This window comes from Phocoena sinus, chromosome 12 (assembly GCF_008692025.1).
Source record: "Phocoena sinus isolate mPhoSin1 chromosome 12, mPhoSin1.pri, whole genome shotgun sequence".
Lineage (NCBI taxonomy): Eukaryota > Metazoa > Chordata > Mammalia > Artiodactyla > Phocoenidae > Phocoena > Phocoena sinus.
The window spans coordinates 28327662-28471840 of NC_045774.1; the positions used below are offsets into that span (position 1 = coordinate 28327662).

At 37.5% G+C, this 144179-nt stretch overlaps 2 protein-coding genes across 8 annotated transcripts; both read left to right on the plus strand.

The window, feature by feature from the left end:
* The first annotated feature begins 22606 nt into the window (after positions 1–22606).
* Positions 22607–105362, plus strand: HBS1L (HBS1 like translational GTPase). Of its 6 annotated transcripts, none has more exons than XM_032651650.1 (18): positions 22607–22770; positions 26642–26707; positions 34918–35046; positions 37940–38134; positions 75114–75222; positions 79600–79862; positions 80334–80499; positions 83215–83332; positions 85920–86066; positions 87747–87821; positions 88542–88659; positions 89282–89350; positions 92134–92238; positions 95096–95186; positions 95614–95722; positions 99999–100099; positions 102582–102726; positions 104698–105362. In XM_032651650.1, exons 1-18 carry the CDS (start codon positions 22728–22730, stop codon positions 104707–104709), a joined length of 2061 nt encoding a protein of 686 aa, XP_032507541.1. In that variant the 5' UTR covers positions 22607–22727; the 3' UTR covers positions 104710–105362. The 6 variants fall into 6 exon arrangements, 4 of the variants coding, with proteins under 4 accessions (XP_032507541.1, XP_032507543.1, XP_032507542.1 ...); XR_004352579.1 differs by having other exon boundaries at positions 22622–22770; positions 102582–104080; XR_004352580.1 differs by having other exon boundaries at positions 22622–22770; positions 75126–75222; positions 102582–104080.
* A 6857-nt stretch (positions 105363–112219) lies between these two features.
* On the plus strand, positions 112220–133182 carry ALDH8A1 (aldehyde dehydrogenase 8 family member A1). Of its 2 annotated transcripts, XM_032651655.1 has the most exons (7): positions 112220–112414; positions 115557–115704; positions 117646–117801; positions 119401–119550; positions 124273–124529; positions 126365–126526; positions 132346–133182. In XM_032651655.1, the coding sequence occupies exons 1-7, from the start codon at positions 112265–112267 to the stop codon at positions 132796–132798; spliced, it is 1476 nt and encodes a 491-aa protein (XP_032507546.1). In that variant the 5' UTR covers positions 112220–112264; the 3' UTR covers positions 132799–133182. The 2 variants fall into 2 exon arrangements, with proteins under 2 accessions (XP_032507546.1, XP_032507547.1); XM_032651656.1 differs by lacking the exon at positions 126365–126526.
* The last annotated feature ends 10997 nt before the right edge of the window (positions 133183–144179 follow it).

Genomic DNA, 144179 nt, shown 5'->3' on the forward strand with positions numbered 1-144179 from the left:
AATTTTTATGTTGAAAATTGGACATTTAAAATAATATAACAAGGCCACTCTGGAAATCTAGAAATCCAAGGATTTGTTGTTTTTGCTATTGCTGTCTGTTTATTTAGTGACTTTCCAAACTAATTCTATAAGGTTTCTATGTTTTGTTGGGTGTGGCCAATACAGTCTCTGCTCAGGTAGCTTAGTGATCAGTTAGGAATTAGAAATTTCCTTAAATGCCTTTAACTAGTAAATCTTTTGACCTTTGCTGAGGGGCTGTGTGTGTGTGTGTGTGTGTGCACATATGTGTATGCCTATGGGTTGAGGTATACTTTCAACCTCAGGCGGAAAGTTTTTATTATGTAAAAAATGAATTACTTTTTATATTATACATCTTCTGTGTCTTAAGTTAAAAGCAATGTAAAAATTCCTAAAACATTTTTAAACAGCAAAAATCAGCACTGCTTCTTTCTAGTCTATACATTGCCTTTGTTTTCTAATTTAAAAAATGACTTTCTTACTGTACTCAGACATCCCTAGAACCATGTGGCAATGCTTACAAACACCTTCTTTCTATAGCAAAATACTTGCTGTTCACAGAAATAAATGTGTCAGGCTTACATTAGACTTAGAGTGTAAATAATTGGGCAAGCAGAAGTCTTGAACAGATTGTCTGCTTAAATACCATTGTTAGTATAAAAAGTGTTACAGTGAAACCACGATCCCAAGAATTCACTGTAATTCTGCAATATGCCCTCCAGCATATGGAATGGTGATGTTTCAGAATGTTTTAAAATGTTCTGCTGCATTTGATATCTTTTTGTGTATACCCCAAAGCATGATTAGACATTTAATGTTCTTTAAATTAATAAAAATTCTGAAGAAAACACTATGAAAAGCATCTGTAAAGGCTTGCTTCATCTAATTTAAGATTAAAGGGTTCTAAAGGAAATTCATGGTTAGAATTTGGAGGCACAGCTTCCATGTTCCTTTTCAAACATCTTAGCACACTACTTTTCATAGTAAAACATATGCTTAATGCACAGAAGCTGCTGACTTTTGGGGTTCTTTATATGAGAGACTAAGTGAGAGAAAGGCCCCCCAAAATAAAGCATATCCTAAATACAAGCATGATATTAAATTAGCCTAAATATTTGTGATTTGTGTTTCCCACGTTTCATATAATTAGTAATGTCTAAGTTAATTGGCACATTTTAACTGCATCAAAATTTCACACCAGGGATATGTATTATCAATGGGAACCTACAAAGGTTTCTGAATCTCATACAAGAGTTTGTGCTTTAAACTGAAAATATCAATAGCTATTTAATGAATGCCTCGCTGAGATATCAAAATGTTACTTCAAAAGCTGTTTGTACAGTAGAGAATAATGAGGGAAGAATCTAAGATTTGTGGAAGAACTTCTCTTCTGAGTTACATCTTTAACTTGTTCCCTATTAGACACATGCATTTTCTGATTTTCAGCATTGCAGTGGTCCACTGTGTGCTGAACACCACCATATGTAATTTAGCTCTTATCACGCCAGTGTGGCATTGTATTTTTGCCAGAAACTGGGGTGCAGAGCACTCATTCCCTGCAGTTTGTGATACACTTTGTCATGTGGAAATCTAAGAGGTATCCCTAGTGCCTTGTGTTTTTTTTTTTTTTTTCTTTTTGCGGTACATGGGCCTCTCACTGTTGTGGCCTCTACCGTTGTGGAGCATAGGCTCCGGACGCGCAGGCTCAGCGGCCATGGCTCATGGGCCCAGCCGCTCCGCGGCATGTGGGATCCTCCCGGACCGGGGCATGAATCCGCGTACCCTGAATCGGCGGGCGGACTCTCAACCACCGCGCCACCAGGGAAGCCCGTGCCTTGTGTTTTATGAAGACTTCATGGATATGATCTCTTACGCCTGTTTACATTTTCTCTCTCTCCTTATAGGATTCCAAATTTGTCAAAGAGATCAAGCTGGGACTTGAGTGCCATCCATACTCTTTATTCTCTAATCTCTCTCTATAGGTACTTGATCATTAAAATCTATTTCCTCCTCCTTGAGCCAAAACAAAGAAATAGACAAAGAAGCAAACTAACAAATATATCAACTGATATAAATTAACTTCTCTTAGGCAAATCTCAAAAGCTCAGTAAAGATACTTAGATATCCCTGAATCATGATAATGGACATAGTCTAGGCTCAAACTGAGTTTTTTTTCTTCTACATGTTGTACCAGCCAGGCAGCACCTCCAACTTCAGGGCTAAGTCCCAGTTCCATGAACCTCTTCCTCTGAGTTCCTGGGGTTTCAGTACCAACAAGCCATGGCTCCTCCTCAGAGGCTTTGCTGGGTCCTTCCTCTAGGCTTCCAGGTTCTTTTTTTTCTTTTAAATCTTTTGGCAGCACCACATGACATGTGGTATCTTAGTCCCCAGAGCAGGGATTGAACCTGCGCCCCCTGCGTTGGAAGCGTGGAGTCTTAACCACTGGACCACCAGGGATGTCCGAGGCTTCCAGGTTCTGATGACTCCTCCTTCTTTCTTTTAGCCTTTGGGTGGCAGCTGCTCCCTGGGATTGCTTATCTGTTTTACCTCAGTGTCCCCCTTTTGCTTTTTCAGTTTTCTAATACGTATTTGATCTTTCATTTCATTAACTTGGTGTTGTTTTTGTTTTCCTGACTGGGCCCTGGTTGTACCAGTGTGGGACATCACAAGGCTGACAGGAGATGAATCATTGCCTCTGCCAGGATGAGAGACCTTTGCTGAGACAACACCAATGAAATAGGAAGCCGACAGGAAGGGGCAAGCCCTTTCTTCAGCCCCTACCTTCCTCTAACATCTTCTGCTGGTTGAGCCCAGCAGGGATTCAGATGGCAAAGGAGGAATGTGCTTTGCAGAGTCTCAGCCCCAGTAACACAAACCCAAGTATAAAGGGTGGGTTTGGGGCTGAAACCCTTTATAGTCGGCACACACAGTTTTGATCATTGCTGTTGAATATTAGTGACCTCAACTGGACTTCTGACAGCATTAGAAGTCAATGTATTATGTATGTTAGGCACCAGGAAAAGAGGCATTCCACAGCATTAAAAAAACACTAATTTTTTTTTTTGGTCTTGAATACGTATACAGAGATGTACATTTTTATTTCATTACTAAGAATTTTCATTTAGCAAAAAAAAAAAAAAAGTGAATATGTGTGCATACTTTCCAAGATAATTTGAGGGTTCTATAATTTAGAACTAGAAATTAGAAGGTAATAAAGATGGAGTTGTAGAGCTTAGTGTAACGTTCTGTTGAAAGACTTGAAAGTGCATATGGACTCTGAACAGCAGAAAGTTATAGTGCTGAAGTCGCAGTACTATCATGTTTTAATCTTTTTTTTAAAAAAATAGAAGGATTTTTATTTCTTTTTTATCTTTGGCTGTGTTGGGTCTTCGTTGCTGCGTGCATGCTTTCTCTAGTTGCGGCAAGCGGGGTCTACTCTTCGTTGTGGTGCGCAGGCTTCTCATTGTGGTGGCTTCTTTTGCTGAGGAGCATGGGCTCTAGGCATGCGGGCTTCAGTAGTTGTGACACTCGGGCTCAGTAGTTGTGGTGCATGGGCTTAGTTGCTCCACGGCACGTGGGATCTTCATGGACCAGGGCTTGAACCCGTGTCCCCTGCATTGGCAGCTGGATTCTTAAACACTGAACCACAACAGAAGCCCTTATCATGTTTTAATCTTTGCTTTAAAAACTATTTTTTAATTTTACTCAACTTATTTGTTAAATTAATACTTTTTTTTCTTTATAAATGTTGAACTGCATCTTTTCATTCATTTGTTCATTTAAAAGTATTTATTGAGCACTTACCATGAGCCTGGAAATGTGCAGGGTATTAAGGATATAGTAGCAAAAAAAAAAAATCAGGATGTTTCCTGCTTTAAATGTCCAAAGATAGACATTAAGCAAGTGGTATAATAAAATTGTTGGGTTTTATTATAAGGAAAAAATTGTTAGTTTATAGCCCATGTACCTATGTCTATGGAGTTAGAGAAGGTCTTCCTTGTGTCCAAGGAGCAAGGTTTGAGTTGAAACCCTGAAAGAGGAATAGGAGTTGAACAAGGGATGTAAAGTGGGATGGAATGAAGGAGGAATGTGGAGCAAGTGAGGAGTCAAGAGAAAGGGGAACGGAGAAAGAGGATTCCAGGTCGAGAATAGTTCAGATTCAATGACAGTATTACTTTCTCTAGATTGGACTCTCCTACAGTTTTATATTATCTTTTCTTTTTCAGTTTGTATCTCTGGTTTCTAATGAAAGGCTTATCATATAGTAGGTGTTCACCAAATGAATGAAAAATGTCTGAGTGAATGTGTTTTCCCTTTTCCCAATATTGAAGCTCACTGATTTTTCTGGTGACCAAGATTCCAACGACTAGGCACTTAATAGTTTCAGGTTTAGGCATGCTGGTTTTAGGAAGCCCAGTTTAAAGTATAAAGTTCTCAACCCCTAAAAAGAAATAATACATTGATTCATATTCAGTCGATAGTAGAAAAATTTGAGACAATACTAACATTTGAGGGTTCATGAAAGCACTAGAGGTTCAGGACCTCAAAGAGGAAATCAGATGTTGTCATGCTTTGGCTTTACCTAAAACACTCAAATGTAAAATATCATCATTATTTGCTCAGTTCTCTAAAATGGAATTTAAAAAGCCTTGCATCTAGTTCACTTATAATTTTTATGTTTGCACTTTAAATGGACATAGGAATAGAAAGCTATTTATTTGTATGTGAATTTTTCTAATAAAATTCTTAAAGATGTGAGAGGTGAGATGCTATTCTATAAAGATAAAAATAAAAATAACATGAGTTTTTCCACAGGTCTATATAATCAAATTTCTAATTAGACAAAAGAAATAGGGACTTCCCTGGTGGTCTATTGGTAAAGAATCCACCTTCCAGTGCAGGGGATGTGGGTATGATTCCTGGTCGGAGAACTAAGATCCCACATGCCGCAACTGAGCCCGTGTGCTACAATTACTGGGCTCGTGTGCTTCAACTAGAGAGCCTGTGTGCCACAAACTACAGAGCTCACGTGCTCTGGAGCCTGTGTGCCACAACTAGAGGAGAGAAAAACCTGCACGCCACAACTAGAGAGAAGCCTGTGCGCTGCAACAAAAGATTCCACATGCTGCGACAAAGATCCCATGTGCTGCAACTAAGACCCGACACAGGCAAAAAAAAAAAAAAGAAAAAGAAAAAAACAGACAGTCAAAAAAGAAAATAAAAAGATAAAAGAAATAAGCACAAACACACAATAACCAACCAAACAAAAAATATTAAAAAGTGAAAAAAAACAAGTGCTTTATTTAAATCCCTAAGTTCTTAACTAGAGGAAGGAAGGAAGGAAAGAAGGAAGGGAGGGAGGGAGGAGGTGAGGAAGAGGGGCAAGGAAGGAAGGATAATTTTATTCCTGCTACCTCATGTCATAGTAAAATGGTAAAATGAAGTCAAGTAAAATGGTAAAACGAAGTCAAGTAGTCAAGCAAGGAAGGAAGGATAATTTTTATTCCTACTACCTCATGTCATAGTAAAATGGTAAAGTGAAGTCAAGTCAAGTAGTCAACTTCTCACCTTCCTCCCTCCTTCCCCCCATGTAACCCTTTGGTATGTATTATGCAAAAATATATGGTCATGGGTTTAGCCCACTTCCTGGGCTTTTCCCACCTAAACAGCTATATTTTCAAAGTCACTGAGTGCTTGACCTATCTTTGGCACTGGATCTTAACAGTCATCAACTCCTCTAAAGCATCACATTGACTTTCTGATTCGTTCCCGTTCTATTCTGGTTAATCTGTCAACTTCTGGTTACATTTTTGGTTCAAGGTCCCGACCATCGTCCTGAAGTTAGAAGCCAAGTGAAAAAGTCAGATGAAGAGCAATTAATTATCAATTCATGAAGTAAGGATAGAGATCCTAATTTACTATAATTAAAAAAAAAATTAGGGACTTCCCTAGCGGGCCAGTGGTTAAGATTCTGTGCTTCCAAAGCAGCGGGCACAGGTTCAATCCCTGGTAGGGGAACTAAGATTCCACATGCCCTGTGGCGCAGCCAAAAAAAAAAAAGTTTTAAAATCCCTGAGAATAGTACAGAAACCTGACCAATACGTCCAATAATAATACTCTTGTTTGACTATGTATGCATAGCTCTTGTTTCTGAGGTAGGGAGGGGCTGGCTGAAATAATTAGGAAAATGTGGCTTTTTAGGGCTGGACTTTGTGAACTTTTAAAAATGTTCCTATCTTGGATTTGTTTAATTAGATTTTAGAGGAACAGTTTTGAAACCGTGTATCGCACATTGGGACTTGAACCCACAGTCTTTTAATTAGAATCACTCACCTGGTGACTAGACTTACTGAGGCTCAGGTTCTTTGTGTCTCAGCGCAGAAGGAATTCATCGAGAGGCAAAGTGATAAGCAAGTGGATTTATTAGTACAGGATGCTTGTGAGAGATGCAAGCGGGCAGGCGAGGAGGCTCTGCCCCGAGGATGAAGTGGGCTAAAATTTTATAATCAAAGGAAAGTGGGGGAGGGGAAAAGACCGCCTTCTCTGAGTAGACGTCAGGCTTACATCACTAGCTCCTCCTTCGTATTGGGCAGGAGAGTGTCTGACCCTATGACGTCAGACTGTCATAGCGCTTATTCAAATCAGTAGAAGAGTGGTAACATTTTTCTTTCACCTAATGACCTGGAGCATGTCTCATGCTTTTATTTATGTCTTCATAGTTAAGCAAGCCTGCTTCGTTCCACACGTTCCGATAGCTTTCTTGAGCGATCATCATCTTACAGTGGTCTCCCATAGTTTCCTAGGTTTCCCTATCTATAATCACCTACTGGGATTTCTACAACTACCTGCATAGCTATCCTATTCTATCCCTATCAGTTTCTCATTTGAAATTTGACATAGGTAAAGTGCCCTATTAAAGTATTAATGAATATGTAGAAAACCACCCTCATTTTCAGTTATTGGCTATTGGACTTGACCAACGGTTGCTACAAATAAAATTAATTATAGTGTATTTACAACTAACTAAATAAAGACTCTGGGACAAGAAAATAGGGGAAACTGGGAAATAGAGGGGAGATAGAGCACATTTTCTACAAGAGAGCTCTCCTGGACTTCCCTGGTGGTGCCGTGGTTAAGAATCCGCCTGCCAATGCAGAGGACACGCGTTCAAGCCCTGGTCCGGGAAGATCTTACGTGCTGTGGAGCAGCTAAGCCCTGTGCCACAACTACTGAGCCTGCACTCTAAAGCCTGTGAGCTACAACTACTGAGCCTGTGTGCATGCCTAGAGCCCATGCTCTGCAACAAGAGAAACCACCACAATGAGAAGCCCGTGTACTGCAACGAAGAGCAGCCCCCGCTCGCCACAACTAGAGAAAGCCTGCGCGCAGCAATGAAGACCCAACACAGCCAAAGTAGTTAATTAATTAATTTATAAAAAGAGAGCTCTCCCTCCTTACTAGTATGCAAAATGGACTACAATGTTTGAAGCAAAGAAGAATTATAGTCCCAATTTCAAGCACACCATTTGAGAATGAGTCAGGGCAATATGTTTAATCTCAATTTTAAAATAAAGATAATGGCCAAAGTAAATAAAACCTTTCAAAAGATTTACTAATTTTTCAGGCAAAATGACAGTTTGTCTCTTTGTACTCATGTAATAAAGTCTGAAAAAACTTATTAGACAATTTTTTGCCTGGAACTTAAATAAATGTTTCTTCTTTTCATCTTGTGGCTAATGTTTTCCTATTATCAAGACTTTGCATGCTTCTAACACCCACCCAACCCCATCACATAATTTTTTTGGGGGGGCGAGTTCTGAGTGACAAGTACATGGATACAACTGAATCATCCTTCTGCAGGCATGTTTTTCTTATCAGATTGGTTTTCAAGTAAATTTATACATTTTAAAAGTGCATCCGTTGAACAAGATTAGTCTTTGCAAGATATGACATTTATCCTAGCAATGGGTGATAGAATTTTACACTTTAGACATGTGAAGCAAACTAGATAGTAAGCTGACATATTGTTAAGTAGTTCCTTTATTTCTGGTTATCAGAGTAATCTTTCATTAACCAAAATGAAGCTGAAAGAGTGTTATCATGAAAGTTTATTGGATTAGGGCCAAGTTTCCACCCTCCTGTGATGCTAGGATTTTCCAATAACCAAGCCAAGTTAGGTCTTGCCTTAATGTAAAAGAGAATTCAGAAAGGCTGACAACTGAGAGGTGGAGTGAAGAAGCAGGCAGAAGTTGATATTTGCTTGGATTTCTGTGGTGAGCCTTCCAAAGAGAACCATGCAAAATATAAGAAAAGCTGGAAGTTGCTTCCTATCGTGTAATTTTAGGAAAGATGCCATCTTGCTATATAAAAATAATCATATTAAATTTATTCCTAACCATGATGTTCCGTAAACATATATTGCTAACATAATAAAGGTATATATTACTAAATAAAGATCCAAAACGTTATTGTTGGGAAAAATATTAACAACCTAAATTTAAAGCATCTTTTTTGAGGGATATAAAGAATCTGTGGACTTTTAGAAATCTGAGAATCACATTCTACCACATAGTATAATGGTGTGAACAACTCCAGACATGTTTTATTAGCTTTGAAGGAAGTGAAGCATGACTTCCCTCAAATAAGCAGCTGAGGGTTTAGGTAGAGAAAATGAAATTATTTGACTTGGAATTTGACCAGGATGTGGAGATATTAGCACACCTTCCTCTTGAAGTAGTGTGTAATCTTTAACAAATACAAGTGTGTAAATGACTTAGATTTTACTTATTTTCCAGAAAATAATTCCCTTTGCTTGACGGATAAATAAAACCATTATGTGTAAGTTCTGCAGGCCTTTTAGAAAGTTCTCTCCCTTACCTTCACACAAATTTCTCTCATCTCCTTTTCCATCCATTTCTCCCAACTTCTCACCTTCCTCCCTCCTTCCCGCCCATGTAACCCTTTGGTACATATTATGCAAAAATATATGGTCATGGGTTTAGCCCACTTCCTGGGCTTTTCCCACCTAAACAGCTATATTTTCAAAGTCACTGAGTGCCTGACCTATCTTTGGCCCTGGGTCTTAACAGTCATCAACTCCTCTAAAGCATCACATTGACTTTCTGATTCGTTCCCGTTCTATTCTGGTTAATCTGTCAACTTCTGGTTGCATTTTTGGTTCAAGGTCCCAACCATCGTCCTGAAGTTAGAATGCTTTATTATGTCTGTCTAAATTTCTTTACTGATCTTGTCTTTTCCTATTCCATTCTCTTTTTTTCTTTTAATTCCCCGTTTATACCTCTGTTACTTCCCCAATGCTTTTCTTTCAGTCTATTATTTGCTTAAAATAATTTCTTGACTTAGCTTACTATTTGATTAAAAATTGAATCATTGACCAGAGTTGCATGAGCTTTTGAAAGGACAACTACTGCAATCTCTAACCAAATGAAGAAATAATCCTAGAATTTTCTCGGTAGGATGTTCTCCATAATGGGAAATTAACTATCTCTTAAGACATTCCATTCCATTGCTGAAAAACTTTGTTTAAATTGTCCTTGTAGTCAACTGAAATTTCGTCCTTGTAAAGCCCACCCTTCTAGGGCAACACAAAATCAATTGATTCCATTACCTATAGGGAAGTTCTTAACATACTTCATAATAGCTGTTGTAACTTCCTTTGGTCTTCTCTTCTCTAGACTAATTAGTTCCAAGCTATTCAATCATTTTTTTCTAGAGTGTGGTATTCATTTTCTTACATCAGCCCTGGGTCCAGGGCTGAGAAGAAGAAAGAGGGGCCAATATAAAGGCCAATCTGTTTGGCTCTTCCTGTTGGACTTGTTGGCCAAATTGTGATTTTTAAAAAAGAATCCTAATTTCCAATATCATTTTCCTCTTATACTTTTTATTGTTTTCTCTTTTTTTTCCTCATTGACTGTCAGTGGTTATGACTTACCTATACTTACCAGCACATTAAAACAAATGTATGTACATTAATATGTTCTGAGTGTGGGAAAGGCATTGTCTCACCTTTTGCCAGGTCTAAAACGCCTGACTGGACTTCCCTGGTGGCGCAGTGGTTGGGAATCCACCTGCCAATGCAGGGGACATGGGTTCAAGTTCTGGTCCAGGAGGATCCCACATGCCATGGAGCAACTAAGCCCGTGTGCCACAACTACTCTAGAGCCTGAGCTCTAGAGCCCGCGAGCCACAACTACTGAGCCCATGTGCTACAACTACTGAAGCCCACACGCCTAGAGCCCGTGCTCTGCAACAAGAGAAGCCACCACAATGAGAAGCCTGTTCACAGCAACAAAGAGTAGCCTCCGCTCGCCGCAACTAGAGAAAGCCCACAGAGCAATGAAGACCCAACGCAGCCAAAAATAAATAAATTAATTAAAAATAAAATAAAATAAAATGCCTGCTAGGGAACAATTAATTCTTAAGCATTTTACTAAAGTTTTAAAAACATTCTTATAGAGAATGTTGTGTATTTATTGAAATTGATTAAGACTATTTTAGTGACATGGGTAGTGGTCACTTGCTTAATTTCTTGCTCTCTTTCACTACTCAAAAAATGACTTAAGGAATAAAAAGTCCTTGAGATAAGTTTGAATCAATTATCAGCACAATTAAAACATAATAACATTGTAATAATATTTTTTTAAAAAATCATAAATGACCCATATTAAATTACTTGGGAAGGGGACATTTTATCAAACGTTTCTTTGTTGAGTTGTGGTTTTTAAAAAAAGCATAAACCTTTGAATAAAATATTTGTTCCTTAATACTTTTCAGGAAATTAATGTGTTGGGTAACATGTTAAAGAGTAGAGACTACAGAATTTCATAACATAAATTTTTAAATTAGAAAATCAAGTCCTTGTTACACTAGCCTTCCTGAGTTATTTTAGTATAAAATATCAATGGAATGGAATAAAAAGATCTTTTGTGATTATTCATGGAATACCTAGGAGGCAGTTTTCAGAATTGTGGCTAGTAACCAAAAAAAAAAACCAAACCTACCACAATACCAAAGCCTCACTTAAAACGGACTGTTTAAACTTTTATTCTTTGTCATACAAATGATCATAATCAATAGTGTTGAACATTAACTTTAACTATAGTTAATATTTTTATGAATTATCAGTCTGTAGGTATGTGAAGTCTTTACTAAAACACGGCAGTATTTATTGCTATCTCCCCTTGAAATATTTTTGGGTTGATAATTATTCTGGTTATCTGTTGCTACATATCAAATCACCCCAAAACTTATTGGTTTAAAACAAAGGCAACATTTATTTTTGCTCATAAATCTGCAATATGAGTAGGATTGGTGAGGACAGGTTTTCTCTATTCCACTCAGCATCAGCTGAGGCATCTGGAAGGCTGGGGCCTGGGATCATCTGAAGCCTCATCGTTGTAGATGCTGGCTGTCATCTGGGACCTCAGCTAAGGCTGATGCTGAAACACTGACACATGGTCTTCCCATGTGGCTATTTGGTGTCTTTACAATACTAAGTGGCTAAGTTCCAAGAATGAGCATCCCGAGAGGATTAGGTGGAAGCTGCATCATCTCTTATGGCAGCGTGGAAGACGCATAACGTTGCTTCCACTGTAGGCACTGGTCTACCCAGTTTTAAGAGGGGATATATAGCCCCCTATCTCTCAGTGGAAGAGTGCCAGCATTACAAGGTAAGGAAAATATGTTGGACGGAATATACTGGTGCAAACATTTTAGGAAAGTATAATCTACCACAATTGTGATGGAAAACCATTAGGAGTAATTGCTCAATGTTCTACTTGAAAAGGATTAATGTCTATTCAATTATTTATCTAAATGCAAACATGGCTATAAACCTTCTAGTCATATCAATGTGATTATGTACATTTCAACCATAGTCAAAGAAACTCTTGCTTATTTAAATCATACCCCTAGAATCACAAATCAGTATTCTAAGCAGAAATGAGAAAACTAAGCAGAAAATGACTAACCACATTGAAAATTTTCCTGGTTCAAGTAAAAATTAGGAGCCAAGCTCCTAAATTACCTTTGGTCATAAAAAGTTAATCAGTATCAAGTGGCCTCTTCTCAGTGTGATGTTTTCAAAACTGCTAACAGATTTTATGGGATAGTGTGCAAAATCAGTGGTCTAATATATAGGCAACAGTGTTGTGTGACTGTCCCATACCCCAATTTGCCAAGATGACCAACACCTCCAGACTTATACACATATTGAGATGAGAAAGAAAAAAATGCTTCCCTTCTGCTTTTCCCATTTTCCAACTTTCCTCTTAAGAAATTCTAAGAACTATCCCAAGTGCCTTAAATGGTTTTGATTTAAATTATTTTACTCTTGTCTTCTCAGAGTTTTTCCAGATTTAGGTTCCTAGACAACCCATTGGCACCATACCTCATCTCTGCCTTTTCAAAGAAAACAGAGCATGACAAGGCAAGGGAAGGAAATTCCTCAAACTGTTCTAAATGACTTCTAATGGGACCCTATTTTACCTTTTCAAACCCTACCTTTTATATATGTGTATGCTTTTTTCTCCTTTAAATTTAATTTGTAAATTTTCTTTGCTTTGAATTTTCCCTTGGGATTTAAAAGTGCTTTGCCCTTTGATGTGTTATTTATATTCTGCTGGTGCCTTGCAGCATTTTGTACCATGGATACACCTCTTTCCCATGGCTAAGGTGCCGTATACGTCCCTAAACTAAACATAACACAGGCAGCATTCAAGAGGACACAAAGAGATGGACAAGCTGTAGATCCAAGAAGAAGTTATGTGTGCACTAACAACGTATTTCCAGCAAGCCTGAATCGAGACCAGAATGGACAAATAAGTGTTTCATCTTCTCACTGAAGTATTTCCACCCAACTGTCTTTCTTATCCACTGTTCTTCAAATTTCCAGTTAGAACTAATACATTTCCCTTGCTCATGCTTTTTCAGACAATGCAACAATCAGACCACATGATCCTTCTTTTCTTATTTGGTATCTTCACCACTGCTCTACATTATTCCTTGTCTAAGAAACTGTAGACTTTTAAGGTGCAACTTCTGATCGATGCTTGAAGGAGAGGAGTAAAATGGAGGAAGTTAGCCCATTAATTCAGCTTATTTATCCTTGACTTTGCTTATCAAAGTAGATTCAGGTTTGGTGGGGTTTGTAGCTTATTCAGTTTTGGAGTTCTTCTTTAGGAAGAGAAACGTGAAATAATTATAAAATTATTTTGAAAAGTAGGTACATATTTAGATTGAAAAAAAGAATCTCAAAAGATTATAAATGTATTTAAAAAGCTGACAAATACCACCACCATCATAAAATCCTTAAAAATAACAATACATCTATGAATTGCCTATCACACTTCAATAATACTTTTTCCTATATCTTTATTTGCATATAATTTGATTACCTCTTCCCATGACAATAATTTTGTAATATTTCCTATAGAGAGAATAGAAAGATAATTCAATCTTTCTAGTTGTATAAAATTTTCAACAAATATTTTTTAAAAATCTATTATGTGCTTGGCATCATGAAATATAAATATGAGTTTATAGTTTGGTGAGTTCAGATTTCTTGATGACTTACTTTAAATTATGATTTGTTGGCATTTTCAACATTCTTTCAACATGCATCTTCCAAATGCATTTATGTGTCATGGTAGAATTCTACAGGTATAATTCAAAGCATCATTCCGTCATAAAGGCAATAAAGTACACATATTAACCATCAAATATAAGTACAAAATAATTCCATAGAAAATATGTTTTAGTGCTAAGGGAATGATCACTGTGGAATAAACTTATATTAAAAAAAAGTTTTGAAGTTGGCTTGCTATAGCACAGAGCTGAGAAAACATTTGAGAATGATCAGCCCTGCCAAGGGGCAAGAAAGTACTAAACATTCTGATGGGCCAAGAGGCCTGAAGTAATGTTGTGAAGGCCTCATGGGGGCACTACCACTGGAGGTAGTGGTAAAGTTCAAGGATGTCAGTGGGATGGATGTCAGCACCAAGGCACGAAACCAGACCAATCCCATCTCAGTGGGGACTGACATAACATTCAAAGGCAAGATGGGCTTCGTCCACTGCAACGGAAGTCAATGGGGCCTAAGGAGAATTGTTAGAATGCTTTCTATATAACAGGAGATGTTATATTTAAATCCTCACTGTCCTTTAAGGCTGTTCAGTTTTTATCCACCGTCTTACAGCATGGTAAATAAGGCATCAGAGGACGAGCAATTGACCCAAGATTGCATAGCTGGTAAATGGAAGAACAAGGCTTTTCACTCAGGTAGCTCTTAACCACTGTAGTAAGTTGCCACTGTGCTAGATATTTCTCCTTCTCAGCTGAGAATTTGCAGAAGCTTCTCACTGCACCCATGTTCCTCAATTTCAAGGATGAAAATTTGATTTTCAAATTGACTAAATATTTATCTGAAAGAGATTGAATTTCACTGAGACTCTTCAAAAAAAACCCAGCTTTATTGATATATAATTAACATATCACACATTTCACCCATTTAAAGGGTACAATTTTTAAAGCGTTTTTTATGTATATTTTCAGAGATGTGTAGCCATCACCACAATCAATTTTAGGACAAGTGCATTACTCCCAAAAGAAACACCCTGCCCATAAGCAGTCACTCCCCATTTGCCCCTAACTTCCCTAGCCCTATGTAGTCATTAACCTATTTTCTTTCTCTACGAATTTGCCTTTGCTGGACATTTCTTATAAATGCAATCATGCAATATATGTTTTCTTACTGACTTCTTTCACTTAATGTAATGTTTTCAAGATTCATCCATGTTGTAGCATATTATCAGTATTTCATTCCTTTTTATTGTCAGATAATATTCTACTGTGTGGAATTAACACTTAAAAAAATAACCCATTCATCAGTTAATGGATATTTCAGTTGATCCTGCCTTTTGACTATCATGGATAATGTTGCAGTGAACATCTGTCTGCAACATTTTGTGTGAACATGTGTTTTGTTTCTTTTGGGTATATATAAAAGAGACTTGTAATCTAGAAATTTCTACTCACAGCCTATATTTCCGTATTGTTCACTCTCTCTTTCTCATTCCTTGCAAAAAGTTTCTTTTTCCAGAATCCTATTGATATTGATGTCTCCAAAGTTATGAAATTCTTCTGCCTTACAAACATATTTATTTTATGTTATAAATTTACTCAACAATCATTCAACAAAATGTATTTTATTTATTCCAGTTTTGTACTAGTCACTATATTGAATGCTGGAGATACAAAATAAGCTAAAGGATGTCCTGCTTTTTTTTTGTTTGTTTGTTTTTGTTTTGTTCTGTTGCGGTACGCGGGCCTCTCACTGCTGTGGCCTCTCCCGTTGCAGAGCACAGGCTCCGGGTGCGCAGGCTCAGCGGTCATGGCTCACGGGCCCAGCCGCTCCGCGGCATGTGGGATCTTCCCAGACCGGGGCACGAACCTGTGTCCCCTGCATTGGCAGGCAGACTCCCAACCACTGCACCACCAGGGAAGCCCAAGGATGTCCTGCTTTTAAGGAATTTATATCTAGCTGGGGAGATGGATAGATACTAACATAGACAATTAGAATATTATTAATATGTGTTATAACAGAGACTACCAGCAGGTACTTTGAGTGTCCAGAGTAGGGGTGCTTATTCTGTGAGAGTCAAGGAAGGTATCACAGAATGTGTGATGCTACTGGGGTTCTCCTGAGTAATATAAGAGGGCACGAAGATTGAAGGGTATTCTAGGCAGAAAGGGTAGCATCTGCAAATGTCCTGGGGCAGGAAGAGCATGAAACACTAAAAGCAAGAACTATGGTGTAGATTGACTCAGGTAGGGTGGAGGAGTGATGGCAGGTGATGTGTGAAACCAGGCAGCAGTGAAATTACAAAGGATGCCAATGCCTTTCTAAGGATTTAAACTTACTTTGTAAGTAATGTGGCTCCATTGAAAGATTTTAAACTGGAGGATTTGTTATTTTTAGAACACTTAGAACAACATGAACTTGAAAAACAGAATCTTATAAAGAATTCCTGAACCATATTTACTGTCATATTTTATGACAAAGTGCTTGACAGTTAGACAGCCCAGGATTGGTGGTTGAAAGAACTTACCTGTGTAGGAAGGTTTTGCCCTCGCATTATTGTTTTGCTGGTATTCCCCAATGAGTGTAGGTCACATTTAAATGTAGAACACTGACTTCTATTTTGTTCTTGTTGAGAATCATTCTGCCTTATGAAGTTCAGGACCCCACCATTGCCTTTTCAAAGTTTTGATATGTTCTGCATTAAGCTCTATAATACCACACAGAAATTTTAAAATCACCCACTGAATTTCTTTGAAGATCTCTTTCAGCTTCCCTGAACACCTTCTTGTTTGTTTAGTTATGCTGTCAATGCTTCTGTCAAACAAGGAATCCCTGAATGGCCTCAAGCCCTTTGGGGGAAAAACTTTATCTTGATGTAGCACCTATTCACTGGATCTTGCCAGTTTTCACTCATCTATGTGCATGTTTAAAAAAAAGAGAGGGGGTTTCCCTGGTGGCGCAGTGGTTGGGAGTCTGCCTGCCGATGTGGGGAACGCGGGTTCGTGCCCCGGTCTGGGAGGATCCCGCGTGCCGCGGAGCGGCTGGGCCCGTGGGCTGTGGCCGCTGAGCCTGTGCGTCCGGAGCCTGTGCTCCGCGGCGAGAGGGGCCGCAATGGTGAGGAGCCCGCGTACTGAAAAAAAAAAAAAAAAAGAGAGAGAGAGAGAGAGAGAGAGAGAGAGAGAGAGAGAGAGGAAGAAAGTAAGAAAGAAAATAAATGAAAGAAAAAAGGAAAGAAAAGAAAAAAATGAATAATACACGAAGATAGGGGAAGTTCCATAGAGGAGGGTAATAATATCATTAGGTCAGACAGAGGGTTACGTAACTAATTTAGAAGGTCAGTAGGAAAATTGTCACCTGTTTATAGTTTTACAGATATTTGGTAATAATAAAGATGAATAGATGTACATTATTAATGTGTAATCATAATCACAGAACTGCAAAGGACCCCAAAAGAATCCTCTACCTACATATGTTGTTTTACATTTTGGACTATAGGCCATACTTTCCTAGGCATTTAATTAGAAAACTCTAGACTTTTCTCATATGCTGTGTCTACTGTCACAATTACAATGATTCTCCCTCTCTTCCAACTCTTCCTTTCTTAATGAGTAAGAGCAATTCCTTTATTTCTTTTTAAAAAGTATGGAGTACAGAAGTCACCATAATGTATTTTCCAAAATTCCTATGAGTATTTAAATAGGTGCCAAAGTAGTGTTGTTTCAGCAACAATAGAAAATTCTAAATTTCAGTCTAAATTGATTGGTTTAGAATAGAAAACAGAAAACAAACTGCACTCTGAGAAATATTGATATATTACCAAATGAATTCTAACCCAGATATATCAAAGTTCTTAGTTTTTATATATATCTTAAAAATTGGACACTGAGAGGGTATAAAGGAAACATTTGAAAACTGTATGGTATATATAGTCTCTTATTCTATATCAAAGATAAGCTTGAATATACCAAGGATTTTTCCCCCATTTTTCTTTTTATTTAGTTTTTTTTATAGAGGTATAACTTATGTACTGAAAGGTACAGATATCTTAAATATACAACACAATAAAATTTTACATATGTATAAAACCTCCCTTGCTGTTTTTCAGTGCTGTGTATTTTCCTACTAAATGGATATGCCACATTTCATTAATCTAGTCTACTGTTGAAAACATTTGGTTTGTTTACATTTTGGGGCTATTATGAATAAAATTGTTATAAACATTCTTGTACACAAGCACTGATTTTTGTGGAGTCTGTACTTAGATGTGGCATTTCTGGGTCACAAGGCATACAAATGTTTAGTATTTGGCAATGCTGCCGAAAGTTTTCAAAGTGGTTATACCAATCTGCACATGCACTAGCTATGAGACTTCCAACTGCTCCACATCCTCGCCAACCTTTACTATTGTCAGTGCTTCTAATTTTAGTCATTCTGGTAGGGGTACACCCATTATGATTTTATTTGCATTTTTTGATGATGGATGACGTTGAGGATGCTCAATGCCCATTACAGATATTATTTTTTTGTGAAGTGCCTCTTTGGGACTCCCACTCATTTTTAAATTGTTGGGGTTTTGAGGGGGGTGCATAGGCTTCTTTGTATATTATAGATATGAGTTCTTTGTGAGATATATTTGCTGCAAGTATTTTCTCCTAGGCTGCAACTTGCCTTTTTACTTTGTGAATGCTGTCTTTTGATGAACAGAAGTTCTTAATCTTAATAAAGTTCACTTTATGAATCTTTTCTTTTATGGTTAGTGCCTTCTGTGCCCTGATTAAAAATCTTTGCCCCCCTTCATGCTCTAAAGATATTCTCTTATGTTTGTTTTATTTTTCTACAGTTGTGATGAAACAACTTATTGACAAGACTATCCTCTTCCTTTCTAAACTGCAGTGGTATCTCAGTTGTAAATTGGATGATCACATATGTGATGACTTCTTTCTCCACAGTGTTTCAATAGTATGTCTATCCTTTTGTCAGTATCACACTGTTGTACTTACTATGGCATTAAAGCAAGTCTTAGTGATAGTGTAAGTCCTCCAACTTGATTCTTTTCTGAGATTGTCTTGGCTATTCTAGGATCTTTGCAGCTCCATTTTTATTACAGAATATGTCAATTTCCATCAAAAAACTTGTAGGACTTGACTAGGATAATATCAAATATAGATTAACTTGGGAAGAATTGACCTGTCTTCCATTTAACATAATAATAGTGACTCTTCCAATCCATGGACATTGTATATTTTTCCATTTAATGTTATTTTATTTTTCTCAGCAATGTTTTCTAGTTTCAGTTTAGGGCTTACCCATTTTTCCTATATTCATCCTAGGTATTTGATATTTTTTATGCTAATATAGCTAATTTATTTTTAATTTTTATTTTCCTCCTGTTTTTTCTTATATATATTTTGTGGGTATTGATGGTGCTAAACAACTTATTAATTTTAATAGTTTAATTATATATATTTATCTTGATATTAAAAATATATTATTCACAATAGAATAAAAATATTATGGAATAATTAGAATTAAATCTTCAAAAGTTGTGCAAACAAGTCACTGAAAACCAGAAAGCATTACTGAAAGAAATTAGACATATGATGTGCATGTGTTGAAAGACTGCATGTTTAAAATGTCAATTTTCCCCAAATTGATCTATAGATTCAACAAAATATTAGAGTCCCAGCCAGAATATCTGTAGTAATTGATAACCTCATTTTAAAATTCATATGGAAATGCCAGGGACCTAAAATAGCTAAGAGAATTTTGAAAAAGAAGATGAAATTTGGAAGATTAACATTACCTGATTTTAAGATTTTTGAAGCTACAATAATCATGACAGCATGGTATTGGTGTCAAGCTAGATCAAAAGATCAGTAGATCAATGGACCATAATGGATAGTCCAGAAATAGACCACACATATATGAATAACAGATTTTTGATAAATATGCAGATGTAATTCAGTGGAGAAAGGACCTTCTTTTCAACAATGGTGCTGGAACCATTGAAAATACATATAAAAAAACAATCTTTGATCCAAACCTTACATTATATAGAAAAATCAACTGAAAACAGATCATAAATCTAAATGTAGAACCTAACACTATAACACTTATTTAAAAATAGGAGAAATTTTTTGTAACCTTGGGTTAAGCAAAGGTTTCTTATGTATGAAATCAATAGCACAATCCATTATTAAAAAAAATTGATAAATTGAACTTCCTCAAAACTAACTTCTCCTATTTGAAAGACACTATTAAGAGAATGAAAAGGCCAGTTACAAATTGAAAGAGGTATGTCCAAATTATATATCAAAGAAATTGTATCCAGAATATAAAAAGAACTCTCCAAAGTAAAATTAATATTGACATTAAAAATTGAAAAAAGATTCAAACAGACACTTTACTAAAGAGGATACAGAAATGTCAAACACACATAATATCTTTAGACCATACCAACTGCTGGCAAGGTTGTGAAGAAAATGGAACTATGTTGCTGGTAGGAATGTAAAATATTGCAACCACTTTGGAAAACAGTTTGGCAGTTTCTCAAAAAACTAAAGATAGGGGTTTCCCTGGTGGCACAGTGGTTGAGAGTCCGCCTGCCAATGCAGGGAACACGGGTTCGTGCCCCGGTCCGGGAAGATCCCACATGCCGCGGAGTGGCTGGGCCCGTGAGCCATGGCCGCTGAGCCTGCGCGTCCGGAGCCTGTGCTCCGTAACGGGAGAGGCCACAACAATGAGAGGCCCGCGTACCGCAAAAAAAAAAAAAAAAAAAAAAAAAAAAAAACTAAAGATAACATCATATTGATAATCCAACCATTCTGCTCCTAGGTATTGACCCAGGATAAATAAGTTTACGTCCATACAAAGAGTTGTACATGATTCAAGCACCTACATGGATGAATCTCAAAATTACTATGCTGAGTGAATGAAGCCAGAGAAGAAAATAATACATATTATATGACTTCCTCTATATAAAATTTTATAAAATACATCCTATATCTATAGCGACAGAAAGGTGATCAGTTTTTGCCTAAGGCCAGGGTGAGGAGGCAGCGAGGTGCAGGAGGGAGAGATAATAAAGATACTTGAGGAAATTTTGCAAATTTGGATAAGTTCATTATCTCGGTTGGGTTGATGGTTTCGCTGGTGAATATATATGTCAAAGCTCATCAAATTGTATATTTTAAATATGTGCAGTTTATTCCTTGTCAATGATTCTTCAATAAATGTGTTAAAAACTTTATAAGGTAGTTATGCTACTTTCACTTATAATTTTTTTTAAAAATTGATATTAAAATGAATTAGTTGTATAGTTGTTTGTGGTGTTTGTTAAATATCTCATAGCAAGATATTATATCTATTATATATTATATCTATCTTTTCAATTCATTAATTTATTTAGCAAACATTCAAAGTGCCAGACATTAGGGTGCTAGAGAAACAAACATAAAGCTTTCCAATTAGTGGGGTAGAGAACTAGAATTTACTGAGTACTGAAGGAGTTCAGGGCATGTCACCCTAAAATATACTTTGGTATATTGATTATTTTGAATTGAAGTAACTTGAGAAACATCAAGAAGGGCTCTCAGGCCTTTTCCTTTCCACCTAAAAGCAGGTCATAAAATTTCCTATGAGAAGACTGTCCTTCCTATACCAGAAGGCAGATAAGATACCATCCTTACCAACAGAACCTAGGAATTGATGCTGAAATGGGTTTGTACAAACTTACTGAAACCTCCCTATCTTCCACTAGTTTTGCTGCCCCTCCCTTGCCCCCAGAATACTTTTCCTAGTCACAATTTACAACCCATAGCCCAAACCTTTGTCTTGTCTGTGTGAAATCCTTCTACAAGGATAATTATTCACAACTCTGTATGTTACATACTGTTACTATCTCCATTTTACAGACGAAGAAACAGGCTACAACATAAACATTACCTAAAAGTGTAAACACTTAAGCCATATGAAATTAGCAACTATTTTTGTGTAAAATTTTGTCTTGGAGTTACATTGAACAGCAATGATAGTTAAAATCAAACATTTGGTGGTTAGACACATTCAAACACATGTGTAAGTTACCATTCAAGCCACTTACAAATATGAGTTGAATTTGTATCATTATTTTTTTCCATTATGGATAATAAAAAGCTAAGTAAGCTTTTGTTTCTAGAATTTGATATATCACCACTTCAAAAATATAAAAGTAAAACTAGAGTGTAGTTTCTTCAGTAAAATGAGGAGATTGATTTTTTTACATAGCATCATTCACTTTGTGACCTAAGAAATGACACTTAATAATAGGTTATAGATTTATTCATTAACAACATTCATCACCATTTAAGGCCAGTATTTAGTAATCTTAGCATGTTACTGTGTTGAATGAATGTTCACTGAATCCTCTATGATCTGATGATAATCATTGACATGGCTAAGGGCAGACAGGTGTTTACTAGAGGTATTAATGCAGGATGGAGCACATACATGAAACCACGAATTGCATACACAAATGCATGGTGACCTATTGTAGCCAGGTTCTCAATGAAAATATACCCGTTTATGAAGAGTCTTTTTTTCGCCTTTAAAACTTGGACTAATTCTTATACCAAACGTATACAAGTTTGTTAATGCCCATTAGCGCCTAAATAGGCCGCAAAGATGAAAGCTGGATAAGACAAGGTTCGTGCTCTTACTGAGCACACAGTCAGCTTTTTCACTAGATTATCAGAAACCAAATTTGGAAAATAATCTGGAACGCCGGCGTAGGTCAAGGATCCCGACTCGAAATATTAAGTCCAAACTAGCAAATTATAAAAGGTGTAATTCGTCTCCGACGAAAGCCCCGTCAGTCAATTTATCTGTGGGCGCGGCCTCGCCGAAACGCACCCCTCCCGTGAGCATGAGTGCGCATGCGTTCTCAGAGAGGCGAATGACCCTGAGAGGTTGCCGTACTCAGATAAGACGTCGTGCGTGCGCAGGCGCTCAGCGCTGAGGCCTGCCGGAAGCCAAGATGTCGTATAGGTAATCGGCAGGCCGCAGTTGGCGCCTTGTCAGTATTTGAGCTGGTAGTTTGTAAGCGGCTGTGGCGAACGCCCTCTCCGCCGTCATGGCCAGGCATCGGAATGTCCGAGGCTATAACTACGATGAAGGTAGGTGGCAGGGTTATGCCGGGCCGTCATTTTTATCGTTCCAGCCGGGATAGCAGCCGGTTGGCACTCACTTCCATATGTTAGTTTCTCGTCAGTGGTGCCAGGCTGGCGTTCAGAGGAGGCTCATTTGGAGAAAATTACAGGACGCCTGGGCTCCACCGAATGGCGTTGTTTTAAGTCGTGTTTTTTTCCTTCTGGGATTGGTTTTATTTAGGGTAGGGGAGATGCTGCAGGGCCTCATATGGGAAGGACTTTTGAAAAGGTTGGGATCCGGTGATAGTTACCCACGTAAGCATTATTACCTCTCCCATTGTTTCCCCCCAGGTCGGCTACACAATTTCCTACTTCGAGCTTCTCTCCCCGACCCTCCTTTCAAACAGGCCCATGAAACTTTCTTATTTGTAAAACAAGGATTAACCTAATGCTTACATTCAGCTGTTCTGCTGTAACTGTTAGATTTAAAGGGTAAATCTTGTGTGTTTGTTCCTACACACTTAGTGCAGAACCTGGCTTGAATTAGCTGACTAACTTATTTTCTATGCTTTTCAAGTTAAATTGGAAACTTAGGAGATGGTAGAAAAAAATACATATTAAAAAGGCCCAAAGAGTAACTTGATCAGATGATCTTGAGGTGTGTACTCAGTTCTTGGTTGGTCATGCTGAATATAAATGTACTTTTTGGGAAAAAAAAGTGGTAGTAAAAGAAAGGGTGCTTCTAAAAGGACCTATTGATTTTAAAAGTGAAATAAAAAAATATGAATGTTGTCCAGAAGTTTAATTTCTATGCAGTGGATACTTGTAGGCATCACCAAGCATCACACAAACTAAAACTGTAAACAAGTATGAAGGAGTGCAAATGAGTAAAGATCTATCACTTTGTTGAGTACAGGGCCTGCAGTGTGCATAGTATATTGGTGGTGGTTATTAGCATTCCCAGCAGATTATTCTAGAACATCAGTATGCTCTAATCATAGCGGAGGGCAGCTAATACCCTTTGCTGCATTTGAAGGCAGTGATCCAGTTAGCCTGGCACGTGTTAGGTTCCTGGTGGTCACTTCAGAATGGAATTCTTTTTCAGTATTGCAGTGGATGTTAAGTATTGCCTGTGGACCACTGTTACCTGAGAAATGACTTTAGCCTGGGAGATATTTTTGCAAATATGCTGTAAAAGACACGAATAGGTCTAATTACTACTTACGCATTCTTTAATAGATATTTATCATGTCCTCAATCAACATTGAGTGCTTGGAGTACTGTTTGAGCTTTGGGGACCAACAGAAAGATGTTTGAGGGAGTTTAAAGAGGGAGATACACAAGTAACAGATGATTATGAAGTGCTATGGGAGCTACTTAAGTGAGAACAACTGTTCAGAATGAGTCGGAGGACTTTAAGCAGAACTCGTATGTGAAGGAAGGCATCCTGAAGGAGAGGTGCTTGGCTTGAGGGAGTGAGTGCTAAGTACCTTCTCACCTTAGCCACCCCACATCAGGTTTTCAGATTTCTCTGGAACAGTTGATGACATCATAACCAAGCCGTTCCTATAGCATTGGAGGTCCATCCCCTTTTCTTGCTTGTGAAAGTTCTACTTAAATTAAGTGTCCAGTTTTTTTCTCTTCTCAGTTAAGCTTTCCCTTCTCTCAGATAATAATTTAAAAATTCTCAAAAGTAATATAACTTCACTACAGAGATTTTTTTTTTTTCATTACAGAGATTTTTATGCTCCAAAATCTATTGGTTCCTCTCCTTAACTTTCATTGTGTTCTTCTCTGTAGTATGGGTAGTAGTTTACAAGACTGCCTCACCTACCAATTAATAAAAGTCCTGGGAAGGCAAAGCCCATACTTTATTTTTATATTTACTCCATTAGCCAGTACAATGCTTTATGTGCAGCAAATACTCGAAAATATTGTTGAGGAAAAGAACCACTTGACAAAAATCCCAGGAAAGAATTCTTTTTATCTTCTGATACTCTAACACTTTTAGGGTTCATTTCAGTACTGAAAAACTGACCCAGTATAAAAAGATTCTTGTCTTTAATATCCAAATATATTTTTTTGTGAATGGCTTCTCATTTATTTGCTAATATTTTTTTATTAAGTTGGGATTGTGATCTAATAATTTATTGAATGTGTAAAAATTTACACATTTTCATCCAATAGTAGCATTTATGTAATTTTTCTTTGCCATAAATATTTGGTCTCAGCCTTTGAACGTGCTGTTCCTGCTGCTGCTACATGAATACCCTCAGAAATTAGCTAACTATCCTTTGGAATTGGTTTAAAATATGATATTCCTGGGGATCTTTCCGTAGCCACCCCACTCCCAATTCTGTTTTTGTTGTTCCTATGTGTGTTCCCAGATCATTCTGTATTCGTATGTCTCAAACACTCGTAATATTGTTTTATAATTGCTCGTTTTCTCGTCTGTCTTCCCTTGTTAGATTTTAGGTTTGTAGAGATCTGGGAATGTGCCTGCCACTCAGTCTTGTACCCCAAATGTCTCTGATAGCCCCTGGCATAGTGTTAGTATTTGTTGACTGAATAAATACACTTATGTAAACATGTTTATGTTCTTTGTGGGTTTTTATAGATTGATTCATTAATTTATAATAAAACAAGTATTAATTTATGCCAAGCATGTGTCAGGTAGTTGTCTAGACAGTCTTGCCCTGAAGGAGCTTATAGTCCATGGAGTGAACCAGGTACGGTGCTTTGAAGACATTCAGTTAGAGGAGTGTGCTAGAGAATAAAAGTGGCAGGTAGGGCTTGCTGCTTTACCCGGAGTGGTCAGGGAAGACTTCTGAAATAGATGACATTTGAGCTGGAACCTTAACTAGGAGAAGGAAACAGCGGTAGGGAAATCTGGGCAAAGAGCATATTGTAGTCAGTTTGAAAAAAGGCCAATTAGCTAGAGCAGAGGGGAGTTTAGGATAAGGTGGGTTTTGTGCATTACCTAGCTTTACATGAAGAAAAACTGCCTTCATGGTCTGATTGTATACCCTGCGCTAGTCAGTTGTATGGAAAATAAATGTTTTGGTTAGAGCAGGCATCTGGTGAAAAAATGGATGGAAGGCTTATTTCAGATTTTTGTCAATACTGGAAGGACAATTCAAGTACATGGTGTATGGGATTATTCTTTGATCACACGAAGTGAAAACTTGGAAAAACTTCTTAAAACTCAATTAGCTTAAAAATCTAAAAACATGTATGTCTTTATAAATATAGAAAGTTGGTAAATACCTACTTTGGGTAGAATTTTAAGAATTTTTTTTGAAAAGTGGACATTCTAAGTCCCTTTAATTTAGATGAACAATGTAATTAATTTAATTTAAATTTTTTTTTTTTTTAATTTATTTATTTATTTTTGGCTGTGTTGGGTCTTCGTTTCTGTGCGAGGGCTTTCTCCAATTGCGGCGAGTGGGGGCCACTCTTCATCGCGGTGCGCGGGCCTCTCACTGTCGCGGCCTCTCTTGTTGAGGAGCACAGGCTCCAGATGCGCAGGCTCAGTTGTGGCTCACGGGCCCAGTTGCTCCGCGGCATGTGGGATCCTCCCAGACCAGGGCTCGAACCCGTGTCCCCTGCATCAGCAGGCAGACTCTCAACCACTGCGCCACCAGGGAAGCCCTAATTTAATTTATTTTGGAGAGAATTCAGATGTTTCCTCATTAATAACTAAGAATATAAAAAGAACTTGTAAGTGAATTTACCTCTTGTATCTTTATTTTAGATTTTGAAGACAATGATCTCTATGGCCAGTCTGTAGAGGATGATTAATTTACCTCTTGTATCTTTATTTTAGATTTTGAAGACGATGATCTCTATGGCCAGTCTGTAGAGGATGATTAATTTACCTCTTGTATCTTTATTTTAGATTTTGAAGACGATGATCTCTATGGCCAGTCTGTAGAGGATGATTATTGTATTTCACCATCAACAGGTGAATTTTTAAAAATAATTTGATTTTCATTATTTGGGTGTTTAAAAATGTTAAGTAAATGTTATTGTCATTCTAGGACAAGCACGTTCCAGGAGACTGTTATATCATGTACCCTTTAGAAAGATAATTGTATGTGAACTTTAAAGGTATATAAAATAATTTCTTAACTTACGAATGGAATTTAAAATTTTGATTCCATCATTTGACTTTAAACAGTTTGAAGAAAATTCTGAAAACTATGGTTTTCCAATATTCTTTGCAGCATGCAATTAATCTGAATTGACTAAAATGGTAATTTAGTCAATAATGAAAATCTAAAACTTCTGAAGGAAGACAGCAGTTAATTTTATATTCCCAGGAAAATCTTGAATATTAGAAACACTGAAGTGTTATGCATAGACTTCCCTTCATACAGTACTTTATCTACTGTAAATAAACCAAATACATGTAATTCAAACTTCTGATGGAACCACAAAGTGATTTAGAGTTCAAATTCCTATAGGATTCCACATAAGAGCTGCATCTTCGGTCTCATTTGCTGAAAAATTTCTTCTTTGCGACCATATAACAAAAACATTTCCTATGTTCTTTACAGCAGAGACAGTGTCTTTATATATATATAAATATTTTTTTAATGTCTTTATTGGAGTATAATTGCTTTACAGTGGTGTGTTAGTTTCTGCTTTACAACATAGTGAATCAGCTATACATATACATATATCCCCATATTTCCTCCCTCTTGTATGTCTCCCTCCCACCCTCCCTGTCCCACCCCTCTAGGTGGTCACAAAGCACCCAGCTGATCTCCCTGTGCTATGTGGCTGCTTCCCACTAGCTATCTATCTTACGTTTGGTAGTGTATATATGTCCACACCACTCTCTGACTTCGTCCCAGCTTACCCTTCTCCCTCACCGTGTCCTCAAGTCCATTCTCTACATCTGCATCTTTATTCCTGTCCTGCCCCTAGGTTCTTCAGAACCTTTTTTTTTTAGATGCCATATATATGTGTTAGCATACAGTATTTGTTTTTCTCTTTCTGACTTACTTCACTCTGTATGACAGACTCTGGGTCCATCCACCTCACTACAAATAACTCAATTTCATTTCTTTTTATGGCTGAGTAATATTCCATTGTATATATGTGCCACATCTTCTTTATCCATTCATCTGTTGATGGACAGTTAGGTTGCTTTCATGTCCTGGCGATTGTAAATAGTGCTGCAATGAACGTTGTGGTACATGAGAGACAGTGTCTTTGATCCAAACCTTTTCTCACTAATTTCCCTAAAAATGCATTTGTCTTCAAATTTTAGCCTACTCTATAAACAGTTGATTAAAATGCCTTGATAAATTTTACTATGCCATAAAAGCGGGTACAGTTACTATAGTTATGTACAGCATAAATATAATTCATAAAACTCATTTTCCACAAGTTGAAAGGTTTAATATAGTAATTAAAATTTCTATCAGTGTGCCTTGTCTTTAATAACTTGTCGTCTCCTGAGCTGTTTTGTGAACCTGCTTTATGCCTCCTCTTAGTCTCTGAAGACCAACTATGTCCCTCTGACTTTTTAGAATTTCTTTTTCTTTATAAAGGCATAGGTGCTCTAGAAGTTGTCATAGCACCTCTCCTCTTCCTGTCATCTTTTTTCCTGTTAACTTACTACTCTGTAATGCATCTAGCTCTTTATGTGTACTTTAATCATTTAGCCTAACTAATCAGAGCCTTTCTTCTCTTCCTTTAGTGTTACACTGTTATCAGTCACGATTTTATTAGAAGATAGAAATTACACCAGTTGTTTTGCCAGAGAGATTCTAATGTAAACAGTTGTTAACTAGGTATTAGAGACAAAAAGTACAAACCAAAATATCAAGGAGGTAGTAACTTTAGGAAGCATTTATCATCTCTAGTTCCTAGGGGAACCAATGGACAAGGTTGAAGCCAACCTTTAGAATCTGGTGGGGGGCTCCTTTGAGCTGGGACCTAGATGTGTAACAAGAAGGTTCTGCTTTGTTGCTTTGCTATTGAAGTTCAGAGGAGGGACTGTAGAGCTGGGACTGAGACCTGAGGAGGGGATGCTCTGTGGCTGGTGTCTCTGAAGGGACACTGTGAAGCTGGGCTTCAGCCTTTTGAAGAGGGAATTCTAGCGGGCTGTATGATCATGGTTGAAGCTGGTTCTGGGAGTTTTGGAAAAACTGCAAACTGATATAAATTGCAGTTACTGGAACAAATGATTTCTGCAAGATGAAGTGTTGCTGGGGTGATGGTGACCAGATAAGAAACAAAAAGGAAAGGAGCATGTGTGTTCCTCTTCCAGCCTTCCAGTCTCCCTTTAGCATCTGCCTGTTGGCTCATCCTAAAAGGGAACCAGCTGTCATAGAAGAAATGTGCTTTGCAGACTTCAACCCCAGCGTCACAGAGCAGAGTAAAGAGACTGGGTTAGAAACTGAGAGGCGGCTTAATCAGCATTCCTTTAAAGCTTCTTATTCAGTGATTCAAAAAGACCATATTTTGTAGGGATTAGGGCTAAAAGAAATTTCAGTTTTTCCAAGGAACCTCCCAGGCACTTGTCATTTGCAGTGTGTTAAAAAAACTCTATGGGTTAACCTTTTGGGGTGCCTACAGTTCATTATCATCAGTTGACAAGGTGACAAAGTAATGTCTGGTAGCACTAACTAGTATTACAAGTGAAGTAAAAGTCATGGCATGTTCATGAAACTGAGAAGGTGATGTGGGTGTGATAATTAGATTTGAGTTTTTTTAAAAAAATCTCATATAATAGAGACTGGATTGAAGGTGGTACATAAGTGGTTGTAGATAGAGAAGTTAGGAGACTATTATATTAATCTAGAGGAGATGAGGATATTTCAGGACTGTGTTCTCAAAATGTGGTCCATGTACCATTTGCATTACTTGAGGATTTGTTCGAAAAGTAATTCTGGGCCCCACCCCGTAGTCAGAAACTCTTGAGGGTGGGACACAGCTACTGCTTTGAGAACCATTTGTTTAGGACAGGGGTGACAGCAGGGGATTTGCAGATAGATTCAAGAGATAATTGCAGGAGCTAAGGTCTACTTGGAAGTTGGTTGACTATGGCTTGCACAAGGAAACCTTCATAGGGAGAGGGACTACTGAAAGACATCTTAATATTGCAGATTAATGCATTCATTTATCTAGGCTTGTCTAAATAAATCATGCTTAACCTTGAGTAATGAGCTAACACTACACAAGGTCAGGCATTCTGAAGGTGTTTTTCTGAGATTTGCTTTTATGGCCTACCTTTCTTGAGGTCATAGTTTATCCCTTGTGTCTCACAACCCTTGATATGTGTCTCGTCTGTGGTTCATATTCAGGACAGTCTGACTCTTTGAGAGTTACTTTTGTATATACTCCAGGAAGTCAACCGACCTTATCAAAGCAGGAGATAGTTAAATGGTTTTGACTTTCTTCTGTGACAAACTGGTATTTTTAACAAAAGCATGTAGTTTTGGATTTTTAAATTTTCCACAACATGTATAAAGTAGTAGTAATATCAGATCAGACACTTTTCCTCTTTAGTGGTATATTTTTCCAGGCAATTTTCAATTAAAAATGAATAGTTTTAGAAGGATACTTTCTGTTCTTAAAGAAGCAGCTAATGTCATCGAAGAGATGATTGAATTCATGGTCTAATGAATTCTGGTAATTGAATGACTTTATCAATTAATAGGAGTTTCTCTAAATTTTATTATGTATTTTTTTTAACTCTGCTAAGCACAGTTTTCTTGATGGAAAGGTGATTTCTAAATGGTGTAGCTTTTTTTTTTTCTTTAGAAAGATCGACTTTGATGCTGAATATTGAACATACATTAGGGAGCTGGTGATAGCAAAAAGAGCCTATAAATAAAACTTTGAACAGTTATAAATCTTGTTTCAACTAATATAATTAGAAGTGGTAAAAGATAAACTGAAGCATATTAACATTTTTAAGAGTTTATTTGAGCAGATATCAGTTTGAATCAGGTAGCTCCAAACTGGAAGTGGTTAGGAGCACTCTACCAACAGGAGCTGGGGCAAGGTTTTTATAGAGAAGACATGAAGCAAAGCAAGGAAATTATTTGGTTGGCTACAGGTTAACCCATTACATTATTTGGGGGAGAGTAGGTGGCTTTCTGTGATTGGTTGTTGTTAATCCTGAGGCCTTTGCAGGATTGACTCTGGATTGGTTTTCCCTTTGCAACCAAGGCGTTAGAGCCACTTCAGTCTCATGGCCTCCTTGTATGATTAATTTAACAGTAGTTAATCTTATTCAGTCCATTCCATGTTAATTTATTGAGCATCAATTAACATGTAAGGAAGCTTGTTAAAAGTTCCCTTCAAATGACAGTATGGTGGGTAGAGAAGTAGTCCTGCCTGAAGGAGTCTGGAAAGGCTTCTGGAAGGAGGTGGGATTGGGACTGGTAAATTTGGGAGTAAGAATGGGCATCCTAGAGAGGAAACAACAGTGCTTGAGCAGTGGCCTCTAAGTGAGGCATGTTTGGGATGACTCACATGATTAATGCAGTTGCAGCACAAAGAGGGCTCAGAAAGGAAATAGCCAAATTGTGGAAGATGGTTTTTAATTTTAGGTGTGTAGTTTTAGCTTATTGAAGGTTTTTTAGTTAAGGGGGTAATGTTTTAGGAAAGTAACTGATGACAGTATACAAAGTGGACTACATCTGGGACAGATGAAAGGGGAGACTTGTAGGCTTTTTCCTACCTTCCCTGATGATACCAGTCAGCTGGGAGTAATTGTAAAAATTGAGATTCCCTGCCCCATTCCAACACCACTTAACCAGAACTCCAGGGGAAGAAGCCTAGAAAGCTGTATCTTTAATGAGTGCCTCACATGATTTTTATTTTAAGATGTTTAGGAAGCAATATTAGGCAATTGCAGAGTCAGGTTTTGAATTCTCTGAATTTTTATGTTTATCAAAATGCTTTAAATTGTAAAAGTCACTATGGGTGTCCAATTTTTCAGAAAGCATTTCTGTCAAAGTTTGTGATTAAATTTTTAGAAAAGAAGAGCACTTTATATTTATCCTTTTCTCTCCATTGCTTTTCTCTCACTCTTTTTTATCATATTTGTTGCCTTTTGGCTCTCATTTCAACTTCAGAGATCTGGATACTTCTTTTTTCCCCAGCAGCTATTTTCCCTGGGGAATTTTCCTACCCACCATCCCTCTGCACTCCTGGGCACATCCAACCATCATTTACTTCTAAAACAATGGCCACAGTTTCTGAGTTGGATTTGTATGTGGGAGGGGGTAGGAAGCCCCCAGGAAGAGTAGCTCCTTGGGGGTAGAGTAGAATCCTGGATTTTGATAACTTCCTTTTTCCCTGTCAATATTTCCTAAGTGAAAATTGTTCACGGACGTATCTGATTTCTTCTCTCACTTAATTTTTGTTTTGCGGTACGCGGGCCTCTCACTGTTGTGGCCTCTCCCGTTGCAGAGCACAGGCTCCGGACGCGTAGGCTCAGTGGCCATGGCTCACGAGCCCAGCCGCTCTGCGGCATGTGGGATCTTCCCAGACCGGGGCACGAACCCGTGTCCCCTGCATCAGCAGGTGGACTCTCAACCACTGCGCCACCAGGGAAGCCCACTCACTTAATTTTTGTTTTGTCTTAGGTTTTTCCTCACAGTTCAGAGCTACGAGAGAAAGTCGGGGAAAGTATATTTGTTACTTTTAGGCTAAACTGAATAGTTAATTACAGCCAGGAAAGTAGTTTGAAAATCATCAGGCACAAAATGGCCTGGTTTACATTTTTTAATGCTACCACATTTTATTGTATCTAAAATGCCATGGATTGTAAGACATATTGTTATTTTATGTACCACTTAAAAATACTCAGCTGTCAGTCTAAGTGTTATATAATACTAAGATGCCATTTGATTGTAAGACATCCTTTATTCTGAGATTTTTAACGTATGAAAAAAGTGGTCATCTTAGAAAATCTGTGAAACAGGATATTTTTCCTGCTGTTTAACTATGTTGACTTTATAATGGCAGTATTGTATTTTACTTGCACAAGAGGGAGGGAAAATAGTGATATGTATATAGCATAATATGCACATTTTTGAAAAACCTTGTGGTCTTTAAAATTGTATACTAAAAAATAGCAAAACCTCTGGGAAAAAATAGGATCATAACAGACCACTCAGCACGTAAAGTATCAATACTAATAAACCAATAATCATCTAATAAAAATGCTTGCACATTTGGAAAGTTACATTAACTTCCTAATAAAGATATATTCCAATATATATGGGACTTTACATTTAACAAAAAGGTGAAAGCTTGATAGAGGTGTAAGGAAGAGGTGAAACTAATGAGTAATGTTGCAAAGGCAAAGTACTCACAGGTCTTAGAGAGCCAAGCGGTAAGCATGCACAAAACAGGACACATGGCCAAATGGAGCCAAGAGGAAGAATGTGGAGCTATCTGGCATTAAAGTACAATTCCAATTACAGTATAATGTTCTATGGTTGGTGTTACTGAACTTTGTATTTGCATTACAAAGTGTTGGGGGGAAAATCTCCTAAACCAAAGCAACTTGAATGTTACTGTCATCATTCCCCTGTTGACCATTTGGTATAAACTAGTTTGTGTTAAGAAAACATGCATTATAGCAGAATAGATTGAATTCTCTCAACTGCTCTTTATTTCTCTTATTCTGTTCTCCTCTTTCAGGATGTCTTCCACCTCTTCTTCAGTTTTTCTGATGTTCTTGCCTTCTTTATTATAACTGCTCTAGTCTTCAGTGATTACTTAATCTTCTGTGCTTCTGTAGCACTTGTCATCTGTACTACTCATTTGGCTTTATAAAATATGTCATTACCTTTTCTTTTTTTGCCTTTCCTGCTAATCTGTAAGGCCATCATTGATTTATACTATAAATAAATAGCACTTATGCCATGACCTTCTGAGTATAGGTGTTACCCTTAAGTCATAGTATTTTCTATTGTCTATATATTGTGTTATCTTTACATTTTGAATACAGTTAGAGATTCCCTTTCATGAATAGTGCCTTCCTGAAAACATGCACAAAAGTCAAATGTGGGAACTCTGAGCAACAGGCATACATGTTATATGCTCATCCAGAAAGCTAAATAATATAAAATCCTTGATAACAGCTTGCCTTTAGAATACTGTATTGATGTTTTTATCCTTCTTAAACTTATTCTTTAATTTTATTCCTTGGCAATTGAACACATTCTCCAGGACTTGAGTTCAGTGGGCATCCAGTTGACGTGGAAGAGTGAACACTTGGGGCATTCATGATGATTCTCTCCTTTGCTCACACGTATTTCGTGTATGATACTCAAGCATATGTTGGTACTTTGATATTTTGTCTTTCTACCTATTAATGAAAAATATAATGCCCAGTTATATATTGAGTAATGACACTGCCAATACTGCAGAGTAGCACAGACTTCTGTCTGAAAGTCAAAGTTAGGTATATGACACTAATATACAGTCTCAGTGTATGATTGAAGTATAAACTGTTTAAAAGTTAATGCCTATGGGGACTTCCTGGGCGGTCCAGTGGTTAAGACTTCGCCTTCCAATGCAGTGGGTTCGATTCCTGGTTGGGGAGCTAAGATCCCACATGCCCTGTGGCCAAAAAACTAAAACGTAAAACAGAAGCAGTGTTGTAACAGATTCACCAAAGGCTTTAAAAATGGTCCACATCAAAAAAAAATCTTAAAAAAAAAAAAAGTTAAGGCCTATGATTTTGGTCAACTCTTGGGTTCAGGCAAAATTGGTAGTTCTTGGAAAGTGAAAATCTAGTCTGTTTTTGGTATTTTTTAATTATGCAAATGAACAAATTTGATATGAGGTTTAAAGTATTTGTTTCAAAGAAACAATTTCAGAGAAGATGGAATAGCAGGCAAGGATTAGGAAAGATAATTTTTGAAAACTGTGAAGAAAGTAAGCTCAGTGTTCATGAGATAGAAGGAAAGAAGGGAGACAATTATAAGAGGCTAGTGAATGGTTAGTAAGGACATTTGAGCAGAATTTGGGTGTGATATGTTTTGTCTTTGTTTTCATCCATTATTATAAATGTGGGCAAATGGCTGTAGGTGGTAGGTCAGAATCTTTGATTTTTATTTTAACTGTTGTTAAAGAAAAAAGTTAATGGGAAATGGCTATAGTACAACATTCTTTAATCATTGTATATTCTAGCTGCTCAGTTTATTTATTCACGACGTGACAAACCTTCAGTTGTTGAACCTGTAGAAGAATATGATTATGAAGATTTGAAAGAATCCTCCAATTCTCTTTTGAACCATCAGCTAAGCGGAATTGATCAAGGTATAGTAAAAAGTAGTCTATGTTTCTTATCTGAAAATGATTAATAATCAGTTTACCAGAAATTATCAATTTTATTTTTCATAATAATGATCGTGGGTAGTAATGGTATGAACTACCATTATATCTTATATCTTCAAGGAAAATTTATATTTTATTATATTTTGTGAGGACTAGATGGTTAACTGTATGGTTGAAAAGTTGTGTGGCTGTTATTTAATAACTGGAATTTTTTATTGAAATCTCCTTAGGAGAGAAACTTCAATGATTTGTTTTCTTTTAGCAATATTTATTGTTTCATAAGCTCTATGTAGAGCTTATGGTTAGATTACAGAAGCTCATTTCCTTGCAAAATGCTAGGTTCCAAAAGTCTGGTTTTTATTAAAAAAAAAAAAATTAAGTCTGAAGTAATACTATACAGTGTCCTGATTGGTCACAGTCATGTAAATTAAGTTTCAAGGTAGAACTCGTAAATGGCAATGGCATTGGTTCTGAGTTTGCTTCTTTTTAGTTCTCTTAAACATTTTAACAAAGATATATTATATTTTGGTTTTTGCCTTTTATAAATAAATTTCAAATATGACATTGTTTCAAACATACTACTCAAGCTATAGATTGATGAACAATGCAGTAGACCTAAAATCACCAAGTATAACAGTAATGCCATCCGTTGGTAATGAGCAGGGCTGAGCTGATTTGCTCTTTCTGTGGAGTGTGGCTTTGTTCTAGAAATGGTTTTAAATTGAAAATTTATAACAATTTAAAAACAGGAAGGGGGGAGTATATGAATCTGAGAGCTGATCTTTGAATAAATTGGTAAAATATATGTCAGCTGCTAGCCAAATCAAGAAAAATGGAGAAAGCACAAATATACAAAATTAGAAAGTGGAAAGGGAAACAACAGAGAATAAAAAAATTCATCAACTCGGCAAATACATTTGTCAATCTGGATAAAAGTTTGTAGAGGAGCTGCTGTATAAATTCCTCGATAGTTTCGATTATATTTTTTAAAGAATGTGTTATAGTTGTCATTGTCGGGGGAGAGGGTAGGAATAAAGTAGAATCTCTGCTGTGCCTCAGAATGATTAAGGAGGTATGAAATTCAGAGTTATGTTTGAGAATGAAAGTTAATCATTCCCACCTGACATATGTGAGTAATTGCATGATAACAATAATAATGATTGTAGCTCACCTCTACTAACTGCTTTCCGGGTATTGTTCTAAGTGCTGTTCAGGTAATTGCGTATTTAGTCTTCATAACAACCTTATGAGGTAGGTCAGGTATTGTCTTCATTTTACAGGGGAAGAAAATGAGACACAAAGTTACTTGGCTGAAGTTGCACCAGCTAGTTAAGTGGCATTAGGATATGAACCAAGACAGCCTGACTCTGTATGTCTACTCTTTGTGTATGTGTAGACAACAGTTACTGTAATTAATTAGAAGAGGCCCTGATGCTAGCTATATACTAAGTACTCTGTTCCAGTTTTAGTAATTCATGTATTTATGAAATAGGTATAATTTTTCAAGTTTAGCTTATTAGCCTATAATTAATTTTGGACTCAAGCAAAGCAGAATTACCCAAATATTTGAGAATTTATTTTTAATAATTAAAAAAGGGAGCAATGGAAAAAGTATTAAATACTTCTTTTTTTAAAAAGAAAGGATATTGCGAGTAGATTCCTTGTTCAGTATATAAGCATGTAAAAATGTAATGTACAGTGCATTCTGTGAACTGGTTTCATTGGATTAGGGAGTCTGAAAACTTGAGTTACATTTTGATTACTGCTAAACTTAGTAGTGCCATGATTTTCAGTCCTCTTTATGACTTAGAATTTGATATACCTAAGTCATAGAGTTACCGTGACAATTACAAAGGATATATATACATATGTGTATATGTATAGTGCATATATATGTATTAATATTTTGAAAATTGTCAACTGCTATACAAATATAAATTAATATATTCATGCATTTTTATTTGGTGGCCCCTAGGTACCAGGTACTATTTTAGGATCTAGGGATATAAAGCCTTTGCTGTCATGGAATTTACGTCATTATTGAATGTTATTAGTAATTACTTTTTATAGTAACATAGTCATCAGAAAATAAAAATCCTTAAATATTTTAGGCATCCAGATTTAAATTTTTGTGTTTAAAATGAATGTCCAGGGACTTCCCTGGCAGTCCAGTGGCTGGAAATCCATGCTTCCACTGTAGGGGGTGCGGATTTGATCCCTGGTTGGGGAACTAAGATCCCACATGCTGTGTGATGTGGCCAAAAAAAAAAAAAAAAAAAAAAAAAAAAGAGAAAAGAAATGTCCATTCTTTCCTTAATATATTGGATTTCCTAATATTTATGGCATTTTTATGCCAAGTTATCTTGCCCATTTTTAAAGCATTGTTAAGGATGATTTTAGTCGGCTGAGTAGAAACTGAAGTTAGCCTAAAATAGAATGTACTTAATAATAGTTAAGGTAGTAATGCAAGAAATTCAAGAAATGTACTTAGTGATTAACTGGGTTCACTAACTCGTTAGAAATATTTTCATAATTAACCCTCCCTTTCTACACACGTAAAAACTCATCAGTATAGGCCTCATCATCCTCATTGACTGAAATAGATTTTAGTGTATACAATTTACGCTTTTTTCAAGGATTAGTCAGTATTACTTTGGAGACATTTATTGTAGTGATTTCTTAATTATTGAAATTGTTCCTCTGATAAGGGAAGCTCGGTATATTGTGGATAAAAATATAATCACTGTAATTTTTGCCAAGGGAAAATGAGTTGAACATCCTACTATAGTTTCACATCCTTTTTTCAATTTTGAAGATTGAGGGTTCTTTCATGACACCACGTAGTATAGCTTTTAATTATTGTTGTCTGTTCTAGCTCGTCTTTTTTCATGCCTTGATCACATGAGAGAGGTACTTGGAGATGCTGTGCCAGATGACATATTGATTGAAGCAGTTCTGAAGAACAAGTTTGATGTGCAAAAGGCTTTGTCAGTGGTTCTGGAGCAAGATAAAATGCAGAATTTGAAGGTCAAGAGTGAGGGAGCAATATCTACAGGAAAGATAGCAAAAGGTATGCTTTTACTTGTTCTCTTTTAGTTTTACAGTTAATGCTTTGAAAGAGGCTTTGATTTGATTGAGCTGTTAAGAAAAATGGGCAGAAAATTTTGCATGTTATAATACTTCTTAATTATTATCGATTTTCCAGTTTGTGAATTTTTAAGCTCAATGGCTACGTTCCCTTCACTCTGTTAAAGCCTGTTTTTTAATTTCCCTGCTTGTTCTTGTAACTAACAGAATATAAGGGAAATAAAATTAGATAACAGCAAGACAGAACACTTTTTGCTTTTAATTATTGTTTTTTTTTTTAACTTTAATGGGTCAGGAGATAGAAATTAATAGACAATGTCAAAAAATCCTTTTATGGTTATAACATTTTATGAATATAATTTAGTTTTATTTAAATAACCTAAGTATTATAATTCTACTACTCTTTCATTTTATAGCCAGATCTTTAATTTTAAATTTTAGTATTTGGGGTTAAATTTAGAACTTAGTCCACAAGAGAAGGGAACCAATTATATTGATTGGTATGATGCCTGTCAGTAGGAGCATGATGACTTGTTAACTGGGTTGATATTTCTCATAACCTAAAGACTAGATTTTTGCCATGGCGAAATTGTATACAGTCTGTTACTATGAAATAAGGGTCATTTTAATGTAAATTAAAATTTTTTTATTTTGGTGGGGGGTGGGATGCACTTTTAACTGACCAGTAATATGAGATTGAGTCTGTAATGTGTCATCTATATTAATAGTTTATCCCAGATCACAGTAGAAATTATAGGGTATTATTTGTTTGCATGTTTTTAATACATTAAAAATACAGAAGATGAACCTAGTTCTTTCCATTGGTTTTTTAAACGTTTTGAATTTGAGACAATCCTGACTATAGTTTAAGTATCTTAAAACCTCACATTTGTAAAACTTGTGAAAATTAGGACATTGACTAACTTGGTAATTACCTTTGTATATATCAGTGAACAAAGTATGAAGGTCACTTAAGATGGTTAAAGGAAGGTAAAATCCTTTTTTTTTTTTTTTAGAATGTTCGCTTCTTATTAAATAATGATCAAGTGTCACTTTATTCATGCCATAATCAAAAGAAACATTTAGTAATTAAATGCCTCATTTCATGTTTCCTTTTGGTTGCTGTGACTGTCTTCTGCATATGTGAACCTATTCATCTGAAAATTAATGGCTCTTGTAAGGTAAGGAGTCTTATTATCTTCCTCTGAAGTTTCAGCTGATAATGTTCAAAGCTCTTGTCCTCAATCTGCAAACCATTTGGATTGCAGTAGCAAACCCTTTGATTTTTCTGGCCCAGTAGCGAAATATGGATTATATCATAATTCTTCGGTTGTACCAAGTCACTATTTACTCCATAAAAAAAAGAAACTTGACAGACCTAAAAGTGAAAAGAAACTAGAATCATGTAAGTTAACAAAAGAGCTGTCGCTAGCTGACCTAATTGATGATATGCCAAGAGATTCTTGTAAAAGTCAGCCATCAGTCAGATTATCATCCACAGATAGTCTGGAGAGTCTACTTTCAAAGCGTCTAGATGCTGATTTGTTAAGACCTCATGCATCTGAATGTATTTCCAAAGATGATTCTGCGTTCAAAGGAATACCAGATTTAAAATCCTTGATGATAAAGAGCACAGCACCTAATAACTCTTTATTTATTCAAAATAATTCAGTACCTGATTTGCAAAACATTCCAGTACAAAACAGCTTAGGAAGTTTAAATAATCCTTTGCTCTTAACTAGCTCATTGGAAAATATGGCTGTTGGTAATTTAAATGCTAGTAAAATGACTGAAGTTGGAAGTGTTTCTTCAGTTGAACAAAGCACCAAGAATTGCATATTAAAAAATGACAACTTGCAGTTTTTCCAGTGTGAAAGTCCATCCTTAGCTGAACTGTTTCAGGAGCACAAAGAGAACAATCCGAGCCAATGCTTTACTTTATCTGATCTTTGTAACCAACCATCTGCCAGTGTCACAGAACTAAGTTTGGGATCCTTTCCCTTGTCACAACTAGCAAATCGGTATCAGTCTTCAACTGGAATATCAGAATTAACAGGATCTCTGTCATCTTTGGCGTTTTGTAAAGCTTCTCCAACAAGAGACCTTGAGAATTTGTCACTTTCTGATTTGATTGCAGAAACAATTGATATAGATAGCTCTCAGATTAAGAAAGATTCCTGTATGCTCAGTTTATGTGAAATGAGGTCACCTGGAATAGATTCTAATATCGATCTTAGTGTCCTCATAAAAGCCCCAGATTTTGTTCCAAAACCTATAGTAGACCAATCAGTTGCTCCAATACCAGGAACTAAAGTTCTAAGTTCAAAATTAGGGAAAAGTTCCAATTCTTCTGAGGTTAATAAGAAAAACAGTAAAGGCTCTCTGACTAGGAAACCACCTTTTTCTGTCTCTTGGACCAAGGCCCTTGCTGCCAAACCTTCAGCTTTTGCTGCAACACTGTGTCTTCGTTACCCATTGAAAAGCTGCAAGCGACGCACCCTTAACCTCTATAAGACTTTTCTGTATAGTAGACAAGTTCAAGACGTAAAGGACAAAGAGATAAGTCCTCTTATAGCAATAACACCATTTGACTTCAAATCAGCATCTCCTGATGACACTGTGAAAGCTAATCAAAAGAAAGCTTTTACTAGAGAATAGTAACAAAAGGAAAACTTAATAACTGTTGTAGAGCTTTTTCTTTTAAAGTCTTTATAGGATTACTTTATATTATGGGATTTAAGTTGTGATTTTTGTATTAAAATTGTCTTAAGTCAGTTGATAACTTCAGTTGATATGTACTTTTGCACTGAAATATTTTTTTTTACTCTGTCTTCTTTTAGTGATAATTGGCTTTAAGTTGATAGCCTACAATGGGTGTATGTTTACAAAGTGCTTATGGAAACTTGATATTGTGAAATCAAACCGCAGCTATTTTTGTTTAAAGCATTCAGCTTTATAAGTTTTTACGATGAGACATTTTCTTTTATAAAATAATTTTGTGCTTTGTTCTTAAATGAAAATGCCACCGCTTGGGATTATTACGGTTTAGTGATGAAGATTTTTCTCATGATATGTGGCATAGCATAGCTGAGACCGTATTATATTTTAAAATATTAGTGAAATCATTCCCAATTTCATTATTTTTCTGCAGGTGAGTACTAAAACTTTTCTATTAGAAAATCTTAAAATTTCTGACTTTTAATAATACTGTGGAGGTTGTTGAAGTACATTTTTCATGATAATGAAATGAAAATCCTTTTAAGGGACCATGTACATATTAAAGATGGATTAATACATAAATTATTTTTATACATTTTCAAAACCATTTGTGCTAAATGAACACTTTAAAATAAATATAAAGTCTTTTCAAGTATGGTTGCATGTTCTTTGAATAGATAATCTTATCAGATTTCCTTCACTTTTTTTACTATAAGTAATGAAATGTGGAGTTTTCCTCTTTGCTACTGACGGCTTTATGTGCTATAATGACAAAGTTTCAACAGTGGCAGGCCAAGTAAGAGCTCTTCTAGTCAGTAGAACAAGTATGTAATTCATCCCTTAAAGCAGTCATCCTCAACTAGCAGTCAGAATCAGTTTTTTTCAAAACACAGGTACTGTGGTTTCACTCCAGCTATGGTGAAATCAGTCTCTGACGGATGACACTTGGGAATGTGTATTTTCAAAATGGTCCCCAGTTGATTCTGATGGGTTACTTCTACTTGAGAACCGCTGCCTTAAAGAAATCAGTAGAATGAAAGAAATTACTAATGCTAAGGATAACATTGGCCAACTTGAATTTTTAATTTGTATTTTCCAGTAATTAGGAATACCAAGGAATATTGCTAATTAGGAATTTAGGGTCTTTTGCCTAAGAAGATGCTGTTTTTATATTATTAGTTATTTCTTGCAGGAAAAAATATATAAAATGTTATTTCTTAATGAGAATAAAATAGCTATATTTTCCCAGTAAAGAAATATTTTTCTCTCACAGCTACTTTACTATGCATTTGATAATTTTTTTTGTTGTTTCTTATTTTCAGAATGACATTCCAATCTTTTTAGTTGTGTATGATGTTTTTATATCCAGTGTTTTGGTGGGAAAGTTTAAGCCAGCCTATGTCTTCATTGTTCTTGACCAAACACTTTCTTGTGATGTCTTCAGTTTTTGTTTTTAATTGCAGATTTCAGTGTGTATCATTACTGATGCTTAGATAATACAAATCACAAGTTATATTTTATGCTTGATTTTAAAGTTTGAATTACTCCAACTGCTGATTTTGTTTTTCTAGTCTTGAACCTTAATCAAACATTTTAGTAATTTTGAACTATTAGTCTATGACTCATCAACTAGGTTTATATAGTGTAGGCAGTCTCCAGTTTAGAAGTGAATTGTATTCTAAGTGTTTGTTTGGAACTGACAATAATTCCCGAAAAATTAAATGCTACACAAGTGGTCCCTTTGCTTATGAATGCACAAATACTTGTTTAATTCATATTGAAGTTGAACAGTGTTACTGTTATATTTTATAACAAACTAATTTTCAAGTGGAAATATACTTTTTAAACCATATAGCAGATCTTGCAGAGTGAACTAGATCTCCCTTTGTTGGCTGATCAGGATTGTAACTACTATTTATGAGTGTTTTTTTTTAGGGGAAAAAGTTTCTGTATTACAGGGTGATAGGGAAGGTAATAATTTTTAAATGTCTCCCTATTTCCGTTTTCTGGTCTGTCAGGCATGTATCTGACATGCTCTTGTCCTGTTGACTGAGATCTCTGAGATTCAGAGACTGGAACCAAGAAGACCCACTGTCCCTTCTACCCTTGGCCATTGGCCCTAGGTAGACAAGTGCCTGCTTGTTCACGGATGCATTGCTAGTGACAGCAGTTGTTTGCACTAAGTGCATATTCTGCACCAGCTGCTGTTTATTGACTGACTGCTGTTGCTCAGGTATGCTAAGTTTTTTGATTTATTTTCCAGTTCAAATACCAGTTTTGAAGTGCAAAGCCATTTTTATTTGCATTATGATCAAGTACATTGATAGTTTAGGAATAGAAATAATGTAATTATCTTCTAAATGATATAAAATACAAAAGACACTTAAAATGACCATTTTTCCTCTTCACTTTTTTTGGTTTTTAAAAGAGCTGGTGTTCATAGATGTTTTTCCCTCTTGCATTCTAAAGTCTTTAGTTGACTTTTTTGGTTATGGTTCTTACCATTAATTGCCAAGAACCAGGGTTTCACTTCTGTACAGAATATTTTGCTTAACTTTTCTTTCTTAATTGTTATATCTTTTTCCTGTTTCCTAGTTACTGAACTGGTATTCTAGCCTCTTTTCCTCCCTTTAGCTTTGAATCTTTCTTTCTTAAACTTTTCTTTCACCTTCTTTTTTCTCATGTAAATACTAATAACCATTTCCAGTGTGTTATATTTAACTTTTAGTAGTCAGTGGGAGGTCATAGAACTAATTGTCATACCAAGGATAAAACTAGTCCAGTGCTTTTCTATATGTGGACCATTGCAAATAAACAAGTACACAGTTTATATATTGAGGAAGAACTGTGTATCAAGTTTCTGTTTTGTGTTCACACAAGTGTATTTTTACTTGTAAAATCAGTTTTGTAATAACCTAGAAATTATTTTCTATTACTTTTATAAACAAAGGTAATGCTGACTAGACGGGGGGATTCATATGAATTTCTTTAGTAGTTTTCTTTTATAATTATATAAGGCTCAGTGTATGCAGTTGTATATTGATATTTTAATTTCTAGGGTGTAAAAGACTTGTTACATTTTGAGAGTATATATACATTTTTATAAAAGCTACATTGAAATAAATTATAATTCAGAGGTTTTCTAAAATCAGGTGTGAAAACATCACAATTTATCCATTAGGATTTTTTATGTAGGCTTGATATTTCAGAGTGGTATTTTAATAATTTATGATGAAGGTTTCTGTAAACAAATTGGAAAACAGGCTACGTGGTTGTGAAGACTTTCTTTGAAGATGTTTGTCATTTAGAATTCTTGTTTTCCAAAAGGTAGAATTTTATGCTTTTACTTTTTAGGACTCACATAGAAACATTATTAAAGTATAGAATATGGTGACATGGGTAATATTGCAAAGATGGCAGCGGAAAGTAAAAGAATCGATAAAACTACACATTTCTGATGTTGACATGCCTGGTTTATATGACTTAAAGGAAAGTGTCATTTTAGTTATAGGACATGTACTGAGATGAACAAAGATCTGATTCTCAAATGGAAGGGGAAAATGGGTTCTTAAACACATAATTATATTTGTTACAGTGTGTGTAGCATGCATGACATTACACTCTCCAGAGCTGGCATCTTTGTCTTCCTGATCCAAGCTGCCACCTCCTCCTCTGCTTGCTGTCTTTATAAGCAATATCACTGTCTTCCAGTTGCTTAAGCCAGAAACCTAGTTAGCATCATCCTTGATTTCTCTCCCTCATTTACTTCTTACAGCTGATTACCAGTCCTATTATTTCTGCTTTCCAAATAAGTAAATATATGTGTGTATATATATATAGTTGATTGTTGTTATTTGTGGTAGTTATGTTTTATAAAGTCATAAATTAGTGAACGAAATATGGGAACATTGACTTGGTGAATACTGAACCATTGCTCCTACAAGAAACACAGGGTTAGGTTCCTGTGATCCTCTGGTCACAACATTTTTGTCAGCCAATCAATACATAACCTTGTTTTATGTATGTTTAAAGACACTTTATTTAATATATATTATTTATATATTATTGATTAATTGACATTGAACTCACAGCCAGTAGCACTATAACTTAATGCCTAAACAAAGTGTTATCTAACATGAATCTTTTATTTGTAAGGCATATTGCAGCTGCCTTGTGCTTAGGAACACTACAGTGCTTCAGACTACTCTTGGGGACCATTTTAAACAGCAAAATTACCAACTAACAGCTCAATGTGAAAAATGTGGCAATAAAGAGGCCATGAAAAGGGCACTTGCTTATAGTATGAGAGCCGAAACAAGAAGGCAGAATGTCACCTTGTTTGACCTCAGCTGGGAACGTGCCTATTGGGCTACTCAAATTTTGTCCTGCTCTGCACTTGTCCACAAGAGACTGCAAAATTGTCGAAGTAATGATTTTTAGTGAGTAGTTGAATTCATGAATATGGAGTCCTAAAATGAGGATTGATTGTACATTTTTTGACCCACTACTCTTTGGTCTTATTGCTACTTTTTCTCTTAAAGGCTATTAGCTTTGCAGAATTACTAAAATATTTAACTGGCTTCTTTACTTCTCAGTTAATTTTCTCCAAAACAATTTCTGCAATACAGCCAGAGTAACTTTTGTAAAATGTAGCTCTAGTTTTCTGTTCCCCTATATAAACCCTTTATTTTATAAGACCTTTTATCAACTGGTTTCACTTTGTGTAACCCACTACCCAAATCCACCCAAGAACACCTACCTGAGTTTCCTCTGCTTCTATAGTACTTTGCCCTTCCCCCTCCATTTCTCCTCCTGGCAATTAGCTCTTGAGGTTGTAGTTTATATTCACTTTACTCCTAATCCTGAGATAGGGGAACCTTCATATGTACCCATAATTCACTGTATTCCTTTTTATTACCACCCCATATAAAATCATAACCCCCCCATACATATAGTTCCTTTCCTTTGTAACCCTGCTTTATTGTTCCTCACAACCCTTACATCATCTGACATTGCGTGTGTGTACACAGTTTTTATCTGTTTTCCTACTGCTCCCCAGTCTCCCCCCACCCTCCCACGCAATTTCTATGAATGTAGGGTTTTTATGTGTTTATTGCTATATTCCCAGTTTAGAATACGTCTGGCACATAAATGTCGGAAAGGATTTTTAAAGTAAAAAGTAAGTCCCACTCTTAAATACTGTCCCACATCTTGTTCCCTAGAGGAAGCTGTAAAACCTGAAAAGAAAAATTCTTTTATATTCTTCTAGAAACTATTGCATGTTACACATATCAAATGTATATATGCCATTACACAAATGGGAAGATACTAAACACTTCAGTGTCTATATCACTTAGCAAAGTATATTGCAGATCTTTCCTTACCAGTGTACAGAGATCAATCTCACTCTTTTTAAAAGCTGTGTAGAATTCCATAATATGTTTGTATATTAAACAGCCCCTGTTGATAAACATTTTAACTTGCTATCACTAAATGATCCCAAAATGAACATCCCATGTTTCTAGAAATTGAATTTCTATGCCAATGAGTATATACTTCAAAATTTTTGATAAATACTGCCTAATTGTCATTAATAGTGGCTGTGCTAATTTACTTCCCACAAGTTTATGAGTGTTTTTGTTCAGATTCTCACAGATAGGATTATTACTCCTTTTGGTGTTATTTTCCTCATAATTGGAAAATATTTTTTCCATTTATTTATATGTCTTTCATGAGTGAGGCTGGCTGCTTTCTCACATATTTAAATCTATTTGTATTTCTCCTCCTTAGAACTACCTATTCCTAATCCTCACCCATTTTTCTGCTAGCTGTCTTTCATAATGACTTATATATGTGTGTGTGTGTATTTAATATATTCAATTTTTATATTTAAATTCTTAGAAAATCCTTTTGTTATATGCATGGCATATACTTCTTACTTTCAGTTTGTCATCTTTTAAATCATTATTTATAAGACAAATTGTTGACTTTATTATATTCAAATTTACTAATCTTTTATGGGCTTTTGTTTGAAAGTTCTACTTTACTACAAGATAATTTTAAAAAATTATTTCTTATATGTTTGACAGTTTCTCTCTTTTTTAATTTATTTTTTTAAGCATTTGAGTGTTTAGTCTAGCTGCTATTAGGGGATAAGGTAGAAATAGAGTTTTTCTGCCAACATCTTTTCTTTTTTGATGGCTGGATTTGTCACAGTTACCTTTTGTTGTATTAGACATCCTTTTTCTTTTTTAACCTGCTTAGAAATGCCATCTTTGAAATATGCTAAATTCTTCTCTCTCCATCTGTCTTGTCTGTTTTGGGACTCTGTACTATTCCATTTCTTTGTCTTGTTCTATGCCAATATCAACTTTTTAATTACTGTAGCTTTTTATTACTATTAGTTTTTAAATATTTTATAGGCTGTCTTATTTTTTTTCTCCTTTTTCATAGTTTTCCTGAATTACCTCACGTGGCTCTTTTTCCCACATGAGCTTTAGAAACAACTTATCAAATTACTGAAAAAAATCTAGTTCTGATTTTTATTGGGATGTTTAATGTTATCAAAAGATTTTTGGAGAAAAAAATAAACCATTGTCATAGATGTAAAAGGCTTTAGCATTACACTAATAGACAGTAAACATTACATTATTTAAATAGGTTTTCTAGTATTGGTCAACACTGGAACATTCCTAATTGGTCATGGTGGTTTATTCTTTTAATGGGATGGATTTTATTTGAAAATATTTTATTTAAAATTGTTCTATCCATAAAATTAATTTACAGTTGTGTGTGTGTGTGTGTGTGTGTTGTCAGGTTTTGGTTTCTCGTGGTTTTATAGAGAGCTTAGAAAGTTTTCCTGTATCCTAAAATAATTTGAAGAGCATTAAAATTATTTGTTTTATGATAGGAATTATCTTTCTCAGTATTCTAAGGTTAGTTTTGGAAGCTTTACTTTTCTGAGAAAGCTGTCCATTTCATCCAGGTTGACAAATGTATTTGTTTAGCATTGTAACAAACATTGTCTTACTATTATTTTAGATTCTTCTATACTGTGGTTAAATCTCCGTTCTTATTTTAAATATTGTTTTCTTTCCTCTACTTTCCCCCTCTGCCTGCTCGTTTTCCTCTTGAGTTTTACCTTGTAATTTAATTTTCTTCCCCAAAGATGGGCTCCTAAATTGGTAATTAGTTCTACTGTTTTTAATTCATTAGTTTGTGAGTTTATGACCTAATCTCTTCTATTTTTAATATTCTACCTTTCTGAGTAGAACATTTAATTTAAATACATTAAAGTTTTTTACCATAAAAATTAATATTAATTTTTGAAATTTCTAACACAGATAATAATATAACAAACACTCATGAACCCACCATTTAGTTTCAACAGAAGGTAACATTTGCCACACATACTTCTGATCTCTCTCTCTGTTCTAAGAAATAAATTGTTAGATTAGAATCCAAGTTCTACCCTTTCCTTGTTCCTCCCCACTCCCTTGAAGTTGATATGCGTGTTTCTATTTTCTCTTGCTTAACTTTTGTCTCTGTAGTTATTGTTTTTCTTATGAATACTGTGTTTGCTGTAGCATATGGGTTCTTTTAGAGTTACTGTTATTTTCTGGATAATCCACAATTTAATTTTGATTTCCTTTTTAAGCCAAGAACCTAATTATTATTTTATTTTTTAAAATTTTTATTGGGGTATCACTGTTTTGGAATGTTGTGTTTCTACTGTACAGTGAAGCAGAGTTCCCTGTGCTATACAGCAGGTTCTCATTAGTTATCTATTTTATACATATTAGTGTATATATGTCAATCCCAATCTCCCAATTCATCCCACCACCCCCTCCCCTGCCCCCGCTTCCCCCCCTGGTGTCCATACGTTTGTTCTCTACATCTGTGTCTCTATTTCTGCCTTGCAAACTGGTTCATCTGTACCATTTTTCTAGATTCCACATATATGTGTTAATATACGACATTTATTTTTCTCTTTCTGACTTACTTCACTCTGTATGATAGAGTGAAGTAAGTCCATCCACGTCTCTACAAATGACCCAGTTTCGTTCCTTTTTATGGCTGAGTAATATTCCATTGTATATATGTACCACATCTTCTTTATCCATTCGTCTGTTGATGGACATTTAGGTTGCTTACTGTATTTGCTGTAGCATATGGGTTCTTTTTAGAGTTAACTATTATTTTCTGGATAATCCAGAATTTAATTTTGATTTTCTTTTTTTTTTTTTTTTTTTTTTTTTTTGGCGTTACGCGGGCCTCTCACTGCTGTGGCCTCTCCCGTTGCGGAGCACAGGCTCTGGACGCACAGGCTCAGCGACCATGGCTCACGGGCCCAGCCGCTCCGCGGCATATGGGATCTTCCCGGACCGGGGCACGAACCCGTGTCCCCTGCATCGGCAGGCGGACTCTCGACCACTGCGCCACCAGGGAAGGCCCTTGATTTTCTTTTTAAGCCAAGAATCTTTTTTGTTTTTTTTAAATCCCAGGTTGTGGTGGGATTTTTGTTTGCTATTTTTGTTATGATTACTGGTTTCATTGTACTGTTATCAGAGAATGTGGTCTGTACCTTTTACTCTTTGAAGTTTATTGAGTTTTTCTCTGTGGTCCAATGTAGTTTTATAATGATTTCATAGGCCTCTGTCAAGTATACGAATTCTGTTTTAAGAAACCAAGATATGATATATTTCTGTTACTTTTCAAATTTTTGTAGAGTTCAGTATTCTTACTTAAATTCTATTTCCTTGATTGGCTATAGGCAGAGAGGTAAGTTAAAATATATTTTATTGCATAAACATTTCACCCTGTACATTTTGATAGAAGATACCTGATCTTTCCGTGGATTTGAAATTTTCATTAATATAAAGTTCCTGGTTTGCTTGTTTTATGCCTTTTGCCTTAAATTCAGTTTGTTTAACATTAATATGTTTGCTGCTTTCTCTAAGTTTTATTTGTCCATTCTTTTGCTTTCAGTGTTTTGAGTCACTTTGGTTTAGTCGTGTTTTCTATATTTGTGTGTAATTTGGTTTGTCAAAGACAGATAGTTTTTTCCCATTTATGACATTGATAGGATAGATGTAGTACCTTCTGTCACTTAAAAAATATGTTGTTGTCTTTTATATTTATGTATTTTAATATATGGTCTGTGTTTTGACTTTGTATATACCCTTTGATAACCTGGAAATATTGTAGTTTATCTTTTTGTTTGTTTGTTTTTTAATTTATTTTCTTTTGGCTGCGTTGGGTCTTTGTTGCTGCACGCAGGCTTTCTCTAGTTGTGGCGAGTGGAGGCTACTCTTCATTGCGGTGTGCAGGCTTAGTTGCTCCACGGCATGTGGGATCTTCCCAGACCAGGACTTGAACCAGTGTCCCCTGCATTGGCAGGCAGATTCTTTTTTTTTTTTTTTGCGGTACGCGGGCCTCTCACTGTTGTGGCCTCTCCCATTGCGGAGCACAGGCTCCGGATGCGCAGGCTCAGCGGCCATGGCTCACGGGCCTAGCCGCTCCGCAGCATGTGGGATCGTCCCGGACCGGGGCATGAACCCGTGTCCCCTGCATCGGCAGGTGGACTCTCAACCACTGCGCCACCAGGGAAGCCCCCTGTCAGGCAGATTCTTAACCACTGTACCACCAGGGAAGTCCCTATCTTTATAATGTAATAACATGTTACCATTTTAAAATTTTGCCAACTTTAAACAGTATATATGTGTTGATCTCTCATGAAGGATGCAGAAATTAACACACTTATACTTCACCTCCTCTTTATTTCTTATAATTTTTGTTAATATTTTAAGTTCTTAGGGAAAGTATTTACCTTTACACCTTTTATAATATATTTAAACTCTTCTTAACTGAATTAACTTTAAACAGTTTTTTAATGAGTCCTGGCTTTAAAAGTTGAGCTCATCAGAGTTATACTTTTTCATACTTGACCTCTTCTCTCCCTTTATCTCCTAATAGTTTTAGTCATTATATACGTAGTGCCAAGATTTATGCCATTTTCTTAGATTCTGTACTCAAAATTTCCTTAGCTTTAAACCAACCATAGTTATCTTAAAATTGATTGGTTTCTCATGATTAGGCCTCTGTTTATCTCTTGTTCAACTTTGACATCTTTTCCACCTCTCACCTTCCCCTACCCCCAAAATATACATGTTTGAAATATTTCCCAAATCATTGAATGTATGAAAATGATTCTGTGACCTGTATCTGCATTATAAGTAATAGTTCTTGGTTCTTCTTTCTTTCCTGGAAGGCTTTGCAGACATTGCTGTATGATTTTCTATTATTATATGTTGCTAGCTAGCCCATTCCACTGCTTCTAGTGTGGCTTTTTTTATTTCTGTAAGTAGTTTTTTTTGTTTTTTTTTTAATCTGTATTTCTTGTGAGCTCTGCTGGCTTACTTTTCAGCTTTTTCTTCTGTTGTTTTTATCATCTTTTCTTTTATCGTGTGTGTGTGTGGGGTATGTTTTTTGGGAAAAGTGGGATAGAAACATCTTTACTTTGTCTCTTTAACTGGATATATCTTTCTGGCAGCACTTGATTAGATTAAATGCCCCTATCAGCTGTGAAACTAGATTAATTTGAGAGGCTTGTGAATAATTTCTTTCTGGGTGTGTGCTATGACAGACCTTGTTCCAAAGGTTTAGATGCTTAGGTATAATAATTCTACTGTCCATATCAACATGACTTTAAAATGACATACCATTGAACAGTCTAGGAGAAAGTTTCTTTTATTATACTTACTTGGAAAATTTTTCAGTATTTTTAGAATTTTGAATGAGAACTTAATATCTGTATGAAAATTAACCTTTTATCTTATAATAAGTTGGAACTCTTTAATTTCTAAAATGATGTATTAAATGTTTATGTGTCTTCTTAACTTAGATAACGTTTTAGTCCATTTTATTAACATACATAATATTGAAAGTAACCATTATAGCAAATACAAATAACCTTAGAATGGGTTATCATATAATTTTGTTATACATTCATATGGGTGAACTGCTAAAAGAGTGTATATTTAGGGGGTAAAATCATGGGACAATCTGTTTTCTGTTGGTATTTTCCTTGCCACCTTAAACCTACCAAGGGCAGGGGGATTCATTGCCAAAACTGTAAAACTAAGTAACATAGACTCTTGGGTTTTTTTCCACAAAAAATCCAGCAACTGAGATACACATAGTATTATTGTTTGAAAGGAAAATTCTGGGCAGAAAAATCTTACTATTTATGGTTTAAAATTTTATGATTAGAAGAGAAACTTGGAAGAGAAATAGTTTTCGACAAAATGGATATTACTGTGTGAAATGAGGTTTAACTCTTTTGATTGCTGTTGAGTCTTTTTCTAATGTTGGGTTTACTTTGATTCTTTTAGAAAAATAGTTGATCTAAATAAAAGTAACCATTAAAGAAAAAATAGTTGGTCCACAAATATGGAAAAGGAATCATGCGTAATTTAACATTTTGGGGACTTCCGTGGCTGTCCAGTGGTTAAGACTCTGTGCTTCCACTGCAGGGGGCATGGGTTTGATTCCTGGGGGTTCAATCCCTGGTCACGGAACTAAGATCTTACATGCTGCGCAGTGTGACCAAAAAAAAAAAAAAAAGTTAACATTTTATATGGTTCTTAAAGTTGATATTTCCATTTGCCTCACAAATAAAGTAGCCAGTACATGTTTATATTAATCATATCATTAAGGAAATTCATTGTTTAAAAGCGTTGGAGTCTCTGGAGAAATATACTTTAATACTGGACAATTCAGGTACTATTTTTTTTTAATTAATTTATTTATTTACTTTTGGCTGCATTGAGTCTTCATTGCTGTGCGCTAGCTTTCTCTAGTTGTGGTGAGCGGGGACTACTCTTAGTTGCGGTGCACGGGCTTCTCATTGTGGTGGCTTCTCTTGTTGTGGAGCATGGGCTCTGGGCGTGCGGGCTTCAGGAGTTGTGACATGCGGGCTCAGTAGTTGTGGCACGGGGGGCTCCAGAACGCAGGCTCAGTAGAAAAGGAATAGTAGAAGAGCCTGCGGTGCGCGGGCTTCTCATTGTGGTGGCTTCTCTTGTTGTGGAGCACGGGCTTAGTTGCTCCGCGGTGTGGGTGACCTTCCCGGACCAGGGCTCGAACCCGTGTCCCTTGCATTGGCAGGCAGATTCTTAATCACTGCACCACCAGGGAAGTCCTCAGGTACTATTTTTGCTAAGATTTGTCTTGAGTAGTATTGGTTTGCTCATACTGTTTAGAAACCTGTTATGCATCATTTTCCTTTCCCTTTGAATTTCATCATTTTTCCTTCAAACAAAGTTTTTTCATTTACAAAAAATAAAGCCTAATTTTACATAATGAGGATATAGTTATTTGCTAGCATTGTTTTGCTAGTTTTGTAGTATTAATAGTCTATTAAACAAACGTCATACAGTTTATCTGTATAGTACTATTTGAATATCTGTAAAGTATTATTTGTGACTATACTCAGATGATGATTATCATATTCTTGCATCTCAATGGCAATTTGTTCCCTAGAGAAGGTACAAGAAATTAAAGATAAAGCAGAGTTGTAAACAGTTGGAACAAGGTCATTTTTTTTTTAACTTGGTTATTGTGCTGTATTTGTCTCTTTCTTCAACATTACCTGAGTAACTAAATAGGAGTGCTAGTGATGTCATTTTTTTTTTAACTTGGTTATTGTGCTGTATTTGTCTTTTTCTTCAACATTACCTGAGTAACTAAGTAGGAGTGCTAGTGATGTTAGATCTTTAAGAAGAGATGTAACCTCTTTTTTCTCCCTTCTCCGGTCAAATATATTATGAGATTTTTATCCTTATCCTGGAAATAAAGACTATGATTAATTTGAAAAGTCGGCATTACAAAGAAAAATTATTACTATAGGATGTTATGAACACTTCTGAATCTATTACGTATGAACTTTTCAGTAATGTACTTAAAATATATTATTTTGCTTTAATTCTTTTTTATATAGAGCTATATTTAACAACAGTTTTTCCGATGTCCCCTTTTAAATATATTTTTTCCTTGAAAAATATTTTCATTAATTTTTCTGTCACTGAGTAATTTTATTAAAGCAGTTAGAAGAATTTTATACTTGTACAGAAAACTTTAGAATTGGCTTTCTGCTTTAAAATTCTGTGGGCTTTTGAAAGGAAGTGGTTTATTTCAGTGAAAAAAAGTAGTTCAGAATGTTCTCAGATATGTCTTAAGATTCTCTTTGTGTATACACCTACACTGGAAAAACTGAAGCATTAATTGCTTAATTTAAAAATAATTTGCTTTAGACTCTCAAAACAGCTTATCTTCTTCGAATAGCTAGTACCATATAAGAATTGCATGAATGTTAAATGCAGTTTTCTTTTAATCCTAATTACCTTGCTTTTTTTTAAACCATAGAAATTATAATCAGATTACATATATTTGTATATACTTTCTTGTTTCATTCCCAGGCAATTATATATACTTTTTAATATTTTTTGAGTGCTTGGCATGTGCTAAAGAATTGCTAAGTATTCATCAAGGGATTAGGATTAGAATGGGAGCTGATAAATACAATTCAGTTTAGCCAACATTTACTGCATGTTCGCTTTTTATCAGAAAAATGTGGTAGCCATTGAGGACATAGATTTAAGTCCCAGACTCTTTCTTAGAACTTTATAGTAGCCCCTCAGGGGCTAAGTCTGGTTTAATAGAAGCACCAAATATAGCCAGGATGTTCTCCCTCTGAACAAGTTGCCTGTTGCTTTTTATTGGCTATGTGTAAAAGTATTCTGTTCTGGGAGTTGCTACTTCTCAAGGGAAGATGGGGAAGTGAATTAATACATTGCATGTAAACTTTGTGTCGGGCTTTGTGTATATTTTATTTGATTATTATGAGAATCTGTGAGGTAGGTGGAAGAAACTGAGGCTTATATGAAATAATTTGTTATTTCACACAGCTATTAGAGGCACATTGTAACTCAAACTGAGTTCTTTTGAACTTGAACACCCCTTTAAAATTTTTTTTTAATTTTAATTTTTTTAATTGAAGTATAGTTGATTTACAATATTGTGTTAGTTCATTACCCTTTTCATTGTTATATATTACTTGCAACAAGTTTTTATACTATAATAACTCAATCTTATTTTGGATTTGTTGGTAAGTATCTTACGGATAAAATTAAATCCCTTGTTAGGGAAACCAGTTTTATCATTAGTGAGGTACTTAAAAATTACTTTCAACTATTTTTTTCTGCTGGTATTACTTACAGACTTTGGCATTCCTATAAGAGAATTGATGTCAATTTCTAAATCCTTGCAAATTAGTGGTCCTAAGAAATGAAGTCCTTTTCTAGTTCATTTAATCTTAAATCACTATGTTGTCTTCTGTTCCTTACTTAAGCAACAATTCTGTTTGATTTAAAATTCTGAAGAATTTAATTTTTTAATAGTTGCTAGCTTGGTGCCATCTTTAAGCACATGCTTAAATAGTAAATAACAGTGTTTATTGAGTAAAGCTAGAAAGTCCAAATGAGCCAATGGATACCTAATCCCATTATTCAGAATTCAGAACTGTTAGCATTTTGATGCATTTAAGCTAATAATAGTAGGCACTATTAATGAACACTTAGTACACACCAAATATTGTACTAAACTGTTTATATCTGCTATTTTATTTAATATTAACAATAATCACGTAGGGATTTTTATTTTTTATTCTAATGTCACCAGGAGGCTCTGAGGCTGAAAAATGGCTAAATACCTTGCCCAAGGCCACAAAACTAGTAAATGGTGGAGCCAACATTCAGAATAAGATGCTTCTGAAGTTCTATCTTTTATAATTTGTGTATGTGTTTCTACGTATAGGGAATATTAGTTTTTCTTTTAATGGAACCACTCCACTTTTTAACCCATTAACTTAATCATATGCTGCAGACTTAAAAAATTTTTTTAACTTTGTTAAATTTTATTTTTAATTGTGGTAAAATACAGAAAGCATAAAATTTACCGGGTTAACCATTTTTAAGCCTATAGTTCAGTAGTGTTAAGTATATTCACATTGTTATGCAACCAATCTCCAGAACTTTTTCATCTTGTAAAACTGAAACTCAATACTCATTCAACAGCTATCCATTTCCCCCTTTCTTAGTCCCTAGCAACCACTCACAGACTTTTTTGGTATGCCAATAATTTAGGCTTCATAGTATTGTTATTTTATCTACCAAATACCTATTATAGGAACTTAAGTTTTTCAATGTATTTTTACCAAAAATGCTTCAGTAAACATTTTTGTACTTTTTGTGCATTTTTTTCAATTATTTTATAAAAGATTTTTCTAGAGTAGTATTGCTGGATAAAAAGGTACAGGCATTTTTAATGCTTTTAGTACACATTGTGAAGTTACCTTTGGGAAGACTGTACTAATTTACTTCTTGTATTTAACTGTGAATCATAATAGCATTGATAGCATTAGTTTATAAAGGATAATTATATTCCATGAAAAGATTTTATATTCATATTGATGTTTTCATTCATTAACAGAGTAGGTAAGAGTCAGAGATCGATTATGCCTTTTGGGTGGGGGAGCTTGTTGTGATGACAGTCACCTTTGTGTCCCTGAAAATTGTATCCATGGTGCATTGTGCATGCTGTTATAGGTTGGCAGTGTTAAAATACCATTTATTCATGAGAAAGCAGTACCTAACTTATAAGTTTCTGTAAGTAAAATAACCCAGGTAATGCAATTGGCATAGTGTCTGGCACATAGAGAATGCTCAACAAGTGATAGCTGAACTTAGTTCAAAGAAATAAAGTGTTCTTTTACTACCATCTAAGGAACAAGTGCTATAAAAAGTGACTATATTAAAGTTGAATGCATTGAGGGGCTTATATTACTTCCACTCACTTTTCTTTTTTTTAAGTCATTCATGATGTTTTGATGTAAGCCCTTTTGAGGGGATTGCCTATCTTCTCAGCCATTTTTAACAGCTTGATATAGATTCTTCCATGTATTTCTTTATTTTCACCTAATATATAAAAATAGACACATATACATAGAGGGATTTTTTATTACTATTGTAAAAAAAGAATGTACTATAATTTTCATTTTCCTTATAATACACTGTTAACTGGAGTATTTTCCAATGTATTCTTTTTGGTAATTACATAATATTCCGTGGTATGGCTGTGCTACAATTTATTCAAGATTTCCCATATTGAAGGATATTCATTTTATTTCCAATTTTTGCTTCTATGAACTATTCTGTTTACAGAACATCTGTGTACATATCCTTAAAAACTAGGGCTTTTGATTCTATCAGATAGATCCTGTGTGGTGGGATTGCTATTTTAAAGGTATACTGTTTGCTTTAAATAGATATGGCCTTTGCTTTATGAGAGGTGTTATGTTTCATTTTGGACAGTCTGACAGGTAAGAAGTTAATGTCTCATTGCTGATTTAATTTTCATTTCCATGACCATTAACGAAGTTGAGTATGTTTTCATATATTCACTTGCAATTTGAATTTGTGAATTGCTAATTATATCCTTTGCCCATTTTTTAATTGGGTTGTCTTTTTCTTATTAATTGAAGTCTTGGTATTATAGATATTAATCTTTTATTAGTATATGCATTGTAAATAATTTTCCCAATCTTTTCATTTTCTTTATTTATGGTATCTTTCCAGAAGAATTTAAAACTTGGATGCCATTATATCTAACTTTAACTTTTTAACTTGCAGTCTTGGATTAAAAAAAAAAACCAAAAGAACCTTAACCTCTAGGTTATAAATATTCTCAGTTTTCTTTTGAGAGAAATATTATGTGAGTTTTTTACATTTAAGACATTTAATTCCTCTAAAATTTATTTCTGTGTAAAGTGTAAAAAGTGGTCGAACTTTATTTTCTTTCAGAGTTTCATTAGAATTTAAAAGATGCATCAACTTTATGCTCTGACCAGTGGCATGTGGTATAGTAGAAAAGGATGATAGCTCTCAGATTATAGTTTTGTAATCTAGCTCTTTCATTTGCTATCTGTAAACTTACTGGATTTCTCTGAGATTTGGTTTTTTTCTTTAAAATGGCAAAAATATTATCTATCTCAAAGTATTATGATTTATCCTTAACCCAGCTTGTACCATACAGTAGTATCTTAAAACAATATTAGTTTCCCTTTCCTTCCCTTTACTAATTGCTTTAAAGTTCATTACATTTGTTATTATGGAGTTATTTCTGGATATTGGATAATATTGGATATTACTAAGTTTTCTTAAGTTATTTAGGAATGACTCTTTGCCCCAATTATGAATTCAAGATGAAGTGTGGAGATGGTTGTGATCTACCGTATATCTTTTTTTTAATTCTTTTTCTTTAAAATTGAAGTATAGTTGATTTACAATGTGTTGGTTTCAGGTGTATGGCAAAGAGATTCAGTTATATGTATCTATTCCTTTTTAGATTTTTTCCCTTATAGATTATTATAAGATATTGAGTATAGTTCCCTGTACTATACAGTAAGTCCTTGTTGGTTATCTATTTTATATATAGTAGTATCTATTTTATATATAGTAGTGTGTATATGTTAATCCCAGACTCTTAATTTATCCCTCCCCCTTCCCATTTTGTGTATATCTTTTTAAAACTTAAATTGTTTAGGATTATTCAAATACAGCAGCCTCTCCCTTTTTACAGTCATGTTCTTGAAAATCTCAAAGATAGAATTTAGGAAAGAAATTGAAGACAAAGTTGAAATAAGGATTAAATTGAATCTGTATAGGCCCATGTATGTGTGCACATGTGTGTATTTTACAGTCACTAAAATAAAATGGTGTAAATGACACCTAAATAATGAGAATATTAATGAAAATTCATGTAATTTGATTATTAATGCCAGTTTAATTATCATTTATCGTCTCTTGCTAGTTGGACTCCTTTCTTGAAATTTTCAGCAAGGTTCTTATTAACTCTTTTCCTTATTTCAGCTCATATGCATACTATGAGCCTTTTATTTCTACTGTGCCTTTTCCTCTACCTAAATGTTTAGTGTTTTTCTGATTTTATGACTAGAAATTGTTGATTCTCACTGCTAGTTTCCACAGTAATTTGGAAGAGCACAGCTGCTTGTGTAGACTGGATTTACATTCTAGTGGAACCACCTATCTGTTAGCTGTGTGCGCTTAGCAAATTACTTAACATCCTGTGTCACAGTTTTCTCATTTGCAAAATTAGGATAAAAATAATTCTTATTTTTTAGGGTAGTTTTGATGTTAAATGAAGTCTTAAATGAAGCCATTATAGCATTTCTTGGCAGACAGTAGGAGCTCATTATATTTAGATTATTCTGTGTTGTTGAGGAGGCATTTCTCAAATATACATTCTTAGCTTTGCCCTTAATAACATCATGCCGAAGCTTAAGACATGAAGGATTAACAGGACTTGTTAGGGAGATGCTTAAGGGTAGATAATTCCAGCGATTGTGATATAGATTAGAGCTCTCAGGGAGAGTTTAGAATAAGTTAAAACAGAAGGCCTAGGGAAGAATGGTGAGGAACACTGCTACATTTGTCTAGTTTTTTGAAAAAGGGTTTTGTTATATACAGTTTCATTCTGTAAAATAAAAGGCTTTGTTTTATAGGCTGTCCTATTTCTGGTCTAACAAAATTTTTATTACAGCAATATTTAAAAATGAAATATAAATGGCTTTTTTAAAGGAAAATTATTAGTAACATAGTATTGCCTTTATTTCTTAACTCTTGAAGTAGCAAGAACTCTTATTGGTCCTAATATAATTTAATTAATTACATGGATTATAAAATTTTGTGGATACTACTTCAAGGCATATAATCCAGCCCAATATAAGGTTGAAATCTATTCATCAAAAGTTTCTTTTAATTTTTAAGATTGCCGGCTCAATGATATTTATAGAAAATTGAAATCTGATCCCAGTGAATATTTTTTTAGGATACAACATTTTTGTCTTCTGTGTCATAGGAGATGGATACTGCATAATGGATTTGACGAGGCAGTTTATGCTATATGAAGGATGTTTTAAAATGAAAACATAATTCATGCTAAAGAAATCACAGTGTGGTTGTAATATTGAAGGAAGTGGTTTATTCTCTGTAGCCTAGTTGGTGTGCTTTCTGAATGTACATCTGATAACTAGAATTTAAACGTGTAGTCAGATTCAGTGAAATGATTTTCTATTTGAAATAGTTTTTCATTGAAAATTTAACACTCATTTCTTTGAAATTTTGAAAATCTTTATTTTTGTGGGTATGCCCATATTGAAACATTTATAGGAACTATAATGATTGATGGCAAAAATTGTATTTACCTGGAAAACCTCAGTTTAAAAAAAAAAGAACCTTAAATGTTTTTTAAACTCAGGGTGTTTTGATCTGAATGATTTTAAGTTGTAAACTTGTCTTCTATCTTAACCATATAAATACAAAAAGAATTTCTTCCTTTTGAAGTCTTTCAAATCACCTATTAACTTACTATTTTCCTAAATATCAAAGTAATATATTTTTAATGTAGAAAAAGGGGAAAAATCACTCATGATTTTCTTTTTTGTCATTTATTTATTTATTTATTTGCTGCGTTGGGTCTTCGATGCTGCGTGTGGGCTTTCTCTAGTTGTGGTGAGTGGGGGCTACTCTTTGTCGTGGTGCGCGGGCTTCTCACTGCGGTGGCTTCTCTTGTTGTAGAACACAGGCTCTAGGCGCACGGACTTCAGTAGTTGTGGCACACGGGCTCAGTAGTTGTGGCTTGCAGGCTCTAGAGTGCTGGCTTAGTAGTTGTGGCGCACGGGCTTAGTTGCTTCGCGGCATGTGAGATCTTCCCAGACGAGGGCTTGAACCCATGTTCCCTGCATTGGCAGATGGATTCTTAACCACTGCACCACCAGGAAAGTCCCACTCATGATTTTCTTACCCAAAGACAAAAATCTTGTGTTTTGCCACATTTCCTTTTATTTTTTTTCCTATGCATTTTTATTTTTTATGTTATTAAGGTTTGTACATACAGTTATACATACAATTTTGTATCCTGTGTTTTCCCTTTTTTCATTTTCTAACTGCAGCACACATTTTTAAACGTGGAGTCAATTTTTACGTCCCAGTTTGATCCACAGACTACTTTAAAAATATTGATTAAAAAATTATAAAAGGCATTTTAAATTTAAACAAAAACTACTGTTCTGAACTAGTGCTTTCACATCTTTATAGGTCCTATTCAAATTTGAAATTACTTAATGCCATCAGGTAAACAAGCTTATTTTTTTAAATGTCCCTTGTAATCCTCTCATGTTTAGTTATGGATTTTATGTGAAACAAACCAGAAAACAAACCTTGGTTGTTTTTAATTGGATTTAAGAATGTTATTTCCTAGAGAACAGTTTTAATTAACTAATATCCTATTTGATGTGGCTAATAGTATTAAAATGTTCAAACATTTTACAGTTGATGTCATTTAGAGATTTAATGTATATATGTGGGGGAGAGATTCTCACTGAATAGGCTAAGTAGTTATTTTTTAAAACTAGGAGTATGAGGGCAGGAACCTTAAAAGGTCATTTGAACTAGTTTCCTGACTTGAGACAGATCTTCAAACATCTTTTTAGTTATGAACGTCAGACCAGGCAACAAGATATAATTTGCAAAGAATGTTAAACTGGACAAATTGTTTAACTTACATGAACCTCACTTCTTCATCTATAAAATTAGTTTTATACCAGATAAGTCATTCTCAATAATTTTTTCTGTCCCAGGACACCTGAGATATACCACTTTCTTGTCAGCATCAGATCTGTCAGTGACAATGATTTTCAGAGGGGGCGGGGGCAAGGCTGTGCTTGTTTTCTTGATCTACCTTCTCCTCCCAAGCTGAGAATCCCTGGCTCAGAGAATATATTACTTTTTTCCATATATCAGATTATGTAATCTTAGTAAATATTTGAGTGTCTAGTATGTACTAGGCCACTGGACTGGATCTTGTGGAAAAAGTTTTAAAAATACACTTGGAGCTCAGAGGTTAGTTGGAGAGGTAAGGCACATACTTATATTGATATTTTACAATACAGATGAAAACAATATATGCTCCATCAAAATATACAATAAAGGTTTTTTATTTCAAGTCACATCATTTTGGTCTGGAATTATCATTTTCAAGAATTTGGGGGGCTTCCCTGGTGGCGCAGTGGTTGAGAGTCCGCCTGCCGATGCAGGGGACACGGGTTTGTGCCCCAGTCCGGGAAGATCCCACATGCCGTGGAGTGGCTGGGCCCGTGAGCCATGGCCGCTGAGCCTGCACGTCCGGAGCCTGTGCTCTGCAATGGGAGAGGCCACAGCAGTGAGAGGCCTGTGTACCGCAAATAAATAAATAAATAAAAGAATTTGGGATTATCATGTGTGACCTAAAATTGATAGTATTATGCTGTAACGTATGCTTTAGGCCCTAAATGTCATGTTCCCCACCTAAAATGAGCATAAGCAAAAGGTTAAGAAGACAGTATCTAGATGTTTGTTATTAGAGGAAGACTAGCCTACCCTTGTAATTTCCCACTGGAAATTAAAATTGTACTAAATAGAAACTTCTTTGTTATGCTGAGAATGATTTAACCGCTAGGCTCTAACTGTATTCTTAGGAGATTTTGAAATGCAAACGTTAAATGAAGTCAGCATTACTGATTTGAACATTATTATCAGAAGTATCTGAGTAGATACTAAAAATCAGAAAATCATGATTTGGACAGAGCATTAACATTTTATAGAGGCACTTGATTGAGCAAGTTTCGTATACTTTTAACTTCAAAATAAACCTGGTTTGGTTATCTTGGGAAATCCCCTTCCATGAGGTCCTGAGGAAGTGCAACCAGAAACATGGTAGAACGGAGAGGGTGCCTTGGAAACAGCCTGAAGGAAAAGACTCCATTTATCAGGCTCGTGATCTTTAGAAATCTACTTAAAGTTTCTTCTATAAGATGGTGGACTGCACCAAATGACCTTTAATAATACAACCTGCAAATTTGCATGATTGCATGAACCTCAATTCCATGTAGGGACTGTACAAGGAATGTGAACGCTTATTTTCTGCCTGGCTCTGTTAGTCAGCATTCCTTCATTGGACATTTGCTACCTTCTCACCTTTCATTTTCTGTAAGTTATTTCATCCATTTCCGGGTCTCAAGTTACTTCTTGTGTTTTAATGGTGCTCTCATTTCTTCTGTTCTGCAGACTCAATTATCCAGGTTTCTATCCAATTTCTATTTGTCTTGAAAGAATCTCAGATCCAATGTGTTCTATATTCATATCTAATTTAGAGCCCTAGGGATTTAGATCTCTGTTTTTTTGCCTCCCTAACATTTAATTCATCACCATATTCTGTTACTATATTGTCTCTCATGCTTGTCCCCTCTTACTTATTTCCTATGCTGTGGTGCTTGCTCAGCTGTAGTCATAGCACTTATGGTCTCATGCAAAATTCTCTTAATTTCTTTGTTTATATTTTCTTTCAGTCTTGTCATTCTACATGTCCATCACATCTAGAATGAAAGCTACCTGATAACAGAGAGTATTAGCCATCTTGTGTCCCCCATGCCAAGTAAATGTTATAATTTAACTTGAAAAACTAAAGACCCGAGATAGTGTCTAAGCAGTGTTTAAAAAAACACAAAATATTGGTGGCAATCTCCATCTATTTAGGAGGAAGCAGTTCCTCTATGGACTGCTCTAATTTTGCACTTGAATAAAAGACTATCGAAGAGAAGCAGTATCCTGACCAGCAGACTTCTTTAACTCTCTTGAATGTATTCTCTATTGGGTAATGACATAGGCATCCACTTTTCCTTGCTAGAAAATTTGGGAACTGTTCTTTCTCTCACTTTCCTACATACATTCCGGCAGCAAACGTTCCTAATTTTACCTTGTAGTATCTTTTAAATAACCCTTTCTCCATCACCATCGTTCTTATCTTACGTCAGTTCATAGAATTCCTTATGCATATCAGTACAACAATTTTCTGTGTGCTTTCTCTCAGTCTTGTCTCCACAATTCATTTTAAAGCACAATATGGTATGTCATACCAATGCTTAAATTCTTTTAGTGGCATTTATGTTTCAAAATCAAGTTAAGGGGCTTCCCTGGTGGCGCAGTGGTTGGGAGTCCGCCTGCCAGTGCAGGGGACACGGGTTCGCGCCCCGCTCCAGGAGGATCCCATGTGCCGAGGAGCGGCTGGGCCCGTGGGCCATGGCCGCTGAGCCTGCGCGTCCAGAGCCTGTGCTCCACAATGGGAGAGGCCACAACAGTGAGAAGCCCGCGTACCGCAAAAAAAAAAAAAAAAATCAAGTTAAGTACCTAAATGTTATATGTGGCCCTAAATGAGTTGCCAGTTTTTCTGTCCTTAAGTCTCACACAATTAATCTCTTTCCCTATATCCCAGCCATGCCGATCTACTGTCAGTTGTATGCATTGTGTCACGTTCCCTGAGCCCCTGTTCCTTATTTTTCCCTCCAAGATTCATTAGGAATCTTTTGAAGGAAACCTTGCCTAATTCTTCCAGTATGGTGGGTTAGTACCTTTCCTATGCACTGTCACTGTACCTGCATTATAGCAGTTCATACTGTAATACTGTTTGTGTGGTATCTCTATTAGACTTAAGGTTTCTTGAGGATAGGAATCATGTCTTATTCTTTGATCTGTCTATTCCAATACCTAGCACAGTGTCATACAGCTGACAATTTCCCTCCTCCCCACCATGAATTAATATGTGATTGTCAGAGAGTAATTTGTGTCTATAGATTCAATGTGGTATGAATCATTCAGTACTTAATATATGCCAGGCATTACTCTAAACACTTAACATGTGTTAACTCATTAAATTCTCTTAACATACCTATTAGGTAGGTTCTAATATTGTTATCATTTTACAGATGAAGAAACTAGGCACTGAGGGAAGTGAAGTGACTTACTTGAAGTCACATAACTAAAGTGGCAGGGCCTGTATTCAACCCAGGCTATGTGGCAGCAGAGTCTATGTCTTACCTACTTTACCAGACTCTCAAGTGAGAGTTGAATTGGAGGATTTTGACATGGAGTGGTTATTGGGTATATAATGTGTATTTAATTCTTTTGTTAATAACTATTTAGAGCAGTATTCAACTGGAGGTGATTTTGCCCCACAAAGGACATTTGGCCCTGTCTGTAGACATTTCGGGGATGCTGTTAAGCATCCTGCAATACCTGGGACACCCCTTTGCCTCCATCAGAGAAATATCCTGCCCAAAATGTCAGTAGTCCTGAGGTTGAGAAATCCTGCTTTAGAAAATCTGAGAAGAGCAGGATAGATTTGACCATGTTTTGTTTTCCCCGTAAGAGATGACATGTTCAAAGACGTCACATTTATAATTCCCTTTAGTTTTCACCTTCATTCCTTTAGGAATTTATTAGAGCATTGAAAGAGCTATTAGGAAATTATTTTGTTTATTCAATTCAGCATTCAACAGACATGTATAAATGATGCGCCATGTATCACATACTTTGGTTGCGGAAATAGAAAAATCCAAAAGATTCAGTCCTTGCTGTCAAGAAGCCTCAGAACCTAACAAGGGGTTACTTAACACAAAAGACAAAACTGTTTAGAGCATTACTTTCAGCCTTACTAGAGCATTCTGAATATAAAGTTGTCATTGGATTATTGATTGGATGAACTTTGTACCTTTGTTTCAAAACATGAAATAAGAAAAAATCAAGAGCATCTCTGAAGAATAGTATAGAAATAAGGTTTTAGTGTTTTGAAATGTTTTAATATATATGCTTCTCACTTAAAGGTTTTTAATTATAAAAATTATACATAGTCATTGTAACATAGAAGTATGTAAATTTTGATATGAAAAGTCACTTCCTCTCTTTCCTAATATCACTCTCTAGAAGTAATAACTTTTTTTTAAACTTTTTATTTTATATTGGAGTAAAACTGATTATCAATGTTGTGATAGTTTCAAGCGCACAGCAAAGCAACTCAGCCATACATATACATGTATCCATTCTCACCCAAACTCCCCTCCCATCCAGGCTGCCACATAACATTCAGCAGAGTTCCCTGTCAGTAGGTCCTTGTTGGTTATCCATTTTAAATATAGCAGTGTGTACATGTCAGTCCCAAACTCCCTGACTATCCCTTCTCCCCACCCTTCCCCGCTGGTAAGCATAAGTTTGTTCTCTAAGTCTGTGAGTCTCTGTTTCTGTTTTGTAAATAAGTTCATTTGTATCATTTCTTTTTAGATTCTTCATACGATATTTCTCTTTCTCTGTAGAGGTAATCTCTTTTAAAAGTTCACTTACATTCTTGTAGACTTTTTAATGCCAATAACATAATAATATAGCATCTTTGCTGTATAATATTGCAATTGCTTTTCCCATTTAACGTGTTATTGTTTTCAAGCATGTAGGTTTACTATTTTATCTGAAGCAAATTATTTCATTGTTTGGATACATCATAATTTGTTTAACCATTCCCTTATTGAGGTCCATCTCCAGTTTTTTCACCATTACAGGCAGCATCACGGTAAACAGTGTTGTTCATATATTGTTGCACAGTAGCGTTAGTGTTTCTGTAGAATGCATTCCCAGAAATATAGTGTATATAGTAAAGTTTTTTATTTTATCAGATTTTCTCCCTGCCAAAGGTTGTACCAGGCTGTACTCTTGCCAACGGTGTCAGATAGTGCTCTTTTCCCCATTTCCCTTTGCAACGCTGGATGCTAATAAAAAAAAGTAGAAATCCTTTTACTTATTCTTCTGTGCTGTTTTTCCGTTTGTCCCCCCTCTTCCACCATCTCCTCTTTTCAGTCCTCCCCTCGCTCCTCCTGCTTATCCGTCCCCACCCCCCCCACCCCACCCCGTTTCCTCTGCCACACCTTTCTTTGACTTGTGTATTTTGAACTGGTCTATTTATTGGTTTGTAGGAGCTCTTTATACACACACACACACACACACATATATTAACCCCTTGTATGTATTTCCTCACATACTTTTATGTTGGCTTGTGGTATCTTTAATCAGGGAAAATTTTAAAAAATTTTATGTAAAATTTGTCAGTCTTATTTGAAAATTAAATATATTTTTATAGTATTCTTCATATCTTTAATCAACAAGGAATTTATGTATGAAACACCATAAACATATGATAGAGTCTTTTTCTCAAATGGATAGCCAGTATTCCCAATACAATATTGAATATAACCCATTCTCTTCCCACTGATTTGAAACATCTCTTTGCATATGTTGAATTCCTACTTAAAACTGTGTAACATATATACTCCTATAAGAACATTCAGTTCTTATTTTTATGTATAGCAAACATAAATATATTACTATTAATTGGTTCATTTACAGATGCTCTATTCTAATTCATCAAGCTATTTTTGTGCCATTACCACATTTTAACTTACTTCAGCTTTATGATATTTGATATCGTGGTAGTTCTAGTCCCCTATCATTATCCTTAACTTAAAAATTTTATTGGTCATTCTCTCACATTTACTTTTCCAGATGAACATCAGCATAGCATGTTCTTCTCTTTTTTTTGTATGTACTCTTGAAACTTAACTTGTATGACACTTAAGCGAATTAAAAAAACCACTGGGTTCAAGCCAAGATGAGGTATACTTTTTGTGTTACTGCTTATCTGTGACTAGGTGCATGTTTATTCTAGCACTTTTTGATCCTATAAATGCCTAAAATCATTTTAAAAATAAAGGCGGTTAATGGGTGCAACAACATCCAGTCAAACTAAAGATACTTACAGTAAATATGTATTGACCACAAACTTCAGTAATTATTTTTGACTTATGAGTTTTCTGGCAAGGATATTCTATGAACAATGATGAGATAATTGCATAGAATAAGGTCTTTTTTGTTGTTGTTGAGAATATTTTAAAATAGTTGGTGTGCTTTTACAAGTATAATATTTATTACAAAATCTTTGTCAGGTAGATGGTATTGGTGGTGATACCCTTATTTTGCACATGGGATAAACTCAGTCTCTGGAGTATTTGATGACTAGGTCAAGGCTCAAGGTCGTGAATGTTTTGGTGGCAGAGCCTTAGATTTCCAGCCATGCTGATTAGAACTGATTACTGCAGGGTGGAAGATATCCGTAGAGTTTAAAGCACCCTAGGACTGAAGAGTGGGGGATGCCTCATTAATGGCTCCGGAGGACATGGCAACATCTTTTATGAAGAAATCATTATTACATACAAGTTTCTATGGTTTTTTCTCTTACCTCTTCTTAATTTAGCCTTTCCCATTTCTAAATAGTCTCAGTTATTATCTTCCCTACTTTAGAATATTTAATATTGTTTTACTTTCTACTTATTGAATGAGAAAATAGTCCTTGAAAATAAATCTATAAAAGATCTTTTTCGTTTAAAGAGTTCTTTCCTTCAAAGCTTCAGTTATATAGTCTTTAAAAATTTATTGATCACTGCCCAGTCTTTTTCAGAATATTTGCCCCATTAACCCTTACAAATGACTTTTCCATGTTATTTTCTCCTCCTTTTTGTTTATTTTTCAGGGTCAGATCAAAGCTCATTTCATTTGTTAAGTTGTTCCTAATTACTCAGGCGCATACATAGAATACTCTTGCTTATTCTTTCTACAACTTAATCTCCACAGTGTTTATAATTGTCTCAGAATAGTGTATAAACTCTTTGAGGGACTTCCCAGGCGGTCCAGTGGTTAAGACTTCACCTTCCAATGTAGGGGGTGCGGGTTCGATCCCTGGTCAAGGAACTAAGATCCCACATGCCTCGGGGCCAAAAAAACAAAACATAAAACAGAAGCAATATTGTAACAAATTCAATAAAGATTAAAAAAAAAATGGTCCACATCAAAGAAAAAAATGTGATTCATACCTTTTTTTTAATCTAGCTCTGTCACTGCCCAAGGCCTCATAATCTTTGGCAAATCAACTGTTTTGAACTTTAGTTTCTCTAAAGTAAAGTAGGAGTAATTATACCCATTCTCCGTGGTTGCTGTGAAGGTAAAAAAGAGCATATAAAAACCTCCTGGCAGGAAAGCATACAAGAGTGCCCATAGGAAGTGCCAGATGGACTTTCTAGAACCCAGCGCTCTAAACACTAGGAGGTGGCTGGTATTTTATTTATTTATTCATTCATTCACTTATTTATTTATGGCTGTGTTGGGACTTCGTTGCTGCACACGGGCTTTCTCTAGTTGCTGCGAGCGGGGGCTGCTCTTCGTTGCGCTGCGTGGGCTTCTTATTGCAGTGGCTTCTCTTGTTGTGGAGCACGGGCTCTAGGGGCACAGGCTTCAGTAGTTGCGGCACCTGGGCTCAGTAGTTGTGGCTCGCGGGCTCTAGAGCACAGGCTCAGTAGTTGTGGTGCACAGGCTTAGTTGCTCCGTGGCATGTGGGATCTTCCTGGACCAGAGATAGAACCTGTGTCCCCTGCATTGACAGGCGGACTCTTAACCACTGCACCACCAGGGAAGTCCAAGGTGGCTGATTATAAGTGCAGGAAGTAGGTAGAGAGTAAATTGAGGTTATTGCCTTAAGAAGAGAACTAAGATAACTTGCAAAAACAATAGAGATCAACTCATGGTTTCAAAACTTAAACCCTTAGGGGTTGATCATTAAACTCTGTTTCTTGAATGCTTGTTGTGAGTAGAGCACTGTGTTGTGTGCTTTGTACTATGTGGACAGGTGTATGAGGCACTTCTTATCCTCAAAGAGCTAGTTAGTCTAATATCGATTGTGTTGTAAAGACGAAAGGAATTAGTCGAAAGAGCGTAAATCTTGTGGATATGTAAGCAGGAAGTTTCATTAAATTCAGCAAGTCTATGACAATCGTGTGGTGCTAGGGAAATTTGGCTTTGAATCCTTTACAAAGGAATATACATTGAAAAATGTCTTCAGGAAAGGGACCTAGACAACTTCATATTCAAGAGACAGAGGCAAGTAGATTTTGCTGGTTAGATATTAACCCCAGGAAGGAAACAGTAGAATTCTGGAAGAAGTAGTCCAGCAAGGGGTAACCACTAGGGATAGAAGAAACGTTGCTTTAGAGACAAATGGAGTATGAGAAAGGAGAAGTGGACAGGTAGGTAGCAGCATGCCCTGCTGCTAAGGTGAAGTCACTTCTTTGTTCCTTGGTTTTGTTGTTGTTGTTGTTTTTTTTGTCTACAAAACAAGCAGGTTGGACTTGATGAACTGGGTAGCTGTTATTTTCATCCAAATGAAAAATCTAAAGGATGATCAATTCTTCATCCTACTAGAGACTGAACACTAGTCACTAATATATTAATCACTAATATATGAATCTTCAGAACATGTTTCTTTCTGGTGACCATGATTTGGTGGGTGGGTTTTACATGACTTGGGGGAGGACATTGGTACTTTTCTTTGGAATGGCACATTTTAACCTCCTAGTAGGCTATTTGATTTAAAGGACACCTTAATGGTTTGGGAGTCACAGACACATACATCCACAAAACTAGAAACTGTTTAATTTACTTCATTATGTAGATGAGAAAACGGAAGCTAGTGAAATTAAATGAACTGTTTAAGCTGTAAGGTAGGTAACAGTTAATTAGTGGCAGAGCAGGAATCAGAATCCAAGCTCCTTATTTGCATCCAGTACTCATTCCATATGCTGCCATTATTTTGGGACTTTCAGTGCTCAATTTCTTGAGGTTGTTTTACAGAAAATGAATTTGTTATTTGGTTGGGGAAGATGAAGGAATACAGTAAACATTTTACACTTTTATGTGATGGATATATGTATCTCTTACTGATCCATGACTGATTATTTTAGTTATTAGTTCATTTCTGACCTCTGTCAGTAGATTTTGCCTGTCATCAGCATGATGGTAGTTACGAGGGGGACTGTGTAATGCGGTTGGATAAGTCAAAGTATGTCACATTGCCATTAATAACAGCTTAATGGAAAATTTACTAAATGTATGTTTTCATTGACTATGGAGAACATCAAATTGAATTAACATATTTCCAAGCTAGCCTGAATCAAGGTTATCTCTCAAGTGGAGGGTTCTAGGATTGGAATTATTGAACCCCTTGAAATAGCATGCAAAATTTTGTGTGTGCTGTATTTCTCTGCCAAGAGTATCCCATTGTTTTCATTAGCTATTTCAAAGGGGTATCTGACCTAAATAAAAAAGTTTATGAACCATTGCTTTAATGGGTTATATTCAGATCTGTAGTACTTTTTCCTCTAAAAAATACTTTCATTTACATAACCAAATTTTTGAAATACTACATCTTAGGTTTGAGGTTTGATATCGTCTAGATAGGATCACCAGAAATGAAAAATAATATATTTACTGCATCCCCAGAAATATTACAGGTTCATATTGTGACTTTTCTTTGCTTAAAGACCCACCTACTTTTTAAAAAAAGTCAACATTAATTCAATGTACTAAATGTATAAGTGAGTCAAGGGATTTTTTACACACAAAATAGAAGGTATTAAAATTAATCTTAATAGGAAGTGGGGATTAGCCCTGTATATCCTGGACTGAGACGTTTTTATGCTTTATGGTTCTTTTTCCCTGTTTTGACGGAGGCCAAAGTCTGCCATGCATCTATCAGTCAGGGTGTTCTCCCCACCTACACACACCACTGCCCTGCCCCCTCCTCTCCATCACCATCACCATCACCATCACCATCTCCATCACCATCACCATCACCATCACCATCACCATCACCATCACCATCACCATCACCATCACCATCATGCTCTCAGTTTCCTCCTTCCTTATCACTCACTCACCTCTCACTCTTTTTTACCTTTGCTAGAACTTTGGAACTGCTTTTATCCTGGAAATCAAACCCCTCCACAATTCTCAATCTGTTTTCCTAGTGTTTTTTTCTACTTCCTTGCCTTACTTCATGTATATCCTCTCAAACCCCAGGGTCTGGAAGGTCAACTTTATTTTCTTTTCTGCCTTTTCCAACAATTATTCCTTCACCCACCCTCCTTCCTTTTCTCCCCTTCCATCTCTGCTCCTTTGAAGTTTCTGTCTTTTGCCCGAACCAGCCTTTTATTACTCTTCACTGCTCTCATCTCTTGAACAATCTCATGGTTACTTTTCCTTATTCATCAAGACTTTGGAAGATGGCTGACAGTGTTCTTCTACACCCTAAGCTCTTCATGATCATAGCTTATGCATCAATGTGGAGAAACAAGTCCAGCGGCCTGGACTTGCAGTTCCTTGACCCCCTCATTTCCAGTGACCTTCCCCTCTCATCAGCAATTCACTGTAACTCCACCTCTTCCGAAATCATGAAACCGCTTGTCCCATTCTGACAACAGCCACCTAGTTGTACTTCTTACATCGTTACCTTTTCTTGACCTTTGGACCCCTCAACTTTCTTTTAGTACATCAGTACTCTTCCTTTGTCATTTTATTTGTTTAATTCAGCTTAGAGCTTATTATTTATCATTTCAATAACTTTCCCCCCTTTTGTTGCCAGTACCTTCAACCACCTTGTTACTCTGCCCTTTTTTTGTACCTGTTGGGTAGAAACTTCACTCTGAATGTAGCAGTCAGTCAGTGTCTTCTCTGTGCCTGTTCCTGAATGGCTGAACCTTGCTGGAAAAAGCCACATGGATAGGCAGATGGATTCCACTGCAGATTCGTTATTGCAGATCTTAAATGGGCCCTCAATACTATCCAACGATTCCCCTATTTTTGTGTGTATTCAACTCATTCTTTGTGCAAAGATTATTGAAAACTGTATTTGCTTCACCAGTCTTTCTACTTTTCTTATTCACCCTCAGTCTCACCAGGTAACTTGTTGCTATGTTATGGAGAGAATAGAAGCTAACTGTCAGGGGTTTTCATCTTCTAGCTTCTCAGCATTGTATGAGAATGTTGAGATCTGGCTTCTATTACAGTAAAAGTGCCTTTCTCCTATTTTAGTTCAGTTTCTACCTGTGCTTTATGTCCCATCCCTCTCTACATTCTCAGAAATTCTAAAATATCTGACATGATCTTTTTTCTTCCTGAATTTTCAGCCAGCCCTTTCAGTTTTATGTTCCCCATCAGATGATGCCATGTTTCCCTTTTGCTACCATTCTACCACATTCCTCCCTTTCCAACCAGATTTTTTTGAGAGAGTCATTAGTCCATATCTACAATTGCTTATCTAAAGCCCTTGGGACCAGATTTGACTCAGAAATCAGATTTTTTGGATTGAGAAAAGCATTAACGTCTGTGGTATGATAACCCCAGTGGAATTTGGGGCAGCACCATTTAATCATCACATTGTTATTTCTGCACTGAAATGTATGGCTTTCCACTTTAAATGGGATAAATAAGGGCTACAAAAAGCTTCACTTTAGTCCAGGTCAGGTTTTGCTTCCAAATGAGTTAAAACAAAAAACCTTAATTTTTCAGAGCTTTTGGATTTTGGAATTATGCGTAAGAGATAGTGGACATGTACTTGCTGCCTGTTTTCTCACCTTCTTTTTTTTAACCCATTCTGGCTTTGCCTTCCCTCACTTCTCTCAGATGGTTCTTGCTAACTCTACCAATGACCTTTATCTAAAGGAGTCGTGTCACTAGTGAATGTTTTCAGTCATCTCACTTGACTGCACAGCAACTTCAGACTCTGGTGATGCCACTTCCCTTAGCTTCCTGGGCACCATCCTCCCCGGCCCTCCTCTGTCACCTTTTTGTAGGCTCACTGTCCTCTTTCTTGCTGTCCTCTATCTGTGATTAAAGGTTGAATTTCTTCCAAGGCTTTGTCCTGAGACCACTCCTTTTCTTACTCAGTATTCTCTCCCTTGGTGATCTCACTTATGTCAGTGCCTTCAACAGCTTATTATGTGCTGATGAATCATAAATATATGCTCCAGCCCAGACTTCTCCTTTGAGTGTGACCCTGTTTTATCTTCTCCTCTCTTTCCCTTCCCCCCACTTTCTTACATCATTTTGTTGGCTTCCAGTTGTGTTAGAAAAAGCATTAGGATCTTTGCTGTGGCTTAAAGGTCCTGCATTGCCTGGCCATTGCCCCCCTCTTCAGCTCCATTTAACTGTGTTCCCTCTCCCCTCTGCTTTTACTCCCTCTGAAGGCCATGCTGCCTCCTGCAGCAGGGCCCTCATACAGCTACTCTCTGCTTGGAATGCCCTTCCTTTCTGGGTAGTTTATTCTTGCTCATTTTTTGTGTCTTCACTTAACTCTCATTTTCCTATGGAAGCACTCTAATTCATGTGCCCTGTCACCAAATCTGATAGTACCGTATACAGATTATAACACTAATAACAGTCGTAATTTTATTTTTTGTGATCAGTTTTCTCCACTAGACTGTAAGCTCTCTCAGTACAAGGATTATGTCTGCTTTTGTTCACCACTATATTTCCAGCGTAGTGCTTGGCATATAGTAAGCAAATAGCAAACATTTTGAATGAATTATGTACATTAATTATCTTTTCTAATTTTTAAAAGTAATTTCTGTATATATATTTACCAGTGTAGCAATGCGGTTTCCATAGTTTTACGTGGACCCAATCCTGATGGTACTCTTACTGAAAATAATAAAGATACATTCTGAAGAATTTCATATATATTTTTTAAAGGATCAAATGCATAAAAGTCTTACTTTGATCTAGCTCGTAATTTATTCTCCTTCATGTTCTTAATTTACTTTTTCTATGTTGACTTCTTCCCCCGTATTCTATGGAGATATCAAATATCTTACTAAGTCTAGTATTGTGAGCAAGTAAAATATATGCAGTATCTAGCACAATTCAGCAGACTCTCAACTTGCTCATCAGTTTGTAGGTATCACGATTAAAAATAGTTTAGCCATCTGCTAACTGACCGGACAATTTTAGTATTGTGAAAGGGTGTGGTAGGAGAGGGAGATACAGGGTCTACGTATAATGTCAGAATGAGGCTCAATGCAGAAACCACCTTGTGACCTCTTAATACTGAAACTTAAGAGTCAGTTCAAAATTAGGAAGAGATTTGGTGGAGGTTAAGCACAGCAGAGTCCTGACAATGGGGGATTTCCCAGAATAGGGTGACAGAAGAATTTCTTTCAGCATTTTAAAATTTCGCTGAATATTTTTTAGAGAAAAAATACGTATAAAGATGTGATTCTGTGAAAATTACCATAATATGTATTTAGTGTGTAATAAATGTTTCTAGGAATCAATTTGAATTAACTAGACTTTTATATTTTACTCTTTCATTAGGAAAATCAATAGATTCCCAGTCATCTCGAAGTGAATCTGAAATTGTGCCAAAAGTTGCTAAAATGACTGTATCTGGAAAGAAGCAAACTATGGGATTTGAAGTGCCTGGGTAAGGTTTTTAACCCCTCCCCCCTTTTTTGAAATTAGTATTGTCTCCTTGTTAGACTGTAGGAAAGAGAATCTATTTCAATTTTGCATAATATAATCATTGAAGTATAATGGGTCCTCAGTATGGCATAGTACAAAGAAAAGGGTATGAGAAATTAAGCTTGATTCTAGACTTACCTATGTATATTAACCTACCTCACTGTCAGTTTCCTTATACAAATTAAATATAGCTACTTTAACGTTAAAAACCTATGATTTTGTGAAATCTAGCACTGTGAGGTAGGGAATCCTTTGCCACTAGATGGTGTAAGTAAGCAGTGTTTGGAAATTAAATGTAGTTGGTGAATCAAGGAATCATTAATTAAAATTTTTTTACTATTATCTTTAAACTCTTTTAGATTTTCATACTGAATAAAATGGATCAGTATAACAAAGACAAAATATAAAATAAAACTTACCTAGAATTGCAAATATCTAGTGAGAAATGATAATAAGTCATACTTTAGTAGCACTCATTTATTCTTTCTTTTCACAGTCTTTAGGATTCTCTCAGGAGTTTTTATAGACAAGGGAAGTGGGTTGCTTGAGACATAACAGCACAGTTTAAAGACATTAACTTTAATTTTTTTTTTTTTTTGGCCACACCATGCAGCATGTGGGATCTTAGTTCCCCTAAAGACATTAACTTTAAACTTCTTTAAAAGTTTTCAGGTTTTTCAATCATTTCATAAATCTATTATTTATAAATTATATATATTTTGTCTATCAGACATGAAACACTATTATCAAATATAAACGATAGAGGATTTTTTTTCCCCAATTTCAGGAAATACAAACTCAGTAGCCATTTTTTTCTCCCTTACAACATTCTTTTATGTAAATTAATAGAAGTATCCATGAGTCTTGGTTGGGAAGAATGTTAATGATTACCTAGTTCATTTTTTTGGTTTTATTTTATAGAAGCAAGACTTTATTCATTAGATTTCAAATTTAGTGAGGGAAAGAAGTCCATATCTAGGACATAGTAGGCATTCAGTATATGTTAGTTAAATGGATGAATGAAAAAGTTAATTTTTAATTTGAGTAACTTTAGCTCGTTAAAATAATTCTGAATCCTGATTCAGTAACAAAAAGCTCAATGTATGTCTTTTCTCTCTGAATGAAGGTTGGGTTGTAAGAATCATAAGTACCTTTTTTATTCTCATGTCTTGAGTGCCATTTAATCCTATTATGGAATTATTTTCATTGAGAGAGGAAAAAATAAATAGAATACACAATTCCTTGTTCTAAGGCTTTTATAATCTTATGCAGAAGGTTTAGAAAGCAACATGCAGATGAGCATAGTACAAAGAAAAGGGAATGAGAAAATAGGCTTGATTCTAGACTTGTCTATGTATATTAATCTATATATTAGAAGTAAATGCATAGTTATCTATGTGAATATTTATAAAAATAATGGGTAATAACTGATCAAGAAAAAATAAATAGTAAATATAAGTAAATAATTCTTAGAAACCCACCTCTATGCTTTACAAGTATAATGCAAGCGTTTCAAAATCTTACAAGACTATATGCTTCATGAGGACAGGGACCATTAATGTTCATCATCATATTCCTTTCGTAGAATAGTTGTTTAAATATTTATTGATCGGAGTCCTTGGAGAAATACATTTTATTTTAAAAATAAACCTGGAAATAGTATAAAGGTAAAAAGCAGCCTGTGAGCCAATATTTTGATGTGGCCCTGTGGGAGATGTCATCAGAATGTGAAAGGTCTGCAAGTACAAATGGAGATACTCAGAATGCATATAGTTGCTCAAGGAACAAGCTATATTTACTTCAAATACTTTTATAGGATTTTGGGGGGACATTTATAGTAGGGTTAATACTTAGGCTGTTGTTTTGATTTGGTCTCAAGAAAGCACAGAGAAACATAAACACTTTTGAGTCAAGATTTCAGCATCATAGATTTCTACATAGTGTGATTCCCAGTGGCAGCTTATAAAGAAAGGATAATGCATTTCTTAGAAGAAACTGAAACAGCAAACTTTTTCTTCACTAATAGTAAAGATAGTAAATATTTCTCTAGAAAGTGCAGTAAGTAAAAATCGTTAGAACCTTGCATAGAGAACAAATAACTCTGTGCTTAACCTCTTCAATCTAAATTATTAGCTTTCCAGTATCATTTAAATAACTCAAAGAAAGATTAAGCCTCCAGATTCATGTAGAAATACTCCCACTCTTGGAAAGATGGTTTTAAAAAAAACAGACCGGTCACTTTAAAATAGTAGATAAGGTTACAAAATTATATCAGAAAGCACCTGAAAAAATATTCAACCAACCTATACTTTCTTTTGTACCAGTCAGTAATTATAATCCTGAACCCAGAATGGTCATTTTTAGACCTCATCTTTGAGATTTTTCAAAATCTTAAAACATTAGCTTTTACTTCATATTACGCAGGAGTTTTTACTAAGTACAGACTTTCGTCGATGCTTTTCTAATTACTTTGACCCTTTTCTCTAACACTGTACAGTTTAGTGAACTAATTTGCAGTTTGCCTAAAATTTACTTGAAGGGAATGTTATTATGAAAGTGAAAGAAAAGCAAACCTTTCATGTTACTGAATTGTAAATGAAATAATCGAGTCAGGCCATGTTTTGTGACGCTCTTCCTATCCTGAGCAGGGCTGCCTGGATGGGTGGATGAGCTGAGTTGCAGGCCTCAACCCACTGTGTCAGCCATAGCTGTTCTGCTTTTATCTGTTTTCCATGTTGGAGTTAGCGTGAGCTTTCCTTTGAAGAAAAGCCTCTGTCACTGAAAACAGAAAGATTTGCAGCCAGAGATTGTGATTTCTCTCAGGTCTGATCAGAACCAGATTCTGTGACGTGACTAGTCATTCTGGTTGAATACTTTCATTGTAATTTGTAGGGTTTTTTTTTACTCCCCTAAATGCAGAGTTATCATGTTTTTGTTTTAGAGAACTAGCTGTGGTCATTCAAATAAATGTTTGCAAATTATATTTTAAATTTGATTTACTTAACTTGGTTGGACTCTTAAAAAAAAGAATGGGAACATTTTCCACATACTGATATTTTTTCCCTGTAGTTTGAGATGAAGCTAATCTGTCTAAGCAGTGTTTAAACAGTGAACACCAAAGTTGGTTAGTGGAGATTTGCAAAACCAAAATAAAATGGGAATGAATATGAGGCTTTTAATGAAGTTGCAAATATAACGAATGTGATTTTTTCCTGAGGCATAGGAGGAAGGGTCAGTGTTGAGCATGTAAAAACACCCTGAGGGGGAACAATGAATCTGTTTTTGTTATTGTGGGCAAGAAGAAAATATTGACAGATTTACTGTTCGTATACATTTCCATTAGCTGCAATCCTTAAGTTATTTTTGTAAACTGCTTTCTGTATGTAATTCTTCTCTGCCAGATCCACATTGAGTCACATATAATTGGTTTCATTCTTAATAACTTGCAATTTAACCTGTTCTTTGTCCTAATTCTGTGTCGTTGAAGGAAAGGTAAGACAAATCGTAGTCTGGTTGATTAGATTACATCCTTTATAGCTATCCGTGGCATAGCACTGTTATAGTTTCTATGGAGGATAGTCCAAGAACTATCGAAGAAATAAGATCAGTGTTTACTTTTGGAGGCAATGTCATTGTCAAGGAGGAAATAAGTTAAGCTAGATGGTATTGCTTCTACTTTACATATCTGAGTTCCTCAATAGACTGTAAGCTTTTGGGATCAGTTGATAACTTTTTCATTTCTTTATCTTTTCTTCTCAACATCAGTGCTAGTATATGTTAATATAGTTTTTAGTGAATCAAGTGTTTGTTGAATTAATGAATTAAAACTCTTTTGCCAAAAGTAATAAGAAAATGTACACATTTAGCAATATCTCCCTTAAGGATAGTGTTTGAGCAAAAAAAATTGTAAGTTTCTGTCTGGTTGGAGGAATGAGTTAGGGATAAAACTGATAAAGCTATTTTTTTAGTACTGATTTATCTCCAGGAACACAATGCCAATTTTTGCAAAATATCTCCTTTATGCCATCTGTTTTGATAGGATTGTATAGCTAAGCTATGGGCTTACACATTGAATTTCAGTTATTTTATGGGATATTTTCTTCTTATCTTAGTTTTTGGTCGTCTGTTTTTCTCTTGGGATCTTCCATGTATGTATTTGTGTGGTTTGGGTCTAGCTACTTATCATTTCCACCTTAACAGACTCTAGCCACTTAGTGAAGTTCATTTTTTGGTCTGTAAGTGTAAGGAATATGAAGAGACAAATTCTCTGCTCTTCTGACATTATAGGATGTCAGTCGAATTGTTTTAAGCACTTTATTCCTATCTATGCTTTCTGTAGAGTAACTGCTGAAGAAAATGGTCATATTTTCCACACACCTCAAAAAGGACATTCTAGTGAAGATACCGGCCTTGTTTCTTCTGATGTACTTGAGACCGCTTCTAAATCAGCCCTTCCATCCCACACCATTCAAGCATCAGAAGAGCAGAGTTCAACACCGACACCAGTGAAAAAGTCTAGCAAGCTGAGGCAACAAATAGATATCAAAGCAGAGCTGGAAAAGCGGCAAGGAGGGAAGCAACTCCTCAACCTAGTGGTCATTGGTAATGCCCTTTGTTCCTCTGGATTGTCAGTCAACTGCTTAAGCCCAGTAACTTTCTAGTGGCAGCATGGAAACTCATACCACTCTGCATTTCTCTGTGGGTGTAAATAAACATGAAGCAAGGAGGCATTGCATCATAATGTCAAGTTTCCAAGGTCACTCTGGGTGAAATAATGCCAAGTTACTAAAGAGGTCATTAGACTTGGTTGTGGCATTTTCATTTTATGAACATTTGAAAATTGCCTGTCTCATTGATAATCTTAATTTCCAGAAATAAAGGAAAATTTCCCCGCTTTAAAGAGACATGCTTTTTTCCCTCCATTTAGACATCTTAACTGTTCTTTGATAAAAATTGGTATTTATTACTCTAAACACTGACATGAACTATTGAATTACATATTCCTGCAATGCCTCATTGTGAACAACATCTAGAAAATGTATCTAGTATTAATCCTCAATCAATTTTCCTTAGGTCATGTTGATGCTGGGAAAAGTACTCTGATGGGCCATTTGCTTTATCTTCTGGGTAATGTAAACAAAAGAACTATGCATAAGTATGAACAAGAGTCTAAAAAGGCTGGCAAATCTTCGTTTGCATATGCATGGGTCTTGGATGAGACTGGCGAAGAAAGGGAAAGGTAGTCACTATATTTCAAACTTTTCATTCTGAAATGGTATATAGTCTTTTAAATAAGTATGTAAATATGTTGAATATGCATGAAACAAAGCATGAAATATTTTAGAGACTATTTTTAGAAAAAAGTTTTCAATTATCAGGGAAATGTTTTTATTGTAGTTTTCATTGTAGTCTACGTACATTTTTTACTCTTCCAAATTCTATGAAAATAGTTTAAAAAATGTGTATTAAAAATTTTTTTTAAAAGCAGAGAAAAAGGCAGTAAAAACCCTTAGCTAATTATTCTGTGGGAGAAGTTTCGGTTGTCACTTCCCTGAGTATATGTCAAATTGTCTTGATTTTGAATGAAAATTATGAGTAAGACTCTTAATTTAAAATTAATATATATAATGTTAATATACATAAGATTATTATATCAGGTTATAAAGGAAAGGTAACTTTTTGTAGTAAACTGTCTTCTGTCTAGAATCAAAATGACCGGTAAATTCAAATTACCAGGCTTAATTCATCTTTATACTTTCTGTACTATGCTTTTATGAGACAGACTCAACAAACAAGTAATTAAACCTGTCTCCTACCAAGTAGATCTAATCCATTTGATTACTTCTGTATGTGTTACTGTGTTCAATGCTAACTTTGGTGAGATTTTAGGAGAATATAGATATTTATATACCTCTGGCCAAAGTATTTCTTTTGAAGTCTTTTTAGATATTTCATGTTAGAACTGGTAGGGATGGGGAAGCCAATGGCACCTTTGTCAGGAAAGAAAGAGGACACTTATAATTAAGTGAAATGGCAAATATACCTACTGTCTCAAAATAATAAAGACTGAAGCCCTCTGAAAATCCTGAATCAACAAAGAAGTTACTCTGTTCTCTGATGTCTTCATTCTGAATATGATTAGAGAACATATTTGGATTTTCATACTTTTTAAAAGTATGTTTATTTTCTTGGAGTATTGATATAAGATAATTCTCAATAAAGCAGGTCACAATATTCCTTAGCTCTTCTGGTAAATAGAATTTTATATCATAGTGGTTTGAGTTTTGTTTTGTTTTTTTCTTGTAGGTGTCTTTCTTATTCTTCATAGTATCACAAGCTTGTTTTACAACCTAGTAAGAAAAAATAGTTGGACAGTTACACATTTTGGGAAAATGAATATTGGAAAACAGAATTTTGTATGATATCAGTATTAGAAGACTAAATTTCCACCTATCAGCTTATTAAGCAGATTATTGATATATGGCTTTTTAGTTTTTTTGTACCATCTATTAAGTAGGTAAAGAGATTGAGGACAGTATAATTAAGTTAGAATGGCTTTGTTTGAATTTACTTCATGTGTGAGTTGAGCAGGCAAGTAAGCTAATAATCTATCTCTTTCCTAGAATAATTAATAATTTTAGTGTTTTTTTAACAATAAATCTGCTAGTTGGCTGTCATATTTTTGCTGCTGGTAGTTTTCTATTGCTCAGCATGCTACAATTTTTAGAATATTCCTTTATTCTGTAGGTAGCAGAAGCTTCCATATACATCATGGGAGTTTTAATTCACCACTATATATTCCTTAGTAGCATTTCAAAAATACAGTGAATTGCTTATCCTACCATGTTAAATATTTATAAATCCTCTGTTCTGCTCATGTGTTGGACAGAAATTAGTAGCCTGAGTGACATTTTCATATCCTCTCAGTTACAAATGCAGAGCAGAGCTGGGTCAAAAGAGTATGGTCAAAGCAGTCCAGGGAGGAGCTCAGACTCAGTCTTGGTTCATCACTATTCTCAGGCACTTATTTGGGGATTATTAAAGAGAATTAAGTATCATTTTTGCAAACTCAAATGGCCCATGGTTTCGGATTAAACTAGAATAACTTGACTAAGGAGACCCACAGTTACCTGACTGCTAGGGTGAACACATAATTTACCATTATAATTGTTGGGACACTTTGGTAGTAGAAGGGAGTGCTCATTCCTTACTACGGACTATCCTGGGCAAACCAGGATGAATAATTACCTAGTTTATTGCCCATGTGATTTCCCTTTTTAAATTCCTGCAGTCTAGAAAGACTTGCTACTTTTGTAGACCCTCCTGGGCTTTCTTATATCTGAATCTATGTTTTTGTGGCTAAGAAGAGGCGCTGTGTTGGACTCCAAGAGGATGACATGAGATGTAAAACCACTACTGTCCCTGTCTCTCAATTGTTAAAAAATTGTTCATCTCCTTTGATATTTCCTGTTTGCTAAATGTGTAACATACTGACCAGCCTTACAAATGAAAGTTTTATAAGTTTATTTCTATAATTAGTGAAGCATAAATGTAAGAAAATGAGGAAAGGTACATCCTGATAGTGGTCATTCTTCATTTTTATCTTTTCTCATCTGCAATATTTATTGTTTCCCACTCCAGATATGTCCCTATATATCTTTCTTTGTACACAATCTGTACTGCTTCTTACTGAAAAAAAAAAAAAAGGAAATGGGAAGCATCAGTCATTTTGATTACGCTCTTGTTGTATCCAAACCTTGTTTTAAAGCCATACCAGTGTAATTCTATTACAGCAGAAATTCCAGATAGCCTAATTATTCAAAATAATAGACTATATAATAGAATTCCCATTATTACTTAAGAATTTAGACTGTCATTTCACCTATATTATTAAATAATCCATAACACTGATTATTTCTATGGTGCATTCTAACCATTTTATGTTTTCTTTAAGGGGAGTAACAATGGATGTTGGTATGACAAAGTTTGAGACCAAAACCAAAGTTATTATATTAATGGATGCTCCAGGCCATAAGGATTTCATTCCAAATATGATTACAGGAGCAGCCCAGGTACCAGATATTTTCTTAACCAAAGTACACTGATTGTACATAGAATTTCCTGATGCTGAGGTTATAATGCTAGGATTATAACTTTTAAAATATTAAAATTTTAAATTTTAACTTTTTAAAAAATTTGAAAAAAATAGAGAAATGTATTTTTCATGATCTCTATTGGTACTTTATAAAACCTTTTCTAATTTATTACAAAGAAGCAAATGTATAACAGCTACAAATTTCTTTGTAGTAAAAATAATGGTAAGGGCTCAATGAGGCATAGCTTTATAATTCATTTATTACTAAGTTGGAGTGACTATTTCAACATCTGCCTTTTTACTATGTTTATATTCAAGTCATATATCTTTTTAAAGAGCTAATTTAATGCAGAAATAGTGAAGCTTGGGAGTCTTCCCCCTGTGGTTTATCTGCTTTCTTAAGATTAAAAAACCATTGCAATTTGTACGCTTACATGATTCTTAATGAGGATACTGAAAAAACCAAAGATAATAACTTTAAATAATTAAAACAATGCAAATAGCACTACACATATAGGACATTGATTTCTTCTATAATAGATGACTACTGGAAAATACGGAGAGTTCAGAAGTTTGTGTCACTTGGCAAAAGTGTTCAGTGATTGACCATTTTCTGAGTTCTTCCACCCATTTAAAGGGAATGTTTATCAACAAATGTTATGAGCATGTCAACCTAAAAAAGATGTTATGTGAATAAATTAGAATATATTTGAAGATAAATAAGGAAGTATTTGATTCTATTTAAGGAAGTTGACATATAATTTCAGAATATTAATTGACAGTCCATGGACTGAATGAGATAATGAAGATTGAAAAGTAATAATTATCACGTTGATTGACTACTGAATACAGGCCAGACTCTGTACTAGGTATTTTGCATGCATTTAGTTTAATCTAATCCTTGTAACAATTCTGTGAAATACATATTAGCCCCATTTTAAATTGATATACTTCTCATTGCATTTACCAAAGGGTATATTTTTCTTTGTTTCCTTATGTGTATGTGTGTGTATGTATGTATGTATGTATGTGTGTGTATGTGTATGTATGTGTGTGTATGTGTGTGTATGTATATATGTTTTCATTCAGTGAAAACTTACTGAATGTGCCAAGCACAATGGTAGGCAGTGTGGAGATATGATGGACTACAAAGCACATTTTGATAGTTTAATGGGAGAGGCAAACACCAGAACATACTATGACACTGAAATGTTTTTTAATCCTAGAATCTTAGAGTCCGGAGTAATCATAAAGAACATTTACTCCAAACTCCTGATGGAATTAGGGTAGGAAAGGATTTTAGAGATTATTTAATTGAATCCCATTATAAGACAAATGAAGAAATAGGCTCAAAGATATTAAGTAACGTACCCAGTGTATGAGGTACTGTGGTAGGCTTTTCTGGATACAGAGATACATATAGCACATGTTGCCTCTCCTCAAGGAAATCACAGTGTAGAAAGGTAAGACAATGAAAGGCTAACACAGATGTACTACAAGAAGAATATACACAGTATACATGATGGATGAGGAGAGATCGCTTTTTACCACTTAAAAGGCTTCCTTGAAAATGTGTAGGCATTTAAGCTCCCAAAGACAAGCTGTTGCTTAGAAAGAATAGAGAAATTGCCCAGTAATGTTTTTTGAGATGTTAATAGGAAAGGGGATCAGGAAGGATACTTACTGACTTAGGTATCTTAATACCAGTTCAATGACTTTCAATTTTTAATCTAAAAAAGTACATATAATTTGACAGTTATTAGCAAAACCTGATGAGAAGGAGATTTACAGTCATTGAGCCTAGGATTTGGACGGTCAGGGCTTTAAATAAACTACATTTATACCCCAGTGTTTCTGTGAGGTGAGATAGCTGTCTATTTGCCTGAGGTGTGAGACCTGCTAGTGACTACACATGAGTGAAAGAGCCAATTTTCACATTGATTGCTTTAGTTTGTGCTCTTAACTAAGAATCCTTGATCAAAAGAACTGGATCTCATTGAAGAAATTAGGAGTTTAACATTAGAAGTCATGAAGGATTGGGTATGAATGATGCACTTAAGAGTAGATATAAAGCAGAAGGAATATTTGGGTAAGAATTAAAGGAAAAAGAATAGAAATAATAGTGTAAATTGCCCCCCCCAAAGTAAGTACATGGTACTTCTGATTTAAATTATAAAGTTCTGTTGTATTCCGAACAAAGTATCTGATGAATTCTTTACTTACTTTATGATCATTTCATTTCCTATTATGGTGTGGATTATATGATGACATGTGAAAATCTTTAAAAACTGATAGCAGAAACATAACCCCTTTGCCTGGTTATAATAATTATCATGTAATCAAATATGGGAATTTTTACTTTTTTATGTCATTATTTTTTTGGCACATGCTAGTGCCAAAATTTTAATGCATCTGTGTAATTCCTTTGATTTGCTTTGTGTTTGGTGTCAGGTTGGAGTCTGCCTTTAAAATCTCACCCACACAACTAATTTAATAATCTGTCCTTTGAATTAAAATGCTATGACATTATTTGCTGTTTTGATTGTTATTTTTTTCTTTTTTAGGCAGATGTAGCAGTTTTAGTTGTAGATGCCAGCAGGGGAGAGTTTGAAGCTGGATTTGAGACTGGGGGACAAACACGAGAACATGGCCTCTTGGTTCGTTCTCTGGGAGTGACCCAGCTCGCAGTTGCAGTCAATAAAATGGATCAGGTATTTAAAGGCTTCTTGAAAATTCATTTTCGATGGTAGTTAAGATGATGTTCTGCCGTATTGATGACCTCAGGTGTGACTAGTATACATTTTCTTAGTCCAGTTGTCATATTTTAAAAAATAAATTCATGATGCTAATAGTAAATAAATGAGGTATTAGTAATTTTTAAGCAAGAAGATAAATTCTCACTTTCAGAATTAATTTATAAATCTTAAAGTCATTTTAAGTTATAAAAATGCATATTTATTTTAGTATAAAGAAAACCTGAAATAACCTATATTTCTAACTCCCCCACCCAATTTTTAACTTTTCATTTTGTACTTCCATCCAATTTATTTTTACATGTAAAAATCTTTTTTTAATAATATTGGGTTCTAGTCTGTTTCATTATCTACTGTTTCAAAAAATTGACAATATTCTTGTTCATGTTTCCAAGTAATTAATAATTTTTACGCAAAGAGGCAAAGAGGTAGTTTTTATAGCTTTATTCTAGTGTATTTTAAAGATACACTAACATTTATTCAGACAATCCCCTACTTTTGAATATTTCCAGTTTTGTGTATGTGTGTGTTTAGAAATAGTCTATTCTGTGGAAGTTTCTGGGCCTAAGGATATATATATATATTTTAAGACTTGCTGTACATGATGAAAATACCTTTGAGAAAAGTTCTAGTTATTTACTTCTATATGGTGTGTTCACTTCCCCAAATTCTTATCAACACTGCTGTTATTAAAAGATTGTATTCCAATTTGATATATAAAACATGATTTTTCTTCTTTAAACTTACTCTTCTATGAATGGTCATAATATTTAAATATACTTTGTATATTATCATTTGTATTTTTTCTTTTGGAATTTATGTAGTTTGCTCATTTTTGAAACTTTAAAAAAATCAATTTGTAAGCTTAATTTAAAGATATTACTGTTTCCTTTTGATTTCTCTCATTATGCTTAGGTATTTTCTTACCCTGGGATCAAATTCATATTCACCTAAGTTTTTCTACATAGCTCTTTTATAGTATCATTATTACATATACCTTTTATTTTTTCCCAGTACTTTAGTATGTAAATTTTCAGACATAAAGTTGAAAGAATGTTACAGTAACACCCGTATTATACCTGCTACATAATATTCTACCACTTGCTTTATCTCATTTTTGTCTATCTACCCCTGTATCCATCCATTTATCTATCTTATTTTGACATGAATTTCCATGTAAGTTACAAGTTACAGACAGTGTTGCATTTACTCCTAAATACTATAGCATGGGAATGGTTATCTAGAATTCATATTACATATACATACACTAAGATGTCTGTTTGACTTGGAGGGGGGGTGTCAGTAATTTTATTTTATTTCAGCAGTTGGTCCAGGCACAATTTAATAAGATATTCACTTTTTCTCCCCACATTTGAAGTCACTTTTAGCATATCCAAAAAATTCTATAAACATTGGAGTTTGTTTCCAGCCTTTCTGTTGTAAGAAAATTTACTTTTAGATCATATTAATAGTAAGATCTGACATTGTGAGCTTTAATTTTAATAGATTTCATATTTAATAGATTTTATAATTATATTTTATAGTCTTGACTGTTTATATTTTATTGCAAAAATTTTAATTTTTTATATATAGCATGGTCTGAAGCATAGTTTTAAAAATAAATTGGATCTTTATCAGGTTAATTGGCAACAAGAAAGGTTTCAAGAGATTACTGGAAAACTTGGGCACTTTCTTAAGCAAGCAGGTTTTAAGGTAAGATAATTTTAAATTTATTTGGGTACTTTCCTTAAGTCTCATCTTACTGATATGAGAGAAAAAACTACTTTGCTACTCTTGTTCAGTATTTTAATTCTTTTTGTTTTTATTTCTCCCTGATATTATGTATATCTTACATTCTTTGGATTACTTTATTTGTTTGTTTGTTTGTTTGACTGACCATTTATTGCCATGCCATGCGTGGCATGCAGGATCTTAGTTCCCCAACCAGGGATCCCTGCAGTGGGAGTGCAGAGCCCTAATCGCTGGACTGCCTGGGAATTCCCTGGATTACTTCATTTTAGAAAATTGCATACATTTTATAAATTGGCTTGGATCTAGTATAAGTAGAAGACTTTTTCTCCACCTATTAAATTAGATGTATAGGTTTAGGGAGGTCACAGAGGAATGTGGAAACTAGTAGAGAGAAATTTCTCCAGCAAAAATGTGAAATATGCCTACGTTACTAGGTAAAAATGCTTGAGTGTTTTGGAAACACTCAATGCTTAATGCTTGTAAGTTTCCCTCCCACAAAATCAAGAAAGTTGAAAACTGTTGTATCAGATAACTTCAGGGCAGTAGTCCTCTGATTTCTATTACTTTTTAAAAAGTACAGTGTTGCTTTTGCAAACTTGGTACAGTTATGCTAATAGTGAACCTTTTAATTTTTTAAAAACAATGTTGTATTGAGTTTCATATGTTCCATCTTTTCTATAGGAAAGTGATGTAGCTTTTATCCCTACAAGTGGTCTCAGTGGTGAAAATCTAATCACAAGATCTCAGTCAAGTGAACTTACAAAATGGTATAAAGGACTATGTTTATTAGAACAAATTGGTAAGAATACTGCCATATTAATTTTAATGCATTATGAACTTGATATTAATTATTATTTAGAGTTCTTTATGGGGGACAGTGATATGTGTAAAAAAGCATAGGATTTGTAGTCAGAGGAGCTAGGTCACCAATTTTGAAATTATATGCAATATTTAAACTGATGCTAAATTTTTCTTCTTTAATTAATGCCTGCTCTACCTACCTCACAGACTGTTGTGACATTAATGAGAAAACACATGTGAAAACATTTTATAAACTAGAGTATTATATGAATCACAGTCAATTTGCTGTTAGTATTTATTAAACAATTATTTTCTGAGAGACATGGGAGTATAGTGGACTCATTGGACATGAGTCAAAAATTACTTTAGGGCTTCCCTGGTGGCGCAGTGGTTGAGAGTCCGCCTGCCGATATAGGGGACACGGGTTCGTGCCCCAGTCTGGGAAGATCCCACATGCCGCGGAGCGGCTAGGCCCGTGAGCCATGGCCACTGAGCCTGTGTATCCAGAGCCTGTGCTCCACAATGAGAGAGGCCACAACAGTGAGAGGCCTGCGTACCGCAAAATAAATAAATAAAAATTACTTTAAAATTAAACCTTGCCATTTTACCATTTTTTCCAGATTCCTTCAAGCCTCCTCGAAGATCTGTTGACAAGCCTTTCAGATTATGTGTATCTGATGTTTTCAAAGGTAAGTGTTACCTCTGTTGGCCTACTTCAGTATGGTCCCTGCCTTTCCATTCACTCCTGACCTCTTTTGTTGGACAAAATTATTATGTTGTCTTCAGATTCTGCCTTCTTCATGCCAGTGGTATACAATTCTAGTTACTTAACACCCCTGCCTAGAAGAATCTTCAATTTACTTACCATTTCCCCATCTCATACTCACCTTCCAAGTATAAAAAAACCCTGATCCTTTATCTGTCTAGCCTCATAGTTTTTTTCTCCCGTTAGATTCCTTTAGTTTCTGTATCCTTCAGCTAAACTGGATCATTCAGTATTTCCTAATTACATAGGGTTTTTATTGCCACTATGTCTACCCATGTTGTGCTCTTCTCTCTCTTTACTTGTCCATTTCCTACCCATATATAGCAGTCTGGGTCAGGAAATAGACACCACACATATGTAAAATGGGAAGTTTAATATAAAGGATTATTAATATATTAAAAAGAGTGACTATAAGATACAAGGGCACTATGTGGTACCCTAGGGCTGAGGAAGAGAACCCAAGGAAGGACAAACTCAGAAGAGGTGTTGTAGGAGGTGTTGTATTAAATACCTAAGAATACATCCAGTTTAATGTGTACAAGGCTCTACACAGAAAACTATAAAATGGAAATGGAATAAAAGGTCTTAATAAATAAAAGGATGTAGCTTATTATTCCAATATATAACTTATATATTGGAATAATCAGTATGGTAAAGATGTCAGCTGCTCCCCAAATCTCCATTGTCACAGAGCAGGAAGTAGAGAGTAGATTTGGAACTGAGCAGCAATAAATTGATAATTCTGGGGTGATAATTGAGGTCACCCACACACATACCCTAAGGTGTTGCTCTGTGTTCTCTGTATCCTCTGTCACTGCATTTTTCATGCAGTTTTATAATTGTTCCTGTGCTGTTTATTTCACTTAGATTGTGAACTCCTTGAGGGCAAGTACTGTCACTTCTATATCCATATTTGCAAGACCTAGCTCAGTGCCTGGCATATAAAACATACTTAATAAACGTTGTTTAATAAATGAATAAATGAAGGTGCTTCACAAAAATCATTCAGTGAAATTGGAATTCATTATTATCATTTTCCAGCATTCTAGTAGAAGAGGAAGTATGGTAATTCTTTTCAAAATGCTTATTATCTATTTAAAATATAAGAGGTGCTTAATTTTCTTTTTGATTAATAGGGTTTGCTGACTCTACTTGTTTACCTCTTCTTTCTTCAGGCAGCTTCCTGGCTTCTGCCTGCATTGCTTGCCTCAATCTCAGTTCCCACTGAGATTATCAAATGAACTCTTGGTTGCCAACGTCAGTACACATTTTTCAGTTCTATCTTACTTCCATCTTACTTGAATTTGGCATTACTTCTGAGGCTTGTAGCCACATCCACCTTGAAACTTTTCCCCCTTGGTTTCTGTGACCGACTTTCTCCTGCTCTTCTGTTCCTTTCACCTCTCTGTATCCTCTCTGTGGGCTCCTCTTTCTCTGTCCCTTGACTCGTGTTCTGTCACTTCAGTCCTCTTCTTATTCTGCATGCTCCCTTTGGACCGATATCCATGATTTCATCTATCTCCTGCATCTTGATGCTTCCCAAATCTCCAACCCAGACCTGTTCTCACTCTGCAGATACATCTGCTAACTGCTGCTGGGCATCTCCACAGGGAGTGTGCTCCCAAGGTACCATTCTCATGGGTTTGGTGTGATTGGTGCCCCCTTGAATGCATCTTCTCCATCTGTATGTCTTGCAGATACTTCAAATTCACCAAGGCTAAAATGGATCTTGTTCTTTAATTTTCTATCTCACAGTTAATGCACATCCCAGATTTTTCTGTTTTTGCGATTATCCCCCATTTACCTTATCACCTTAAATCTGTCATACCTTATTCTCAAATTCTTGAGTTTCTTCCCTTTCTGTAGTCCATGTATGCATTTCAATCAACCTCCCCATCTCTCTGACACAGAAACACCATCATGTCACTTTTCCATTCACAATTCTTTTCTGGTTTCCCATTACTTAACTGAGGATGAAATTCAAGCCCTAAGTGTGATTTATGAGGCCCCGTTATTATTTGTCCCATGTCTACCTCTTTTGCCTCCTGTCTTGCCCTTTCCCTCATTATTCCAAATGGTCCCCATATAAATTCCATATAAATGACACATGGGTCTTAGCACGTCCCACATTTGGTTATGACTGTGCCTTTGCACATGCACACAAACGATCTGGTAAACTCCTGTTCCTCCTTCTAAGTGCCTCGCTAAAGTGTAGTCCTTCTTCTAAGTGCCTCGCTAAAGTGTAGTCATTCTCCATCATCATGGATTCTTTGATGAACCTTGTTTTTTTTCCATTGCACGTTATAAATAACATTTGTCTCAGGACAATGTAATTGTTTTTGCCTTTCTCTTCACTAGTGTAAACTCCTTGTAGGTAGGGACTTATATTTTCATCTCTTTATTCCCAGAGTTTAGCACTGTGCCTGGTACTTAGTAAGTATTCAATAAATTTCATTTCAGTAAAATTGAAAAAGGAATGAATTCCCACTTTTTCTAATATAAATATTTTTATTTATAAGAAAATCAAGAGTAGAATGTGGTGTGTCATATTTAGTAGATATATTAAAAATTCTGAAATGATCATTGCTTAATGTTCATTGAACTACTAGTTTTATATAACTACTAGGAAACTTAGTATAGCTAGCAGTATTAAACATAGATGATATTGTTATGTGAACCATTATAAAATTTTGGCATGTTTTGTAGACCAAGGATCTGGATTTTGTGTAACTGGTAAAATTGAAGCTGGTTATATCCAAACTGGTGACCGACTACTAGCAATGCCTCCTAATGAAACTTGTACTGCAAAAGGTATTCCTCTGCAAGATTCTTTTGTTAAATAACCCTTAAGTTGAGACAGCAGGTTTTTAAAAGTAGTTTAGTTATTAACTCCAGAGTAAATAACCTCTTACTGAAATTGTAACTGACTGTCAAAATGATACTAACTGTTGAAGATAAAAATGTGAAAACATTAAACGATTTTTTTCTGTTGTGACTATGTGTGTATAAATGTACATATAACATTCTAACTGTGGTAGCATTTTTTTTCTTTTTTTTGACATTGATTCAAGAAGCCTGGCTAGGATTGACCCAGATGTATAGACACCTGTCAGATACATTTAAAATAGTATTCAGTAGCAGAAATTAAGTCTGACCCCATCCTGGCACTAAATAGTCAGTGGCAAAGCAGAGTGCTACAGTCTGTTGTTTTGAAATGTGTATTTCAGAATTACTATAAGTTAACAACCTAGATCATGTTTATACCAAAAGAAATTTTTCACAGGAAAACTTAAGAAAATAAGATGCAAATGGAGAGAATCCTAATGCTGAAAAGAGAAATTGAGCTAGTTTTAAGTGCTGCAATTATTGCTTTTGCATGTATATGACCTTTCATAATAGCTTATAACTGTTTCTATCTTCTGATCATTTGACCTTACCTGTATACATGTTCTTCTTTTTTGAATTCTGCTTAAAAGTTTATAATTCTGCACTTACCTTATTCTAGCTTCCAACTAAACTTCTGACTTCAACATAAAACTGAAGATCTGTTTTATACTATAAAGTAAACTTGCAAACAAAAGGTCTGTGGAAAATGATTCTTTTTTAAAAAGTGTATATTATTTTTATCAAACAAAATTTTCTTGATCTCTAAGCAAGTAGAAAGAAAAAGGTTAAATGGAAATAACTTTGGCTTTCATTCCCTTATTCATCTTTAAATTTAGCTTAAATTATCTCTGCTGTTGTTTCTTAAAGTGATCAAGAGCTGCAATACTATTGAAATACTAATTTCTTTATATGTTAAAGACCTTTTTGAGAATAGGAAATTTTTTTTTAATATAATCAGGCATGAATTAAAACCATGATCCTAAACCATGGTCATAGACCTTACAGATTGGCTCCTTTGTGAGCTCCAAAATCATAATTTGGTCACTTCTGAAAGTTCTACATTCTTTCCCTCTTTCTTTCCTGTCCCTACCCTACCAGAAAAACTCCAACCACTTATCTTTAACCTAGTGGTTCTTAAAGGGAAGCCATATGAGAAGCACTGCTTCACTCCTTGAGAGCCACCCTTCTAACCCAACTTGGAGATTCTCAGTCCTCAATTTCTCACCCTAATGCTTTTGATTGATTTATTTGATTTTTTAATGCACGCTTCTGTCTGAACACTTTAGGTGCTACTCTGGCTCACTAACCAGTAGTGTCCTAAAAAAGAGAACTGACTAAATCTGCTACCAACAAATGGAAATTCGAAATTACATTTTCACTTTATTAACATATAAGTTCATAGAGTGTTAAAAAAGAACTTCTTTCTCCAGTGAAGAAAGTGCTTGAGAAGATAAATATCACATGTAGGACAGTGTAACATGTTTGGGGGAAGGAAGTCAGATTATATATTATCTTCAGAAAATTTTATATTGTTAATTGAACTTCTGGTATGAAAGCTCTTAAATCCTAAGCTAAAGGCAATCTCTAGTCTATGTAAGTAGCTAGCTCCTGACTTGAATTCCACATTTCATACCAAAACTCAGATATGGTCATTTTAAATTTACATGTAAAAACTAAATGTAATTAGTTGAAAATTTGACAAACATTTTAAAATATCATAATTGTTAACGTTTTTAGAGTCAGGAACCTCTTTGACACCTTGATGAAAGTATGGCCCCTCTTCTCAGATTAATGCAGATGTGCAGCTACATGAAACTTTGAATAAAACTTTAGGTTGTCTCAGAGCCCTTAAAGTTCTCCTTGAACTCCCAAAGAGTCTTAGAGAAACTCAAGAGTATGCTATATGGAAAAAATAAGTATTTTCAGGAGGAGATGGGTGAATTGTAATTTACTAAAAACTTGTCAATCGAGAACTGTTCCCCAGTGGTTGGTCTACATACTGTCTTCATTGTTAAGACTCAAGTTCCTATAAAAAGGAACTTACCCCACAGAATCAGAAAATATGAGAAACCTTTTAAAAGCCTTTATTCAAATACCTGAGTTTTATTGCCCTTTGCAATTATACTCTAGGATTTTCCCTAGGTAATAAAGGTAGCAATAGCTGGGATCATTTTTAAATTAAATTTTCTTACACTATTAATCTCCTCCTTTTCATAAAACTATTTATCATTGTGCATCTGTCTCTCTGGGAAGCAGTTCTTTTGAGCCATGAATAATGAAGGGGCGTGCCGAGGGTACCATCTGACTGAGTACCGATGCCCTGTGGGTTACTCAGAGATTGTTTACGTCGTTGTCTAATTAGAGCAAAGCTTAAATACTACTAGACATCTTCCCCAGTCTCATCTATTATGTTTGGAAATAACTGGGACTGTACTATTATGCCTGTATCCATTAATAGAAGAGAAGTATTAGAATGGGGCCTATTTAATGAATATACCAGTCGTATAAATGAGTTTAAAAAATCTTGATTAAGTAAGTAGAAATCAGCCTTTTATGGACAAATACAAGTCACTTTATGTTTAGGGTGGTGGTCCAGAAGAGTCAAGTCTAGAGGAAGTGTGTTTTCCTCAGTGCTTACAGTTAACACTTCTCAATCTCAATCCATTCATATTGAAAATGATGAGTAGTGACTGATGAGGCACAAATCAGCCAAACTCCCTTGGTTGTTATGGTTTGATATTGAGATGTTTCACTGTATGCTTTGGTTCTTACTCATTTCCAGGAATCACTCTGCATGATGAACCTGTCGACTGGGCGGCAGCAGGCGATCATGTTAGTCTTACGTTGGTTGGGATGGATGTCATCAAAATCAAGTGAGTGAGAAAATGAGTTTAAGCGACCATTGTTTTGGATGTAGGACCTCAAAACGCGTAAAATTTGCAATTCACCAGCTCAAATGAAAGAATTGAGTGTTAATTCTGAATCTCATTTGGCCAGAAATAGGCACTTGTGGAAGTGTAAGAATGATAAGCAGAACCTACTAAAATTTAAATTAATACGTGTCAACGTGTGTACCTGACATGTTCTTTGAGGGAAAACAGTAATGTATGAAAATGACATAAGGTTAATAATGGTGTAAAGCCATGCTTTAACCCAAAAGGGACTATTTAGAAAAAGTCCCTAATTTACTGGATTGTTTTACCTTGTTAATGGTTTTAAAGGTTTCCTATTGGATGTGTATTTAATTATCCCCCCAACTACCTGCTCTCCTTTTTTGTTTTTGTTTTGTTGTTGTTACAGTGTTGGCTGCATATTTTGTGGCCCCAAAGAACCCATTAAGGTTTGCACTCGTTTCAGAGCCCGAATCCTCATCTTTAATATTGAAATTCCTATCACTAAAGGATTTCCTGTAAGTTTCAAAATGTTTGTTACTGTTTTTATAAATTCAATGTAACTTTATCCTAAAAAATAGTAACTCTCTTTATAGGTGATGTTGCTATTGTTATTTTCAACTAACATTTGTATTACTCTCATCCAGTAAAACATGAAATTGGAATTTGAAGATCATCTTTATTGTGTTTTTTTTTAAATTTTGATCCTTAAGTCTGGGGATGTTTTTTTCAAAAAGGCATTGAGAAGAAATTTCATAATCAATAGGATACAAACTGATGATAAAAAAATCGTTTAGGGAAAATCGTAGACACTTTTTTGCTGAGTTCCAAATGTTACTTCTTAGATTGGGTCTTTCTGTTTTGTTTTGTTTTTTTTTTTATAATAAGCTTATTTGTAGTTTTTCTGATTATAAAAGTAATACATTGTTATGGAAAATTTTGGAAAACACACAAAAAATAAAAATGATAAGAAAATTCTGGGACACAGCAGTTAAGAATCCTCCTGCCAATGCAGGGGACACGGGTTCGAGCCCTGGTCTGGGAAGATCCCACATGCCATGGAGCAACTAAGTCTGTGTGCCACAACTACTGAGCCTGTGCTCTAGAGCCCTCGAGCCACAACTGCTGAAGCCCGTGCACCCTAGAGCCCGTGCTCTGCAACAAGAGAAGCCACCACAATGAGAAGCCCATGCACCGCAACGGAGAGTAGCCCCCATTCTCCACAAGTAGAGAAAGCACACGCACAGCAAAAGACCCAACACAGCCAAAAATAAATAAATAAATTTAAAAAATCATATTTAACATCTTATTAAAAAACAGAATCTTCTATAATTGTGTAACCTATAATTATCTGTTCTTTACATTTCAGAGTATTTTTTTGTGTACATTGGTATCTATGGGTATATTTTGGGGATGCTTGACCTAGGTAAACGTTAATTACACTGAAGCTGTGAGGTTGGTTTGCAGGTTATCATTGACTAGCACCATTTGAACATGCACATTTATGGGAAGAGGGGGACTTTATACTATATTGTTACTTATCTAGAAAAGATACTACTTGTGAATAGCATGAATTCTTTGTTTTATGTGTAAATTTTTTTTCAGCTATTTGGGGCCGTACTCTGTTTATAGTTTGGTACCTTGCTTTTGCCATTTAACTAATGGACATTTTCCCCATTAGACTTATTTTTCTTTTCTTGATCAGCTTATTATATAGTACAGGTTCTGCATGAGAATCAAAAATGTTTCTCGGTGGAATTAAATGGCTTGCCTTTAAAAATATAAACAGATCATTTTCTCCATTTGATGCATCTTTGAAATAAAAGTAAGGGAGTAATAGTAATTGACCTTTAAACTTTATTTAAATTAGTGATAGTATTTTAAAGATTGGGAATAAATTTATTTAGCACATTTAAATTTATTTTATACCTCTGCACCTTTATTTGAGATAACCATGTGCTTTGCTTATAATTCTTTGTAATTATTTCTATGTAAACTTGATCCTATTAAATTATATTTATAAAATAGTGTTTAAGTATTTTAGTTTTATAATTATATTCCATTTCTCCCATATGCTAAAAAAGGGGAGGGGCAAAAGCTCTGTCCAAAAAAAGTTATTGTTGCAAATACTTCTTTTAAATATTTAAAATTCATGTGTTGATAAGCAAGAAATTGCTATGAACGAATGGCACTCATTCTTAGAAAGCAGTATGTCCAATGGAGAGAAGCTGAAGAGGTTGGTTACTGTGTTTTTACTCATGCGGCAATAATTTTTGCCAATGGAGAGGTAGAGAGGTCAGGAGGTTGGTAGTTACTTTGAATAGTAATACTGTCTTCCTGTGTACTGTAGTTTGTTTTATGAATTAAAAGTTTTTCAGTGCTGCTTTATGAGATTCTACTTGCTTATGTTGATTCACGAATACCACGATGAATTTTGTTTCAGAAAAAAAACATCACGTTTTGCCATTTAATCCACTCTCTGTGGGAAGAAACTTCCACAATTTTTAAAAATTTAACCAAGGAGAGGCTTCCTAAGCAATTAAATTTCACTATTTAGGGACTAGTTCCTTAATACATAAATATTTTTGTTTCCCTTAGCTTATATGGTAAACTGTCTATATATTTAAGAAGAAAAAAAAAGAAGAATGGGTTAGACTTTAACTAAATTCATATTTTGATTTATTGTGATAAAATATTTATAACAGAAAATTTACCATTTTAACCATTTTTAAGTGTACAGTTCAGTGGCCTTCAGTACATTCACCTTGTGCAACCATCACCACCTCCCATCTCCAGAACTTCTTCCTTATCCCAAACTCTGTACCCATTAAACAGTAACTCCCCCTATCACGCTTTCCCCCTGTCCTCTGGTAACCACAGTTCTACTTTGTTTCTCTATGAATTTGCCTATTCTACATCCCTCATATAAGTGAATCGTACAATATTTGTCCTTTTGTGTCTGACTGATTTCACTTAACATAATGTTTTTGAGGTTCATCCATGTTATAACATGTATCAGAATTTCATTTCTTTTTAAAACTGAATAATATTCTATTGTAAGTATTTACCACATTTTATTTATCCATTCATACGTTGATGGATGTTTGGATTGTTTGTCTTTTGGCAGGTGTAAATGATGCTTCTGTGAACACTGGCATACAAGTATCTGATTGAACCCCTGCTTTCACTTCTTCCGAGTATATATCTCAGAGTAGAATTGCTTGATTGTATGGAAATTCTGTGTTTAACTTTTGAGGAACCACTAAACTGTTTTCCACAGCAGCTGCACCATTTTTACATTGCCACCGGCAGTACACGAGGGTTCTAATTTCTCCTCTTCCTTGTTATTTGCCTTTCTTGTGTGTGTGGGTGTTGGGGGGGTGATTTTTTGTTAGTTTGTTTGTTTATAATAGGCATACTGATGAGTGTGAAGGGGTGTATCGTGGTTTTGATTTGCATTTCCCTAATGGCTAGTAATGTTGAGCATCTTTTCATTTCTTTATGTATTTTGGGTTTTAATTCCTTATCAGTGTATGATTTGCAAATATCTTCTTCCATGCTGTGGGTTGTCTTTTTACTCTTAAGTATCCTTTGATGTACAGGAGTTTTACATTTTGATGAAGTCCACTTTATCTACATTTCCTTTTGTTGCCTTTACTTTGGTGTCATATCCAAGAAGTCATTACCAGATTCAACATTAAGAAGATTTCCCACTCTGTTTTCTTCTAAGAGTTTCATAGTTTTAGTCCTTTTGTTTAGGTCTTTGATCCATTTTGAGTTAATTTTTGTATATGGTGTAAGATTCTTTTGCATATAGATATCTAATTTTCCCAGCACCGTTAGTTGAAAAGACTGTTCTCTCCCTATTGAGTGGTCTTGGCACCCTTACTGCTGCTTAACCTATTTGATATTAATTTCCTTACATATAAAACATGAACAGTAATAGCTAATATATAAGGCCATCAGTTAACTTCAGGTTTACCATGTGTTAGGCACCACTTTAAAATAACATTATCGGGTTTTCCTCATTTAGTGATGAGAGACCTGATGCTGGGGATATTGGGGGGAAAACGGTTATTACAGGATTTGCCCCAGATCACACAACTAGAATGTGTAAAGTTAGGATTTGAACTCAGGTCTGCCTGACTTCAAAGCCTGTCTAAACTCCCATATAATATTTTTTTTAAATATTTATTTATTTATTTGGTTTTTCCGGGTCTTAGTTGCTGCATGTGGGCTCCTTAGTTGTGGCATGCGAACTATTAGTTGCTCCACGGCATGTGGGATCTAGTTCCCTGGCCAGGGATCGAACTCGGGCCCCCTGCATTGGGAGCGCGGAGTCTTAGCCACTGCGCCACCAGGGAAGTCCCCCCATATAATATTTTACTCTCATTATCCAGCAGTGAATAAAATTCGTTACTGCTGAATATCATGCGATTCCCCTTCCCTCATTCTTATGGTGAAACAATTCACATTTGTTGAACATCTGCTGTACCAGACACTGTCTCTTCTGTTATTTAGTTCTCATCATAATCCTATAAGGAAGGTTATGTAATTTACTCAAGTTTACACAGTAAGTGGTGGAGGAGAAATTGGAACTGCTTCCCATGCCCTTTTCCCCTAGTGAGTTAAGGGACAGCCTGATTGGAGTGGTGGGACTTAGGGGAAGCAGCTGGAGATCCTGCAACTCCAGGCAGTAGTGCTGAGGCTAACGTGATTCCGTGTGAGTGCCAGAGTAAAAGACCAGAGATGCTGCAGCGAACAGCTTTGTAGTGTTACAATTTTTTGTTTTAGGTGCTGTTACACTACCAAACCATCAGTGAACCTGCCGTTGTTAAACGATTGATTAGCGTCTTAAACAAAAGCACTGGTGAAGTCACAAAGAAAAAGCCTAAGTAAGTGTTTCAATGCATAAATAATAAACACAATTTAAGCACATTCCTTACAGATTAATTCATTTGTGTAATATTTCTCTTTGCGATAAGTGAAGTCTGTTTTTACTTGTTCCAGAAATCAGTTTTTTAAAGGACTGGATGAAAACACAAAAACAAATATTTAAGCTCCTGTTTAGGTAGGAATGCTAGATATAATTTCAGTTATATATGATGGTGATGGGTGTGAATTGTAAATAAAAATGTAAATATAAGTTTATATGTAAGTATCAAGCCCTAGATACTGATGATGTAAAAATGAAGGCATTTAAAAAATCAGTCCTACATTTTTGAAGATGAACTTGAGTTATGCCTAGCCACTTGTCCCAAATTCCAGCTGATTGTTCTTCTTAACTTTCTTGTCACCCCCTCATGGGAATCATGCCCTATGCTAAGAATACCTCAGGAAGAGAGTGAACTAAACACTGTTTTTTTCCCACCTGGAAAGTACTTTTGTTTTCTGCTTGAAATCCACCTGGTGCCTTGGCTGAGGTGGTCACCACATGTTGGTCCCCTCTGCTTGCCATTAATACATAGGTCTAGGTGTGGACAGTTCCCCCTTGGCTGGGATAGGCACGGGATTTTTCAGAGGAGGTGCTTCCTGAGAATCTTGAGTTTCTTACTCTAATTCAACTAAAGGTTGACCACAGTTTGGTTTGGCTGCTTCAGCTTTGGGGTTTTCCTCACTTCAGCCCTATGGGGAATCCCACCCAAAATCCCCTTTTTTTTCAGTCCTGGGGTGTTCCTCCTCATTTGCACCTGTGTAAGAGGCCAAGGTGGTTAGAGGGTTAATTTAGGATTGGCTGCACGTAGAAGAAAGAATCTTCACACTGTTCTAAACCCATGCCTGTTTCTCCGTTAGTTAGAAAAAAGAGGCTACTTCACCTCTGTTTTAAAGATAGTTCTTTATTTTTAACCTGAGTCTTTAGCTTCTAGCCTGAGTGTCTGCCATAATGTCCTGAGAAGTGTGATAGAACTAATGGCTGATGTTTCTTGAGGACCACTATTTTCTAGGCTCTGTCATAAGTGCTTTCACATGGTTTACATTCTCAGCAACCGTATGAAGCAGGTATTATTATGTTTCCCATGTTTCAAATGAGGAAGCTGAGGCTTAAAGAGATTGTATAACACGTTTGAGATCACAAAGCTAGCAAATGGCAGGCCCAGGATTCTAATCTAGTTAGTTGGGTCACATAAATTCTTTTGGCAGGAGGCGGGCTGTTTGACTTGGAAAATTCTCAATCTGACATTGGCTCATCAGATGTAATCCTGAATTTTACCCTCCCTGCTCATGCTGCAGAGTCTAGCTCAATGATGGTAATTCTAGGTTTTAATATATTCTCATGCTAGTTTTTCCTGTCACCGTATTTGTAGCTTTGTCCTTTTATTTTGCACCAACACCATTTGGCCTTTCCCCTTTGTTTCCATTCCTGGCACATTGTAGACTCGATTGCTTTATGTGGGATGGAATCAAGCTTTCTAGAACCAAACTTAATGCAAATTATGAATATATTAGATGTTCTCCTTCCTAAGGAATGGGACCTTAAGCTGAAATTGCCCAAAGCCAATATTTAGAATTTTGGGAATACGTTTTTTAGAAACTTTGGCTTATTCTATCTGTCTGTCCCTGAATTAATCTTTCAGAAGGGGAGTTTATGAATGCTGTTCTCTATCCTTCTAGAACACATCAAAATTGAATTAGGGAACATTTCAGAATGTCCCCTTTGGGTTCTCCCTCTTTCAGTAAGTCTGGTGGGGCCCGTGCACAAGGATTCTTGGTGGTTTTGCTTATTTGTGTGAAGCTGTTTGCAATCAGACCTATGCCTCATCTCCCTTCATTTCCTACAAACATCATACTGTGAAAGAATCTTACATGATTTTATCCTGAACGTCTGTTAAAGAACCACTCTTCCTATGTGAGAAAAGAGAGAGGAGGGAGGGAGAGAGAGATCTAGGGTAGTGTGTTGGCACTAGGAGATTATCCTCTTTAAAGATAACTTTTTAACACATAATCTACCAATTAGGATTTTACTATGGAAGACATAGGACATTGCATTCCTTTCTTTAAATGCAACTGCATCACTCTTCTTTAATTTCATGAGGGAATGAAAGGGAAGACTTTGGTGGAGGTGTCTTGAGTATTTTAGATTATAGTGTCCTTCAAAGGATAGAGTTCAATTTGGAGGATTGTTTAAAACACACACACACACACACTCATACACACACGAACTAGCTAATATTTCTTAAATCTAGAATTACTCCTCTCATTTCTTTCAACTAACCCCCTCAAATTCAAAGGCATATATTTTCATTTTAAGAAAATCCCTTTTTACTTTTTAAGTTTTTGAAAAACTAAGTTGATGTGTAGATGGAATGTGAAATATTTTTCAGGTTTTAATTACATTTCTTTACCTTTATTAGATTTCCATTTTATTTTTCGTGATAGATTGTTGACCAAAGGCCAGAATGCATTGGTGGAGCTACAGACACAAAGACCAGTGGCTCTTGAGCTGTACAAAGACTTTAAAGAGCTGGGGAGATTCATGCTGCGCTACAGTGGTTCTACCATAGCTGCTGGTGTAGTCACCGAGGTATTTTAAAGTGACTGATTATGTATCCATGGTTATTATGTCTTTTTCTACTTTCTTGTTAAAATTTTACTTATTTATTTTTATTTTTTGGCTGCGTTGGGTCTTCGTTGCTGCGCACGGGCTTTCTCTAGTTGTGGCGAGCAGGGGCTACTCTTCGTTGCGGTGCGCGGGCTTCTCATCGCAATGGCTTCTCTTGTTGCGGAGCACAGGCTGTATGTGCATGGTCTTCAGTAGTTGTGGCTCGCAGACTCTAGAGTGCAGGCTCAGTAGTTGTGGCACAGGCTTAGTTGCTCCGCGGCATGTGCAATCTTCCCGGACCAGGGATCGAACCCGTGTCCCCTGCATTGGTAGATGGATTCTTAACCATTGTGCCACCAGGGAAGCCCTCTTTTTCTACTTTTTAAGAATGATTACTGAGATTTTATGGCTTAACGGGAGTGCAGTTATATTAGAACAACATTTTAAAATTTTATTAAAGATTAAAAGAATGACGGGAAGAAAATGTTTCATCTTAGATCTTCTCATGACGAAACTTCCAAACTGTCTTCTCCACCAGTAATATTGCTCAAAATTAAAGGCATTGAAAAATACATCTGTATGCAGTCCAAATCATGAGAATAGACTTTAATAAGAGTCAAATGAATTGGGGGTAGTGGTTTTGTTTAACAAAGTGCCCTCATTACGTTTTTTTTTTAATAACTGGTTCTCAGTTCATTCATTCAGAAAGTTCAGTTAATATATCAGTAATGTTTCTGAAACATTAATATATAATGTAAGGTACAGTTGAGTTTTGGAGAAAATAGCCAGAAATGAACCAGAATTTCAGTGATTTAAATTTCCTCCCACACTATCATGATTAATATAGATCTTATGAATACATGCATGCCTTATTTTATTGCACTTCACAGATACTGTGTTCTACAAAATGAAGGTTTGTGGCAACCTTGCATTGAGCAAGTCTCTAGGCACCATTTTCCCAACAGCATTTGCTCACTTCATGTCTCTGTTTCACACTTTGGTAATTCTTGCAGTATTTCAGACTTTTACATTATTATTATTACATATTTGTTACGGCGATCTGTGATCAGTAATCTTTGATGTTATGCCTACAAAAAGGTTATGACTCACTGAAGGCTCAGATGATGGTTAGCCTTTTTTAGCAATAAAGTATTTTTAAGTTAAGGTATGTACATTGTTTTCTTAGGCATAATGCTATTGCACTCTTAATAGACTATAGTATAGTGTAAACATAACTTTTCTATGCACTGGAAAACCAAAGAATTCCTATGACTTGCTTTACTGCGATTCTCACTTTATCGAGGTGGCCTGGAACGGAACCCACAATATCTCCGAGGTATGCATGTATTTTTAAAAGGGGCTTCATTACTTCATATGCTTGTTTTCTGCATAAAAATTACTCAGTTCATTTAACTGGATGGATACTTTGGACATAGGGCTTTAGGTTGCATCAAAATTCAGTTATACGTGTACCATGAAAAAGGCTCTGGAGTTAAACTTAAGTCTGAGTTACTGCTCCACTAATTCCTAGCTGCAGAAGAACAACATTTGTCCTGTAATTTATCCATCTATGAAAATGGGGTAATAGAATCTACCTTCTGGAGTTGTGAAATGAAATGTTCTGCATAAAGCACTTGGCACAGTGATTGCATTTAGAAAGCATTCAGTAAATGTTACCTAATAGCAGCAGCAGCAGCAGCATCACATTTAACTGTCAAAACATTCTTTATGAAAGAGCATTCTAAAAATAAGATGCAGTCTCTTGTGGAAAGTAATGGAGAGATTATAGAAAATCTCAAATAACAAGACTAGGGAAGGAAAAAAGTTGCAGGAAAAACAAAAAAGTTTCACCTGATGTAATGATTGCTCCACTGCCATTTTTTCCTTTTGTTGTTGTTGTTCATATAATGTGGTTGGTTAAATTATAGCAAATGCTTTTTTTTTCTTTTACAGATAAAAGGTTGATGGGTCAGAATTTCTACCATGTTTCTAAACACAGTGAGATAGTTAACCTCCATGTTTTGAAAGAATCCAGTTATTCAGTTAAAGCAACAATGTGCAATTGATATTTTTTTAAATGAGAGAAAATTCAAGCTTTAATCAGCTGCAAAGAAGTATTATTCACCACTCCTACAAAAATTTTAAGTTGCCAACTGGCAAAGAAAGGCTAATATTGCACTTTCATTTAAAAAACTAGCTTTTCCTCTGAAATGTTACTAATGGATTTACCTTGCTGAGACTTACGGAAGTTATCAGAAATATGTGTTAGAAGACATCGAATCATCATGACGTGAACTCTACTTCCAGCCAAACCACCAAATGTTTTCAGTTTTCTCTTTTGATTTCAACTTACAAAACACATTTTTAAGGAAGAATAACTAAAATGGGTTATTGAGGTAGTTAATATTTGACCTGAGCAGTTTTTTAGTTAACTGTAAGAAAAGATTTGTTGAAGGTTAATAAAGGTATTTTGTGTTGAGCAGTGAGTGTTCTTCCTTCAACAGACAACCATTTGGAACTGCTTAGTTTGCAGTTATTGGAAATTGTTCCTTTGGTAACCAAGATATTATTTAACGTGTAAAGCCAGCTAATAAAATGCCTTTGTTTGAGCATAACAACAAAATGTGTTGTGTTTCTTCGATGTTCATGAGATTCTAAGTAGGACTTGGGTTTTATGGGATCTTTTTCACCTGAGGGTTTCCCCAGTCTTTCACGTGAATTCTTGCTTTTTATCCTAGTAGCAGATCAAATTTAATCTCATCCATTTCTAACCATAACTTAATTTTATTTTTCCCATTCTCACTTTTATAATTACATGTATGATGACTTTATCTCATATTCCTTGTAGATTGTAAGTCCCCTATGAGTAAGAGTCATGTTTTTCTTTAAAGTTTCAACAAACTCCAAGGTATATTTAGTTAACAGGTATTTGTTGAGCTCCCTCCTGGGTACCATTGCTTTCGAGTGGATTTTGTCCTCAGCTGAGGCTGGGACTGTGTTCTTTTTTTTTTTTTTTTACATCTTTATTGGAGTATAATTGCTTTACAATGGTGGGTTAGTTTCTGCTTTATAACAAAGTGAATCAGTTATGCATATACGTATGTTCCCATATCTCTTCCCTCTTGCGTCTCCCTCCCTTCCACCCTCCCTATCCCACCCCTCTAGGTGGTCACAAGGCACTGAGCTGATCTCCCTGTGCTATGCGGCTGCTTCCCACTAGCTAGCTATTTTACGTTTGGTAGTGTATATATGTCCATGCCACTGTCTCGCTTTGTCACAGCTGGGACTGTGTTCTGATGGACCATATGATACAATTTTTTTTTTAATTAATTTATTTTTTAATTTATTTTTGGCTGTGTTGCGTCTTCGTTTCTGTGCGAGGGCTTTCTCTAGTTGTGGCGAGCAGGGGCCACTCTTCATCGCGGTGTGCAGGCCTCTCACTATCGCGGCCTCTCTTGTTGCGGAGCACGGGCTCCAGATGCGCAGGCTCAGTAGTTGTGGCTCACGGGCCTAGTTGATCCGCGCCATGTGGGATCTTCCCAGACCAGGGCTCGAACCCATGTCCCCTGCAATGGCAGGCAGATTCTCAACCACTGCGCCACGAGGGAAGCACCGATACAATTTTTTTATATTGGGAAATGGTGTGATTTATATATTGATGGCTTACCATATTCAACAGCATTTCTTCTTAATTGAAGAATAACATCCATATGGTAAAGTGTACAGAACATGAATGTGCTGCTTAGTGGACGATCACAAGGTGAACACATTTCTTTACTAAAACGTATATGTGTAGCTGTCATTTGAGAGTAAACTTGCTAAGGCAAAAAAATGTTTTATTTATATTAGTCAGAAATTTAACAGATACAACTGACAGAAACCTAATTTAAAGTGACTTAAGCAAAAAAGAAAGACCTGCAGTAGCCCTGACTTTCAGCTGGTCTTGCTCGAGTCACAGTGTCAGGCAAGGACTAATCTGTACTCTGCCTTCTCCAGTGTTGGTTTTGCCCTCAGACTCCATACGGAACCCCCTGCGATTCCACACTTAGATCCTCAGACCCTCCATCAAGGGCAAGGACAGGCTAAAAGAACATGTCTTTTCCAGAAGTCCTAGAAACATCTCACCATGGACTATAACTGAGTGTAATTTCTTTCCTTGGGGCATCCTTTAGATGTGATGTGAGTATCACCCAAAGTGCACAGCTGAGAATTATGGAAGGGTTGGAAGGAAATTCAGGATGCTATGAAGAAGGGGAAATGGATTGGGGGTGGGGGGAGGGGGTGGGATGCAAAAACAAGAAACATCCACTCTGTATAGCATACAAGGTCATGATAGCATTAAGAATTTTAGATAAAACTTTAGCATAAAACAAATAGTAGCAGCAGTAGTAAAAATGAGTTTATTTCTTCCTTCCTAAATTGTGATAGAGTGATCTTTTTATTTACATTATGTTTACAATTGATTGTTGTTGAGGGGTGGTAATATTAAGAGAACCCACTGTGGGAGGTTGGGGTTAAATGACAAGATGTCCGGCGAGCAGGCCCAAGCTTGGGTTTGGTCTGAAATCCTCCCCCTGACACTTACCATACTAAATAGTACATCCATATTGGGTCACTGTGCTTCAGGTACTTCTTGTCTCTGCTTCTTCCTATTTATGGTCACGCTGTTTCTTTACACAAGTGGCTTTGTCCTCTTACCGTGACTCTTCATGGGTCTCCACTGGATCAGTTGCCTCTGTGGTAACCTGGCTTAAAAAAATTTCAGATCCATGTTTGGGCTTCTTAGTGTTTTTCCACACGTTCATTATTTATGACAATATTTGAATTTTAGAAACTCAAATATTGGTTTAGAAAACAATTTCTGGACATAGTTTGTTTTCTCCCAATAATATGCAGATCAGTAATAATTTTAACTATTGTTAAAATGTAATCATTCCCTCTAGAAAATCTGGAAAATACAGAAAAGTAAAGAATAAAACTCACCCATAGTAATATTGCCTAAATATCAATATTACCGCTGCTAACATGTTGGTGTATTTCTTTTCTGTCTCTAGGGCGTATTTTTTCTTGGAGTTGTGATCATTAGTCAAGCTCTTTTCATTTTATAACGTAATCAAGATTTTTGGATAGAAATATTAGTAGCTTTTTAAAAATGATGTAAAAATATAAAATTAGAAACCTAGATATATTGGAGTTAGGATTATACAGCTAATTTTTTAAAAAGCTTCCAGATAAGAAGGCTCAATAAAAACTCCTGGGCCATTATTTTCCAACTTCCCTCTAAAATAGTCACAGAAATATGTAAATAGGAAAACATTCCTTCCTTCATCCCTAGGAGTCTGCCATATCCATGCACAGAGGGAGCTCTGGAGCGCCGGTCGTCGTGGGGCTGACAGTTCAGCCAGGGGCCGTTCTCAGCCCTACAAACTACAAATGAGAGTTAACAGTGTGAAAGCATTCAGGAGGAATGCACCCTAAAGACAACATTAGAAGGGGGCTAGGTGAGGAGGGGGGACCATTAATACTGAAGTAAAATTGTAATACTTCTATACAAGAGTCTCGAGTTAAACTAATTCAACCCGTAAGCCACAATCTCCTACCAATTCAGGATTAGTGAAGGGAGCGGGGGCAGGTTTTGCATTGGCAAAATCATCCAACAGGGCAGCTTTTAGCCTTCAAAGTAGCAACATCAAGATCCCACCAACAGTAAAAACCATTCTTTAGAACCCACCCACCTCCAGTAAGAAGAACCACGTCACTGAGAATCTTAACAGTGGGGCACAAGCCAGCAGAACCACACATTGACATGAGGTATGGGTACAAGTGGCAAGATGAGGAGAGCCCAGCAATAACCCTAGTTGAAGACACCTAGAGTCCTTCTTAGCTTTAGAATCTTGCCAGCAGAGCAAAAGTAGAACGGATCAAGTAATTTACAACCTGGTTCTTTGAAAATGCCAAAGATATTCAAGATTTTTAAAAGGAAAAAAAAAAATATGAACACACTAAGGGTGAGATGAACCATGTAACTATACGTGTTAATGATTAATTAGAACACTGTGGAACACTGGGTTCTGCTCCCGTGTACCAGCTCATTGCTGTTTTCTCAGGGACCCCCCGGCCTCTGACTAGTGTAAAGGAAAATGGATTACTATGGGCTTCAGTGGGACCTTGTCTCTCTCCTTGGAATATTTTCGTGGGTGCAATTTTATATTGACTTGTATGATTCATTTATGTTCTCCTTCCGCTGAAATGTTAAGTCCCAAGAGGAAAGAGACCTTTTCTGTTTTGCTTCTGATTCTTTTTCAGCAATTGATGTAGTCCTTCACACATGCAATTGTTAAATGAGTGAAAGAATTAACACTGGTGGTGGCATTATGGAGGATTTTCATTTCTTTACATCTGTATTGTCAGAAAATTACAAGCTTTTATTTCTATGATAATGCTGTGTGTGAAGGCGCTGTTTTTTAAAGTGAAGGAAAGAGAAAACTTGTTCGAAGCAAACTTTAAAACTGCTTCTGTCTGTCCTCTTGTCTGGTGAACCTCAGCTGTAATTTGGAGTCTTTCTTGAGCTGGGGTGACCCTCTTGATCCTGGAAGATTCAAATGTGCCTGCATTTCAGAAAGGGAACCAGCAATCGACCGGCTGCTAGGGATTCTCCTAGCTCTCAGGTGGACTATGAGATAGATGGTGGGAGTAACTGACATATTAGTACTTTCCAATACTGGGCTTGGGTATATTTCTTTTTATTTAAAGATGGTTAAGAAATAAGAGGCTTGTGGCAAAATCGGTAGTACCTGAGCACATGCAGGCAAAAAGCTTTCTTTCAGGTGTATTGCAGGAAACAAAAGTTTTCTTTCAATAACCGCTACATGGTGTCTGTGAGAAGTAAGGGGATATTGCTGAGCTGAGAAAAGAATCAGAACAGGTTAGAAGAGACTCCATGGAAGCCTAAATCATAATAGCAAAATTTAAACATTCAGTGAAGCCTGTAAAATAGATAGCAATTGCCGAAGAGTTGATGATATAGAGGTTGTCCTTGGAAACCACTCCTAGAACGCAGATAGGTGAAAATGATGAACAGGAAGACCCCAAGATTGCACCATATTTTATGTAAAACATCACAAGGGAATTTTAATGAGATTAAGCCAATCTTGGAAACAAAACAAAACTCCCCCAAAAATCATCTTCAAAGAAACAAAAAATTAGCTTTAGTCTTTTCGGCAGCGCTAAATTCCAAAAGACAGAGGGACACAGGAGCTAAATATATAAAACTCAAAGTTAGAGGGACTGTAACTCACAAATTCATCACTCATTTGACGTTATTTATAGACGGGGTAAGAGTCTCAAAAGATGTCCTTCTGGGAGAGGGTGAAGGGATTGGGGAGGCAGGATTTTAAATGTCCAGATCATGAAGAGGTAGTTGAACACTTTAAGATTGGGGACATCATGGTAGAAAATTCTTTAGCAAGCATATGTTGATGCCGATCATTTGTTGATGTCATCAGTCAAAGACCACCAGGACACAACCGTAGTCAAAATTATTATTATTTTTTTGATGCTTGTTGCAGGCAGAGAGACCGCCGTGGAGTCTAGGTGCTTCTCATAAGAAGGTGTGAAGAATTGAGCACATGTAGGTAATGAGGAGGGAGGGCTCAGGTGAGCAGGGGTTTCTTCTGGACTGGGCACGGTCAGAAAGTGGGAATAATTCTGCAGTTGGGTACCAATTTTCATATAGTTGGTAGGAGAAATGGAACGCAGTAAAGCAGCAGTCATGCATATTGACCACAAGAGGGCGATGTTAAGTCATTTTCATGGTTTGCACGGTGCCTTTTGGTCTGTGCTCAGGTGTGAGGACAGTATCTCACTTCATCAGGAGCACAGAATAACCATGTCTGATGTCAGAGATTTAGGAATTGTCAGTGTTCAGTAGGAGAACACCATGGCCCAGCTGTGAGTGCCAGGCCGGCTTTTAGCTTTCAGAAGATCCCTTTTCTCTCTCACATTGAAGCCACTTAAAAATGTATTAGTAAATTAATGGTGAAATAAATGAAATAAATGTGGCAGCACTATTTACAATAGCCAAGACATGGAAACAACCTAAATGTCCATTGATAGATGAGTGGATAAAGAAGATGTGGTATGTATACACAATGGAATATTACTTAGCCACAAAAAGAATGAAATAATGCCATTTGCAGCAACAGGGATGGACCTAGAGATTATCATACTGAGTGAAGTAAGTCAGACAAAGACAAGTATCATATGATATCGCTTATATGTGGAATCTAAAAAAATGATACAAGCGAACTTATTTACAAAACAGAAACAGACTCACAAAGAAACTTATGGTAACCAAAGGGGAAGGGGAGAGAGATAAATTGGGAATTTGGATTAACAGATACACACTACTATATATAAAATAGATAATCAACAAGGTCCTACTTTATAGCACAGGGAGCTCTACTCAATATCTTGTAATAACCTATAAGGGAAGAGAATCTGAAAAAGTGTGTTGTGTGTGTGTATATATATATATATATATATATAATTTTGCTGTACACCTGAAACTAACACAACATTGTAAATCAACTATACCTCAATTTAAAAAAAAAAAAAAACTTTTCCAGTCTTCTTTGTCTCTCACATTCCCTGATTAACTGTGACACAGAGCATCCTTTCACGCACTCATTAGCCCACTGTGTTCCCTTTGCTATGAGGTGCTTTTCATATCCTTTGCTTACCTTTCTATGAGGTTGTTCATTTCTCTTACCAATTTGTAGAACTTCTTATATACATCATGGACATGAGTCCTGGGTGTGTTACATACATTGTATATAGTTTGGGCTGATACCGTCATCTTCATGGCACATCTGGGAAGATGTGGGCTGGGGTGGCAGCCCTGGTTTTAGGATGGACAGTTCAGCGACAAGGCAGAGAGAAACTGGTGGGTGATGGAAAGAGAAAGTCTGCCTTCAGCCACCTCTGAGGGTGAGGGCAGTGATGCACTGAGGAAAAAGCACATGATTTGGAGACAAAAGGACCCTTACCAACTCTGCAATTTTGGACAAATTCACCTCTCCGAGGACAAAAGAAGGGAAGTAATGACCTTTACTTTCTATAGGATTGTTGTGTGGAATAAATGAGTAAATTCATGTAAAGACCTGCCTCACAGCCTGGCACTTAATCAGTGTTCGAGCAGTGAATATAGTGTAAATCCAATAAAATGATACACACAGATGCCTTTTGACCATTTTAAAGGGCCATGAACACATAAGCTGATGTTACTTTAATATATTATTATCCATTTCTCACAACGTACTGGACAGCTGTGAAATATTTGGGAACTCTCTTCATTCGGAGTTTAGAGACTGAAATACTCTCGGAGAATGTCATGTCACCTCCCACTTTTACTGATTGGCAGATGGGGTCACTGGGGCTGGAAGTGAGGAGGGGACTTAAGTCAGGAGTCGGGAGAGCGGGGGGATAACCTTCCTGAGCAACGCAAAGGGGAAGGGCAGGCATGTCCTTTCCTATGGCTGGAACAAGGGCCCTTTTGATGCTGGAAAATTTCATAGATGGGAAATTTTTACCTTGTAGCTCATACATAGATTCCTACGATCCCTCTACAGGGGAAGTGTACTGCCGAGTGCCAAACAGTGGAAAAGAAGAGGTGAGTATATTCACTCAGAGAAGACTGAAATCTACTTTGCCTGTTGGTGATTTATGGTAACTTAATTTTCTAGGAGCAAAGGAAATTGAGAAAAGGTGTAGGATTGTTAAACATTAGCAGAAGGAAGGTTTTTAGTTCTAGGAAGGTTTATTTTGTAATTGGGTATATATGATACACGACACCAATCTCAGGTTACCATATGCAGAAACAAATAATAATCCAGGTAGCCTAACACAAAGCCACAACTCACAGACATTCCTTGATGGGTGCCTAGTAAAAAGCATTATTTGTAAGAATGATCAGTGTTACTAAGTGATCCTTTTTCTCAACCAAGTGTTGCCTAAATTTGCCATTATATTCATGGATTTCCACAAAATGCATTACTTCACAAAAATTAGCAAAATCTTAAGACCCAGGGATTTATTTTATATTATCCTGTAATCTTCATGTCTTCAAAATATCTAGTAAAGTAAAACCAATCATTTGAATGATGAAATGCAGAATCAAATTCCTGCATATTTTTGAAGTTAAATTTAACACTACTTTTTCTTACTCAAAGTACTTAATGGTGCACACATTAAAACTTTTTTTCAGTGATGTAGAATTAATATTATTGGGGAGTTTTGTAAAATATTTGCGATATATTTGATTAGTTATTGCACTGAGAGTATAAATATATTTGGGGTGATAAATGTGGCTGATGAATGTATACTCATCTAAATGGATTTATGCTCAAATTAAATGGATTTTAATTTATTTTTTTAAGGCACAAAGAACTAGATTATTTAAAAGATAATTGTAGCCTTCATATGTAAATGAGTATTATATGCAAGGTTTATTTAAAAAAAGAACTAAGCTATTCTTTCTCTACTGTTAATAATATTCTAAATCTGTCTTGCATTAAAAAGAAACCTTTAGACTTTCGGATTAAAGTTTGCAAATATTGGCTAATCTGTTGGTTAAACTGTAACCTGCAATTTTGTTTGCTTCAAATGACCTGGGATAGACGTGGAAAATCCAGCTTTTCCAGCCCTCATTGTCTCAGAGTCCTTTCCAAAGTAAAGTTAAAATTGACAAGTATGCCAAATTCAGGAGAAATATTTTCTGCAGCTAATGGCTCAGCCCTTGCAGAAGAGAGAATGAGGGATGGATACACCTGCTCGCAGAGGAATAGATATTTTGGATTTTTCCAGCAATCCAGCTTGCAAACATTCCATCTGATACCATAAATCCCAGGTTTTTCTGGCTTGAAAAATATGGCTACCATGCAAGCCACATGCCCAATTTCCCCACAAGTCACTCACAGAAAGTGCGGCCAGTCTGTCAACAGGACTCCCATTCATTCAGCTTTTGCTTTGTGCTGTGCATTCATTAAGCCATTGAACACAAATTGTCCCAAATCTGAGTCATAAGCTATAAATAAGACTCTACCATCATCCTTATTTTACAGATCACAGCATGCTTAGATTAGTGGTCACACACACTCGCAGTAGCATTTGCCCTGTGGCATTGGGGTCCGACTGCCTGGCTTCAGAGATCAGCTGCACCGCTTAATACCTATGTTCTTGACCTACAGCTGAACCTCAGTCTCCTCATCTATAAAATGGGGATAATAATAATACCTACTTCAGAGTGTTGTTCTGAAGATTAAACAGACTGACATATGTAGAGCCCTTTGCATCTGGCATATAGTAAATGCTTTATACGTATTATCTTTTGCTAATATTGTATGTAGTACATTATATGTGTTCTACATTAAATGGATGTAGGACATGTGACATAGGACAACTTAGAAAATATGACTGGACTTGAGTTTTCTGCTTTTCTAAAAGATCAGAGTTTTGCATCAACAACTGTAGGAAGATTAGATTTGACGTTGACTGCTGTAGGTAGGAACCGTCCTCTTGTTGGCTGGCAGCAGGGCATCAACCACCAACTTTCCAGACATTTGTAATTAAGACAAGAATCCTTTTATACCTATTTTAGCTCAGTTGAAGGTGACTTTGTTCACCTAAGGAAAATGAGAAGGCATGTAGATCCGATTTGGGGTGATAGGGCAGCTGAATTGTCAGATCATGTAATACAAGAAAGATGCCGGAAGCTTGTGGAAAAAGATTCTGAGACTGAGCCTGGGTCCAGTGGTGGAAGAAAGCTGTGAGTGATTATAAATGTCATGCATGTGAGAGAGGAGAAGGGAGAGACACAGGCTCTGGATTTGCCATCTCTGGAAAAGGCATTGCTTAGACGTTTGCCTAAGAGAGGAGAAAGACAGCAGAAACCCTGATAATTCATTCTGCCTCCATGAACTGGCTTTGCTGATACCTTCCTATACATTGTTTCCTTTTGGATTTAGCTCTAAAACCAGGTCCCCAAGCTATCTGTTCAACCACAGATGCCCTCTTCTCCAACAGAGGACCTTTCCATTGGGCGGAGCCAGGCAGGGGACTGGGACTGTGGTTATGCCATAGCAGGCCAGCTGTGGTCTTGGGAGCCACAGAGATCTGGGTTTGCATCCTGATTCTGCCACTTATTAGCTGTGTGACCTCTGGCAAATTACTTGAGCTCTCTGTGTTTCAGTTTCCTTATCTGTAAAACAGGCTTAGCAATACTCATGTTACAGAATTTTAAAAGGGATTTAATGAAATAATTTGTGTAAAGCATTTAGCACATTCCGTTATATATAAAAATTAGTCAATAAATAACTAATATGATTAGTCATTCCAAGTGAAAATGACAGTCTGGGATGTGATTTCAAAGAAACTTTTAGACCTTATCAAGTATGTCAAAACTGCATTAAAAGTTTAGAGATTCCATACATCTTAATTAAGTTTCCTCTCATATGATATTCAGAAATTTTCTATATTTTGAAATTATTGAAAACGTATACCTGCTACTCAAATAGATTCTATTATCGCCACATTCTGGATACCTTGGTCAAAATGGAGCATTTTTCTTTTTTTGTGGTGCCCCGACTTTGCTGGTTAGGTAAACACCACTTTGTGGGCGACTCAGTATTGGGAGTGTCGAATACTTGCAATTAGGCAGAAAAAACGTTAGCCATGTACGGACCTGTGGATTCTGGATTCATCCAACCCTTGGGAGCAACAGTCTAAGGCGACCCTCTTCCTTTTGCCCCTCCGAGATCGAAGCCGCGGTGGAGGCCGCCAGAGCAGCTTTTCCAGGCTGGTCCTCCCGGAGCCCCCAGGAGCGCTCGCAGGTGCTGCAGCGGCTGGCGGATTTGCTGGAACAGTCCCTGGAGGAGCTGGCCCAGGCTGAATCCAGGGACCAAGGTGAGAGGCCTCTGTGCCAGCCTCTTCCCTCTTTCCCAAGCTCGCTCTCTCTAGCGGAGCCGGGGTTTAGCGCCGCTGTCCCTTCTTTATGGGAAGTGCACGCACTATCTTCCTGGCGGTTCACACGCTCCTTCCAGGTTGTCAGTTGATCTCTTGCCTCTTAACCGTGTGGATGGAACTCAGGACACTTTCTTCATGTTACCCCCACCCACTTGGACCTATCAGCTAGCCCACCCATGTGCTTCTCACGGCAGTGGTAGAGGGTGGAAAGCCAAACCAGCCAAGGCCTCTGAAGGCCGAGGCTTGCAACTGGCCCACTTCTGCTTCATTCTGATGGCCAAAGCAAGTCAAGGCCCAACGCCAGTTCAGGAGGAACGGAAATAAATACACTGTGTATTTGGTGGAAGGAACTGCAAAGATGTATGGCAAAGGGCATGGATATGGGGAGAGAGGAAGAACGAGGGCTGAGGGTGCAGCCCTCCACTAGTTCTAAGTAGAGAGTTTCAAAGCAAATTTGTTTCTTTTCTTTTCACTACGTGATTCATTTATTAGTTTTAAATTTTTAATTAATTAATTAATTAATTTTGGCTGCATTGAGTCTTCCTTGCTGCGAGCAGGCTTTCTCTAGTTGCGGCAAGCAGGGGCTACTCTTCGTTGTGGCGTGCGGGCTTCTCATTGCGGTGGCTTCTCTTGTTGCAGAGCACAGGCTCTAGGTGCACGGGCTTCAGTAGTTGTGGCATGATATTTATTTTTTAATTGAAGTATAGTTGATTTACAATATGTTAGTTTCAGGTGTACAGCACAGTGATTCAGCTATATATCTATATCTATATATATACATATACATGTGACAGCTCTTCAAATTGTCTTATATATGTATGTATATATACATATATATGTTCTTTTTCAGATTCTTACTCCTTATAGGTTATTACAAGATATTGAATATAATTCCTGTGCTCTACAGTAAGTCCTTGTTGGTTATCTATTTTATATATACTAGTGTGTATATGTTAATCCCAACCTCCTAATTTATCCCTCCCCCTCCTTTCCCCTTTGGTAAACATAAGTTTGTTTGCTAAAGGCAAAGATAACTTGAAGAGCAGTCACACAATTTTTTAGAAAGATTTCTGATATGTCGGTCACTGTTCCACTCCCAACACAATTTCCCAATTTTTTTTAACTGCTTCCCAGAAGTCAGGGTAATGGAGTAAATGTCTGTAAATCTTTGTAATGATACCTGTTAGGAAAGGCCAAGATCTTTTTAATTTACATGCGTGCTGTAAAGCAGCCTAAAGTTAAGAAGCAGCCTGACTCCAAACCCTTAAAAAAATGCTTCCTGACACTGCAGAGTCTCCCTGTATCACTAAAGATAACTGAGGAACAATCCAGGGAAGCATATGTCTAGGATGTGCATGGGGCACGTGATGGGTGAGCAAGGGCCACACAGCGTCCTGTGCCAGAGTCCCACCAGTGGTTCTGCCATGTGTCCATCTTAGTGACTCCACTGTGTGTTGAGGGGACAGTTAATATCATCACATGCTTTTTTGGTGACGTGCAAATACAGCTGTCTTAACACCCATTATTCCAACCCCTCTGTAGCATGTCCAAAGCTTGGTGATTTTGAATTGAAAGAGCTGGTGTGGGTGAAGTGATAGCATCTGGCGAATTCCTGATGATAGCTATGAATTGTTCAGTCCACAAAACAAAGATTATTTGACTCAACTCTAACCCCCTCTACTTCATCTTACAACCTCACATCTAATTGTTTCACAGTTTTATCAAACTATGATCAACGCTCTCTGTAACCAATGAATGCCCATCCCAGGCTGGAAGGAACAGAGGCTACTTCAGTGTGAGCAGGATACGTGTGTGGTATTGCTTCCTCCCAGTCCGAGGTGAAGAACACTGACAGCGCCTTCTGCTGTTGACTTCTTACAGGGAAAACCCTAACCCTGGCGAGAACCATGGACATTCCCCGGTCTGTACAGAACTTCCGGTTCTTCGCTTCCTCCATCCTGCACCACACGTCCGACTGCACACAGATGGACCACCTGGGCTGTCTCCACTACACGGTTCGGACCCCCGTGGGCATCGGTAGGTGCTGCAGTGAAAGCCTGGACCACAGCTGTACGTAGAGATGCTCAGTCAGCCCTGTAGAATTGATCTAAAGGAACAGACTTAAAAAAAAGGAAAGTAGAAATTTCTTCTACTTTATCTGAAATTTAATTGGCCTTAAAAATCCAATTCTAGTTTATTTTCTTTGTGTCAAATTCCCTAGTTATTCCTGGAAACTTGTTCTGGGGGAATCACAGAAAAAAAGAATGATACTGATTGTAAATTCACAATCCAAGACTTTTTTTCCCTTGTAATTAAAAAAAACCAAATTATTTCCAGAGAGCATTGTGATTAAGATCATAGATTTTAGGTTATGTGTGGGGTAAGTGATTTAAATTTTGTGTGCTTCAGTATCCTGATCTGGAAACTGGGAGGATCGTTTAATTTTATCTTTATATATCTTTGTGTGAATTATGTAAGTTGGTAAGTGTAGAGCACTTAGAACAGTGCCAGGTACTTGGTAAATAAGCCTTGACTGGATTATCTACTTCCCTCTTTCATTTCTCTGCTTCTTGCCCTTTAGAGGACATATAAATGTCTGCAATAACTAAAGGTTTCCACTAGATGTCACTGTTTCCTCTGAGAAAAAACCAACTACCGTCCATACTTTACTAGTTATATTTTATGATAGAATAAAAGAAGATAAGTTAAAGGGGAAGAAATGGAACATTTTACCTGAGCCCTTCGGAAATGGTATTTTCAAGGTATTATGAAAGCTCAAACCTCCTCCTAAGAAGTATGCTAGTATATTATACTGCAAAAATATTGTTATCCCCTAAAGAGCAGATTTTTCAGTGGGAAATTTAATAATGTAAACTATGTTCACTTTCATAGCTCAGGCTTGAGGGCAGAGTATAAAATAAGGTGAATCCATCTACTGATTCATAATGTACGTTTTGTTTTTACACGTTTTATGGTCAGAAGCCTAGGTGGTTTCAGAATGTTACATGGAGACCCACTGTAGATGTTGGTTCTGTTACTTACCCAGCAAACCTATCTGGTCAGGATACAGGTGAGAACCTAGAAAGATTTTTTTTTTTTAATTAAAAAATACTCTGGGTTAGCGAAAATGGATTTCACAGTCTCAGAACCTATTGCTCTTATTTTACAAATAATTCTGAACAGCTAGAAATTTTATGTCTCAATCCACAAGAGATTAGAAACAGAGATGGAGAAATTTAGAAGAAATAGTAGCTGGCCTGTTTGATTAATGAGGAGGGAGAAGCTTAAACAGTACAGAGATCAGTCTACAACTCTCAAAACTGATCACATTCTGAGAATGTTTAGGGACAGGTGACAGTCTTTTAGCCCCAGAACTTATATTGCTGTTGTTCATAAATATAATTGTAAGTCATCAAGAAAAGAGTAGACTGTCCTGATTATAGTCTTAAAAGGTACAGCTGCTTGTAATACAGTTTAGAATTAGTTCCCTGAAGTTGGCTACAAAAGTTTGGGATTTTGGAAGAGTAAGCTGAAGTTTGGTGTAGCATGAAGGAGTTTGCATTCATAAAGCCTGTCTGGCCCATCTGCTTTGAGGGGCATGTCATTGCTGGCAATGCTTCTGTTATCCTCTGTTAGCTGGTCTGATCAGTCCCTGGAATCTGCCCCTCTACTTGCTGACCTGGAAGCTGGCTCCAGCGATCGCTGCTGGCAACACTGTGATAGCCAAGCCCAGCGAGCTGACTTCTGTGACCGCGTGGATGATGTGCAAACTCCTGGAGAAAGCAGGTAATTGGGAGATGGGGTTTAAGGGGGGGCACGCGGTTGGCTTTGGAGATGTATGTTTTGTAGGCTTCGGCCACCGTAGGGTCACTGACATTTGAAAAGTTATTTTGGATAGAAATCTGCTCAGCACTGAAACAGATCCCAGGGACATCTCTGATTTTTCGTTTCCCTGATCCTCTTCTGAGAAATCCCCTTCATCCACGGGGCTCGTGCCCACTGCTTCCTTTCTGCATCCCCAGAACATGCTACTGCAGGATAGCTCCTCCCTGCACGGGCTCCACGGGCAGTCCCCTGAGCACAGGATAGCAGTACAGCATACGGCTTAAAGAGCTTGATAAACTCAGACACAAGCCTGCCCCAGACTGTGTCTCCAATAGTCAGTTTAAATAGTACGTTTGAAACACCAGTGGATTTTGATGCAAAGAAGAATATTGCTAGGTACCTCTCTGGTTTGCACAGCTATAGAATGCCTAAGAGAAACAGCCCATTTTCAAGAGAACTGAATATACACCCCTCAGTTTTCCCTGCATTTGGAACCACTGCTGAGATGCTGATATACTATGGTTCCTTGTCCCCCTTTTGCCGATGGTTTAAAACGTGGAAGGTGTGTTCCTGGTTTCGCCTGGAGTGTTCAGCCGACACTGCACCGGGGTTGGAAGGTTGCAGGCAGGAGGCTCTAGCTTGTAACCCACAGGAAGCCCCTCACTGTTAGGCCCTCAGCTCATGTCTCTGCCCAGCCTGGGTGGGAATGACGGGCAGGTGGTGGGGAACAGGCTCTGTCAGTCTCTGCTGTGCTCGTTTCCTTCAAGCCCACAAAGAAGGTGTTGCTGGGCTCACTTAGATCCATAGAAGGAGTGGTTGGTAAGAGCCCATCTCTCTCCTGTATGCCTTTTCTCTCAAAGCAAAAACATACACATTGGCTTCCAGGAAAGTTGAGCCAGTTCCTACTCCAGGGTTTAGATGACAGGTTAAATTGTGCCCGTTGAGGGAAGAGCACTGGGCCTCATGACCCTAGTTTAGCTGCCCATTTCCCTCGTATCCTATGGAAGAATGAGGCTACCCAGCCTAGGTCTTTGGGATGATGTCGATGGCTGCCCCAGGCCTCTGGAAGGTGCGTGATATGAACATCCCTACCTCCCTCCTGTCCCAGAACGTGCCATCCCTCCCTTACAAAAGAGACCGCATTCTATCCCTTTCTTTGCAAAAAGGAATCTCTAGTATCTGCAAAGGTCCAAGGTGTTTCTTCCCTGCCTCTCGACTGCCGGTTCCCTGGTGTGAGATAGAAGTGGGGCCTCCGCTCTGCTTTGATCCTGTGTTGGATACACAGGAAGCTGGGGAGGGTGCCACAGAGCCGTGTTCCTGAGACCACTCACTCCTAAGATCAGCTACGTCTTGCTCTATGATGATTTCTCTTTTCTTTTTTTTTTAAAGCTTTGTTTATCTGCTGGTGCCTGACTTACGTCCTCCCCTATGGGACAGAGGATGTCACAAGCCTACATCTGACATTAATTAATTAATTTATTTTTGGCTGTGTTGGGTCTTCGTTTCTGTGCGAGGGCTTTCTCTAGTTGTGGCAAGCGGGGGCCACTCTTCATCGCGGTGCGCGGGCCTCTCACTATCGCGGCCTCTCTTGCTGCGGAGCACAGGTTCCAGACGCTCAGGCTCAGTAGTTGTGGCCCACGGGCCTAGTTGCTCCGCGGCATGTGGGATCCTCCCAGACCAGGGCTCGAACCCGTGTCCCCTGCAGATTCTCAACCAGTACGCCACCAGGGAAGCCCCTGATTTCTCTTTTCTAATCACCCTCCTCTTTCGTATAAACCAGAACCTGGTCTGCCTGAGAGTTTTATGTTCCCGTTTATTTACCCAGCATTGCTCTTATTCTTGTGAATGAATAAACCTATTGTGCCGAGACAGTCTGTCCCTCCCTCCCATCCTGCCTCCCTCCCTGGGCTGGCTTTGCCAAACTTTCCTCCTCCAACAAACACTGAGAGTATGATGGTCCAATTGCACCTGACATGAGCCCTCAGTTTCTCCACTGGGATTGGGAGGGGGTGTGAATGACATCACTTAATTCTGCTTTAGAGCACTCTAAGAGAAACTTGCAATAGTGTAAGAAGAGAAAGCTAAAACAACGTGCTAAGGCATTCTGGATATGTCAACAGCTAGCTCCTCTAGTCCGGGGCATTCAAACAGACTTGGTAAATGAACTTTCTTTGAAATAAAATCATCGAATATTTATATAGATACACCATGAATACCTCTTTGGGAGCCCTAGAATATTTGGTTTTTTCCCTTGTGGGCACCAAATGTTTGCTCTCATTCCTGAAGTGTCCACTGATGGCAGATTTCTGGCCCTTCCTATTCATTTCGGTTCTGCTCTGTTTAAGCTTAAAATTTTCCTTGTCGTGATCCAGGCACATCCTAGCTCTGGAGGGACTTCCTTCCCTTTCCTGTCTCTTAGCCTCCTACTACTGAATTGTTATTTGCCAATTAAACTGCCTTCTCTCTCTTATAACCAGAGTCTTTTAAGGGTAGAAGGCAGATTTATCTAGAAAAATTTCATTAGTGTCTGGATCAAATGGCAAAATGGTTCTGAGAAGTACTGGCCAGTAGATAGCTCTTAACCTATCAACATCGGAGCTCAAAGAAACGTAATCAATCAATGTATTAATACGATGAACCTCACAGAGCTGTTAGGAGATCTATAGGGTGTAGCCCACTTACAACAATGGCCAACCCACAGGAAGTACCCAATAAATGTGAACGTTTACTGGTACTCTTTAAATTTTTTATTTTTTATTCTCATTAAAATTATTTTAATAGCATACATATGTAGCATTATATCTTATTTTTCATTAATTTATTTTATTATTTATTAATAGATCTTTATTGCAGTATAATTGCTTCACAATACTGCATTAGCTCCTGTTGTACACAAAAGTGAATCAGCCATATGCATACGTATGTCCCCATATGCCCTCCCTCTTGAGCCTCCCTCCCACCCTCCCTATCCCACCCCTCTAGGTCATCGTAAAGCACTGAGATGATCTCTCTGTGCTATGCTGCTGCTTCCCACTAGCTATCTAGTTTACATTTGGTAGTGTATGTATGCCGATGCTACTCTCACTTTGCCCCAGCTTTCCCCTCCCACCCTGTGTCCTCAAGTCCATTCTCTATGTCTACATTTTTATTCCTGCCCTGCAACTAGGTTCATCAGTACCTTTTTTTTTTTAGATTCCATATATATGCATTAGCATACAGTATTTGTTTTTCTCTTTCTGACTTACTTCACTCTGTATGACAGACTCTAGGTCCATCCACCTCACTACAAATAACTGAGTTTCGTTTCTTTTTATGGCTAATATTCCATTGTATATATGTGCCACATCTTCTTTATCCATTCATCTGTAGATGGACACTTAGGTTGCTTCCATGTCTTGGCTATTGTAAATAGAGCTGCAGTGAGCATTGTGGTACATGACTCTTTTTGAATTATGGTTTTCTCAGGGTATATGCCCAGTAGTGGGATTGCTGGGTCACATGGTAGTTCCAGTTTTAGTTTTTTAAGGAACATCCATACTGTTCTCCATAGTGGCTGTATCAATTTACATTCCCACCAACAGTGCAGGAGGGTTCCCTTTTCACCACACCCTTTCTAGCATTTATTGTTTCCAGATTTTTTGATAATGGCTATCATTAATTTATTTTAAATGTGATGTGTTAAAAAAAATTTTTTTTAATGGGTATTCATTCTATATGGCAAAGTAGGCCATGGCACAGTGGATACAACGAAAGGCAAAACACAGACTCCATGTCTGCCCTTAGCTGGAGTACCTTCTAGGGGTCGATATGTAATGAACAGGAAAATCCATAAAACACATAAATGAATACATGCAGATATAGAGCAGTAGAGTTTCCTGAGAGAAAAGATTGGGGCACCTACTTCGGGGTGTTCTTGGTCAGTCAGTCTTAGAGAGTGATGGTGCATCCATATCATGGGGAGCTGGACCTTCAACTCAAGACTCACCTTCCTGGGGGAGCCGTCCCTCACTCCCCTGGGCCGAGGTAGTCAGTCTCTTCTCTGCCTTCCTTTTTTTTTTTTTTTTTTTGGCGGTACGCGGGCCTCTCACTGCCGTGGCCTCTCCCGTTGCGGAGCAACAGGCTCCGGACGCGCAGGCTCTGTGGCCATGGCTTACGGGCCCAGCCGCTCCGTGGCATGTGGGATCTTCGCGGACCAGGGCACGAACCCGTATCCCCTGCATCGGCAGGCGGACTCTCAACCACTGCGCCACCAGGGAAGCCCAGCCCTTCTCTGGTTTCTTTAGTGCATGAATGCTGCCTCTCCTTCACATTTGCTCACTGAACTGTGAGTCGTGGATGCCAGCTTGGAGCAGGGCTCTCCTCCCTCCTGGGGCCCGACCTGCCTGAGGATGTATTTGTATCTCCAGCCCCTGAGGCCCAGTCAATACTATGGAATGAATTATATAGAATGTTCGACCCTGCATTTTTCTAGGACAAAGCCCCCGGAGAAATCCCGCCCGGGGCATAGTATAGGCAGAGGTGATGCTGTAGTCTTTGTTTTGCTATTGAACCAGAGATGGCCGCCGTTAACATTCCCTCCCAACCCCATTCACGCCGTTGAACTTTGAAGGAGAATCTCCATGTAACCTGAAGTCCTCGACATACTGAGAAGAATCACTGAAACCGATACTGCTTCCCACCCAGGTGTTCCACCAGGTGTTGTAAATATTGTGTTTGGAATGGGACCCAGGGTAGGCGAGGCGCTGGTGTCCCACCCAGAGGTGCCCCTCATCTCCTTCACTGGGAGCCAGCCCACGGCCGAGCGGATCACACAGCTGAGTGCTCCCCACTGCAAGAAGCTCTCGCTGGAGCTGGGGGGCAAGAATCCTGCCATCATCTTTGAAGATGCAAACCTGGAGGAGTGTGTTCCGACCACAGTCAGGTCCAGCTTTGCCAACCAGGTATGTCCTCTGGGTTTTTTCTTCCCCTTTGTTTATTTGCTTGTTTTTAACTCAGTAGCCCTGTCAAGCTGGATCTATTGCATCACAGTGCAAAACTGGGGTGAGTAAGTCAATCCAGGACTATTTCAGTGAAAGGAGAATGGTTACATTGTGTTACTCCATTGACTATCTGTTCAATCATAATGTCACTCAGAAGCCTGTGGCGTCTCCTGTGCAGCGAACTCCTCTTCTTGAGTTACACGGCTTTTATCGGGTGATGACTTCTTTTTTGCTTCTCCAAGCTTCCCCATTCCTTTATTTATAGTTTCCCCAGTCTTTTCTTGCTGTCCAGGTGTCCTAGCTCCTGGAAACCTTATTATCCCTCCCCAAAGCATCCCAAATGCATTCACACACTTAGAAATAAATACCTGAACGCAAGTTTCTTAACTTAACCTCATGGAGGAGCCTTGGGCAACTTTGTTTCTCCTGACTGATTGTTGGATGGGTTGTTGTGAAGATGAAATATCAATGTGATGAAAATATTTATTTATGCATATATGTACAATCATACATACACGATACTGACAAGTCCAGAATGTGGTTTGTAAACTATTACATGTTATGTTCAAATGATGATAAGGATGATTTTTCACTCAGAAATCTGTTAGCACCTCTCCCTGGAACACTCAGTACCTCCATTTGGATGTCCAGTAGCATCTGAAACTTAACCTGTGCAGAGCAGAACTCTTGATTCCCCTCCCTCTCCTTTCCCTGCGGTACCTCTGCTCTCCCCGCCTTGTGTTTGCCTCTCCAGGGAAGAGACTACCATCCACTCTGAGACTCAGGCCCCAAATCTGGGACTCATCCTTGTTCTTACTTTCTCTTTTCCTTATACCTCACTAATCCACCAACAGGTCCTGTTAGTTCTATCTTTAAACTCTATCCTGAATCCTATCATTTCTCCAGAGCATCTATGCCAGTTTCCTTATGCTTTTGGGGTCCCATGCCCCTTTAAGAATTTGTTAACCTCAGTGGACTCCTATCACTTTTCTCATCTCCATTGATCCTGCCTTGTCCAAGCTACCTCCACTTATCCGAATGTCTGAAAAGCTCTCTTAACACTCCCCTGTTCCCACTCTCCTTCTCTCCAATTGTATTCTCCACACGGCTGCCAGAACGATCATTTTAAAATGTAAATCCAATCCCATCATCTTGCTGCTTAAAGCCTTCCATGGTCCTTTCATGATACTGCGGATAAAATGCAAGCTCTCTGTGAGTCTATGAGCCTGTAAGACCCTGTGTGGTGTTGCCTCGCTCCTCGCCCCCTGCCTTTGTCTTCTACATCCCTCTGACCCCTGTCCCTGCCTGCATCCCCACCCTCAGCCCCACTCACCTTCCTGCCTTTCCTCACACACTCCAAGCTCATTCCTGTGGCAGGTCCTTTACATTTACAGCTGAGAATTCTCTTCCTTCAGATCTTCATCCATCCAGCTCCTTCACGTCAATCAAGGGTCAGTTCAAATATCCCCTGTTCACCAGTGCCTTCCAGGACTCCCTTTAATAAAAGGGAGTAAAAGCTGCCCCCCCCCCATTATTTTCTATTCTCATTCTCTGCTTAGTTTTCTTGTATTGTTTTGGTCACAACCTGAAGTTATATTGTTCATTGAGCTTTACTTGTGCTGTTCCCTATAAGACAGTGCATTCCACATGGTGAAACTTCATCTTGTTTACCACTGTCTCCCATTGTCCAGACCAGTGCCTGATACGTGACAGGCACTCAGAAGTGCAGGGTGATCTATCTAAGAAGGAGTGGGCCCTCCTGTTTTGTCACTGTCCTCATGTGTCATTCTTGGCAGGGTGAAATTTGCCTCTGCACCAGCAGGATCTTTGTCCAGAAGAGCATCTATAGTGAATTTTTAAAGAGGTTTGTAGAAGCTACCCGAATGTGGAAAGTTGGCATTCCCTCTGACCCATCAGCCAACATGGGAGCTCTGATCAGTAAAGCTCATTTGGAGAAAGTAAGTAAATCCCTGTGTGTCAGTTACAGAAAGAGTTCTTATTTTGAGAGGGGCTCAGCGCGAGGCATAGCACTATCTGTGCTTTGAAATACTGTTACTTACTACCCTATTTTTTGATAATTATGATGTGTGGGAAAGTGTCTCTGGATACAGAGTCTGAAAATGTTAGAGATGAATACAGAAATGTAGTCCAGGTTAAAGCAGCATGTACATGACATAAATGAACTTGAGAAGTCAGTAAAGAGACGCCACCGGTAGAGTGAGGAAGGCAAATTGCAGAGCATAAAGGTCAGGTGATGAGAATGACGTGAGCTGAGAGTGGCAGGGATTTCCACCGGTAAATGTTCCCAGTCAGTCCCCAGGCAGGAAGGGTCTGCCTCTGGCTTACAGCAAACGGGAGTCCAGAAGTGCGAATCCAGTCCAAATGATGCGGTCCTTAGTTGGTGGGGTGACTTGTGGGAGCCTCCGTGGGAGAAGCCATTGATGTTCTCTGGGTGGCTTATGGAATTTGGGTGTTCAAGGTCATTTTAATTCATTACCTGGTGGGACTCCCAAAATAAGTCATAGAATTTCAGAGCTAAAAAGACCTCATTTCCAGCTGTAGTAACTCGGGCCAACCAAGGGTAATGGTAATACACCCCTATCAGTTAACCAGTGAGGGACAGAGCCTTCACTTAAGTTTGAAGAGCTCTCTGACACTGCACAGATTTGGTAGACTTACTACATTTTAACTTTTACCTTCACTGTAGTGGGGAGCACAGATGCCCGTAGGTGGGAAGGTGTCGTCTCAGTCTTGCTGGTCTCTTCTTACTTGTTTTCTCAGTAAAATGGGAAGCAGGGTGAGGAGGGGAGATGGTGTTGAAGGTTTCAAGAAGGAGGAAAAGGTGTGAGATAGTCTTGCAGGAGATCAAGAGAGAGAATGGGCTTCGAAGTGACTGTACTGTTGCTGGCTCACCTGGAGCTGTGATCATTTACGATCACATTAAATAAATATGTGGTCATTTATTTAAAGTGAGACCGGCCAGCATGACCGTGTTTTCCTCCAGTCAAATTCACCTACAAGATTGCAGGCACATGGGCAGCTGTCCCCAGAGTGCCTGTGGTGGACCCAGAGTTGTGGATGTTCCCACCCTTGTGGAGTGAGGCATCACCAGATACAAGAGGCTCCCTTGTCCTCCCTTATCTGGCTGTTCTAGACAAAGGGATACACGCTACCTGCCCACACATGCAAATAAGTGGTGAAAAATAACCTCCTGCATGTTCCCGAGCGCTTTCTGTGGCACAAAATTAACTTCCCAGAAGCATCTTCCAGTAGATTCAGGCCGTGGTGTCATCTAAGGTCCCCTTTGCAATTCACCATTCACCTGAGACTCAAAGTTCTCTTTATTAACTCAGCAGAAAAACTGTTCTTCCGTCGTAGGCACTGTTATAATAACTATTTAAGTTCCCCAATGAGGGGAGGTGTATCAGTGAAACAAATCAAAGTATTTGACTTTCCTGTAGCAGTTGAAAGATTTGTAGCCCCCTGTCTTTTGTGTGTGAGAGAAACTGATGCCATTCACTGACTCCTATTGGTAGTTAGGGCTTTTCTCTGTTGTACTCTGAGTGTTTGTCCCTTTTTCCCCACATAGTGAGCTTGGGTCAAATACAGGCTCACCAGGTTTCAATGTATTGTAACGCCTGTGGGCTTTCATACAATATTTGTGATGCTCAGTGTATCCCTGCTGGCCCAAAGGGGCCCTCTCTTTAGCCTGCCCCCCCAATGCCCTCCTGAGCTCTACCACAGGCCCTCCCCGAAGCATTTCTGCTCTCTGACAGCAAGCAGCCTCAGGCCATGTGAGTTGTTCTGCCCCACACGGGCAACAGGACCTCTGTCTACTGAGCCCTGGTTCCTTTCAGTGGAGAATGGTAATCAAGGTCCCATGGGTGCCCCTTAGATGATGCCCCGTGATAACGAGACAGCCAAGAGGATGTGACTTAAAGCCTGGTTGTGCTGAGCTCACGTGCTGCCCTTTTAAGAAGTGCAGCTCGGAAAGATGGTAGCTCATCTCAGCTCCACGGTTCTATTGCTTCTAAGGGGGAAGATTTTGCACAGTGTTAAAAATAATTTTTCATAGTTAAAAACTTAAAAATAGTGTTTATCGTAAGCCATTTATTTTTAAAGGAAGAACAATAAAGATGGTATTTCCATTATCCCACCACACATAAAACTTCGGGTAGCTCTGGGTTCCCCTTGTTTTGTGGTCCTGTAGGTGGATCCCTCCTCTCAGCTGTGCTCAGAGTCCCCACCCCTCCCCAGTATAAAGTCTCAGAACCTTCCCGCTGTGGCTCGGAGGGTCCCTGGACACCTTCCATCCCTACTGCTCTGCCCAGAACATGTGCCTGGATGCAAGGAGTCACAGTTTTACCCTCTGGGTCTCTCACCAGGTGGGCCCCTGATGGGGGTCTCTCAGCTCAGGTCTTATGAGGAAGCCCTAGGTGTCTCTGCCCTTTGAGAGGGAGCCAATGGAAGCAGCTTGGGAAGTGTATGCGTGTCTTTTTCAGGCTGTGACTCTTTTCAGTTCAGTGTGCCAAACCTTGATCTGGGATCAAGGCGTCAGCAGGCACACTCCACTCACTGGCAGTCGTCTTTCCTCTCCTTTCGCCAGGAAGCTTTGGGGTCTGCGAGCCAAGGAATGGCCGGCTGCCATCCTTGCATTCCACCCCTCCTCTTCTGCAGTAGGTCTCTGTCTTCTCCAAATCAAATTAATTGACTTCCCTGGCGGTCCAGTGGTTAAAACTCTGTGCTTCCACCGCAGGGGGTGCAGGTTTGATCCCTGGTCGCCTGGTCAGGAACTAAGATCCTACGTGCCGTGCACGGCCAAAAATAAATGAATGAATGAATAAATAAATCAAATTAGCCACGGGATCTTTGTTTCCATCCTGTGGGATTGTCACAACAGATGGTGATGCAGTGACAGAAGAATCCAGCTAGAGGCTGTGACAGTTGTTTTGTAATGGCCAAGGGCTCCTAAGTGCAAGTGTGACTTCGTAGGTTCCCAGGACGGTGGCGCGGACCCACAGGAAATGGCAAGTGATTCTATCCTCAGGGAATGCCCTTGCCTATTTCACAGGGTTGCTTTTTGTTTTCATTTTTGTTTTCCTTTTGACTCTCCAGAATCCTTCCCTGCTTGACTGTCTGGAGAATCTGGCTCTAGGCCAGACTTCCAAAGATGCAGATAGCCAGAGAGAGAGAATCCTTGAGTGTTGACAGTGAGGCGGGGCGGGGGGGGGGGGGGGGGGGCGGGGGAAGCACAGAGGAAGTTCACGGGTATATCCCCCAATAAGGCCAGGCTTCAGGTCTAACTAAGGTCCATTCTTGCGGTTTCCTGTCCTCCTCTGTCAGTTAACCCCGCACCCCGATGTACACAGTGGGGAGCATCCCTGAAATCTCTTAGCTCGTGAGTGTCAGATCGTGCATTATATCATCATCATCATCACCATCACCAGCAACATCAACGCAAACGACAGCAGCTGACTTTCAAAAGACTTACTATGTGTCAGGTATCACACTAGGTATTTTATGTATATTATTTTATTTAGTCCTCTCAGGAGCCCTATGAATAGGTGACACAGTCAATCCCATTTTTCCAGTGAGGAAACTGAGGCGTAGAGCTTTTCTTTTTTTTTTTTTTAATTTATTTTTGGCTGCATTGGGTCTTCATTGCTGCGTGTGGGCTTTTCTCTAGTTGTGGCGACTGGGAGCCACATTGTGGCTTCATTGTGGTGCGCGGGCTTCTCATTGCAGTGGCTTCTCTTTGTTGTGCAGCATGGGCTCTAGGCGTGCGGGCTTCAGTAGTTGTAGCTCGCAGGCTCAGTAGTTGTGGCTCGTGGGCTCTAGAGCGCAGGCTCAGTAGTTGTGGCGCACAGGCTTAGTTGCTCTGCGGCATGTGGGATCTTCCCGGACCGGGACTCGAAGCCGTGTCCCCTGCACTGGCAGATGGATTCTTAACCACTGCGCCACCAGGGAAGTCCAGGTGTAGAGCATTTAAAATCCCTCAGCTGATAAGTGGAGGAACTGGGATTTGAGCACTGCTGTGCTCCCAAGCCCACTCTTCTAACCTCTGTGCTTTGATTTTATGGCCAAAACTACTCAATATTAAGTGCTAACTACTCTCTGCTCTCTCCTCTCAAGAAAAGGTTTTATAAGAATATTTCATTGCATTTTATAGTACATTAACAGTTACAAAGTTGTTTTTCTGAGCTGCAAGTATAGATATCATTGTGTCATCCAGTGATACTTTCTCTAGAAAAGAAATTCAGTTTAGTGTGTAACTTATATGTTGAATAATTTGATAAGTTCACAATTTGAAAACTGACACCTCTCTTGGTATTTTATTATCCCAAGAGCTTCAAAGAGAGAATCATGTAGTTTTGTTTAGACACAATCATCTCAAACCAGAGCGCTCCTTGCACTGTTGGAATCACTGATAGAGGTTTTGGCTCTACATCCAGCAGGGGCCTCTGGAGACTCACCTGCACTCGCCTTGTTCACACAGGATGCTGCCTCTGCCATCTTTTAATTAATGTGACCGGGTTGCTTCAAAAGAGCAAGAGAGTCAGGGAAGGAAAAGTCCAGATGTATTGTGGACTCTACCCACAAACTCAACGAGAGCTTTTCCGGGAAAGCTTTGAGATCATTGTTCATGTTGGGGAGGAGGAATAGTGGAGAATATAAAGCTCTACCAAATGCTCTATTTTTCAAACGTCTTTGACTTCATGGCTTATTAAGTGTTCTATAAACTGAAGCAAAATTAATAATGAGACATTATCTTTTTATTTTTACATGGCAAACATATAGCTCTATAATGACTATAGTTCTACAGTGGAGTACTAATCTAATATTGGGGCAGAATGCTCAGATAGCTACATGAGAATCCATAGGATTCCAAAATATCATTCCACACTTTACCCTGCCTTTGATGTACTATTTGACTGTTGTTTTAGACTTTTACTTTTGGGGATTACTTTTCTACTTCTCCTATGCTTATAACGCCCCTCAAGGGTAGAAGGGTGTATCATTGTGACTTCAACAACATTTTCAAATATAAATAGATATGCCATTATTATAATGAGTCATTTCTGTAACCAGTATTAAAAAAAAACCATCTGTCGTTATCTCCGAGTCACTGGGTCAACTTATTACATAATTTATTTCCCCTTATTGTGAGCTTTACTCTATTACCTAGATATATTTTCACAATATAATCAGTACTGAGATGAGACATTAGAAATTATTTGTTCTGGAAGCTCAGCTATTGAAGGGCACCCTGGCTTTTAATTAAGTCTTATATACCATTCAACTTCCCATTTTCTGCAATGGACATAGTCTCCCCGAAAGTGAGAAAATATTAGTCTGTGTATTTAAGTACTGAATATACCTGAGTGTGAGTTCTAGCTTTACTGTTTATTATCCGTTTGAACCCTCTGCCCTTTCTGAGGCTCAATTATATAATCAGCATATAGGAGATAATAATACGTAGTTTATAATAGTTTTGAGAGAATTACCTGAGAATGTGAGAAAAGCATTTATCTGCATGCCTAGCACTTAGACATTAAATAAAAAACTCTCCTCCTCTTACCTATGAGGGCTGAATGCCCAGATAATACTTAGAGCACTTCTGCACTCAGGCTTACTTAGCAGCTGAGTGAAAATATAATCAACCTTAGATTTTGGGGGGGAATGACCTTATACATCTTGATGCTTCAAAAATATTGAATTTTCTCTGCTTTGTGTGAAGACAAACGATAAGTTGTTAGTATATTTTTTACCTCTCCAGGTCAGAAGTTACATCAAGAAAGCTCGCATGGAAGGGGCCCAAATTCTGTGCGGTGAGGGAGTGGATAAGTTAAACCTCCCCCCCGGGAATCAAGCAGGGTACTTCATGCTTCCCACGGTGATAACAGACATTAAGGACGAGTCCTGCTGCATGAGGGAAGAGATATTTGGTCCGGTGACGTGTGTCGTCCCCTTTGATAGTGAAGAGGAAGTGATTCAAAGAGCCAACAGTGTTAAATATGGACTGGCCGCCACGGTGTGGTCAGGCAACGTGGGGCGTGTCCACCGGGTGGCCAAGAAGTTACAGTCAGGCTTGGTCTGGACCAACTGCTGGCTCATCAGAGAGCTGAACCTGCCTTTCGGGGGGATGAAGAGTTCTGGCGTGGGTAGAGAAGGAGCCAAGGACTCTTATGAATTCTTCACTGAAATCAAAACCATCACCATTAAACACTGACCTTGGCCATTGGAGAAGCTGTTACAGTTGACGCCTGGCTGCAGAGAGAATCAGTCATGCAGTGTGGTGAACGGAATTCCTGGCATAAATTTCAGCCACGTCTTGACTCAGCAGAAGGTTATCTCTATAGCTTATCCTCTGTACTTAGTATTTTTACCCTCTGGTGAAGAGATGCTCTCTCTTTTCAGTGAAGAGTTGAAGAATAGGAAGGCACAAAAAGGAAGCCAGACAATGATCAGGCTCCTCTTAACTTGTGTCTTCGTAGTATGTTTTCATCATTTTGATAAAATTCTTGGAAATTCACAGATAACCAGATTTAATTTTTTCATTTGCAAGTATACGGTAAAAATAAAAAAAATAATCTACAAAGCCAAGAGAAATCACCATGATTTCTACCTTTGGGGAGATTGTAGAGGTTGTTTCCCCATCCATCAGACACGGGCATGGCTCACTGGTAATTGACTGTACCTCATTATGCAAGGGGGCCATGAATGTTGATGATGTACTTTACGTGGGGTTTGTCAGAGCAGGCATATATGGTAGGTCTCACTAAATATATCTGTATAAGGACAAAGAGGAATAAAATAACTACTACTTTTGGAGGAAACTTAGAACAAGGAGAGTTTGATCCATTCCTACTATGGAGACTAATCAATTCCAATTCTTAGCGTATGTATCTCAGGAGACTTAAAATGTACTAATCCTAAAGGAAGCAGTAAATGTTAAGCAATTTTAGTAAGTAGTCTGGCATACACCTTGTTTATGAATTGTCTTTCATTCATCCTTAGCCTCATCCTCTTAGGAGCATGGACCTTTTACTAAGTAACAGTGGTATATCTAGCACTTGTTTCCTGAATCCCCCAATAACCAGAGGAGAAATCTGAGGTTTACAGAGATTAAGTAGCATGTTCAAGGTCACACAAATGGTGTGGGGCAGAGGAAGGATTTGAACCCGGGGCTCTCAGACTCCATACCCTAGGATCTCTGGCCATTTCGCACTTACCTTGGGTTGTGCTTCAGGAGCAGCGAAGTCCTTATGGTTCATGGAACACATCGTGTTGGGTGTCCCCTCTGTGTCTCCCTCCTGCTTTGCCTCTCCTCCCCCCTACCCCTTTTCTCCTACCTCACTCCACTCAGTCATGCAACCCAATCCATGAAGCCAGGAATTCCTCAAGTACAGCCCTTTCCATGCTGACTGAAACGATCTGTTTGCATGTCTCATTTCCTGATGGGACAGGAGTTGCTGAAGGTCAAGGCAGGTGTTACTCCCCTTTGAAGACTCGGTTCACAGCCCAGTGCCTGGCACATAGAAGATGCTCAAAATGAGTTATGGGATGGAACGAGGTCTTCCTGGGGCACTGGGGTATTTGTTGCGTGGCGATTGGGGGTTTGGGTCAGGGGGTCAGATTTGGCCAAATGCTTTATACTTCTGTGTAGAACTTGGCATATGTTGGCTTGTTTACAAATGCTGAAAAATATAAGTCCCTCTGAGGTCAAGTGATGGGTGTCGGATCGTACCTGGTTCTTAGCTTCTGCCTCCTCTCCCCTCTCCTTTCCTTGCTTTCCCTCTTCCCCGGCTGAGGTTCCTTGACCTTGATCAGATAAGTCTAGGACCAGTTCTGAGTGTCAGCAGAAAGAAATTCAGTAGCTCCAGTGTCTAAGAATTTGCATCTTCACTCTTGTAGTTGGTCTGATCCAAGCTCATCCTTATTTCTAAGACCTAAGCCCTATTTTGATTCCAAATTCTGGCAACTGAACCTCTTAGCTCCCAGTGCCTGAATACCCATGTCCCACCACACTGGTTTTCTGTCCAGGAGACTGTTCTCTCTAGGATTTGGAGTCAGCCCTGCTCTTGTCACTTCTTTCCTGGGCTCTGGATCCCACCTTGTGGAGGGGCCTGCTTCCTACTGACACATTCTGGATGCCATTTCCCTGTATCTGTGTCTCTTTGGGTCTCTAGAAGCTCCTGTGGGCTCACGTGTCAGTCTCATGGATGCAGATTTGGCCAAATGCTGTTCTCCCTCGATTCACCACTGCCTTAGTTCTCAGTTCAAACCATTGGCTACAGTGTCTTAGCGCCCCAGTTAGATTTTTCCTCATCTGTTCTATCCCAACCAAGTGGGTGAGTTTAGTCCTAAGACCTTACCCGTCCTTGGCCATCTCATACTGTCTCAGGCCCCACATCAGCTAAGGGTGCCATTTGGGTCTGTGCCTACCTCACTACAGAGTCCCACCAGAGTGGTACCTCTGTGGCCATGGGGCTGTGCTCAGAACTGAAGTAAAGAGAATCAGGGGAGATGGTCACAAGGGTTTCAACTATATTTGTAACATTTTATTTCTAAGCTGGATAATGGGCACTTGGGCGTTTACTCTACTTTTTCCTAAGTAGGAAATACTTATATACCAAAGGGAGAGTGGCTGATGTGAAAGACGAACCTGGAGATGCCCAGGAGAGTGCTGAGCAGAGGCAGAACCACGCCAGCCTCCGAGGGCCTGGGCCCAGGCAGCAGGGATGGAGAGCAGGAGCTGAAGGGCAGCAGCAAGGACCCTGTGCAGCAGCACTTCTCAGATTTTGATGTGCTTCTGATTCACCGAGGACTCTTGTTAAAATGCAGACTCAGACTCAGCAGGTCTGGGGTGGGACCTGATTACACTTTCAGCGTGGAAGGACTTAGAAGACACTTTGTGAAACACGGGTGCAGGTGTCTCCCCACTCCCCAGGTCCCTGGATCAGCTGGCTGCAGCATCTGCCCCTCCTAGAGACAAAGGAAGTGCTCAAAAACCAGGGTAGAAGAGCTTCCTGGGGAGGCCTCCTGTATGGCTGTTGGCACAAAGCGGGAGATAACTGGGGCCTTCGCATGCAACTCAGAGGAGGCGGAAGGAAAGGCAACTCCACCTAAGGGTGAGCTCCACCGAAGAGTGTCACCATCTGTGATAAAGTCCGCCTCACTTCGAAGGTTATGAGGATACAAGCTGAACTGCCCGAATACCCTAGAAAGAAGCCCGTCTCTGACCCTCTCACACGTGGGACTGTACAGTTAGTCCCCCGCTCGGTGATGGGTCTTATGGGTAAACTGCTTTTCCAAACTGCAAAGAATAACTTTGCCAACCACCTATAATAACCAGCCAACATGCTTTCTTATTAAAAAGATATTACTGACCAATCAAGGATCATCAAATATTTGGTAAAAGAGAAATGTCAAGATGTGTGAAAGAGTGACCACAGGAGAAACAGATAAAAGAAAGAAGACAAGAAAAAGTGAACTAGCATCTTCAGAGTGGTTTGAGGCAATAGTGGGTTCCCACAAAAGAGGCTACTATGAAAAAGGAGCAGGCAGGGCTTCCCTGGTGGCGCAGTGGTTGAGATTCTGCCTGCCGATGCAGGGGACACGGGTTCGTGCCCCAGTCCGGGAGGATCCCACATGCCGCGGAGCGGCTGGGCCCGTGAGCCATGGCCGCTGAGCCTGCGCGTCCGGAAGCCTGTGCTCCGCAACGGGAGAGGCCACAACAGTGAGAGACCCGCGTACCGCAAAAAAAAAAAAAAGGAGCAGGCAGGGAACATGAAAGAAGCCATGACAAATTAAAATTTCCCCAAATACATTTTTAAAATCAGGAGAATTGAACCTTTGGTATAGCTGAAAACTAAATCAGTAATCTGGAAGATGAAGTTGAGAAAATAGCTCAGAATGTAGAGAATGACAGAAAAGGAAAGTATCCAAAAGCTGGGATGGAGGATAGATCTAGGAATCTATTCATATGTAACTAATCCAAGATCAGAGGACAAAAATGAATAATCAAATAAATTAGAAAAGATAACTTTCCTGCCCTAAAAAATGACTTTCAGATGGAAAATACCCACCATGTGCCAAGAACTATTCTGTTGAAAATTTTGAAATTCCTAGTATAAAGCTTTCAGAGAGAATTCCCAAGATACCTACAAAAAAACAAAGAACAAAAAACCCCAGAAGATTAATAATATTGATGCTAGAAGACAGTAGAGCAAGACTTCAAAATTCTCAGGGAAAATTATTTTGAACTTCTGCCAGCAATTATAGCCAGCAAACTGTTAAGAATTAAGACAAAATAAGGTATCCAATGACTGAGAAAGTCTGTCCTATGTTCTCTTCCTGGAATGACTTGGGGATGTAGTGCAGGAAAAGGAAAACTGAATCCAATGAACAGAACTGTCTGAGGAATAAAATGAAAAGATGTTTCCAGTTACCAGCTGTTAATCAGGGCTAGAAGGCAACTGGCCCAAATTAGAACAAGGAAGACAGGAAGTAGTGATTGAAGAACATGTTTAATAATCTGGAAGATCTTAGATATGTAAGAAGGTACATGTATGGCTGTTCTATCCATTAGAATAAAGGAAACAAAAACTATTCAGATATCATGATAAGACAAAGCAAACTGAAATGTGACATGACTTGGAAAAATAGAAGGGGTGTAAGTAAAAAGAATCCATTTTTCCATCATTTTTTGGGGGGTGTATATTTTTGATAGCATAAAATCACATTCCCATCTTTATGGGCCTTACATACTCCTTGATGCTGCAGTTAATATTTATATATTTTGAATATCTGAATACCTGTTACTGGTTTTCAGTTTTTAAAGTCAAACTATTTTGGAAACTTACCTAAATTAACCTTGGAAGATGTCCTCCAGCGCCCTGAGTGCTGCAGGTCTGCCCAGGAGGAGGTTCTAGAGAGGCAGACCCAGGAGACCCCTCCTCCCACCTCACCTGTTCTTTCCCTCCTGCCCACGCAGGGAGGGTGAGAGGCCCTTCTGGCCGTCTGTAATGGATATTCCCCTAAGCCTGAGACCAGACTTTTAAAAGAAATCTTCAAAACCTGTGGTCCTTCTTTGCTTTGGATTTGCTTAGCTCCTGGCAATTTCTGGTGTCCTTTCCTTGGAGCTGTTTGCAGCTTCCTGTCACCACCATTAACAGTAGGTAGATCCACCCCAAGCTGTCCCAGTGATGAGCCCCTCACTTCAGGCTTTGCAGGGGAGCGTTTCCAGGTATACTTTTAGGAAGACATTTTGCTCATGCGTATCTAAAGCAAGCCTTCTGGAATATGTCCCAAGCGTTCATTAGTCTAACGGTCCCAAGCGTTCACGTTGTCGGTCTCTGTTGCCACACTTGTTAGCGCTGCAGTCAGTACTGACTCACCCAGGGCCTGGGCAAACCATTGGCGTCACTACTCTGAGGCTTCTGCCAAACAAATGCTAGGTAGCTCTTCTGGGAAGAGTCATATTTCTGATTGCAGCCGGCCATTCATCAAGGGTCTGGAATTTGCCTAATCTTGTCTGTTGGCCCAGGATATGCCCTCTTCATGCTCTGATTAAGCTTTCGCATCCCACACCTCATTGCATTTCTCATCCACATTCCTTAGTCCAGCCTTTATTTCAGGAGATATCATTATACTCCAATCTCAGATAACTGCCATTCCAGTGTGACTCAACAGTTTCTAACAAAACTTTGAAAAATACTCCTTGGAATAGTAAGGACTGGTGGAGTCACTGAATACTGAGACCAGGTAGAGTCTCCAGGGACCTTGAGGTCACCCTGTACAGCTCTCTCCCACTCCCAAATGGACAGCTGAAGCACAAAGGGATTAACTGACTTGCCAAACACCTTACAGCAAATAGAGCCTCTCATTGGAACTGGATGTACAGAAATACACAAGTATCAAAGAGGTAGAGGTATTCTGAGGTCAATGGAAATAATTGGAGATTCTGGTAAATATTTTGGTATTCCTCCCACAGATAGTAAGCAGCTGGCCTCTATCTCCACTGAGGATAAGATATGGGGGGTGGGGGGAAGGTTCTTAATTACAGTTTGAGTTTTTATGTAAAAGAAGTACTTCATTTGAATGTTTCAATCTCAGAAATAATGAATGGTGAAGGAGGGTGGGAGCCCCTTTCTGGACTCTAAGCACGGCTGGTGCCCCTGTCAGGGGCAGATGAGCTGCAGGGGTGAGGGTTGGGGGTAACTTCTGTGACAGCACGAGCTCACCAGGTGCCGGTTGCCAGTGTGGAAGCGGATTCCCGCACAGGCATCAAACGTTCTCTCCGTAGCATGCAACATCTCATCAAGGGGTCCACATATCAGATCACAAGGTCTCCCTCTGGGAAATAAGCAGCAGGGGCGCACAAATTTCTAAACAGGAGAAATCTGATCTTCATGCAACATCCTTGAGAAATCAGAGCGTGTAAGAATCATCAGGATGGGTAAAAACCTGAAGATCATCATATTTATCTCTTCAGGGAGATTTTTGAACCATTTCTCTGATATTTAAAGTTGAGCAGAATACCTGCTTCTGGGGTCCTTTTTGCATTCAGTTCAGGTATCTTGGGTGAAGTGCACCCTCCTACTAAGTAGTAATAAATCACCAGAAAGCAGTTCCAAGGGGTTATTTATAACTCCCTGGGATTCCATGGCCCCTGGCTGGGCCTTGGGCTGAGTTAATGGTCTGTGGTCAGACTGTGTTCCATCATCAGGATGGATATTGCCCTGTTCCCTGTGGCAGTGACATAAAGCGCTTATGAAGCACTTGCTCCGAGCTGTGACCGCCCTCTCCTCTCCTCTCCTGCCCTTCCTCTGTTAGCCTAAATAAAGGGAGAGAGTTCGCAGCTCCTGGACAGTGGTCACAAGGAATGTACTGCACCCTTTCCTCAGGATGTCCATAGTGCATCCTAATCTTGAGAAAGACTAACTCCCTGAACTTTAAGGTTAGAAATAATTAGACAAGAAAATCCCTTCCCTTGATTTCTTGTAACTGTCAAAAATGATGAGTACTGAAAACATTGCTCCAGGCCAGACTTCTCACTCTCCGTGAACCTTTGCACTATATTGTTTATAGAAAGAATATGACATCCCGTGGCATGATAACATGAGCTTTGCTATTTCTGCCTTTTGACTGTTCATTTTGCTTTGCTATCTATCACAAGAACCCAGATAGCGCCAGAAACCTAAATAAATGCTGTAATTACTTCAGACTGTTCAACACACTCTCCCTGTCATTCACCTCTCCTTCAGCACAGAAGAAATCTCCTTCTGTCTTCACCAACCCCTTTTGGAAAAATGATTTAAACCTTGGCAGCAATAGATAGATTTGTATATCCTATTTTGATTGCTTTGGAGGTCAACCATACAGAAAGCAACATTTAATTTTCAAGCTCTGAAGGATCTGAAGGTGGCCCAGTCCTGTTTTCCCTTTTGTCATCATTTGTATATTTTGAAACACGTAAGTGTCATCCCTATGCTTCCCACGCAGTGCTCTGAAGATGAATTTCAACACTCTTCTATTCTCCACAGACTGCAAGCTCCCAGAAGGCAGGGATTATTTTTTATATTAGATGCATGCCAGGATTTTTTTTTTTTTTTTGCTGTGGCGCGGGGCATGCGGGATCTTAGTTCCCAGACCCCTGCAGTGGAAGCGCGGAGTCTTAACCACTGGACTGCCAGGGAAGTCCCTGGTGCCTTTGACAGAGTGGAAAGTGAATACAAGTTTCCTGTACTAAATTTAATAAAAATAAAAATCACTATATGACTGTATGAACTGTCTTGTGTTCTGGAGAAATAACATACTATTTACGATGAGACTGAAACCAAGTCGTAATAATTAGGCTAGTCTTTACTTATTTCTGGGTAGGTGCATTCATCCCACAAACAAGAATACAGAAGCCAGGCGTCCTGGCCCATCAGACAGTCTGATGCCAGGTGCTTGTTCTTGGCAAAAGGTTGGTGGCCCAAGTGGTGGGGAGTGGAGCCAGAGCCCTCAGACCACTCAGGAGGTGTGGCCTGGCCCAGGCCTTGTTCAAGTGTATTGTATTCAGAGAGTTCATTAAAAGTGACCCCTTGACCACCACTCTTCAAGGGCCTTGGTTCCACTGTGTGGCTGAAAGGCAGTGGTTGTGTCACCAGTGCCTTAGGTCTCCCAGAATGACTCATAGAATTTCTGTAATGCTCTCCAAAGTGTATGTCTGGGATCTGAAGGAGGAAGAAACACCTTGTACTCAAAAACTTAAGAGAGAGTAGGTACTAACGAATCAATCTAATAAAAAAAGTCAAATTGGCAGCATGAGCTAACATTTTTGTGGGAATTTGAAATCAGATATGTATTGACTTAAGTGTTTCAGATTAAACTCACTAAAGCAATGCATTCATACCTTATAAAATGAATGGAATAATCTGGCCATTTAATGAGGAGGTGACATCATGGGCCAAAAAAGTCCCTGGGGCCAGATCTTGGACGTGTCATTCACAACTTCTACTTTCAGTGCCTAAAACCCTGAAGCCATTTTCTTCCCTTTTCCGCTCTTTATTCCTGTGATAGTTCTGTTATCATGGAATATGTAAAGTTCTGAATTACATCCATGCCCGAGATACAAAAATATTCATCTTATTGCTGTAGTATAGAAAAAACTTTTCCTCTATCTTCTTAGGTTTGTCCCTGGGGCCTGTAAATTAAACTAACAAAAGACAGATTAACAAGAAAAAAGGTAACAAGTTTATTTTTAATTTTATGTGTATGGGGGCTCCAGAGAAAAGAAATAACCCCCCCCCCCACAAAAAGCAGTTATACCTGGGGGGAAGGGCTCATATGCCATTTTAACAAAGGGCAATAAATCGTGGAGAAGGGACTAAGTGAAGGAAAGAGGGTTAGGGCTTCTAGTGTTAGACCCAAACGGTCTACGAGGGATTCCAACTCGCCCAAGAACCGCCAAGAGTCGAGAGCCGCTGCAACACGCAAGAGGTTTATTAGGAGCCGATGCACCGGGGTTCCCTGAACCTCACGCAGGAGGCCGATGGGGAACCCCTAAAAGCGGAATCACATACTTTTTATAGGTTTATTTACTCATAGGGCGGGTATATTCTCACAATGATTGGGTAAATGTGGTGACTTTTGAATTCATTGGCTTAGGAACTTTTGTCCCACCTTCTGGCCGTTATAGTTGTCTGTTCATTGTGGCGGTTAGGGCGTATACCTGTTACGGGCAACTGGAAAATTACCCGCTGTCTGGCAAGTCCCCGTCAACTGAAAAACTCCAAGAATTGGTTTCGATAGGGAGAAGGAGTGGCGCACGATAGGGAGAAGAATTGGTTTCGATAGGGAGAAGGAGTGGCGCACGATAGGGAGAAGAATTGGTTTACGGGAACAAGTGAGGGGGTGGAAAGTCCCTAAAGGCCCCACACTAGGGATGGTAAATTGTGGGAAGGTAAGTATATGGGGGAAACTAATGCTAGATAAGGGTTATTTAGTAAGATTTGTTGATGCAGACTCACCTAGGTGATGCCTCCATCTCTGGTGATAAAGGTTGTTCTCTTTCTGGTGTGGGACACCTGCACAAGGGGAATTTATGCCGTTTTTTGGTAGGTATTTTGCTTTCAGTTCAAAATAATCCATATACCATAATGGTATACTTTGGGGTGGCATGTACTGGTACCCTTTATTTTATATATTTCCCATCTCTTAAAGAAAACAATGCCCATTACAGTCTAAGTGAAACAATATTTAGATGTTACACTTGGATGAGAATATTCTGGGAGAAAAACGTGCCCAGTTGGAGGGCAAGTGATGTGGATGCTGTGAGTAGTTGGGACTTTTAAACATAGGGTTTTCAAGGCCCTGTGTACTCAGAGAGCTGCATATGAACAAGGAGAAAATGCAAGGACTAGTACGGATTCTGTATTTCTGGGTTCCAGGCTTATTCGAGGACAGAAATGAAAAAGGTGAGTTCCAGTGGGTAGAATCATCATTTTAAGAAGGTCTATGAAAAAAGGAGTTGAACTAACCCACAAGGACTTTACCAAGTCTAACTACTAGTCTGTTATGGTAAAGTGGACAGGAAGTCCAGGTCATGAGTGTGAAATGGAAGTGGACATTTTTCATAGTTTTCTCAAGATTTTGTATCTGAAACGAATCTTTTCAGTAATAACTTAGAACAGAGATTTCATCAAGGGTTTGATTTTTAGTATGTTATATTTTCAATATTCAATGAGAATATTTTGAACGCCCTTTGTATTTGTAGGGTCATACCATGAAACAGAAAAAGAAGACCAGATTCTGAGTCTTTTGCTTTACAGAGATTTTAAGTGAGGGAGAATGAAAAAAGATGACTAAAGAATAAAAACAAAATTAAATAATTAATCACAATTAATTAATTAAATTAAAAATTTTTAATTAAAAATAAAACGCAAACTCATATAAGTAAATAAAATACAAAGCAAGGTGGAAATTATCACAAGGTGGTATTCTCCTTGTAGGAAATGGTCAGGGAAGTCTGGAAGAGCACAGGGTTTAGTTAACGGGTGGGATACTGAAATGCTAGAAAAGGAAATGCATTTATGAGCGTGGAGACAGTTTTAGTAAAACATTATTGTGATCATGTTACTCTTTTCTAGCGGATGATTCCATTCTTCAGGAACTGGTGAATTTAGTGGCTCTTGCAAAAGGGGAGTGTTTCTAAACAGACATCTCTTGTATCCCTTTGCCCAGGCGGAGGTAACTGTGCGTGAATTGTGTTCAGTGTGAGTTTCCTTAAAAGAAGCCAGGTCCTCTGAGGTAGGTTAACTGAAGCAATGAATTCTGGTGCTGGGAGTCTCTGTTTCATGTGGGGACACTCACTGTCTTCTGGGGAGCTATTTGGTTCATGACGATTTTTCACATCCTCATTTGCTGTCCTCCAGGAATTTCTAATCTCCCGTTAAACTTTCCTTGGCCTGTTCGATGTTTATTTTATGGTGTGGAATTTCCCCCATTTGGATATTTATTCTTGACCTGATTTTTTTTAACTGAATGGAGATTTCCTGAATTAAATAATCACATCCCTAAAAACGCATGTTTTGTAAGAAAAACTTTCTCTCTTTTAACAACTTCTCAAATCCTTTGAAGGCTAAGTTTGCAAACTGTTACATTGCTCTAGCAGGGTTTACCTTAAAGATGTTAGCACAGGATTTTAAAATGCAAATATTTCTATACCCACTTCCCTCTGTTGGAGTTGCGAAATGATGTACATATCGGACCTGGCCAGATTTAAGGGCACACCGTGCCTCAATCCTATTTGACCTTATTCAGTCATTGAGTCCCACTTGGCTTGCTCTGCCTTACGGTGGATGGAAAATACTGAGAGGCCGCCTGACCCATGGTGGGCTCAGAGGGGGTTCATTTACCAAGGTCTGGGCAGTGCTGAAGTGACTGGCAAATGACTTCAAGGTAATGGGAAAAATAGAATCCGGAGTTGAACTAGTTATCCCCAACCTCAAATCCTCCTCAGTGGGAATGACATTAATGAATTGCATTTCCTAACTGTGGTGGGAGACCTGGGACCACAGCACTCAGCTTCATTTGCTTTCAGAGCTTCACTGTGTTGGGACA

Coding starts and splice junctions, on each gene's coding strand:
- HBS1L (XM_032651650.1), top strand. CDS start 22,728: ATGGCCAGGCATCGGAATGTCCGAGGCTATAACTACGATGAAG. Junction 87,822..88,541: donor TTAAGCAAGCAGGTTTTAAG/GTAAGATAATTT, acceptor TCTTTTCTATAG/GAAAGTGATGTAGCTTTTAT. Junction 89,351..92,133: donor TGTATCTGATGTTTTCAAAG/GTAAGTGTTACC, acceptor CATGTTTTGTAG/ACCAAGGATCTGGATTTTGT.
- ALDH8A1 (XM_032651655.1), top strand. CDS start 112,265: ATGTCCTTTCCTATGGCTGGAACAAGGGCCCTTTTGATGCTGGAAAAT. Junction 117,802..119,400: donor TCGGACCCCCGTGGGCATCG/GTAGGTGCTGCA, acceptor ATCCTCTGTTAG/CTGGTCTGATCAGTCCCTGG. Junction 126,527..132,345: donor GTAAAGCTCATTTGGAGAAA/GTAAGTAAATCC, acceptor TTACCTCTCCAG/GTCAGAAGTTACATCAAGAA.